Source organism: Triticum urartu, chromosome 3A (assembly GCF_056163025.1).
Source record: "Triticum urartu cultivar PI428250 chromosome 3A, HENAU_Tu73, whole genome shotgun sequence".
Lineage (NCBI taxonomy): Eukaryota > Viridiplantae > Streptophyta > Magnoliopsida > Poales > Poaceae > Triticum > Triticum urartu.
Genome location: NC_141875.1, coordinates 506923651 through 507067829, shown reverse-complemented (window position 1 = coordinate 507067829; position 144179 = coordinate 506923651). Strand labels below are relative to the sequence as shown.

The 144179-nt window shown below is 47.7% G+C and overlaps 6 protein-coding genes and 1 long non-coding RNA gene across 9 annotated transcripts; 3 read left to right on the top strand and 4 right to left on the bottom strand.

Annotated features, from left to right (window-relative positions):
* Positions 1-53289: 53289 nt before the first annotated feature.
* On the bottom strand, positions 53290-57797 carry LOC125544708 (uncharacterized). Its single transcript, XM_087515548.1, has 7 exons — positions 57659-57797; positions 57379-57560; positions 57143-57200; positions 55231-55289; positions 54276-54579; positions 53980-54172; positions 53290-53783 (listed from the first exon to the last, which is right to left on the bottom strand). Exons 1-5 carry the CDS (start codon positions 57795-57797, stop codon positions 54436-54438), a joined length of 582 nt encoding a protein of 193 aa, XP_087371674.1. The 3' UTR covers positions 53290-53783; positions 53980-54172; positions 54276-54435.
* A 611-nt stretch (positions 57798-58408) lies between these two features.
* LOC125544707 (subtilisin-like protease SBT5.6) lies at positions 58409-68244 on the top strand. The gene is made up of 10 exons (XM_048708450.2): positions 58409-58622; positions 58830-58924; positions 59091-59188; positions 59352-59513; positions 59615-59726; positions 65452-66016; positions 66118-66218; positions 66325-66682; positions 66783-66996; positions 67121-68244. The coding sequence occupies exons 1-10, from the start codon at positions 58512-58514 to the stop codon at positions 67651-67653; spliced, it is 2349 nt and encodes a 782-aa protein (XP_048564407.2). The 5' UTR covers positions 58409-58511; the 3' UTR covers positions 67654-68244.
* Positions 68245-72178: 3934 nt separating this feature from the next.
* LOC125544705 (NADH:ubiquinone oxidoreductase intermediate-associated protein 30) lies at positions 72179-76124 on the top strand. 3 transcript variants are annotated; one of them, XR_007299611.2, is made up of 8 exons: positions 72179-72568; positions 73266-73379; positions 74234-74296; positions 74812-74903; positions 75152-75232; positions 75305-75403; positions 75636-75986; positions 76093-76124. XR_007299611.2 is itself a non-coding variant. In XM_048708448.2 (8 exons), the coding sequence occupies exons 2-8, from the start codon at positions 72517-72519 to the stop codon at positions 75822-75824; spliced, it is 690 nt and encodes a 229-aa protein (XP_048564405.1). In that variant the 5' UTR covers positions 72180-72337; positions 72441-72516; the 3' UTR covers positions 75825-76124. The 3 variants fall into 3 exon arrangements, 1 of the variants encoding a protein (XP_048564405.1); XR_015619218.1 differs by having other exon boundaries at positions 76081-76124; XM_048708448.2 differs by having other exon boundaries at positions 72180-72337; positions 72441-72568; positions 75636-76124.
* A 224-nt stretch (positions 76125-76348) lies between these two features.
* Positions 76349-77207, bottom strand: LOC125544706 (protein S40-3-like). The gene has a single exon (XM_048708449.2). It carries the CDS (start codon positions 77108-77110, stop codon positions 76739-76741), a length of 372 nt encoding a protein of 123 aa, XP_048564406.1. The 5' UTR covers positions 77111-77207; the 3' UTR covers positions 76349-76738.
* Positions 77208-81298: 4091 nt separating this feature from the next.
* On the bottom strand, positions 81299-82081 carry LOC125544704 (protein S40-1). Its single transcript, XM_048708447.2, has one exon. It carries the CDS (start codon positions 81825-81827, stop codon positions 81534-81536), a length of 294 nt encoding a protein of 97 aa, XP_048564404.1. The 5' UTR covers positions 81828-82081; the 3' UTR covers positions 81299-81533.
* A 14239-nt stretch (positions 82082-96320) lies between these two features.
* On the bottom strand, positions 96321-101631 carry LOC125544703 (subtilisin-like protease SBT5.6). Its single transcript, XM_048708446.2, has 10 exons — positions 101417-101631; positions 101135-101229; positions 100873-100970; positions 100587-100748; positions 100374-100485; positions 98135-98699; positions 97930-98030; positions 97443-97800; positions 97129-97342; positions 96321-96996 (listed from the first exon to the last, which is right to left on the bottom strand). Exons 1-10 carry the CDS (start codon positions 101513-101515, stop codon positions 96464-96466), a joined length of 2337 nt encoding a protein of 778 aa, XP_048564403.2. The 5' UTR covers positions 101516-101631; the 3' UTR covers positions 96321-96463.
* A 2402-nt stretch (positions 101632-104033) lies between these two features.
* LOC147980293 (uncharacterized) lies at positions 104034-107380 on the top strand. Its single transcript, XR_015599782.1, has 3 exons — positions 104034-104457; positions 105657-105727; positions 107071-107380. It is a non-coding gene; the product is annotated as an uncharacterized LOC147980293 (long non-coding RNA).
* Positions 107381-144179: the final 36799 nt, after the last annotated feature.

Below are 144179 nucleotides of genomic sequence, written 5' to 3'. Positions count from 1 at the left end.
TCATCCTTAGCATTTATGCATCTACCGATGAAGAGAGCAAAATAATGTATAGCAGGAAAGTGAATGCTCCCTATGGTAGCCTGCGTTATATCTCTGGATTCCCCTACAGTTATACTAGCAAGAAAGTTTCTAAATTCAGATTTAGGGGGATCCCTAATACTACCCCATGATGGAAGTTTGCAAGAAAGAGTGAAATCCTCTAGGTCCATGGTATAAGATTTTCCATAAAGATCAAACATGACTGAAGGAGAATTACGCGAAGATGAATACTCAAACCTCCTCACAAAGGAACTTGTGAGATCATGATACTGGGGGCATTTGTTAGCCTCAAAATCCTCAAGACCGGTATTGCGCAAATATGCTTTGAATTCTTCATTAATTCCCGCACGGTCCATAAAATTTCCCGACGGCCATTCGCAAGGCCGTATTGGAGCGTCTCTTGGTGGATCCTCGTCAGCATCGCGCATAGAAATCCTGGGTCCTTGCTTCTTAGAGGAACCACCTTGGAACATCTTCCTAAGCATAATGTTTTTCTCTGAAAAATTCTGAAATTTTTAGTAACTTCAGACAAAAGTGAACCAACTTCAATAAAACTGATAGCAACTACTCCTACAAGTGCCTAGAGCCTATATCAAGCATTAGAACTACTTGGAACCATATAAATTTGACATGCAAGCTCAAGAACATGGTCACCTATGCAGCACAAATTTGCAAAGAATAAAGTACTAGAACAAAAACTAGTTGGACCAATGGAGGAGTCATATACCAAGGAAAAATCTCCCCAAGCAGTTTTGCGAGAGGTGCTTTGAGCAAGGAGATCGAAAGTCACAGCAAAAGTGGCTGGACTCGTGCTTGAGTTGGTTTTTCGGGTTTGTGTGAGACAGAGGAAGAAGATGGGTGCTGGGATAAGTGGAGGAGGGCCACCATGGGCCCATGAGGCAGGGGGTGCGCCCTAAGGGGGGGCGCGCCCACCACCCTCGTGGCCAGGTGGCAGCTCCTCCCACGGTAATTTTTGCATAGTAAATCCTCAAATATTCCCGAAAAATTTATATTAAATTGGCATGGCATTCTGAGGACTTTTATTTTCGGGATATTTTTATATTGCACGGATAAGCCAGGAAACAGACAGAAAAAAATACTATTTTTACTTTATTTCTACTAATTAACAGAAAGTATAGAGAGGGTACAGAAGTTTGTGCTTCTAGTTTCATCCATCTCATGCTCATCAAAAAGAATCCACTAACAAGGTTGATCAAGTCTTGTTAACAAACTCATTTCGATAATCATGAAACCGGAGAAATTTCGAATAACACTAAGTTACCTCAACGGGGATATGCACATCCCCAATAATAAGTATATCATATTTCTTTTTGACAGTAGGAAGAGGAAATTCAAAACCTCCAATTATAATCGATGGAATTTTTCCAATGGAGTTGATACTATGAACTTGAGGTTGTTTCCTCGAAAATTGTACCGTATGCTCATTACCATTAACATGAAAAGTGACATTGCCTTTGTTGCAATCAATAACAGCCCCTGTAGTATTAAGAAAAGGTCTTCCAAGAATAATAGACATACTATCATCCTCGGGAATATCAAGAATAACAAAGTCCGTTAGAATAGTAATGTTTGCAACCACAACAGGCACATCCTCACAGATACCGACAGGTATAGCAGTTGATTTATCAGCCATTTGCAAAGATATTTCAGTAGGTGTCAACTTATTCAAGTCAAGTCTATGATATAAAGAGAGAGGCATAACACTAACACCGGCTCCAAGATCACACAAAGCCGTTTTAATATAATTTCTTTTAATGGAGCAAGGTATAGTACGTACTCCGGGGTCTCCAAGTTTCTTTGGTATTCCACCCTTAAAAGTATAATTAGCAAGCATGGTGGAAATTTTAGCTTCCGGTATCTTTGATATCCTTCATATATTTAGCATAAGGATTTGTTTTGAGCACATCAGTTAATCGCATACGCAAAAAGATAGGCCTAATCATTTCAGCAAAGCGCTCAAAATCCTCATCATCCTTTTTCTTGGATGGTTTCGGAGGAAAAGGCATGGGTTTCTGAACCCAAGGTTCCCTTTCTTTACCATGTTTCCTAGCAACAAAGTCTCTTTTATCATAACGTTGATTCTTTGATTGTGGGTTATCAAGATCAACAGCAGGTTCAATTTCTACATCATTATCATTACTAGGTTGAGCATCATCGTGAACATCATAATTAATATTTTCATTAGGTTCATGTTCATTACCAGATTGTATTTCAGCATCAGACATAGACATATCATTTGGATTATCAGGTGGTTCAGCAATAGGTTCACTAGAAGTGTGCACGGTTCTATCATTTTTCTTCTTCTTCTTTTTAGAAGAACTAGGAACATCAATATTATTTCTTTGAGAATCTTGCTCGATTCTATTAGGGTGGCCTTCAGGATACAAAGGTTCCTGAGTCATTCTACCAGTTCTAGTGGCCACTCTAACAGCATAATCATTTTTCTTACTATTCATTTCATCAAGCACTTCTTTTTGAGCCTTAAGTACTTGTTCTACTTGAGTGGTAACCATAGAAGCATGTTTGCTAACAAGTTTAAGTTCACCTTTAATATTAGCCATATAATCACCCAAGCGTCTAATCATATAAGCATTTTCTTTTAATTGTCTACCAAAATAAGCATTGAAGTCGTCTTGCTTAAACGTAAAGTTATCAAACTCATCCAAGCACTGACTAGCAATTTTAGTAGGAGGGACTTCAGCTTTATCATATCTATAGAGAGAATTTACCTTTACTACCTGTGTCGGGATATCGAGATCAGGAGGTTCTGATGAAGCTATGTACCTAGGGTAGGGTCATGGACTTGTCCAGCATACCCTCCCCAAGGACATCTTTACAAAGAATCAGAAGCAGTCGAAGAGAAATCATCATCCACTCGACCGCGGAGATGCGCTCACTCGACCACCTTGAAGACACTCGACCACCAGAAGATGAGGAACCCTCCACTCTGCAACGGTTAGGACTTAAACCACAGCATTATGAGCATTTATGACATTTTACTGTAGACGTTACCAGTAACGCCTTTCCTTTATGAGCATTGAACCCTGAGTAACGGAGGGGAGCTGGGGTCCTGGCGCACTCTATATAAGCCACCCCCTCCTCTGGGACAAGGGTTCGCACTTTTGTAAACTTACACACACATATAATCCAGTCGACCGCCTCAGGGCACCGAGACGTAGGGCGGTTACTTCCTCCAAGAAGGGCCTGAACTCGTAAAACTCGTGTGTACAACTACTCCATAGCTAGGATCTTGCCTCCTCACACCTACCCCCCATTCTACTGTCAGTCTTAGATCCACGACAGTTGGCGCCCACCGTGGGGCAGGTGTCTTAGCGACTTATTGGAGAAGTTGCAATTTTTCCAATAACCATCATCATGGTTCCAGGCGGAGGTTTGGCTGAGGGCCGCGAGATCCGTCTCTGCACGCTCGTGTTTGTCGCCAACGACTCCGCATGGCTTCAGGAGGCACCACTCGACGTCGACGCGCTCCTCGCCCGCGGGGCGACGCACTTTCACGCGTGCGTCCGCGGCGTCCTCCTGCGGCAACCGTCGACCCAGTACCAGTCGACTCCAGCGGCTTTCCCCCTCCCTGCGACCCGCCGGAGCAAGCGCACCGGTCGGTCGAGGATTCAATGGTGGGTGAAGCATGCGGTGGCCCGCCAGTCGGCCACCCCTCAAGTCACGGCGCTCGAGCCCGACGAGTCTCTCTACGGCCTGTTCGATCTATCGACTGGCTCTGTAGAGACTGCATCCGAGTGCGGCAGCAATGACTCGGCAACGGAAGTCCTGATGGTCAATGGACCATGCGGTCCTCCTGGCTTCGATCGTGAAGACGGAGGTGACGGGAATGGCGATCCGTCGCGCGTTCACGAGGAGTACCGCCCCGAGCCTCTCTCCTCGCAGCAGAGAGAAGAACTTCGTCGCCGAAACATGGATGCCCTGCATACTCCTATAGTTGGAGAAACGCTCGAGGCCCAGGCCTTGGAACAGGCTCGCTTGGCCAATCTGGCTGAGCACACTCGGCTGGAGAACCTACAGCGCGCACTCCACGATCGCGCTCGTCAACGTGCTCCTGAGTCCAGCCGACGCCAACTTTTTCCACCTCCGGCTCAGGTATACCGGACACCGATCCAAAACCTAGCAGCTGCTGCCCGGATAGCAGAGTCGATTCAACCTTCCCAGTCCGAAGCTGGCCGAGGTCTAGCGCAGATCAGGGCCTTGCTCCGGGCAGCAGGAGAGCAGAATACGGTCGTGTCTCAATCGCGGGATAAGATCCATAGCAGATATGTGGTCGCAGATACGGTCCAGTCGGCCCATAGCCCGAGATCGCCCCCGAGGCGTGAGGAACGTGGAGAGCGGCATGATCAGTACAGAAACCAGGAGCAGTATGATCGTCGAGCCGATCGTGATGGTCGCCGTCGAGTGCCCACTCCTCCTCCAAGGAGTGGGTCATACGTGTCGCGTCCACATGAAGACAGGCGCCCTAACAGCGTCGGAAGAGGTATTCCGGTCGACCCAAGGGAGCCAGCTTTGATGCGAGATATATTCTCGTACAAGGCTTTGTTGACAGAAACAGAGCTCACCGAGATGGCCATGACAGAGGCCCGCAAACCAGCAATAGGGTGCATGTCTCTGGCCCAGAGTGCTTCAGCAGAGCTATCAGAGCTGCAGTGATTCCCCCCGACTTCGGGTTGGCGACTGGAGTCAATAAGTTCACCGGAGAGTCCAAGCCTGACACCTGGCTCGAAGAGTACCGAGTGGCTGTCCAGATTGGTGGCGGCAATGATGAGGTGGCCATGAAACACCTTCCTCTGATGTTGGAGGGCTCGGCTAGGGCGTGGCTGAATCAGTTGGCACCTGGCAGCATCTATACTTGGGAAGATCTCGCCCGAGTGTTTGTCAGAATGTTTGAGGGTACTTGCAAGCGGCCAGCAGGTTTGACAGAATTACAGTGTTGTGTCCAAAAACCGAATGAAACTTTGAGAGATTATATCCAGAGGTGGATCACCCTGCACCACACGGTGGAAGATGTGTCTGATCATCAGGCAATTTGTGCTTTCAAGGAAGGCGTCAGGTACCGGGAGTTGAACCTAAAATTCGATCGGACAAGAAACATGACTCTGACTCGGATGATGGAAATAGCCACCAAGTATGCCAATGGTGAAGAGGAGGAGCGATTGCGGAGCGGCAAGCACAAAGCAGTCGCCCACAAAGCCGGAGGAGGAAACTCCAGTCGGAAACAAAAACGCAAGGCCGAACCAGCTGCTCCGGGTGAGGCCTTAGCTGTGGTTCAAGGAAAGTTCAAGGGGAAGCCCAAAGGGCCGTGGAACCCCAAGAAAGTAAAAGATCAGGATGGAAATGACATGTTGGATCTGCCGTGCCATATCCACACCAAAAAAGACGAAGAAGGTAATTTCATTTACCCGATGCATACCACTCGATAGTGTCGACTCCTGATCCAGCAGTTCCGAGAGAAACAGCCCAAGGAAAAGGAGGAGGCAGACAAGGCTGAGAGTGAAGGAGAAGATGATGATGGTTATCCTCACGTGAATTCCACTCTGATGATTTTTGCTGATGTTGAAAACAAGAGTCAATTGAAAGTCATCAACAGAGAAGTGAACATGGTCGCTCCGGCGACACCCAGTTACTTGAAATGGTCGCAGACTGCCATTACATTCGACCAGTCTGATTATCCAGTGCACATCGCCACCCCTGGGAGGCAAGCGCTAGTGGTCGACCCGGTGGTCGAAGGCACTCGACTGACAAAGGTCCTGATGGACGGTGGCAGTGGCCTGAACATTCTGTATGCAGAAACGTTGAAAGGAATGGGCATTCCGATGTCCAGACTCAGTGAAAGCCATATGAGTTTCCATGGGGTCATCCCGGGCAAGAAGGCTGCGTCCCTCAGTCAGATTGCACTCGACGTGGTTTTCGCTGATGCCAAAAATTACCACAAAGAAAAGTTGACGTTTGAAGTCATGGATTTTCAGAGTGCATATCATGCAATTCTGGGCAGGCCGGCTTATGCATGATTCATGGCTCGACCTTGTTACGTGTACCTCAAACTGAAGATGCCTGGTCCCAAAGGAGTGATCACTATCTCTGGTAATCAGAAAAAGGCGGAAGAGTGTTTCCAGAAGGGCTCAAAGATCGCCGATGCCCAGATGGCCGTGGCAGAATTGCAAGAACACCAGAAAAATGCAGACCCGAGTGCCTTGTTGCAAGCCAAGAAGCCAGCCACAGATTCAGCATTCCAGTCGTCTGGCGAGACGAAGTCTGTTCACATCCACCCGACGGACCCCAATGCAGCTCCGACCCACATTTCGACCACACTCGACTCCAAATAGGAAGAAGCGCTCATCCAGTTCCTCCGTGAGAACTGGGACATCTTTGCATGGAAGCCTTCTGACATGCCAGGTGTTCCCACGGGACTGGCTGAGCATCGTTTGAGAGTCGACCCGAAAGTGAAACCGGTCAAAGAGCATCTTCGACGGTCCGCCGTCCAGAAAAGAAAAGCAATTGGCGAAGAGGTGGCTCGGCTTTTGGCAGCTGAGTTTATCCGAGAGATTTACCACTCCGAGTGGTTAGCCAATGTTGTCATGGTCCCAAAGAAAGATGACTCACTCCGCATGTGCATCGATTTCAAGCATATCAATCGGGCCTGCCCGAAAGATCACTTCCCTCTCCCTCGCATCGATCAGATAGTCGACTCGACTGCTGGGTGCGAGCGTTTGTCCTTTTTCGATGCCTACTCCGGGTACCACCAGATCCGTCTGTACGGACCCGACGAAATAAAGACAGCTTTTATCACCCCGTTCGGGTGCTTCTGTTATGTCACAATGCCATTCAGCTTGAAGAACGCCGGAGCCACATTTATGCGAATGATTCAGAAGTGCATGCTCACTCAGATCAGTCGGAATGTGGAAGCATACATGGATGACATTGTGGTCAAGTCACGTAAAGGTTCCGACCTGCTGACCGACCTCGCTGAAACCTTTGCCAACCTCAGAAGGTATGATATCAAGCTCAATCCATCAAAGTGCACGTTTGGAGTTCCAGGCGGAAAGTTGCTCGGTTTTCTTGTTTCCAAACGAGGAATCGATGCTAACCCAGAGAAAGTAGGCGCTATACTCCGAATGGAACGCCCTGTGCATGTGCATGATGTCCAGAAGCTTACTGGTTGCTTGGCCGCCCTAAGTCGATTCATTTCTCGCCTCGGTGAAAAGGCGCTGCCTCTTTACCGACTGATGAAGAAATCAGATAAGTTCGAGTGGAGTCCAGAAGCTGATACAGCATTTGCAGAGCTAAAAGCCCTGCTTTCCACCTAGCCGGTGCTTGCTGCTCCAATCAGCAAAGAGCCTCTTTTGCTTTATATAGCAGCCACTGGACAAGTCGTCAGTACAGTACTTACGGTCGAGCGGGAAGAAGAAGGAAAAGCATACAAAGTTCAACGCCCAGTTTATTATATTTCTAAAGTCCTGACCCCGTCAAAGCAGAGATATCCTCACTATCAGAAGCTTGTCTATGGAATTTACATGACCACAAAGAAGGTTGCACACTACTTCTCAGATCACTCTGTTACAGTCGTCAGCGACGCTCCATTGTTAGAGATCCTGCACAACAGGGATGCAACTGGTCAAGTGGCAAAATGGGCGATTGAACTCCTTCCCTTGGATATCAAGTTTGAGGCAAAGAAAGCTATCAAGTCCCAAGCAATAGCAGATTTCCTCGCCGAGTGGATCGAACAGCAACTGCCGACTCAAGTTCACTCGGAGCACTAGACCATGTTCTTTGACGGATCCAAGATGTTGAACGGTTCTGGTCCTGGAGTAGTTTTGGTATCCCCCCGAGGAGACAAGCTCAGATATGTCCTCCAGATTCACTTTGATTCCTCCAACAATGAAGCAGAGTATGAAGCACTCCTGTATGGGTTGCGCATGGCCATCTCACTCGGCGTCCGTCGCCTCATGGTCTATGGCGACTTAGATTTGGTAGTTAATCAAGTGATGAAGGAGTGGGACGTCAGAAGCCCAGCCATGACTGGTTACTACAACGCGGTGAGAAAGCTTGAGAAGAAGTTCGAGGGGTTAGAACTCCACCACATCCCCCGATTGAAAAATCAAGCAGCCGATGAATTGGCAAAGATAGGTTCCAAGAGAGAAGCCATTCCCAGCAATGTGTTCTTGGAGCATATTCACACGCCGACAATTCAGGAAGACCCTTTCACTGAAGAGCCCCCACGACCCAAGAGCGCCACGGATTCGACTGAAGTCGAGGTCCCAGCTATGGTCGACCTAATCATGGAGGTTCTGGCCATTACTCCCGACTGGACGGTGCCCTACATTGCGTGCATCCTCAGGAAAGAGCTCCCAGAGGATGAAGAAGAAGCTCGACAGATCATCCGCCGATCCAAAGCTTTTACTGTGATAAGAGGGCAGCTGTTCAGAGAAAGTGTGACTGGAGTCGGTCAAAAGTGCATAACACCAGAAGAAGGTCGAATGATCCTCAATGACATCCACTCGGGAACCTGTGGCCACCATGCGTCCTCTCGGGCCATCGTGGCTAAAGCATACTGAGCTGGATTCTATTGGCCACGAGCAAATGAGATGGCGAAAGATATAGTCGACAGATGTGAAGGCTGTCAGTTTTACTCCGATATGTCTCACAAGCCAGCGTCAGCCCTGAAGACCATTCCCCTCGTCTGGCCCTTCGATGTTTGGGGACTGGATATGGTTGGACCGCTGAGGACCGGCAAAAGCGGCTTCACTCACGTGCTCGTTGCAGTCGACAAGTTTACCAAATGGATCAAAGCCAAACCTATCAAGAACCTTGACTCTAGCACCGCTATCAGTTTTATCAGAGAATTGACATTCACATATGGAGTCCCACACAGCATCATCACGGACAATGGGTCGAACTTCGATTCCGATGAGTTCAGAATTTTCTGCGCCTCTCAGGGCACTCGAGTCGACTATGCTTCTGTTGCTCACCCGCAGTCGAACGGACAAGCAGAAAGAGCCAATGGCCTAATTCTCAAAGGACTGAAGCCCCGACTGATGCGTGATCTCAAACACGCAGCAGGTGCTTGGGTTGATGAACTTCTGTCAGTTCTGTGGGGTTTAAGGACAACTCCTAATCGGTCGACTGGAAGAACTCCTTTCTTCTTAGTCTATGGAGCCGAAGCTGTTCTGCCAAGTGACTTGCTCCACAACGCACCCCGAGTTGAACTCTTCTCCGAAGCAGAAGCAGAGCACGCCCGGCAAGATTCAGTCGATCTCTTAGAGGAGGAAAGAGAGATGGCCTTGATCCACGCGACCATTTATCAGCAAGATTTGTGTCGATTCCATGCCAGGAATGTGAGGGGTCGGGCCTTTCAAGAAGGAGACTTGGTTCTTCGAGTGGATCAGCAGAAACCACACAAGCTCGCTCCAACTTGGGAATGCCCCTTCATCGTCACCAAAGTTCTCCACAACGGAGCATACCATCTTTACAGTATCGAGCATCAGAAAGATGAGCCACGGGCTTGGAACGCGGAGCTGCTCTGCCCCTTTTATACTTAAACACTCGTTTGAATAAAATGTAATAAGCAACACCTTTTGTAATTCTTTTATCAAAGACAAGAGCTTACGGTTCTCTCATTCAATTGTGTTGTTCTTATTTACTCCTGAAATCCCCCAGTGGGTGGGCTTAGTCGCGAATCCGTTCCGCCTAAGTTCGAAAAAATCCTACCGAGTGGAGAGCAATCCTGCCACTCGGGGGCTTAGTTGCAGTCGAGCACTCGCCTAAGTTCTCTCACTAAGAGGCTTAACGGCAGTCCAGCACACGCCTAAGTTTGAAAAAATCCTACCGAGTGGAGAGCAATCCTCCCACGCGGGGGCTTAGCTGTAGTCGAGCACTCGCCTAAGTTCTCTCAATAAGAGGCTTAACGGCAGTCCAGCACTCGCCTAAGTTTGAAAAAATCCTACCGAGTGGAGAGCAGTCCTCCCACTCGGGGGCTTAGCTGCAGTCGAGCACTCGCTTAAGTTCTCTCACTAAGAGACTTAATGGCAGTCCAGCACTCGCCTAAGTTTGAAAAAATCCTACCGAGTGGAGAGCAATCCTCCCACTCGGGGGCTTAGCTGCAGTCGAGCACTCGCCTAAGTTCTCTCAATAAGAGGCTTAATGGCAGTTCAGCACTCACCTAAGTTTGAAAAAATCCTACCGAGTGGAGAGCAATCCTCCCACTCGGGGGCTTAGCTGCAGTCGAGCACTCGCCTAAGTTCTCTCACTAAGAGGCTTAACGGCAGTCCAGCACTCGTCTAAGTTTGAAAAAATCCTACTGAGAGGAGAGCAATCCTCCCACTCGGGGGCTTAGCTGCAGTCGAGCACTCGCCTAAGTTCTCTCACTAAGAGGCTTAACGGCAGTCCAGCACTCGCCTAAGTTTGAAAAAATCCTACCGAGTGGAGAGCAATACTCCCACTCGGGGGCTTAGCTGCAGTCGAGCACTCTCCTAAGTTCTCTCACTAAGAGGCTTAACGGCAGTCCAGCACTCGCCTAAGTTTGAAAAAATCCTACCGAGTGGAGAGCAGTCCTCCCACTTGGGGGCTTAGCTGCAGTTGAGCACTCGCCTAAGTTCTGTCACTAAGAGGCTTAACGGCAGTCCAACACTCGCCTAAGTTTGAAAAAATCCTACCGAGTGGAGAGCAGTCCTCCCACTCGGGGGCTTAGCTGCAGTCGAGCACTCGCCTAAGTTTTCTCACTAAGAGACTTAACGGTAGTCCAGCACTCGCCTAAGTTTGAAAAAACCCTACCGAGTGGAAAGCAGTCCTCCCACTCGGAGGCTTAGCTGCAGTCGAGCACTCGCCTAAGTTCTCTCACTAAGAGGCTTAACGGCAGTCCAGCACTCGCCTAAGTTTGGAAAAATCCTACCGAGTGGAGAGCAATCCTCCCACTCGGGGGCTTAGCTGCAGTCCAGTACTCGCCTAAGTTTGAGACCCATCCCTATCCGCAAGGATGACGAGGTGCAGGTCGACTGCAACCTTCTCCTTCAGAGCTGCGGCACAAATACAACGTCCGCTCCATCCCTATCCGCAAGAACGACGAGGTGCAGGTCGACTGCAAACTTCTCCTTCGGAGCTGCGGCACAAATACAACGTCCGCTCCATCCCTATCCGCAAGGACGACGAGGTGCAGGTCGACTGCAACCTTCTCCTTCGGAGCTGCGGCACAAATACAATGTCCGCTCCATCCTTATCCGCAAGGACGACGAGGTGCAGATCGACTGCCACCTTCTCCTTCGGAGCTGCGGCACAAATACAACGTCCGCTCCATCCTTATCCGCAAGGACGACGAGGTGCAGGTCAACTGCCACCTTCTCCTTCGGAGCTGCGGCACAAATACAACGTCTGCTCCATCCCTATCTGCAAGGACGAAGAGGTGCAACAAGGAAAGTCCATCCGAAGGCAAACACAAGCACATTCGGAGATAAACCAAATTCAGATAAATACTAAAAGGTTCCAAGCAGCGAATCAAAGGTACTTGGGCACCAAGCCCGAAGGAGTTTAACGGTTACAGAAACCACTCGGCATTCCGAGGCAAATTTAAAGCGTATCCAAGTTTCATAAGATTGTTCACTCGGCCGGAGGAGGGCTGGCAGGCTCCACGAATGAGTCTAGATCGATCCCATCAGCGATCCGAGTGGCGGTCTCCATGAAGGACTGGAAGTCGTGCTTTTTGGTGTTAGCGACTTTGGTTGCAGCCAGCTTGTCTTCATGAGCCTCCTTGCAATGGACTCGCACCAGGGACAGCGCCACGTCAGCACCACACCGGGTGGAGGATTTCTTCCATTCTTGCACTCGGTCAGGGATCTCGTTCAGTCGAGTCATCAGAGATTCCAGATCATTCTAAAGCGTCGCCCCCGGCCAAAGCATCGAGTCAATTCGAGAGACAACCTCCTTCAGGCGTGTGAGGTAGCTTGTGGCGTTGGCGATACGGGACTCCATTCGGAGCATGTTCATCGCAGTTTTGTCGCAGACCAGGGAAGCGATAGGGTCCAGACCCGTCTCGACCCTTCCAGTTTCTTCATCAAAGTCTTGACAGAGTTCTACAGCCAAAAGTCAGTTCAATCAACCGAGCAAAATCCGATGGTAAGCATCAACACAGTCGGATTAAAAGAAATACCTTCTTGGCGAGGGTCCTTAGATAAGCTTTTGTGTCATTCCTCTTGTGGATCGCAGACTCCAACTTTCGTTCAGGATGACCTTATCCTTCTTCAGGCTGGTCACTTCGTGGTTAGCTTCATTAAGACAAGATGTCAGTCTAGTCACCTCTCCTTCAAGCATTCCGACTGAAGCAAGCTTCTTGTCTGCAAGAGCGGTTTTGTCTTGGGTTGCTTTTTGTGCGGCGGTGAGGTCCGAGTCCTTCTTGTCCAGAGCCAACTTCATTTTCTCTGCAAAAGAAATAATCGAATCAAAAAAGAGATCAAAGAGATATATTGAAATTCAGTCGGCAATCAGTTACCTTCCATACCATCGGCCTCATCTTGAGCTTTTTTCAGATTTTGCTGAGCCAATTCCTAGTCTAAGTTGAGTTGCCTCTGCTTCTCTTCGAGTTCGGCAAACTTGGAGATAAGAGTACAAGACTTCTGCAGGAAGCAAGAGACAGATCAATCGATAGGTTCGAAGGCAGTTTATTTCCGAGTGAATAAAACCTAAATAAGTGGACAACAAGCTGTTCAGACCCCAGTCGACTGCCAGCATTCGACCGCGGTCTCGGGGACTACACCCAGTGGGTGCACTTGGCGTGCCCCCACCGGTTCTGATCCGACTCGACCGGCCCGCTGGAGTCGAGTGCAAGGAGTAAAAGAGAGAGAGAGAGAGAGAGAGAGAGAGAGAGAGAGAGAAAGAGAAAGAACAATTGCACCGTCAAGAAAGAAGAACTCAGACCACAGTCGACTGCCAGCAGTCGACCGCGGTCTCGGGGACTACACCCAGTGGGCGCACTCGGCGTGGCCCCACCGGTTCTGATCCCACTCACCCAGACCGAGTGGAAGAGCGAAACTACCAAAAACGACAGCAACACCCAGTGGGTGCTCTAATTCAACGCGAACAACAGGAGATTGTGCAGAAAAAGATTTTTCGAGAACAAAATCAGTCGGAAAGTCTACTCACCTGGACGTTGGCCCGAAGGGCGGCACTAGCGTCGTAGGCAGCCTGACTGCTCTCGTGCACTATCTTCACCCGCTCCATCATCATATCAGCCTGTCGAATGGCTTCCGCAGCCACTTCCGACTGGTTGTCTGGGACGGGGTAGCTGGTGAAAAAATGTGCAGACGACCCAAGTGCGGCTGCTTGAGGCTCCGTGGTGTGGAGTTGGATAGTTGAAGGAACCACAGGCGCGGTCGACCGCGTGGGATGCCCACTCAGCAAGGGTGCAGCGAATGTCACAGTGGCCCTGCACGCGTCTTCAGCTTGACGGATGGGAGGCGTTGCAGTTGGTTCTTCCCGAGCCACCCTGCCAGCTGTTACCTTCTTGCTCTTCCTAGGCTTAGGAGCCACATCTTCGTCGTTGTCCGGAAGATCAATGATGTTGGGTGGAGCTGCAAGACAGAACATTCGACCCCAAGTGAACCACTCGACCCTAAAAGGATCAAGAATCGAAATCGCAAGAGTTCATACCTGGGTTAGAGGTTACTGCATCCTCCATTTCCTCGTCCCGGTACTGGTATGAAGAGGTCCCTGACGTAGCAGCACTGCAAAGGCCTGTATTCAATCGGTTACACCCAGTTAATCGAATCCACACAAAGGACAAGTCAGATGGTTACCCGGAGATAGTAGGAACGGTCACTTTGATCCGGGGCAAAGCTTTGGGAGGTTTGGAAGAGATGGCTTTCGGCACTTTCGGTGCTGGAAGTGGCACGACCTTGGATTGCTTTGGATGCTTCTCAGTCGGCGTCGGGGAAGATGTCCTAGGGCACTTCGAGGATTGCCCGATCGGCGCAGCCACCAAGTCTGGAGCGCGTGCCGGGTCATGAGTGTTCTTGGACCTCCTCTCCCTGCGAGGAGGCGAGTCGACTTCTTCCTCATTGGTCGATTCATCGCTCTCCTCGTCCTCCTCGGCTTCCGAATGCTCCTCGCCGCTCTCGCCCCTGCTCCCTTCTTCTTCAGCGCCTGGGTCCTGCACTCCGTTGGGCATCGAGTACATTTCAATGAGGGCCTGAAAGGATAACAATCAAAAAACATTCAGTCGACCACAAACGGGACATCACATGGTGAATCGGAAAGATACTTGATAAAACATCAATATACCTGCTCCGGCTGGTGCGAGTTGTCAAATGGAATCACCCTCCTGGATCCCCGAGGGTTGTCTTTGTTGCAAGTGATTCCCCTCAACCAGTTCTCCAAGATATCCTCGCTAACCTCCTCCAGGTGGATCCGAGTGGTATCCTCGAGCCCAGAGTACATCCACATCAGATGATCGCGCGCCTGAAGAGGTTGGATGCGTCAACCGAGAAAGACCTCCAGCAGATCCATCCCAGTCACTCCGTCACGGACAAGCTGGACGACCCGTTCAACCAGCTCCTTGACCTGTGCCTTCTCTTCTGGGACTACCTTCAGGGGAGCAGGCTTCTCCACTTGAGCCAAGGAAAAAGGAGGAAGTCTAGTCGACTGGGCAGGGGTTGGCTGATCCTTCCAGTAAAACCAAGTCGATTGGCAGCCCCGGACCGAGTCAGGAAGGATCATGGCTGGGAAAGTACTCTTGCGCCTTATCTGGATCCCCAGACCACCGCACATCTGGATCACCCGCGTCCTCTCGTCACTCGACTTGGCCTTTTTGACCGACTGGGAACGGCAAGTGAAGATGTGTTTGAAAAGCCCCTAGTGCGGTCAACAGCCCAAGAAGTTTTCGCACATGGACACGAAAGCGGCCAGATAGACTATGGTGTTCGGAGTGAAATGGTGGAGCTGAGCCCCAAAGAAGTTCAAAAAACCCCGGAAGAAAGGGTGGGGAGGCAATGAGAATCTGCGATCTATGTGGGTTGCGAGGAGGACACACTCACCCTCTCTAGGCTGCGGCTCGGTTTCGTCCCCCGGGAGCCGAGCCGACTTGTGAGGGATCAATCCCCCCTCCACCAGGTCGTCGAGGTCGTCCTGCGTGATTGCCGAGCGGATCCAGTCGCCCTGGATCCAGCCCGCCGGCAGGCCGGACCTCGACAAGGATCCGCCCCGGATGGTCCGCTTGCCCTTCGCCTTCGCGGTCGCCTTCTTCGCGCGTTCCAGCGCTGCCATCTTATCCTTCCCCATGGTGGCAAATCGAGCTCAAGCGGAGGTCCGGCGACGAGGCGGAAGCGAGAGTGGCAGAGGGATCGGGAGAAAGAGAAGAGAGAATGGGAGCGTGCGGAGCAGAGGCCTGGCCCGAGACCTTTTATAAGGCCTTCCACCGAGTGGCTGACTGGTGGACCCAAGCGATCTAAACAAATCCCGCAACAGTCGCGCGTGCAATACGTGGCGAAAAAAGTGGCGCGGGGATCGAGGAGACTTGCCTAATCTGTCTTGATAACCTCGGTTCCTCCCGTCTGGCGCACTTCCCAAAATTTGAATCCCGCGAGATCCGCGGAGAGCAGAACAACCTATCAGACTGAAGACAAACACCCTCTACATCATCATTCGGAATTCTACTATAAAACTTCACTCGACAACAACCAAGAATGGACCAAGGCAATTGAGAAAGGAGTTGACGTCATCTCCTCGACTCATTGTTTCAGGACAAGGCATATTCATAGCGCAAAGAGTGGGTCGGAAGTGTTCTCAACCCCTTCCTCACTCAAACCCTGATCCATTCGGGGGCTAATTATGAAGCTATGTACCTAGGGTAGGGTCATGGACCTGTCCAGCATACCCTCCCCAAGGACATCTTTACAAAGAATCAGAAGCGGTCGAAGAGAAATCATCATCCACTCGACCGCGGAGATGCGCTCACTCGACCACCTTGAAGACACTCGACCACCAGAAGATGAGGAACCCTCCACTCTGCAACGGTTAGGAATTAAACCATAGCATTATGAGCATTTATGACATTTTACTATAGACGTTACCAGTAACGCGTTTCCTTTATGAGCATTGAACCCTGAGTAACGGAGGGGAGCTGGGGTCCTGGCGCACTCTATATAAGCCACCCCCTCCTCTGGGACAAGGGTTCGCACTTTTGTAAACTTACACACACATATAATCTAGTCGACCGCCTCAGGGCACCGAGACGTAGGGCTGTTACTTCCTCCGAGAAGGGCCTAAACTCGTAAAACTCGTGTGTACAACTACTCCATAGCTAGGATCTTGCCTGCTCATACCTACCCCCCCATTCTACTGCCAGTCTTAGATCCATGACAGGTTCTTCAGTAAATAAAGAATTGAGATCATATGTTTCTTCAACAGGCGGTATATTAAGACCATGTATTTCTTCAATAGGAGGTAAATTCTTAACATCTTCAGCTTTAATACCTTTTTCTTTCATAGATGTCTTTACCTCTTGCATATCTTCGGGACTGAGGAATAGAACACCTCTCTTCTTCGGAGTTGGTTTAGGAATAGAGTCAGTAATTGGAGCAGGAGCTGGCTCAGGAGGTGCCCAATTATTTTCATTTGTCAACATATTATTCAATAGAATTTCAGCTTCATCCGGTGTTCTTTCCCTGAAAAGAGAACCAGCACAACTATCCAGGTAATCTATGGAAGCATCGGTTAGTACATTATAAAAGATATCAAGTATTTCATGTTTCTTAAGAGGATGATCAGGCAAAGCATTAAGTAACTTGAGAATCCTCCCCCAAGCTTGTGGGAGACTCTCTTCTTTAATTTGCACGAAGTTTTATATTTCCCTCAAAGCAGCTTGTTTCTTATGAGCAGGGAAATATTTAGCAGAGAAGTAATAAATCATATCCTGGGGACTACGCACACAACTAGGATCAAGAGAATTAAACCATATCTTAACATCACCCTTTAATGAGAACGGAAATATTTTGAGTATATAAAAGTAATGCGATCTCTCATCATTAGTAAATAGGGTGGCTATATCATTTAACTTAGTAAGATGTGCCACAACAGTTTCAGATTCATAGCCATAAAACGGATCAGATTCAACCAAAGTAATTATATCAGGATCAACAGAGAATTCATAATCCTTATCAGGAACACATATAGGTGAAGTAGCAAAAGCAGGGTCGGGTTTCATTTTATCTCTAAGTGATTCTTTGTTCCATTTAACTAATAACCTCTTAAGCTCATATCTATCCCTGCAAGCTAAAATAGCTAAAGAAGATTCTTTATCAAAAACATAACCCTCAGGAATAACAGGCATATTTTCATCATCACTATCATCATCGTATTCAGATGCAATAATTTCTTTTTCTCTAGCCCTAGCAATTTGTTCATCAAGAAATTCACCAAGGGGCACAGTAGTATCAGGCATAGAAGCAGTTTCATCATAAGTATCATGCATAGCAGAAGTGGCATCATCAATAACATGCGACATATCGGAACGAATAGCAGAAGCAGGTTTAGGTGTCGCTAGCTTACTCATAACAGAAGGTGAATCAAGTGCAGAGCTAGATGGCAGTTCCTTAACTCCCCTCGTAGTTGAGGTATAAATTGTTGTCTTAGCGTCTTTCAAGTTCTTCATAGTGTCCAGCAGATATAAATCCCAAGTGACTCAAAGAATGAGCTATGGTCCCCGGCAACGGCGCCAGAAATTAGTCTTGATAACCCACAAGTATAGGGGATCGCAACAGCTTTCGAGGGTAGATTATTCAACCCAAATTTATTGATTCGACACAAGGGGAGCCAAAGAATATTCTCAAGTATTATCAGCTGAGTTGTCAATTCAACCACACCTGGAAACTTAGTATCTGCAGCAAAGTGTTTAGTAGCACAGTAATATGATAGTGGTGGTAGCAGCAACAAAAGTAAAGACAGCAAAAGTAATGTTTTTGGTATTTTGTAGTGATTGTAATAGTAGCAGCGGGAAAGTAAATAAGCGTAAACCAGTATATGGAAAACTCGTAGGCACCGGATCAATGATGGATAATTATGCCAGATGCGGTTCATCATGTAACAGTCATAACATAGGGTGACACAGAACTAGCTCCAATTCATCAATGTAATGTAGGCATGTATTCCGTATATAGTCATACGTGCTTATGGAAAAGAACTTGCATGACATCTTTTGTCCTACCCTCCCGTGGCAGCGGGGTCCTATCAGAAACTAAGGGATATTAAGGCCTCCTTTTAATAGAGAACCGGAACAAAGCATTAGCACATAGTGAATACATGAACTCCTCAAACTATGGTCATCACTGGGAGTGGTCCCGATTATTGTCACTTCGGGGTTGCCGGATCATAACACATAGTAGGTGACTATAGACTTGCAAGATAGGATCAAGAACTCGCATATATTCATGAAAACATAATAGGTTCAGATCTGAAATGATGGCACTCGGGCCCTAGTGACAAGCATTAAGCATAGCAAAGTCATAGCAACATCAATCTCAGAACATAGTGGATACTAGGGATCAAACCCTAACAAAACTAACTCGATTACATGATAAATCTCATCCAACCCATCACCGTCCAGCAAGCCTACGATGGAATTACTCATGCACGGCGGTGAGCATCATGAAATTGGTGATGGAGGATGGTTGATGATGACGACGGTGACGAATCCCCCTCTCCGGAGCCCCGAACGGACTCCAGATCAGCCCTCTCGAGAGGTTTTAGGGCTTGGCGGCGGCTCCGTATCATAAAACGCGATGATTTCTTCTCTTTGATTTTTTTTCTCTTCGAAAGCAAATATATAGAGTTGGAGTTGGCGTTGGAGGGCATCCAGGGGGGCCACGAGGTAGGGGGCGCGCCCTAGAGGGGGGGCGCGCCCCCACCCTCGTGGACAGGGTGTGGGCCCCCTGGTCTTCATCTTTGGCGAGGATTTTTTATTATTTTTTCTAAGATGTTCCGTGGAGTTTTAGGTCATTCCGAGAATATTTGTTTTCTGCACATAAAACAACATCATGGCAATTCTGCAGAAAACAGCGTCAGTCCGGGTTAGTTCCATTCAAATCATACAAGTTAGAGTCCAAAACAAGGGCAAAAGTGTTTGGAAAAGTAGATACGACGGAGACGTATCAAAGCCTTGCGTACGCGTCAACTTAGTAGGCCCACAAGTCAGTCTCCCAACCGGTGCACCCCAGATGTCAGTGGGAGGAATCATTTTTTTCGCGTAATAAGGAGGCAGTTGATTGCGTGCGGCCAGGCCAGCGGAGGGAGTAGGGTGGGCGGGTGAAACCTGCGCGGCATCACAGCGGGCCACAACAGGTGGGAGCATGCAGTCCCGTCGGCGCTAGTTTAGGCGGCTAGAGCAGGAAGATCAGAGATTGAAGAAGCACGTCAGTCGTTGGATGGACATCCTGAAGGAAATATGCCCTAGAGGCAATAATAAAGTTATTATTTATTTCCTTATTTCATGATAAATGTTTATTATTCATGCTAGAATTGTATTAACCGGAAACATAATACATGTGTGAATACATAGACAAACAGAGTGTCACTAGTATGCCTCTACTTAACTAGCTCGTTAATCAAAGATGGTTATGTTTCCTGACCATGAACAATGAGTTGTTATTTGATTAATGAGGTCACATCATTAGTTGAATGATCTGATTGACATGACCCATTCCATTAGCTTAGCACCCGATCGTTTAGTATGTTGCTATTGCTTTCTTCATGACTTATACATGTTCCTATGACTATGAGATTATGCAACTCCCGTTTGCCGGAGGAACACTTTGGGTGCTACCAAACGTCACAACGTAACTGGGTGATTATAAAGGAGCATTACAGGTGTCTCCAAAGGTAGATGTTGGGTTGGCGTATCTCGAGATTAGGATTTGTCACTCCGATTGTCAGAGAGGTATCTCTGGGCCCTCTCGGTAATACACATCACATAAGCCTTGCAAGCATTACAACTAATATGTTAGTTGTGAGATGATGTATTACGGAACGAGTAAAGAGACTTGCCAGTAACGAGATTGAACTAGGTATTGGATACCGACGATCGAATCTCGGGCAAGTAACATACCGATGACAAAGGGAACAACGTATGTTGTTATGCGGTCTGACCGATAAAAGATCTTCGTAGAATATGTAGGAGCCAATATGGGCATCCAGGTCCCGCTATTGGTTATTGACCGGAGACGTGTCTCGGTCATGTCTACATTGTTCTCGAACCCGTAGGGTCCGCACGCTTAAGGTTACGATGACAGTTACATTATGAGTTTATGCATTTTGATATACCGAAGGTTGTTCGGAGTCCCGGATGTGATCACGGACATGACGAGGAGTCTCGAAATGGTCGAGACGTAAAGATTGATATATTGGAAGCCTATGTTTGGACATCGGAAGTGTTCCGGGTGAAATCGGGATTTTACCGGGTTACCGGGAGGTTACCGGAACCCCCCGGGAGCCATATGGGCCTTCATGGGCCTTAGTGGAAAGGAGAAAGGGGCAGCCCAAGGTGGCTGCGCCACTTCCCCCTCCCCTAGTCCTATTAGGACTAGGAGAAGGTGGCCAGCCCCCCTCTCTCTCTTTCCCCCCCTTGGGGAATCCTAGTTGGAATAGGATTGGGGGGAGTCCTACTCCCGGAAGGAGTAGGACTCCTCCTGCGCCCTCTCCCTGGCCGGCGCCCCCCTCCCCCCTTGGCTCCTTTATATACTGAGGTAGAGGCACCCTAGAACACACAAGTTGATCCACGTGATCTATTCCTTAGCCGTGTGCGGTGCCCCCTGCCACCATATTCCTCGATAATACTGTAGCGGAGTTTAGGCGAAGCCCTGCTGCTGTAGTACATCAAGATCGTCACCACGCCGTCATGCTGACGGAACTCTTCCCCGACACTTTGCTGGATCGGAGTCCGGGGATCATCATCGAGCTGAACGTGTGCTCGAACTCGGAGGTGTCGTAGTTTCGGTGCTTGATCGGTTGGATCGTGAAGACGTACGACTACTTCCTCTACGTCGTGTCATCGCTTCCACAGTCAGTCTGCATTGGGTACGTAGACAACACTCTCCCCCTCGTTGCTATGCATCACATGATCTTGCGTGTGCGTAGGAAATTTTTTGAAATTACTACGAAACCCAACAGTGGCATCTGAGCCTAGGTTATTTATGTTGATGTTATATGCACGAGTAGAACACAAGTGAGTTGTGGACGATACAAGTCATACTGCCTACCAGCATGTCATACTTTGGTTCGGCGGTATTGTTGGACGAGACGACCCGGACCAACCTTACGCGTACGCTTACGCGAGACCGGTTCCCTCGACGTGCTTTGCACATAGATGGCTTGCGGGCGACTGTCTCTCCAACTTTAGTTGAACCAAGTATGGCTACGCCCGGTCCTTGCGAAGGTTAAAATGGAGTCTATTTGACAAACTATCGTTGTGGTTTTGATGCGTAGGTGAGATTGGTTCTTACTTAAGCCCGTAGCAGCCACGTAAAACATGCAACAACAAAGTAGAGGACATCTAACTTGTTTTTGCAGGGCATGTTGTGATGTGATATGGTCAAGGCATGATGCTGAATTTTATTGTATGAGATGATCATGTTTTGTAACCGAGTTATCGGCAACTGGCAGGAGCCATATGGTTGTCGCTTTATTGTATGCAATGAAATCGCGATGTAATGCTTTACTTTATTACTAAACGTTGGTGATAGTCGTGGAAGCATAAGATTGGCGAGACGACAACGATGCTACGATGGAGATCAAGGTGTCGCGCCGGTGACGATGGTGATCATGACGGTGCTTCGGAGATGGAGATCACAAGCACAAGATGATGATGGCCATATCATATCACTTATATTGATTGCATGTGATGTTTATCTTTTTTATGCATCTTATCTTGCTTTGATTGACGGTAGCATTATAAGATGATCTCTCACTAAATTATCAAGAAGTGTTCTCCCTGAGTATGCACCGTTGCCAAAGTTCGTCATGCCCAGACACCACGTGATGATCGGGTGTGATAAGCTCTACGTCCATCTGCAACGGGTGCAAGCCAGTTTTGCACACGCAGAATACTCAGGTTAAACTTGACGAGCCTAGCATATGCAGATATGGCCTCGGAACACGGAGACCGAAAGGTCGAGCGTGAATCATATAGTAGATATGATCAACATAAACGATGTTCACCATTGAAAACTACTCCATCTCACGTGATGATCGGTCATGGTTTAGTTGATTTGGATCACGTAATCACTTAGAGGATTAGAGGGATGTCTATCTAAGTGGGAGTTCTTAAGTAATATGATTAATTGAACTTAAATTTATCATGAACTTAGTCCTGGTAGTATTTTGCAAGTTATGTTGTAGATCAATAGCTCGCGTTGTTGCTTCCCTGTGTTTATTTTGATATGTTCCTAGAGAAAATTGTGTTGAAAGATGTTAGTAGCAATGATGTGGATTGGATCCGTGATCTGAGGTTTATCCTCATTGCTGCACAGAAGAATTATGTCCTTGATGCACCGCTAGGTGACGGACCTATTGCAGGAGCAGATGCAGACGTTATGAACGTTTGGCTAGCTCAATATGATGACTACTTGATAGTTTAGTGCACCATGCTTAATGGCTTAGAATCGGGACTTCAAAGACGTTTTGAACGTCATGGAGCATATGAGATGTTCCAGGAGTTGAAGTTAATATTTCAAGCAAATACCCGAGTTGAGAGATATGTAGTCTCCAACAAGTTCTATGGCTAAAAGATGGAGGAGAATCGCTCAACTAGTGAGCATGTGCCCAGATTGTCTGAGTACAACAATCGCTTGAATCAAGTGGGACTTAATCTTCCAGATAAGATAGTGATTGACAGAATTCTCTAGTCACCATCACCAAGTTAGTAGAACTTCGTGATGAACTATGATATGCAAGGGATAACGGAAACGATTCCCAAGCTCTTCGTAATGTGGAAATTAACGAAGGTAGAAATCGAGAAAAACATCAAGAGTTGATGGTAGACAAGACCACTAGTTTCAAGAAAAGGGCAGAGGGAAGAAGGGGAACTTCAAGAAGAACAGCAAGCAAGTTGCTGCTCAAGTGAAGAAGCCCAAGTCTGGTCCTAAGCCTGAGACTAAGTGTTTCTACTGCAAAGGGACTGGTCACTGGAAGCGGAACTACCCCAAGTGATTGCCAGATAAGAAGGATGGCAAAGTGAACATAAGTATATTTGATATACATGTTATTGATGTGTACTTTACTAGTGTTTATAGCAACCCCTCAGTATTTGATACTAGTTCAGTTGCTAAGATTAGTAACTCGAAACGGGAGTTGCAGAATAAACAGAGACTAGTTAAGGGTGAAGTGACGATGTGTGTTGGAAGTGGTTCCAAGATTGATATGATCATCATCGCACACTCCCTATACTTTCGGGATTAGTGTTGAACCTGAATAAGTGTTATTTGGTGTTTGCGTTGAGCATGAATATGATTTGATCATGTTTATTGTAATACGGTTATTCATTTAAGTAAGAGAATAAATTGTTGTTCTGTTTACATGAATAAAACCTTATATGGTTACACACCCAATGAAAATAGTTCGTTGGATCTCGATCGTAGTGATACACATAATCATAATATTGAAACCAAAAGATGCAAAGTTAATAATGATAGTGCAACTTATTTGTAGCACTGCCGTTTAGATCATATTGGTGTAAAGCGCATGAAGAAACTCCATGCTGATGGGATTTTGGAATCACTTGATTATGAATCACTTGATGCTTGCGAACCATGCCTTTTGGGCAAGATGACTAAAACGCCGTTCTCCGGAACAATGAAGCAAGCAACAGATTTGTTGGAGATCATACATACTGATGTATGTGGTCCGATAAATATTGAGGCTCGCGACACGTATCATTATTTTCTGATCTTCACAGATGATTTGAGCAGATATGAGTATATCTACTTGATGAAACATAAGTCTGAAACATTTGAAAAGTTCAAAGAATTTCAGAGTGAAGTGGAAAATCATCGTGACAAGAAAATAAAAGTTTCTACGATATGATCGCAGAGGTAAAATATTTGAGTTACGAGTTTGGTCTTCAATTAAAACAATGTGAAATAGTTTCACTACTCACGCCACCTGGAACACCATAGTGTAATGGTGTGTCCGAACGTCATAACCGTACTTTATTAGATATAGTGCGATCTATGATGTCTCTTACCGATCTACCACTATCGTTTTGGGGTTATGCATTAGAGATAGCTGCATTCACGTTAAATAGGGCACCATCTAAGTCCGTTGAGATGACACAATCTGAACTGTGGTTTGGCAAGAAACCAAAGTTGTCGTTTCTTAAAGTTTGGGGTTGCGATGCTTATATGAAAAAGTTTCATCCTGATAAGCTCAAACTCAAATCGGAGAAGTGCGTCTTCATAGGATATCCAAAGGAAACTATTGGATACACCTTCTATCACAGATCCGAAGGCAAGACTTTTGTTGCTAAATTCGGAGTTTTTCTAGAGAAGGAGTTTCTCTCGAAAGAAGTGAGTGGGAGGAAAGTAGAAAACTTGATAAGGTAATTGTACCTTCTCCCTTATTGGAAAGTAGTTCATCACAGAAATCTGTTCTTGTGACTACTACACCAATTAGTGAGGAAGCTAATGATGATGATCATGTAACTTCAGATCAAGTTACTACCGAATCTCGTAGGTAAACCAGAGTAAGATCCGCACCAGAGTGGTACAATAATCCTGTTCTGGAAGTCATGTTACTAGACCATGACGAACCTGCGAACTATGAGGAAGTGATGATGAGCCCAGATTCCGCGAAATGGTATGAGGCCATGAAATCTAAGATATGATCCATGTATGAGAACAAAGTATGGACTTTGGTTGACTTGCCCGATGATTGGCAAGTCATAGAAAATAAATGGATCTTCAAGAGGAAGACGGACGCTGATAGTAGTGTTACTATCTACAAAGCTAGAATTGTCGCAAAAGGTTTTTGACAAGTTCAAGGTGTTGACTACGATGAGATTTTCTCACTCGTATCTATGCTTAAGTCTGTCCGAATCATGTTAGCAATTGCTGCATTTTATGAAATCTGGCAAATGGATAAACAAAACTGCATTCCTTAATGGATTTACTAAATAAGAGTTGTATACGATACAACTAGAAGGTTTTGTCGATCCTAAAGGTGTTAACTAAATATGCAAGCTCAAGCGATCCATCTATGGACTGGTGCAAGAATCTTGGAGTTGGAATATACGCTTTGATAAGTTGATCAAAGCATGTAGTTTTATACAAACTTGCGGTGAAGCCTGTATTTACAAGAAAGTGAGTGGGAGCACTACAGCATTTCTGATAAGTATATGTGAATGACATATTGTTGATCGGAAATAATGTAGAATTATTCTGCAAAGCATAAAGGAGTGTTTGAAAGGAGTTTTTCAAAGAAAGACTTTGGTGAAGCTGCTTACATATTGAGCTTCAAGATCTATAGAGATAGATCAAGACGCTTGATAAGTTTTTTTTCAATGAGTACATACCTTGACAAGATTTTGAAGTAGTTCAAAATGGAGCAGTCAAATAAAGAGTTCTTGCCTGTATTACAAGGTGTGAAGTTGAGTAAGACTCAAAGCCCGACCATGGCAGAAAATAGAAAGAGAATGAAAGTCATTCCCTATGCCTCAGTCATAGGTTCTATAAAGTATGCCATGCTGTATACCAGATCTATTGTATGCCCTACCACTGAGTTTGGCAAGGGAGTACGATAGTGATCTAGGAGTAGATCACTGGACAGCGGTCAAAATTATCCTTAGTGGAATAAGGATATGTTTCTCGATTATGGAAGTGAAAAAAAAAAGGTTCGTCGTAAAGGGTTACGCCGATGCAAGTTTTGACACTAATCTAGATGACTCTAAGTCTCGGTCTAGATACATATTGAAAGTGGGAGAAATTAGCTAGAGTAGCTCCATGCAGAGCATTGTTGACATACAAATTTTCAAAATACATGCGGATCTGAATGTGGCAGACCCGTTGACTAAGATTCTCTCACAAGCAAAACATGATCACACCTTAGTACTCCTTGGGTGTTAATCACATAGCGATGTGAACTAGATTACTGAATCTAGTAAACCCTTTGGGTGTTGGTCACATGGCGATGTGAACTATGGGTGTTAATCACATGATGATGTGAACTATCGATGTTAATCACATGGTGATGTGATCTAGATTATTGACTCTAGTGCAAGTGGGAGACTGAAGGAAATATGCCCTAGAGGCAATAATAAAGTTATTATTTATTTCCTTATTTCATGATAAATGTTTATTATTCATGCTAGAATTGTATTAATCGGAAACATAATACATGTGTGAATACATAGACAAACAGAGTGTCACTAGTATGCCTCTACTTGACTAGCTCGTTAATCAAAGATGGTTATGTTTCCTGACCATGAACAATGAGTTGTTATTTGATTAACGAGGTCACATCATTAGTTGAATGATCTGATTGACATGACCCATTCCATTAGCTTAGCACCCGATCGTTTAGTATGTTGCTATTGCTTTCTTCATGACTTATACATGTTCCTATGACTATGAGATTATGCAACTCCCGTTTGCCGGAGGAACACTTTGGGTGCTACCAAACGTCACAACGTAACTGGGTGATTATAAAGGAGCATTACAGGTGTCTCCAAAGGTAGATGTTGGGTTGGCGTATTTCGAGATTAGGATTTGTCACTCCGATTGTCGGAGAGGTATCTCTGGGCCCTCTCGGTAATACACATCACATAAGCCTTGCAAGCATTACAACTAATATGTTAGTTGTGAGATGATGTATTACGGAACGAGTAAAGAGACTTGCCGGTAACGAGATTGAACTAGGTATTGGATACCGACGATCGAATCTCGGGCAAGTAACATACCGATGACAAAGGGAACAACGTATGTTGTTATGCGGTCTGACCGATAAAAGATCTTCGTAGAATATGTAGGATCCAATATGGGCATCCAGGTCCCGCTATTGGTTATTTACCGGAGACGTGTCTCGGTCATGTCTACATTGTTCTCGAACCCGTAGGGTCCGCACGCTTAAGGTTACGATGACAGTTACATTATGAGTTTATGCATTTTGATGTACCGAAGGTTGTTCGGAGTCCCGGATGTGATCACGGACATGACGAGGAGTCTCGAAATGGTCGAGACGTAAAGATTGATATATTGGAAGCCTATGTTTGGACATCGGAAGTGTTCCGGGTGAAATCGGGATTTTACCGGGTTACCGGGAGGTTACCGGAACCCCCCGGGAGCCATATGGGCCTTCATGGGCCTTAGTGGAAAGGAGAAAGGGGCAGCCCAAGGTGGCTGAGCCACTTCCCCCTCCCCTAGTCCTATTAGGACTAGGAGAAGGTGGCCAGCCCCCCTCTCTCTCTTTCCCCCCCTTGGGGAATCCTAGTTGGAATAGGATTGGGGGGAGTCCTACTCCCGGAAGGAGTAGGACTCCTCCTGCGCCCTCTCCCTGGCCGGCGCCCCCCTCCCCCCTTGGCTCCTTTATATACTGAGGTAGAGGCACCCTAGAACACACAAGTTGATCCACGTGATCTATTCCTTAGCCGTGTGCGGTGCCCCCTGCCACCATATTCCTCGATAATACTGTAGCGGAGTTTAGGCGAAGCCCTACTGCTGTAGTACATCAAGATCATCACCACGCCTTCGTGCTGACGGAACTCTTCCCCGACACTTTGCTGGATCGGAGTCCGGGGATCGTCATCGAGCTGAACGTGTGCTCGAACTCGGAGGTGCCGTAGTTTCGGTGCTTGATCGGTTGGATCGTGAAGACGTACGACTACTTCCTCTACGTCGTGTCATCGCTTCCGCAGTCGGTCTGCGTTGGGTACGTAGACAACACTCTCCCCCTCGTTGCTATGCATCACATGATCTTGCGTGTGCGTAGGAAATTTTTTGAAATTACTACGAAACCCAACACATCCAACAGTCATTGCTGCTAGAATCGTGTGTTGACTGACAAAGCCTTGCGTAAACAAGTCAGCCTCAAATTTTGTGTCGTGTACAAGCCATTTGCTATTATTTTTATAATTTTTACTCATTTTCTAATTCATATGGAATTTATTGCAGCCCATTTTTGATTTTTAGAATTGCTGCCCATTTTCTGGTCAGTACCAGGGTTAAAAAATTGAACTAAATATGTGCGAAATTTTGAAAATTCGCAAATTTTTGCTGGGGAACAAAATATTCTTAATCCAAAAATTAGTAGCCATACTAAAACAAATTTAAAACTAAATTAGTACTATGTCATGTTAAATCCAATGAAATATAAAATATCAGTGAAGAAAAAAACAAAAAAGAAACTAATTTCCCATTTGCTTTTTTTTTAATTTTCAACCCCTTTGATATTACTTTTAACAAACACTGACCATAATCTTTGGCCAGGCCGGAATGCATCCCTCCTCGTCTTGAAAGATTTGCAGCCCAGTAAGTCGGAGAAAACAAATAGGCCTAGCTTGGGTATTCTTCAAAAAGAAATATTGGGCTACCTATTTTCCCAAAGAAAAAACTGCTGGGCTGGTTATGTTGTTAGACGGGCCGCAAAGACCGCACAACCCAGTTTATAGTCTGCTGAGGGAGTCCTGGACTAAGGGGTCCTCGGGCGTCCGGCCTATTGGACATGGGCCGGACTGATGGGCTACGAAGATACAAGGCCAAAGATTCTCACCCGTGTCCGGATGGGACTCTCCTTGGCGTGGATGGCAAGCTTGGCGTTTGGATATGTAGATTCCTTTCTCTGTAACCGAATTTGTATAACCATAGTCCCCTCCGATGTCTATATAAACCGGATGGCTTAGTCCGTAGGGACAATCATAATCAGTTAGGCTAGACTTCTAGGGTTTTAGCCATTACGATCTCGTGGTAGATCAACTCTCGTAACCCCCATACTCATCAATATTAATCTAGTAGGACGTAGGGTTTTACCTCCATCGAGAGGGCCCGAACCTGGGTAAACATTGTGTTCCCTATCTCCTATTCCCATCAACCTCAAACGCACAGTTCGAGACCCCCTACCCGAGATCTGTCGGTTTTGACACTGACATTGGTGCTTTCATTGAGAGTTCCGTTGTGTCGTCATCAAGAGGTTCGATGGCCCCGTCAATCATCTACAACAATGTTGTCCAGGGAGAAACCTTCCTCCCCGGATAGATCTTCATATTCGGCGGCTTCGCATTGTGGGCCAACTCGCGTGGCCATCTAGAGCAGATCGATAGCTACGCCCCTGGCCGTCAGGTCAGATTTGGAAGCTTGAACTATGTCGCGGATATCCACGGAGACTTGATCTTCGACGGATTCAATACGACGGCAGCCGCTCCCTGTCGCCCCGATGAACATGACTTAAATCTGTCATCGGACCATGCCCAGGGGATAGCGCCTGTAACTGCTCCGACCCTAGATCCGAAGCAGATTGCGCCATCCGAGGACGGAAGGCTCAACCCCGCCACGGAAACCGTAGACCCAGCGGCGTCAGAGCCGCACACCGACCCAACCTCAAGTGGGATCCGTATCACCGGAACCTTGGGCCCGTTTTTGACTACAAGTTCTGAACCATGTGCGTCCGCGCACGGCGAGCTTGATTAGGCATCGATAGTCGAATTCAGCTCCGTGAACATCTTTCGGCACTCGCCTTTAGGCGACGTGCTAAACTCATTAAAGACACTCTCCTTAGCGGGGAACTCTCAGCCGAATTATATCCGGTTTGAAATAGAGGCTAACGACGGAGAATTTCGCTTCCCACCCCCACCCACTTAATAGCCACTGTCGAAGACTTAATCGACATGCTCGATTACGGCTCCAAAGACATCGATGGTATGGACGATGACGCTGGAGAGGAGCAGGCTGAAGACCCACCGTTCACCGGACGATGGACGACCACCTCCTCATATGATGTATACATGGTAGATGCACCAAAAGAGAATAGTGGCGTTGACAAAGAAGATCCAGTTGAGGATAAACCTCTTGAGATACAAACAAAACGCTGGTGTCAGCGGCGCCGCTCTAAATCACGCCGCAACAAAGACAGCAACACCGGCACAGGAGAAGATAACACTCCGAACGGTGCCAAAGACAATGAAGACCCCGTTGAGACAACTTCCGAACAAGATGAATGGGAAGATAGACGAGTCAGCCCTGATGGACAGGTCGCGCACGAAGACTCGGAGGACAGCAATTATCTTCCACTCTCCGAGGATGAGGTGAGCCTCGGCAACGAGGATTTTATCGTGCCTGAGGAACCTCTCGAGCAGGAGCGCTTCAAGCGCCGGCTAATAGCCACTGCGAGTCGCCTGAAAAAGAAGCAGCAACAGCTTCAAGCTAATCAAGATCTGCTCAATGACAGATGGACTAACGTCCTGGAAGCTGAGGAGTACGGCCTCAAGCGACCACTCAAAAGTTACCCGAAGCGCAAATTACTACCTCAATTCGATGACGAGGCGCTGGAGCCCGTGCCATCAGTGCACAATGCGGCTGATCGACCACCACGTGGTCGGGACAAAGCGGCAACCCAAGCCGAACACTAGCCCGTACCACCTCACCGTAAAGACAGAGACAAAACTGCTCAGCGATACACATATGATCTCCGGCAGGGCCTAAAGAATAAGGCAGGTCCGGCCAGATCGATCTATGGATCACGGGGGCGTGCCCCAACGCGTGACGACGGCTATCGAGCCGAACATGGCAAGCACGGTTACGTCCGAGCTGAAAATCGCAGATGGACTCCATCCGAAATACGTCGCAACCTGGCCCGATATAGAGGCGCCGCACACCCCCTCTGCTTCACTTATGAAGTAATGGAACATGAATTCCCAGAAGGGTTGAAACCCGTGAATATCGAATCATATGATGGAACCAAAGATCCTGCGGTATGGATTGAAGACTTTGTCCTCCATATTCACATGGCGCGCAACGATGATCTTCATGCCATCAAATACCTCCCCCTAAAACTCAAGGGGCCAGCCCGACTAAGGGAGTCCTGGATTAGGGGGTGTTCGGGTAGCCAGACTATACCTTCAGCCGGACTCCTGGACTATGAAGATACAAGATTGAAGACTTCGTCTCGTGTCCAGATGGGACTTTCCTTGGCGTGGAAGGCAAGCTTGGCGATGCGGATATTCAAGATCTCCTACCATTGTAACCGACTCTATGTAACCCTAACCCTATCCGGTGTCTATATAAACCGGAGGTTTGTAGTCCGTAGGCAATCAACTCCATATACAACAGTCATACCATAGGCTAGCTTCTAGGGTTTAGCCTCCTTGATCTCGTGGTAGATCTACTCTTGTACTACCCATATCATCAATATTAATCAAGCAGGACATAGGGTTTTACCTCCATCAAGAGGGCCCGAACCTGGGTAAAACATCGTGTTCCCTGCCTCCTGTTACCATCCGGCCTAGACACACGGTTCGGGACCCCCTACCCGAGATCCGCCGGTTTTGACACCGACATTGGTGCTTTCATTGAGAGTTCCTCTGTGTCGTCGCCTTTAGGCCCGATGGCTCCTTTGATCATCAACAACGATGCCGTCCAGGGTGAGACTTTTCTCCCCGGACAGATCTTCGTCTTCGACGGCTTCGCTCTGCGGGCCAATTCGCTCGGCCACCAGGAGCAGATCAAAAGCTACGCCCCTGGCCATCAAGTCGGGTTTGGAAGCTTAAACTACACGGCTGACATCCGCGGAGACTTGATCTTCGACGGGCTCGAGCCACGGCCAAGCGTGCCGCACTATCTCGAGGGGCATGATCTAGCTCTGCCCCCGGACAATGTCCTGGAGGCCGCACACGCATCGGTTCCGACCCCTAACTCGGAGCCTATTGCGCCAATCGAGGATGAGTGGTTGGACGTCACCTCGGGGGTTGTGATCCCAAAAGCGATCGAGCCGAACGCTAGCCCCGCACTCTACACAACCCGTGACTCCGAGGATCCGGACTTCTTCCCGGACTCCGAACCCCCCGCGCCCCTGCCAATCGAATCCGATTGGGCGCCGATAATGGAGTTCACCGCCGCAGACATCTTTCAGCATTCGCCTTTTGGCGACATCCTGAATTCTCTTAAGTCTCTCTCTTTATTAGGAGAGCCCTGGCCGGACTACGGTCAGCGAGGGTGGGATACTGACGATGAGGAAATTCAAAACCCACCCACCACCCACTTTGTAGCCACTGTCGACGATCTAACCGACATGCTTGACTTTGGCTCCGAAGACATCGACGGCATGGACGACGATGTAGGAGACGAACAGGAACCAGCACCTGTAGGGCGCTGGAAGGCCACCTCTTCATATGACATATATATGGTGGATACTCCAAAAGATGGAGATGGCGATGGAACAGTGGGGGATGACGCCCCCAAGAAACAGCCAAAGCGCTGGCGTCAGCGGCGCCGCTCTAAATCCCGCCAAAGCAAAAACGGTGATTCCGGCACGGGAGATAATACTACCCCGGATAGCACCGAAGAACACCCACCTCAGCAAGATTCGGCACAGGAAGATGGAGAAGCCAGCCCTCATGAGAGAGCGGCAGACCAAGAGGTCGAGGATGATAACTATACGCCTCCCTCCGAAGACGAGGCAAGCCTCGATGACGACGAATTCGTCATACCATCAGACCCCGCCGAACAAGAGCGTTTTAAACGCAGGCTTTTAGCCACGGCAAGCAGCCTCAAGAAAAATCAGCAACATCTTAGAGCTGACCAAAATTTGCTAGCTGACAGATGGACTGAAGTCCTTGCGGCCGAAGAGTATGAACTCGAACGCCCCTCCAAGAGTTACCCGAAGCGCAGGCCGCTACCCCGATCAGAGGAGGAAGCACCTACATCACCAGCGCATGACATGGCAGACCGGCCACCTCGCGGCCGCGACAGAGAGGCCTCTCGGCCCTCCACCCAAGCCATGCCCCGACGCCGCTCAGCTAAGGCACGGGAAAATGCGCCCGACCTGCGAGACATACTGGAGGATAAGGCAAGACAAACAAGATCGATCTACGGATCGTGCAGGCGCCCTACGGCATGTGACAATGATCTTCACTCCGGATACAACAAATCCGGCCGGGCCGAACACAACAGACATAGCTCTTCCGAGCTGCGTCGTGATATAGCCCAGTACAGAGGCGCCGCACACCCGCTATGCTTCACGAATGAAGTAATGGATCATAAAATCCCAGAGGGTTTCAAACCCGTAAACATCAATCATACGATGGCACAACAGATCCGGCGGTATGGATCGAGGATTATCTCCTTCACATCCACATGGCATGCGGCGATGATCTACACGCCATCAAATACCTCCCGCTCAAACTTAAAGGACCGGCCCGGCATTGGCTTAACAGCTTGCCAGCAGACTCAATTGGTTCTTGGGAGGACCTGGAAGCCGCATTCCTCGACAACTTCCAGGGCACTTACGTGCGACCACCGGATGCCGACGACTTAAGCCACATAATTCAACAGCCAGAGGAATCGGCCAGACAATTCTGGACACGGTTCCTAACAAAGAAAAACCAGATAGTCGACTGTCCGGACGCAGAGGCCCTAGCAGCCTTCAAGCATAACATCCGCGACGAGTGGCTTGCCCGGCACCTGGGACAGGAAAAGCCGAAATCCATGGCAGCCCTCACGACACTCATGACCCGCTTTTGCGCGGGAGAAGACAGCTGGCTAGCTCGCAGTAACAACTTATCAAAGAACCCTGGTAATTCGGATACCAAGGACAAAAGTGGCAGGACACGTCGGAATAAGCAAAAAACGCCGCATTAGCAGCGACAGCAATGAAGACACGGCAGTCAATGCCGGATTCAAAGGCTATAAATCCGGTCAGCGGAAAAAGCCATTCAAAAAGAATAATCATGGCCCGTCCAGTTCGGACCGAATACTCGATCGCTTGTGCCAGATACATGGCACCCCCGAAAGGCCAGCCAATCACACTAACAGGGATTGTTGGGTGTTCAAGCAGGCAGGCAAGTTAAGGACCGAAAACAGAGACAAGGGGCTGCACAGCGACGACGAGGAACCCATACCGCCAAACAACAATGGACAGAAGGGCTTTCCCCCACAAGTGCGGATGGTGAACATGATATACGCAACCCACATTCCCAAGCGGGAGCGAAAGCGTGCGCTACGGGACGTATACGCGATGGAGCCAGTCACCCCAAAGTTCAACCCATGGTCCTCCTGCCCGATCACCTTTGATCGAAGGGACCATCCCACTAGCATCCATCATGGCGGCTTCGCCGCATTGGTTCTCGACCCAATCATCGACGGATTTCATCTCACAAGAGTCCTCATGGACGGCGGCAGTAGCCTGAACCTGCTTTATCAGGATACAGTGCGGAAAATGGGCATAGATCCCTCAAGGATCAAGCCCATAGGAACGACCTTTAAAGGCGTTATACCAGGTATAGAAGCCAACTGTACAGGCTCAGTAACACTTGACGTGGTCTTTGGATCCCCGGACAATTTCCGAAGCAAAGAGTTAATCTTCGATATAGTCCCGTTTCGCAGTGGCTATCATGCCCTGCTCGGACGAACCGCATTCGCAAAGTTCAATGCGGTGCCGCACTACGCATATCTCAAGCTCAAGATGCCAGGCCCTCGAGGAGTAATTACGGTCAACGGAAACACCGAACGCTCCCTCCGCACGGAGGAGCATACGGCGGCTCTCGCAACGGAGGTACAAAGTAGCCTTCTCAGGCAACTCTCCAGCCCGGCCATTAAAAAGCCAGACACTGCCAAGCGCGCCCAGAGTAACCAACAGCAGGACCGAACCTGGGTAAACATTGTGTTCCCTATCTCCTATTCCCATCAACCTCAAACGCACAGTTCGAGACCCCCTACCCGAGATCCGTCGGTTTTGACACTGACATTGGTGCTTTCATTGAGAGTTCCGTTGTGTCGTCATCAAGAGGTTCGATGGCCCCGTCAATCATCTACAACAATGTTGTCCAGGGAGAAACCTTCCTTCCCGGATAGATCTTCATATTCGGCGGCTTCGCATTGTGGGCCAACTCGCGTGACCATCTAGAGCAGATCGATAGCTATGCCCCTGGCCGTCAGGTCAGATTTGGAAGCTTGAACTATGTCGCGGATATCCGCAGAGACTTGATCTTCGACGGATTCGATACGACGGCAGCCGCTCCCTGTCGCCCCGATGAACATGACTTAAATCTGTCATCGGACCATGCCCAGGGGATAGCGCCTGTAAATGCTCCGACCCTAGATCCGAAGCAGATTGCGCCATCCGAGGACGGAAGGCTCAACCCCACCACGGAAACCGTAGACCCAGCGGCGTCAGAGCCGCACATCGACCCAACCTCGAGTGGGATCCGTATCACCAGAACCTTGGGCCCGTTTTTGACTACAAGTTCTGAACCATGTGCGTCCGCGCACGGCGAGCTTGATCAGGCATCAATCGTCGAATTCAGCTCCGTGAACATCTTTAGGCACTCGCCTTTAGGCGACGTGCTAAACTCATTAAAGACACTCTCCTTAGCGGGGAACTCTCAGCCGAATTATATCCGGTTTGAAATAGAGGCTGACGACGGAGAATTTCGCTTCCCACCCCCACCCACTTAATAGCCACTTTCGAATACTTAACCGACATGCTCGATTACGGCTCCAAAGACATCGACGGTATGGACGATGACGCTGGAGAGGAGCAGGCTGAAGACCCACCGTTCACCGGACGATGGACGACCACCTCCTCATATGATGTATACTGCTAGATGCACCAAAAGAGAATAGTGGCGTTGACAAAGAAGATCCAGTTGAGGATAAACCTCCTGAGATACAAACAAAACGCCGGCGTCAGCGGCGCCGCTCTAAATCACGCCGCAGCAAAGACAGCAACACCGGCACAGGAGAAGATAACACTCCGGACGGTGCCAAAGACAATGAAGACCCCGTTGAGACAACTTTCGAACAAGATGAACGGGAAGATAGGCGAGTCAGCCCTGATGGACAGGTCGCGCACGAAGACTCGGAGGACAGCAATTATCTTCCACTCTCCGAGGATGAGGTGAGCCTCGGCAACGAGAATTTTATCGTGCCTGAGGAACCTCTCGAGCAGGAGCGCTTCAAGCGCCGGCTAATAGCCACTGCGAGTCGCCTGAAAAAGAAGCAGCAACAGCTTCAAGCTAATCAAGATCTGCTCAATGACAGATGGACTAACGTCCTGGAAGCCGAGGAGTACGGCCTCAAGCGACCACTCAAAAGTTACCCGAAGCGCAAATTACTACCGCAATTCGATGACGAGGCGCTGGAGCCCGTGCCATCAGTGCACAATGCGGCTGATCGACCACCACGTGGTCGGGACAAAGCGGCAACCCAAGCCGAACACCAGCTCGTACCACCTCACCGTAAAGACAGAGACAAAACTGCTCAGCGATACACATATGATCTCCGGCAGGGCCTAAAGAATAAGGCAGGTCCGGCCAGATCGATCTATGGATCACGGGGGCGTGCCCCAACGCGTGACGACGGCTATCGAGCCGAACATGGCAAGCACGGTTACGTCCGAGCTGAAAATCGCAGATGGACTCCATCCGAAATACGTCGCAACCTGGCCCGATATAGAGGCACCGCACACCCCCTCTGCTTCACTTATGAAGTAATGGAACATGAATTCCCAGAAGGGTTGAAACCCGTGAATATCGAATCATATGATGGAACCAAAGATCCCGCGGTATGGATTGAAGACTTTGTCCTCCATATTCACATGACGTGCAACGATGATCTTCATGCCATCAAATACCTCCCCCTAAAACTCAAGGGGCCAGCCCGACTAAGGGAGTCCTGGATTAGGGGGTGTTCGGGTAGCCGGACTATACCTTCAGCCGGACTCCTGGACTATGAAGATACAAGATTGAAGACTTCGTCTCGTGTCCGGATGGGACTTTCCTTGGCGTGGAAGGCAAGCTTGGCGATGCGGATATTCAAGATCTCCTACCATTGTAACCGACTCTATGTAACCCTAACCCTATCCGGTGTCTATATAAACCGGAGGGTTGTAGTCCGTAGGCAATCAACTCCATATACAACAATCATACCATAGGCTAGCTTCTAGGGTTTAGCCTCCTTGATCTCGTGGTAGATCTACTCTTGTACTACCCATATCATCAATATTAATCAAGCAGGACGTAGGGTTTTACCTCCATCAAGAGGGCCCGAACCTGGGTAAAACATCGTGTTCCCTGCCTCCTGTTACCATCCGGCCTAGACACACAGTTCGGGACCCCCTACCCGAGATCCGCCGGTTTTGACACCGACATTGGTGCTTTCATTGAGAGTTCCTCTGTGTCGTCGCCTTTAGGCCCGATGGCTCCTTTGATCATCAACAACGATGCCGTCCAGGGTGAGACTTTTCTCCTCGGACAGATCTTCGTCTTCGACGGCTTCGCTCTGCGGGCCAATTCGCTCGGCCACCAGGAGCAGATCGAAAGCTACGCCCCTGGCCATCAAGTCAGGTTTGGAAGCTTAAACTACACGGCTGACATCCGCAGAGACTTGATCTTCGACGGGCTCGAGCCACGCCCAAGCGCGCCGCACTATCTCGAGGGGCATGATCTAGCTCTGCCCCCGGACAGTGTCCTGGAGGCCGCACATGCATCGGTTCCGAGCCCTAACTGGGAGCCTATTGCGCCAATCGAGGATGAGTGGTTGGACGTCACCTCGGGGGCTGTGATCCCAAAAGCGATCGAGCCGAACGCTAGCCCCGCACTCTGCACGACCCATGACTCCGAGGATCCGGACTTATTCCCGGACTTCGAACCCCCCGCGCCCCTGCCAATCGAATCCGATTGGGTGCCGATAATGGAGTTCACCGCCGCAGACATCTTTCAGCATTCGCCTTTTGGCGACATCCTGAATTCTCTTAAGTCTCTCTCTTTATTAGGAGAGCCCGGGCCGAACTACGGTCGGCGAGGGTGGGATACTGACGATGAGGAAATTCAAAACCCACCCACCACCCACTTTGTAGCCAGTGTCGACGATCTAACCGACATGCTTGACTTTGGCTCCGAAGACATCGACGGCATGGACGACGATGTAGGAGACGAACAGGAACCAGCACCTGTAGGGCGCTGGAAGGCCACCTCGTCATATGACATATATATGGTGGATACTCCAAAAGATGGAGATGGCGATGGAACAATGGGGGATGACGCCCCCAAGAAACAGCCAAAGCGCTGGCGTCAGCGGCGCCGCTCTAAATCCCGCCAAAGCAAAAACGGTGATTCCGGCACGGGAGATAATACTACCTCGGATAGCACCGAAGAACACCCATCTCAGCAAGATTCGGCACAGGAAGATGGAGAAGCCAGCCCTCATGAGAGAGCGGCAGACCGAGAGGTCGAGGATGATAACTATACGCCTCCCTCCGAAGACGAGGCAAGCCTCGATGACGACGAATTCGTCATACCATCAGACCCCGCCGAACAAGAGCGTTTTAAACGCAGGCTTTTAGCCACGGCAAGCAGCCTCAAGAAAAATCAGCAACAGCTTAGAGCTGACCAAAATTTGCTAGCTGACAGATGGACTGAAGTCCTTGCGGCCGAAGAGTATGAACTCGAACGCCCCTCCAAGAGTTACCCGAAGCGCAGGCCGCTACCCCGATCAGAGGAGGAAGCACCTACATCACCAGCGCATGACATGGCAGACCGGCCACCTCGCGGCCGCGACAGAGAGGCCTCTCGGCCCTCCACCCAAGCCATGCCCCGACGCCGCTCAGCTAAGGCACGGGAAAATGCGCCCGACCTGCGAGACATACTGGAGGATAAGGCAAGACAAACAAGATCGATCTACGGATCGTGCAGGCGCCCTACGGCATGTGACAATGATCTTCACTCCGGATACAACAAATCTGGCCGGGCCGAACACAACAGACATAGCTCTTCCGAGCTGCGTCGTGATATAGCCCAGTACAGAGGCGCCGCACACCCGCTATGCTTCACGAATGAAGTAATGGATCATAAAATCCCAGAGGGTTTCAAACCCGTAAACATCAATCATACGATGGCACAACAGATCCGGCGGTATGGATCGAGGATTATCTCCTTCACATCCACATGGCATGCGGCGATGATCTACACGCCATCAAATACCTCCCGCTCAAACTTAAAGGACCGGCCCGGCATTGGCTTAACAGCTTGCCAGCAGACTCAATTGGTTCTTGGGAGGACCTGGAAGCCGCATTCCTCGACAACTTCCAGGGCACTTACGTGCGACCACCGGATGCCGACGACTTAAGCCACATAATTCAACAGCCAGAGGAATCGGCCAGACAATTCTGGACACGGTTCCTAACAAAGAAAAACCAGATAGTCGACTGTCCGGACGCAGAGGCCCTAGCAGCCTTCAAGCATAACATCCGCGACGAGTGGCTTGCCCGGCACCTGGGACAGGAAAAGCCGAAATCCACGGCAGCCCTCACGACACTCATGACCCGCTTTTGCGCGGGAGAAGACAGCTGGCTAGCTCGCAGTAACAACTTATCAAAGAACCCTGGTAATTCGGATACCAAGGACAAAAGTGGCAGGACACGTCGGAATAAGCAAAAAACGCCGCATTAGCAGCGACAGCAATGAAGACACGGCAGTCAATGCCGGATTCAAAGGCTATAAATCCGGTCAGTGGAAAAAGCCATTCAAAAAGAATAATCATGGCCCGTCCAGTTCGGACCGAATACTCGATCGCTTGTGCCAGATACATGGCACCCCCGAAAGGCCAGCCAATCACACTAACAGGGATTGTTGGGTGTTCAAGCAGGCAGGCAAGTTAAGGGCCAAAAACAGAGACAAGGGGCTGCACAGCGACGACGAGGAGCCCAAGCCGCCAAACAACAATGGACAGAAGGGCTTTCCCCCACAAGTGCGGACGGTGAACATGATATACGCAACCCACATTCCCAAGCGGGAGCGAAAGCGTGCGCTACGGGACGTATACGCGATGGAGCCAGTCGCCCCAAAGTTCAACCCATGGTCCTCCTGCCCGATCACCTTTGATCGAAGGGACCATCCCACTAGCATCCATCATGGCGGCTTCGCCGCATTGGTTCTCGACCCAATCATCGACGGATTTCATCTCACAAGAGTCCTCATGGACGGCGGCAGTAGCCTGAACCTGCTTTATCAGGATACAGTGCGGAAAATGGGCATAGATCCCTCAAGGATCAAGCCCATAGGAACGACCTTTAAAGGCGTTATACCAGGTGTAGAAGCCAACTGTACAGGCTCAGTAACACTTGACGTGGTCTTTGGATCCCCGGACAATTTCCTAAGTGAAGAGTTAATCTTCGATATAGTCCCGTTTCGCAGTGGCTATCACGCCCTGCTCGGACGAACCGCATTCGCAAAGTTCAATGTGGTGCCGCACTACGCATATCTCAAGCTCAAGATGCCAGGCCCTCAAGGAGTAATTACGGTCAACGGAAACACCGAACGCTCCCTCCGCACGGAGGAGCATACGGCGGCTCTCGCAACGGAGGTACAAAGTAGCCTTCTCAGGCAACTCTCTAGTCCGGCCATTAAAAAGCCAGACACTGCCAAGCGCGCCCGGAGTAACCAACAGCAGGACCGCCTGGCACACTCTGAGCAAGCGTAGCAATGCGGCCCCAACCCCAGCTTTCGCGACATAGCGAAACCAGTACCTCGCGTACATAACTACGCCCTTGAAATACCATGGGCACAGGGGAAGGGGAACAATAACGGCACGCCCAAAATACGGCTTAAAACGTACCAGGGGCTGCCGAATTCTTTTTTTAATTTTTTCTTACTTTCAGGACTCCATATTTCGGACGACCTGTTCGGCAATTCGACTGCCGCACAAACGATGCAAGCTCCAGGGAGGCAGACAAGCCATGCCGCATTATGGAACTCCCAGGTGGTCTCTGTTACGAGCGGTATACCTGTTTTAAATACAATTCCGCGGCCTGCCCCTGGTCAGGACATACTAAATAGTCCAATATCTTTTGCTTACCGCACTATTTGTATCGTTCGGCTTTGATAAATAGCCTCTCTATAAACAATGCTTAGCTTCTTGTCTATTTTTTGCATCATCTTATTTTCACATTTATGTTTATTAAATGACATGATTGCACCCGTACACCATGGTACGGCAAACATGCCAGGGGCTTCAGTACCCCTCATAATGGTGTGAGAAGTCCGTACACTTTCACAAGTGCGGCACCCCGAACTTATAGCACTATATGCATCGGCTCCGAATCATGATTTGGGTCAATAGTTGGGTTTGCCCGGCTCCTATGTTTTGGTGCCTTACGTTCCGCTCTATCGGCTAAGGTAGCACTAGGAGAACCACTGCGATTGTGCCCCGGTTCAGCTGGGTTAAGCACCTCAGTGGAGAAAGCTAAAACTGACTGTCATGATGTGGCGAGAGACCGGTCGCTGTTCGAGAGGTTTTTCGAGTCCCTAAAGGCTTATGCCTCTTCGAGCAAGGAGCTGGCTTTGTCTGGCCAAGGCGTGGATAGCGCCCCGAACTCGGTCTTCCGAACTAGGGGCTTCGCCAAAAATTAAAATTATAGAGTTCTATGGCTAAGTGAGAGTGTTCAAGCATTATAGTCCGATTGCCTTGTTCGTTGTGCTGACCGCCTCCCTCGACGGACCCAATCATGGGAAAAAGAGCGCCCAGGTTTATCCCGAACACCCCAGCACTAGTGGCATGGGGGCCGAAGCCGACGACTGGGCATCTCTCAATTTTTTGATAAACGGCCGCACAGAAAGTAATATTTTAAATTCAAGCATTGCTTAGCGCATATGAACAAGTTTTCAGCGCACAGGATAACACGAGCGAGTTCATTCAAAAATTACATCCTTGGTACATTCATCCGCCACAAGGCGGGCACCAGCAAGAACATCCTTGTAGTAGTTCTCGGGCTTGCAATGCTCCTTCCCCGGCGGTGGCCCGTCCTTCACAAGCTTCTCACCGTCCAGCTTACCCCAGTGCACCTTTGCATGGGCAAGGGCCCGACGGGCACCTTCGATGCAGACGGAGCGCTTGATGACCTCAAGCCTCGGACAGGCCTCCACCAGCCGCTGCACCAGCCCAAAATAGCTCCCAGGCAGGGCCTCTCCGGGCCACAGCCGAACTATGAAGCCCTTCATGGCCTGCTCGGCCGCCTTGTGGAGCTCGACCAGCTGTTTCAGCTGGTCGCTCAAGGGCACAGGGTGTCCGGCCTCAGAATACTGAGACCAGAACACCTTCTCCGTCGAGCTGCCCTCTTCAGCTCGGTAGAATGCGGCGGCATCGGATACACTGCGGGGAAGATCTGCAAATGCCCCTGGAGAGCTCCGGATTCGGGTAAGTAACAGGTAGTTCACTTTTATATTTCTGCTTTGCATAAAGAATGCCTTACCCGCCGCTATCTTCCTCATCTCCTCCAACTCTTGGAGGGCCTTTTGGGCTTCGGCCTTGGCAGACTTGGCAGCCTCTAGGGTCGTTGCAAGCTCGGATGCTTGCGCCTTCGACTCCAGCTCCAAACTCTCATGTTTTTTCATGAGAGCCTGCAGCTCTTGCTGCACCTCGCCGACCTGAGCCCCAAGTCTGTCTCGCTCGGTGCGCTCTGCGGCCGTTTTCTTTTCGGCCTCAGACAACGCCTGCTTAAGGATCGCCACCTCAGTCGTGGCCCCTACAATAAGCAGTACAATCCTGTTACTCTTTTTGCAATCAAGCCTTTTTATAGGCACTTTTTCTATAAGGTATTTCTTACCTTCTTCCTCTTCGAGCCGCCGCTTGGAAAAGCCGAGCTCTTGCTCGGTCCGCTCGAGGTCCTGCTTTAGGACACCCACCTCCGCAGTCAGTGCGGCGGTGGATAGCAGCGAAGCCTGCATACGCATATTGACTCTTTTTTTAGACTCCTGCGAAATTTAATAGATCCTCTATTCGGCTTTTCTTTCCGAACGCCAAACAGAGCATCAGGGGCTACTGTCTATACGGTAATATTTTTACATATTTTTACTTACCTCGAAGCCTGATAGAAGGCTAGCACAAGCTTCAGTTAGTCTGCTTTTGGCGGACCGAACCTTCTGGACCACCGTACTCATGATGGCACGGTGCTCCTCGTCGATGGAGGCACCCTTAACCTCCTCCAGCAGATTGTCTGGCGCCTCCGGTTGGACGGAGGACGCCGGCTCAGTAGGCTTGCTCCTCTTGGCAGGAGTTCGCCTACCGCGGTTCGGAACCGTTGATGATTCCGGCGCAGTGTCCGGCTTAAAGTCGAACTTGGAGCCCAGGGGGGTCTTGTCCCCTTCACTCCTGGAGTCCGGGAGGTTGCCTTGCGGCTCCTCCGGGACCACCTCCTCCTGCCCCGGAGCTTGTCGCGACGCCACTTCGGCGTCGTCTGCAGTGCGGGGGGAGACAGCGGGCGGAACTAAGTTCACGTCCGATGAGTCCAGGGAGCCGCCCGACGATTCATCGAATTCGGCCCGGGGCGGACTGCATAATTACATTCGACATTAGGGAAAGCTGTGCAACAAAGGAACATCATGAGTTACTCTAATATCCGAACTTACGATTTCGCCGGACGCTTGGCCCTGTTTGGCCACTCCTCTTTGCCCTCTTCGGCGTTGGGGGCGTAGTCCGGCGGAGGGGTCTTCCTTTTCCTAGACCCCTCGGCCTCCCCCGTTGGGGCGGCCTTCCTCTTCTCCCCTCCCTCCGCTGGGGGGGAGAGTTTTCTTCTTCCTCCTCCTCGTTTTCGCGGGAGGAGGGCGTCTCGGACTCGTCAGATGACGAGTCCGACACCACCACGTTGCGGGTACTCTTTCGAGTCCCCGTGGTCATCTTCTTCTTGGCCTTCTTCTCCGGCACCACATAAAGCGCCGGAACCAGCAGCTTCACTAGTAGAGCTGGGGCTGGGTCTTCGGGCAGCGGAGCCGGACAGTTAATCGGTCCAGATATCGCTCGCCAAGCCTGTCAAAGGTAAGGGAGTTTAGATCCCGCATAGAGTCAAACTATGAAAAAAGCTTAACATCCTGTAAAAGGTGTAGATGGCTTACCTCGCTAGCGTGACGCTGCGAGCTGTATCCGCGGTCCTCGGAAGCGGATGCGGGAGCCTCGGCGCCCTTGAATAGCATCTTCCAGGCGTCTTCGTACGTCGTGTCGAAGAGCCTGCTGAGGGTTTGATGCTGCGCCGGGTCGAACTCCCACAGATTAAAATCCCGTTGTTGGCACGGGAGGATCCGGCGGACGAGCATAACCTGGATTATATTAACGAGCCGGACTGGCTTGTTCACCAGGGACTGGATGCATGTTTGCAATCCGGTCACCTCTTTTTCGTCACCCCACGACAGGCCCGTCTCTTTCCAGGACATAAGCCACATGGGGGGTCCGGATCGGAACTCGGGGGCTGCGGTCCATTCCGGATCGCGCGGCTCGGTGATATAAAACCACCCGAATTGCCATCCCTTTAGGGTCTCCACGAAAGAACCCTCGAACCATAGGACATTGGCCATCTTGCCCGCCATGGCGCCTCCGCACTCCGCCTGGCTGCCGCGCACCACCTTGGGCTTGACGTTGAAGGTCTTGAGCCAGAGGCCGAAATGGGGGCGGACGCGGAGAAAGGCCTCGCACACGACGATAAACGCTGAGATGTTGAGGATGAAGTTCGGAGCCAGATCGTGGAAATCCAAGCCGTAGTAGAACATGTGCCCCCGGACAAATGGGTGGAGTGGAAAACCCAGTCCGCGGAGGAAGTGGGGGAGAAATATTACCCTCTCATGGGGCCTTGGGGTGGGGAGAAGTTGCCCCTCTTCGGGAAGCCGGTGCGCTATGTCCTTGGACAGGTATCCGGCCTTCCTTAGCTTCTTGACTTTACCCTCCGTGACGGAGGAGACCATCCACTTGCCTCCCGCTTCGGACATTGCTGGAGAAGGTTGAGGTGGGAAGTGCGGGCTTGGGCGCTGGAGCTCGGGTGCGCAGGAGATGGATTGGCAAGGGAGGAAGAAGGCGTAGGTAAAAAGGTGGATCCTTGTCCCCTTATATGGGCGGATGCAGTTGTGCGTCCCCACCTGCCTAGTAAAACTCACTTGCCTCCCAAGCGCCGTGATAAGTGGCGCGGTTGGGTTACCCACGTCCGTATTGATGAGAATCCCATAAAAGGGGGGTACACGATCTCTGCTTTGACAAGACGTCCCAAGGAAACTGCCTCGCAAAACACGCTGAGGTGGAAAAGTGAAAACAATTCGAGTGAAGGACTTGGCTGTAGTGTGTTGACGCACTGCGGAATACGTCAGCAGATTTGATTTGTGTTAATATTATTCTCTCTATGGCAATATGTGGAAGCTTATTTTGCAGAGCCGGACACTACTCTTGGTGTTTACAATCTTCTATGAAGGACTTGGAGGAGGAACCCGCCTTGCAATGCCGAAGACAATTTGCGCGTCGGACTCGTCGTCATTGAAGCCTGGTTCAGGGGCTACTGAGGGAGTCCTGGATTAGGGGGTGTTCGGGTAGCCGGACTATACCTTCAGCTGGACTCCTGGACTATGAAGATACAAGATTGAAGACTTTGTCCCGTGTCCGGATGGGACTTTCCTTGGCGTGGAAGGCAAGCTTGGCGATGCGGATATTCAAGATCTCCTACCATTGTAACCGACTCTATGTAACCCTAACCCTATCCGGTGTCTATATAAACCGGAGGGTTGTAGTCCGTAGGCAATCAACTCCATATACAACAATCATACCATAGGCTAGCTTCTAGGGTTTAGCCTCCTTGATCTCGTGGTAGATCTACTCTTGTACTACCCATATCATCAATATTAATCAAGCAGGACGTAGGGTTTTACCTCCATCAAGAGGGTCCGAACCTGGGTAAAACATCGTGTTCCCTGCCTCCTGTTACCATCCGGCCTAGACGCACAGTTCGGGACCCCCTACCCGAGATCCGCCGGTTTTGACACCGACACCGACACTGGCTAAACATCCTTCCTGAAAACTCCATTGGCAGCTGGGAGGACTTGGAAGAAGCCTTCCTTGACAACTTCCAAGGTACATATGTTCGACCTCCGGATGCTGATGACTTAAGTCACATAATCCAACAGCCTAGAGAGTCAGCCAGGAAATTCGGGACCAGATTCTTAACCAAAAAGAACCAGATCGTCGACTCTCCAGACGCCGAAGCCCTAGCGGCATTTAAACATAGCATCCGGGACAAATGGCTCGCCCGACACCTCGGCCAAGAAAAGCTGAAGTCCATGGCAGCCCTCACGGCACTCATGGCCCACTTTTGCGCGGGCGAAGATAGTTGTCTAGCCCGTAGTAATAACAATACAAGCGAACCTGGCACTTCGGAAGCCAGAAATAGCAATGGCAAGCCCCGACGCAACAGACATAAGCGTTGAAGCAACGGTGATAATACCGATGACACAGCGGTCAATGCCGGATTCAGTGACTCCAAGTCTGGTCAGCGGAAGAAGCCATATAAAAGAAATAATCAGGGCCCTTCCAGCCTGGACCGCATACTCGATCGCCCATCTCAGATCCATGGCACCCGTGATAAACCAGCCAATCATACCCACAGGAGTTGTTGGGTCTTCAAACAGGCCGACAAATTAAATGCCGAAGACAAGGAGAAGGGGTCGCAATGCGAGAACGACGACGAGGAGCCCCGTCCACCGAACACAGGGGGACAAAATAAGTTTCCTCCTCAAATCAAAATGGTGAACATGATATACGCCACCCATATCCCCAAGAGGGAGCGCAAACACGCGCTCAGGGACGTCTATGCGATAGAGCCAGCCGCCCCAAAATTCAACTGGTCGTCATGCCCGATCACTTTCGATCGTAGGGATCACCCAACCAGTATCCGTCATGGCGGGTTAGCCGCACTGGTCCTTGACCCAATAATTGATGGATTTCACCTCACACGAGTCCTCATGGACGGCGGCAGTAGCCTCAACCTGCTTTACCAAGATATAGTGCACAAAATGAGCATCGATCCATCAAGGATCAAGCCCACCAAAACTACCTTTAAAGGAGTTATACCAGGCGTAGAGGCCCGCTGCTCGGGCTCAATCACATTGGAGGTTGTCTTCGGATCTCCGGACAACTTCCGAAGCGAGGAGTTAATCTTTGATATCGTCCCCTTCCACAGTGGCTATCACGCACTGCTCAGATGAACTGTGTTTGCCCGATTCAATGCGGTGCCGCACTATGCTTATCTCAAGCTCAAGATGCCCGGACCACGCAGTGTCATAACAGTCAATGGAAACACGGAGTGCTCCCTCCATACTGAGGAGCATACTACTGCCTTGGCAGCAGAGGTACAGCGCGGCCTTCACAAGTAGAACCTTAATTCGGCGGCCATGCTCCCAGACATTGTCAAACGAGTCCGGACTACTCTGCGGTAGGACAGTCCAGCTCGTCAGGAGCTCGATTAGCAATTCAACCTCCATCTCAGCCCCGACCAAGTGGCGGCATACGTTCCGTGCGTACATAACTACGCACTAAAAATACCATGGGCAGAGACGGAGGCATAACCATACTGTGATCCACAATACGGCTCGACCTTCCCGGAGCACAACTATGCTTACTTTTCCTTTTATCCCTTCTTCTTTTTTTTCAGGTTCCTTTTCACAGGCCCCTCCTGATGGCCGGATAAATTGGTCCTTTCGAAGGACGGACACACCAAGGCGACAAGTAGCACAGACATATGGGGGAATCTCCAGACATCCTTATTGGCGATCATTCTACCTGTTTTCAGGACCCATGCGCAGCTCCTCCTTGGTCTTGGCATGTTAAATAGCCACTGTTGCTTATCGCACTACTTGTACAAAATACGCCTTGACGTATTAATCAAACTATAATGGAAACAGTTTGCAGCCCAACTTCTATGGCACTAGTTTGTTCTTTGGATAATCTTATCAAATCGCACCCATGCACTTTGGTACGCTTTATTCCGCCAGGGGCTTCACTGTGCCCCATAACACGGCAACAAAGTCCGAACACTTTTTACAATATAGTTCGGCACCTCGGATTTAGCATTATATGCATCGGCTCTGAATCATGTCTTTGGTCAATAGTTGGGTTGCCCAGCTCCTGTGCTTACTACCTTACGTTCTGCTATATCGGCTAGGGTAGTAAAGGGAGAACTACTGCGATTGTGACCTGGTTTATCCGGATGAGCACCTCAGTAGAGAAAGCCGAAAACTGACTGTCATGATCTTTAGTGATTTTTTCCGCATTATGCGATGAATCGGTTCTTATCCGATCAGGTTTTTACAGCACCCTAGTTCGGATACTAGGGGATGCGCCTAAATTTTTATTGTCAAACTCCTATGGCTAAGTGAGGGTGGTAAAGACACATAGTCTGATTGCCTGGTTCGTTGTGCTAAACACCTCCTTTAAGGACCAAATGTTGGGATAAAGAGTGTTTACATTCATCCCGAACACCCCCGTACTACCTACGTGGGGGCTGAAGCCGACGACTGGCCAACCCTCAGATTTAATAAAAATGGTCGCACAGGAGGTAAAAACTTCAACAAATAAACAAGCATTATATTACATAACGGCTATTTTCAATACTACAGGAGGGGATAACATGAGTATATTCATTCAAAAATAATGTCCTTAGCACATTGCTCTGCTACAATGCAGGATCCCTCCAGGACATCGTCGAAATATCGTGCGGGCGTGCGGTGCTCCATTCCCTTGGGCGGTCCTTCAGTCACGAGCTTGACGGCATTCATCTTCGCACATTGCATCTCGACACGGGCGAAGGCCATCCGCGCACCTTCTATACAAACCGACCGCTTGACGGCGTCAACCTGAGGGCAGGCATGGACCAGCCGCTTCACGAGTTCGAAGTTGCTGCCGGGCATAGCTTCTGCAGGCCACAACCGGACTATTAAGTGTTCGGCCACCCTATGCGGCTCGGCCAGCTGTTTTAGCTGGTCACTAAAAGCCACCGGATGTTCTGGCGCAAGGTATTGCGACCAGAACAGCTTCTCCGTTGCGCTCGCTTCTTCAGCTCGGAAGAATGCCGCAGCGTCAGAAACGCTGCATGGCAAATCCACAAACGCCCCTGGAGAACTCCAAATCCGGGTTAGTAAGAGATATCTTGTCTTCACATACTTGCTTTGCATAATAAAATCCTTACCCGCCGCAATCTTCTTGGCCTCTTGGATTTCCTGGAGGGCGCTTTGGGCTTCGGCCCGGTCCTCTTGTGCACTTTGGCGGACCCTCACGAGTTCGGACTCTTGGCCCTCATTCTGGCGCTCCAAGGATTCGTATTTTATCACGGCATCTTGGAGCTCCTGCTGGACCTCCCCAATCTTGGCCTCATGCATTTCTCGGGTGGTCCATTCCTTCGCCGCCCTCTCCTTGGCCTCGGCCAGCGCCTTCTTGAGGGCCTCTACCTCGGTCATCGCCCCTAAGAAAATATCGCGGCACTGTGGTTAGCGCACAAACATTCATCCCTCCTGGATATACACAAAAACATTGAATACCTTGATTGTCCTCCAGCTGCTTTTTCGCACGACCGAGCTCTTCCTCGGTCTGCTCCAGTCCGGAGACTTCGGCAGCATGAGAAGTCACGGCCAACAGCGACGCCTGCTTATTCACATAGACATATCTGGTTAGTCTCCTGCGAAAAACTCTTTCTGGAGTGTTATCTTCTCCTGTGTCGGTGTTGCTGTCTTTACTGCGGCGGGACTTAGAGCGGCGCCGCTGACGCCGGCGTTTGGACTGTATTTCGGAAGGCTTATCCTCAGCAGGATCTTCCTTGTCATCGTCGTTGTTCTCCTTTGGTGCATCCACCATGTATACATCATACGAGGAAGTGGCCGTCCAGCGGCCGGTGAACGGCGGGTTCTGGGCCTCTTCTTCTCCGGCATCGTCGTCCATACCGTCGATGTCCTCGGAGTCATAATCAAGTTTGTCGATTAAATCCTCGACCATGGCTATGAAGTGGGTGGCGGGTGGGAAGCAAAATTCTTCACCGTCAACCCCTAGTTCGAGCCGGATATAGTTCGGCTGTGAGTCCTCCGCCAAGGACAGGTTCTTTAATGAGTTTAGCACATCGCCCAAAGGCGAGTGCTGAAAGATGTCTGCGGTGCTGAATTCGAAGATCGATAAACGATCAAGTTCGGTATCCGCAGGCTCACGTGGTTCGGAACTTACGGCTGGAGACGAGTCCGGGGTTCTGGTGACAAAGACATTGTGAGAGGTTAAGTCTATGTGTGGCTCCAACGTCGTGGAATCTGTGGCCTCCGTGGGGGGTTGATCCACCCGTCCTTGGATGGCGCAACTTGCTCCGGATCTAAGGACAGAGCGGTTACGGGAGCAATCTCCTGGATGTGGCCTGACGACAGATTTAGGTCATGATCATCAGGGTGACCAGGAGCGACTACTGCGGTATCGAATCCGGCGAAGATCAAGTCCCCACGGATGTCCGCAACGTAGTCCAAGCTTCCAAATCTGACCTGATGGCCAGGGCGTAGCTTTCAATCTGCTACGGATGGCCAAACGAGTTGGCCCGTAGTGCGAAGCCGCCAAACATGAGGATCTGCCCGGGGAGGAAAGTTTCTCCTTGGACAGCGTCATTATTGACGATTGAAGGGGTCATCAAACCTTTTAGCGACAGCACAGTGGAACTCTCAATGAAAGCACCAACGTCGGTGTCAAAACCGACGGATCTCGGGTAGGGGATCCTGAACTGTGCGTCTAAGATCGATGGTAACAAGAGACAGGGGACACGATATTTACCCAGGTTCGGGCCCTCTCTATGGAGGTAATACCCTACTTCCTGCTTGATTGATCTTGATGAATATGAGTATTATAAGAGTTGATCTACCACGAGATCATAATGGCTAAAACCCTAGAAGTCTAGCCTGTATGAGTACAGTAATGAGTATCCTATCCGGACTAAGTCCTCCGGTTTATATAAACACCAGGAGACACGATATTTACCCAGGTTCAGGCCCTCTCTATGGAGGTAATACCCTACTTCCTGCTTGATTGATCTTGATGAATATGAGTATTACAAGAGTTGATCTACCACGAGATCATAATGGCTAAAACCCTAGAAGTCTAGCCTGTATGACTACGGTAATGAGTATCATATCCGGACTAAGTCCTCCGGTTTATATAAACACCAGGAGGATCTAGGGTTACACAAGGTCGGTTACAAAGAAGGGAATCTACATATTCCGTTGCCAAGATTTCCTTCCACGCCAAGAAGAGTCCTATCCGGACACGGGTACGGTCTTCGGTCTTCGTATCTTCACAGCCCATCAGTCCGGCCCATAGCTAACAGGCCGGACGCCCGAGGACCCCTTAGTCCAGGACTCCCTCATGGAGTACGAGGGATGACTGGTCGGCTACGGTGTGAGGCTGACGTCGCCGGAAAATAACAGGAGGTGCGGGTGTGTAAAGGGATGGCCTGGCGACAGCACAGCCGGCCATGGGAGGAGGGAGCAGGCAGTCCCGCCGGCGCTGGATTTAGCGGCTGGAGCAGGAAGATCAGAGATTGAAGAACCACGGTGGCCGTTGGATGGACATCCAACAATCAGTGCTCTGTGTTGACTAAGTTGACAAAGCCTTGCGTACGCGTCAAATTTTTTTAGGGCAGCATCATCGTCAACCTAGTAGGCCTAGAAGTCAACCTCCAAATCTGTGGAAATCAACATACAACTCATTTGCCATTATTTTCAATAATTTACAGCACATTTGCTAATTCTTAAATATATTTTGAAGCCCATATTCCTTTTATTAGCATTACAGACCATATACAAAATTTTGCATATTTCGATGGGGTCCGAACTCTTTTAATCACTAAATTTTGAGTCACATTAAAATAATTTTTAAAAAATTATATCAAAATAAAATACAAAAAGAATCTACGCAAAAAATGAATGAAATTTAAAATATTGAAATCCAGAAAAAACGAAATTCGAATGTAATTATCGGTTAGCTTTGGTTTAAAAATTTACAGCCCATTTTTTACTACTTATAACCCATTTTCTGGAGAAGCCGGATACATCCCTCAATTTTACATACCATTCACTGCCAAAAAAAAAAAAATTCTTCCAAAGTATAGAGTGCATGAAAATTGAGTCATTTTAAGTATAGATGGACAACATACATTATAGTTCATATAGAGTGCATGAAAATTGAGTCATTTTAAGTATTCGAGCGATTGGGTAGGAATTATTAGTAATATGGAGGCTATAAACTAGGTTGTTGGACCAATATTAAGTGACAAGTGTAAGATTTTTTCCATTTAAGCATTGTCGGGATTGATTTATCTATTTAAGTTTCTTTTTTCTTAAATCTCAGTCGCATTTTTATAATGACATTTCACCAAAATGTCAAACCTATAAAGGACCAAGCAAAGTGGATCACCTTTTTCTAGGACTTTTTCACCTCTCTCGGCTTCTGATTGAGAATCAGTGGCCACATAGAAACAATACCCATGTTAATGAATGTCTACAGTAACCATGCTACAATGTCAATCCACGAAGTGCTTGCTACAACCATTCATTTGGGAAGTCCATTTTCGATCCAAGAAAAGTTACATCGTGGATCTTTGTCCGAGTTTGAAATAGGTATGTTAACCTGTCAAGTTGAGAATAAAGCAAGTTCCACCAAGTTAGGACACATAAGGCCTCAATTGTTAATCGTGCGTACTTTAACTCATCATCGGAAACTTCAGTATAATGTAGAAATATACACTACATATAGTTGCACAAATGCTTGGACTAGCCTTCATGCTACTCAAGGCAACGTAAAGTTATGTTGAGACAAAGCAAAAGTGAAATGTTGCAGCAATTGTGATGGTCATATACGCCTTGGATGGAAAGCGAATACAAAGTTTAAGTAGGATTATTCAATATAAGACAAAAAATATTACCAAAAACATAAAATCCTTGATAAATGTTTTGGACAAAGTATAGTTATGTAGTGGTGAATTAACTGGGTATGAGTAGCAAGCCACACGGGGCAGGAAAAATAGCACAAACACTCTAATATAGGAATACACTACAAGGTGTTTTTGTTGTTGCTAGAAATCATTATTTTTAAAATTAAGTTGAATAGCGGCAAATGTGTGGGCAACAAATTGTTTGAGAAAACAACAAAATTCCATGAGTAATTTGGTTATTAAGTTTTCTATAATTGAAATTATCTATCTAATAGCACAATAACATATTAAAGTCTATATCACAAACAAGAATAATAATTAATAAATCTAGCCGCGCAAATGTGCGGGTCACCTTGCTAGTTCATACACAACTAAGCATCTGAACATAATTCCAAAGGGAGTCCATACATAATTGCATATAACTAACATAGTTTGCCCCCAAAAGATCAAGCTCGGAACCACCAACTGTCATTCCCCTACCACTATCACTTGCATCAAGGTCAGAAGCATAGCATTTGCACGTAGATGATCTATTGCAACACAATGGACACTGATCTGTAAATGGGTTCTTTGAATGTGATGAGAACAACATTGCCTTCAATAAGAGAAGCGGCTGGGAAGAACTCATTGAAAGTGTTGTTCTGAATCACCATCCCCCCATCTTGCTTGCTAATAGAAAATGACGAAGGAGTGATTACATGCACACCCTCATCCATAGCTACCAGAGTGACAAACGCATTCGGCACATCAACAAATCTCTTCAAGCTTCAAACAACAGTCTTGGGGATTTTCTAAAAATAAACAAAAAATAAAAGAATATAAGGTTAAATTGATCTCTAAAGATTCATAAAATAATTAAATAGCAAGATGAACACTGAAAAATATAGACTAACCAGGCACTCATGCTCAACTAGAAAATCAAAAAGTTCAACTAATCAGATAACCTTCAAAAACTAACAACAAAATCATTCACAACAACTTACCCACCATGATATGCCGGTTGATGTTGGTGTGATGTTGGTGACAGTCATGAGATGCACAAATGGGCGGCAACGCAGGAAATTGTCTTGAAAGAGACACCAAAGAAAGAAGCGGGTCTCATGATAGTTAAACGCTATTTGCTGAGAGAAGACAGCATAGCCAACATACTGGTATTTATCATTAGACAAATTTTCAAAAGCTACAAAACAAAACTAAAAAAAAGTTATACACATATTACAGATAATATTAAGCATGAAAATTTTAAACCCCACTAAATTAATTTGAAAAATTCAAAAACTTACCAACACAAAGAATAGGAAGCAACCTTTCTGCACCCCGATAAGTGTCCACTTTCAGATCAAAGGTCATATGGTCCAGAGAGAACACTATCCGGTCTCCAGCACGAAGACCATAGTCATAGTTAACTCAACCAAGCATTGCCATAAAACTTGCTAAATTGGGTCAATGCTTAAACAAAGGAGGGTAAGACCTTCCTTCATAAGTAAGAAGAGCAGGCTCAACCTTCTTGTACTGTAACATCATAGCAGCATCCCTCTGCTCATCAATGTAATAAGCTACAAAAGCTCTAAAATTGTAGGGAATGTACTGCAATATAAAATAAATATAAAAATATAATAAGATACTCAATTACCTAAAAATGCAAAACAATACTAAAGAAATTGCACAATAACAAATTCAGCAAGCCATAAATTGAAATGAAGCAAATAATTACCAATATCAATCTTGTATTAAACTTCTAATTGGAGAACTAATTATCTTATAAGATGAATAAAAATTCAACTAACAATGATGTCACCTATAAGATTGAATTTACCTAAAGAATGCAAAACATTACTGGATAAATTGCACAAAACCGAAATAGAGCAAGCTCTAAAAAAGGGAAATGAAGCAAAGAATTAATGATAACAACCTCATATTAAACTTCTAACTGAATAGCTAATTAATTTATAAGTTGAATACCAACTGAACTCACAATGACATCACTTATAAGATACTAAAATACCTAAAACATGCAAAACATTACTTCACAAATTGCACAATACCAAATTCAGCAAGCTATAAGCAGAAATGAAGCAAAAAAATAGTAATATCAACCTCGTATTAAAATTCTAACTGGAGAACTAATTAATTTATTAGTTGAATTTCATATTAATTACACTCACAATTACATCACCATAACATACTAAAATAGTAAGAAATTGAAAAGATGTTACACTTATAATAAAATCAACTCACCATGTGCCTAAAGCAACTTTCATTGAGGACAACGTCAAACTCGTGGAGAACTAGATCACCTGGCTCACAGGGTCCATCCGGATTATGGCAGATAGGGCAAACCATGCCCACATAAAATAAAAAAAGAAGCCTTAATATAAAAAGGGAACTCATCAAAGGGAAAACCACAAAATAGGTTAAAAGGGTAGCATCTAGGTAAATTTATAGCAACAACAACAATAAAAACTACCTAAAACTAAACAACATCACAAAGCTCATAGAAAAAATAGCAAGCAATAAGCAATGCAACTAGCTCTCACCAACTACGGCAACTATCTCACAATAATAGAATTAACTATCACTAGTCAAACTATCAAACTATTAGAAAAACTAATGGAACTATCAAACCATTCAACTGCACAAGAAGGATTAGGAACTTGCACAACATCATTATCAGGAACAACATCTACAGACTAGAGCAAAGCATATTCTAAAGAAATAGAGCAATAGATTAGTAGGAGTATTGGCCGAGAACCATTGTTGGTGCAATTGCAGACATTTGGAATACCATAGAAAAAATATTTTGCATATCATGGGATCCAACCATTGCTACCACGGAGTATAAGATATATACTAGCAACAAAGGTAAGTATATTCTAATTTACAACAGTTAAAACGCTACCACATCAAGCATACAAAAATATGCACACACAAAAGCAGACCTAAGCATACATTCCTACTCTATGTTGCTCTCCTTCTTTGGGTGCAAAAACACCCACCCCTACTATAGGTTGCACCTATTGTAACTACAATATTCATAAAGTACTAGTTGAACATGGTATTCCCAATGTCTACAATATTCGGAAAGTACTATCTGTCTTTAGTTGCACATGAAGGGTTCACAAAATACACAACACTGACAAGCTGCGGCAAAGCATATTCTAAAAACACAAAGAGAAAACAATGTGGTAGGTGTCTTGGCTGAGAGCCATTCTTGGAGCAATTTGCAGACGTTGGGAATACCATATCATATATTTTGAATATCATGGGATCCGACAATTGCTACTATGACTTACTGCTATGTCATGATACTAATTATTGTAGATTTACACATGCGGGCTACACAATTTGCACACAAATAAAATCAGCAAGAACAAAATCAACATGGAGTAAAAGGTATATTAGCAACAAAGGTAAGTACATTCTAATTTACAACAGTTGAAAACTGCGAGAAGAATACATATTTTTCATGCACAAAAATAAAATTCAATAAATAAATATACATGACTAGTAATTCACTTAGGATTACTGTAAGTACATGGATACTCGAAAGATTATAAATCTCCTACAAAACACTCTGAATAAAGAATTTGATGAGCAAGCTAAGCCTCCGAAGTTGAATATAGTAATGTTAAGCCTATGAGCATTTAGAAACACAAAGTAAAGGGGATTAAGTTTAAAAAAAGAGGACCTTTAACAAAACTCTCAACAGAAGGTCCGGAAAAAAGCTCATTGTAAGAACCACAAAGACCTAGATTTAACATTAGATTAACCTTACACACATTTGATTTAACAGTTCAAGACGTAGAAACTCACTTCCTATTCTTCAATCACACCAAATCAACAAAATATCCAGAAATCTAATAAATCTATAGCACAAGCCTACCCCAGCCATAAAAAACCAAACCCAAAAAATCAAACTACCGCACATCTATTCCACCAGATATCTAGCAACTTATTCTAAAAGAAAAAAAAGGGAAGAGAAGACACAAATCCTAACCAAAAGAGCAAGATTGAAGGAAAAAAAAGGAAGATTACGAAAACCCTAACCAAAGCATGCTAAACAAGAACCCTAACCATACATCCCATTCTACCACGAAACATTGCAAAAGACATAGAAAGACAAGAAAAAAAGATTGAGCAGGTAAAATACCTGAACAAGCAGATGGAGCACAAAGATCCCTAACCCAAGAAATCCCCGAGAGCAAATCCTGCATATAGAACAACAAAAGGTACAAAACTAACAGCTAAATAACCACAAAAGTAGAGTAGATCAGACGAGAAAGTGAGAGGGGGGACACAAAGGAGAGGAAAACTCGATGAACCCTAGCTCTGGATCGGAAGAGGAGACGAAGAGGAGAGCAAATGAGAGTAGGGGAAGTAACTGACAGGCAAACTGGGGAACGCACCGAAGAGATAAGGCGAAGGCAACAAGGCGACGCAGGCTGGGCTCAGCCTGGTAACGGGCGGTGGGAGCCAAAATGGCGCAACCAAAGTAGAGAACGAGCCCAATAAGCAATTCGACTGACCGAAAAAAGGGGTCAATCGATTCCACACAACCCAACTCACCACTGAAACGACACGGAGAAAAACCAAACAGCACAAATCTCAAAGCAGAATTGGATGGCCACAAATCGACTGATCCAAAAAGAATTTTCAGCTGACTCACATGTAGCTAAAGTGCTAGTGGATTGTTCTTCGAAATAAGACACTAGTGGATGCGATATGAGTGCCAGACTAGCTTTTTTGTTGTTGGTGAAAATGCCAAGAGTGAAGAGTACTTCCTCCGTCCGCGAATAAGTGTACATTTAGCTTTTGTTCTAAGTCAAAGTTTTAAAATTTTGACCAATTTTCTAAAAAATAGTAGTAATATATATGACATCAAATTGATATATTATCATAGTACATTTCATGATGAATCTAGTGATACTAATTTGAAGTCATCAATGCTTTTACTTTTTCCTAGAAAGGTGGTCAAAGTTTTAAATCTTTGACTTAAAACAAAAACTAGAAGTACACTTATTCACGGACGGAGGGAGTATATATATCGAATCCAGACGAAAATATCCAAGTTAATTAACTCATCACAGCTTCAAGTTGAAGCTAGGGAAGATTCTTCTGCCAAAAGGAAAAAAGAATACAGGGAAGAGAGCAGGAAATTACAAATAATAAAATATCAATTTTGCTAGAACTCATCTAGATGAAATTTAATTTGGTCTCATTCACCTTTTATAGCCATTGGATGTGGTGCTATAAGATGCGTGTGTGCCGACGTGAGTTGTATCCGTTCTTGTTTTCCAGATGAATGAGATTAAATTACGTTTTATCTAGATAAGTTCTAGGTACTCCCATAAAATACAAGCAAAAGATAGTATCGTCTCAAGCGGGCTAGAGAGAGTCAAACTATTCCGCCGATGTCCCTTTTGCCCTCTCCATCGCCTCGCCACAGAACCTGTGTCTGTATAGTGGACATATAAACAGCCTCCAAGCCGTCGAAGCACAGAGCGAGCTACGGCGTGCCGATGAAGACGACAGGAGGGGGCAGCGGACAACCAGCCATGTCCGGACTTGTGTTCTTCCTCTTCCTCTTTTCCCTCTTCACTGCCGCTGCCTCGACGACCAAGCAAAGCCAGGTCATCCTCTGGATCAATCCATTTTTCGTTGTTGATCAACATATTTCTCACGGGTTTAGTTTGATTAGATCATGGCCGGCTCCGTCCTGCCGTTCATGATGCTATTGTATCGTTTAATAACTCCCCTTATTTATGTTTAATTTTGTGTGAGCTACATGCTATGCGGAAGGGACGGATACTGAACTTTCGTACCGCCGTTGTGGGCAGGTCTATATAGTGTATCTGGGCGAGCACGCCGGAGCCAAGTCGAAGGGAACCATCCTTGATGATCACCATGCCCTCCTCCTCTCCGTCAAGGGCAGGTACACACACATCCATTAATGAAGGAACGTATGCATACATACCATGATCGTACATGGCGGCGCGCACGTCCTCTACATTTGCCGGGTGATTCTTGCTGATAATGGACACTAGCGAGTCCGGCTTCGTGCAGCTAGTCATTCACACGCTCTCTCTGTGGTTCACCAGCGAGGAGGAGGCACGGGCGTCGCTGCTGTACAGCTACAAGCACAGCCTGAATGGCTTCGCGGCCCTTCTCTCGGACGACCAAGCCACAAAGCTTTCAGGTAGTGTCCTACCGGCAGGACTGAGGCAGTGTCTGTCTACGGTGACACTAGGGTTTTCTCCAAAATCCATACACGATAAATAATAATACTGTGATTAATCCACCACCGTTGCCTGTATGTCTTTGTGCGTGCGTTTGGCTGATGCATGTGCCGTGTCCGGCAGAGAGGACTGAGGTAGTGTCTGCCTTCCGGAGCGACGGGAGGTGGTCCCCGCACACCACGAGGTCTTGGGAGTTTGTGGGTTTGGAGGAAGGGCTCAGCAAGGGCTGGCTGCCGTCCGGCGCTCACGCCGGCGAGAATGTCATCGTAGGCATGCTGGACTCCGGTGAGAAGGCTCTCTACCGACTTGCGTGCTTCCGGCCAATCAACTAAAGCCTTCACGTGTCGACGTTTCGTTTGACAAGAAGCGGCTATTTGAAACTGCAGGGATCTGGCCGGAGTCGAGGAGCTTCAGCGACGAGGGGCTAGGGCCAGTGCCCGCGCGGTGGAAGGGAGTGTGTCAAGGAGGAGATTCCTTCAATTCCTCCTCTTGCAACAGGTCAGCTATTAGCAGGTTTTTTGTTGGTATAATCAGCTATTTGTAGTGTATTATCACATACAAATACTTACATACGTAGTACTATGTACTTCTGCGCACTGCATCGTGCATTCGTGGCTTTGTTATCGTTGGAAGATTGGTTGGTCGGTCTATTCAGGCTAGTATATTCTTCCTGGAAACAGGGGACATACACACGGCCTCTTGCTATCCGTCTTCCATCTTGTGACCATATCGATCGATCACTTCGTCTAACTAAAAATCATAACAATATCGAACTAAGGCAACTTACAAAACAAAAGGCAGACATACATGCAGTGCATCTACCTATGATTGAGATGACTAGACAGTGAGGACTGACGACCAAACGAGAACCAAACAGTGACATACACGGTAAAATGGACAAAACTGACCTCAAGGCGCAACTATTTCACAACCTTTCGCAGTGGACGAAACAAATTCACCAGCTAATCTTTTTGTGTAGCGCTTGACAGGCCGGCACTGCACTACACTAAGTAGCGCATGACGCTCCTGGCCAGCGTGGCACTCAGGGCCAGACCAGGCCGCACCCCTGGTTGTGCAGCGCCTAGATGAAAGGAGCTGCACAATCGGCATACTGTTGATGTTCTTATCCTTGTCTTAGATGCAAAAGTACTACCTTTGTCCTGGTTTATTAGCCCCTTTTATTCTGTGGCAAATTTTGACTTTAAATTGTACTAACAAAATGTTAATGCATGTCATAAAAGTAATTAAATTGAAAACTATGTTCAAATACAAATCAACGATATAACTTTTGGTGACATGCATTAATATCTTGTTAGTTAAATCTCCAGTCAAAATTTGGCATAAAATACAAAAAGAACTTATAAACCAGGATGAAGGTAATAGTTACCATGTTCCAACAACTTTTGACTATTTTGCCCACTCTTTGTTTAACACATCGGCATATTACGCTTTATGTAAAGTGACCCCCATTATTCAAACTGATGGGCACACAAAGTGGACGGGTAACGGAGGGCCGGAGGGACCAGGATAGTATAACAAAAAAGCAAGAACAAAATATCCATAATTGCATATTTGGTCCAGTATATGAACACATGTTAAAATGGCATGCTAATTGCTAAAACTGAAGCAAATAATCAGTCAGGTTCAGTATAAATTTTTTAACAGACTAAGATTCTGACATGAGCCAAGAAATAAATGTTTAAACTTTTGGACTGAAAAAGCTAGCACGTCAGCTAAATGAGAAGTGGTACTTTGTTGTACCTCGAACATATTGCCCACAACTGGCTATAACCAAGAATTATCTGAATGCTTGACCACACTATCAACGCACCTTGTGTCGCTCTCATTGTCTGAAGGAACCTCTGCAGATAGAACAAAAGATAAACTGAAATGCATAACATGAATATTTGCACCAGTGAGATAGCTTATTCGAGTTGCCATTATTCTTGTTATAAGATAGAAAATGTGGAAGAATAATTTGAAACTTATAGTATGGCCATCCGCTATTTGTGCAAGCGATCGTTCATGGATTATGGAAAGGACTGGAACAACATATGCATATGAGCCGCCAATGACAGTGGGAAGGCGAGTGCCAAACAGTGTCTGCCTGTCTGGAGCAGTGTCTTTTATCCCATTCACAAATAGCAGTGTCTGAACCACTTTTGCCTTGTCATGCTTTGGTAAACACACAAGGGTTTCAGCAGGCTGGAACTGGCTGGAAAATGCTAAGTGGCAGTGTAGCACCTGAATGCTAGGCGCTACACTGTCTGGTGTAGTGACTGGCGCTACACTGTCTGGTGTAGTGCCTGAGCGTTAGGCACTACACTCTTTTAATCTGCAGAAACTACAAATACAATATGTAATATGTGTGTGAATCAATTTTTTCGATAAGACTTAAACAAATGCATAAGTGATTGTGCAGCTTCTTTCACCTAGGCGTTGCACAAGGTAGTACAGGTCCTTTCACCTAGGCGCTGCACAACCAGGGATGAGGCCCAGTCTGGCCCCAGGGTGCCACACTGGCCAGGAGTGTAGCGGCTGTCAGTTAGGCGCTACTCAATAGGTCAGCGCTACATAAAAGGGTTAGTTAGGTGAATTTGTTTCGCCTACGGTTTAGTTTGTGAAATAGTTGCGCCTCGAGGTCAGTTTTGTTCATCCCCCCCCCCCCCCCCCCCCCACACACACACACCCACACACACCCACACACACACACAGCCGATCTACGATGTCGATGTATCCAAACTAGAATCTCCGGCGTGGGTGCTTGCACGTTTTAACCGGGACCAGATGGCAGCTCGGGCGCAAGACTCCAGCTTGGCGACTTCTCGACTCACTGCAGTGCACAACTTGTTTTGTAATCTCTGCCTGCATGGCTTAGCACTGTTAGCAGTAGCAGACGTACAAACAAAAACAGTCTGCCATAGAGTAGTTTTCTCTATGCGGCAGATTAGGGGCCAGTTCTTTTCGTTCGATTATGAAGAATCACTGTCCAAGGAATCAAAATCGTAAAAGCGTACACTTTATGATATTTGCTAATATAGTAAAAAATTTGTATTTTGCTAGTTGACTTGGTATGAATATGGATGTTGTAATTAAAAAGTGTATATACACTTTATGATATTTGCAACTCGCTTTTATGTTCATATTTTTTTTTCGAAAAGGGGATCTCCCCGGCCTCTGCATCAGAACGATGCATACGGCCATCTTATTAACCAAATAACAAAAAGTGCCAACAAGGTTCCACAGTCTCCGGCTAGACAAAAGCAAAGGATAAATGCAGCTCACACAGAGGCTGGCAAAAAATAGATAGGGAAACTAATTGCCTATCCTATTACATGACCGCCATCCAAACCGGTTGAAAATATCCCGAGCTACCATCTCCCAACGGATAGATCCAGTAACCAAATGCTCCCTGGCCTCCATCAGAGTGAGTAGCGACCACGAACGGATCAGTGCCGTAGCTCGGAAAATAACCTGCAAAAAATGAATCCGTGATGTTCTGTTAAAAAACAAATCATTTCTGCAATTCCAGATAGTCCATAACAAAGCGCAAACTCCAACCCGAATATGTCTTGCTAATGCAGGCTCAACCCCATTAAGCCATGTCCCAAATAAAGCATTGACCGAAGTCGGTGGAGTAATATTAAAAGCAATATGGACCGTCCGCCAAAGAACTTTGGCCAACGGGCAATCAAAGAATAGATGCTTAATCGTCTCATCCCGATCACAGAAACTACACCTAGTAGGTCCTGTCCAATTGCGTTTAATCAAGTTGTCCTTTGTTAAAATAACTTGTTTATGGACAAACCACATAAACACTTTAATTTTTAAAGGAACTTTGACAGCCCAAACATACTTGGAAGTTGGAATAGCATTCGAATTAATAACATCAATATACATTGATTTAACTGTAAATACTCCAGAGCTAGTCAACTTCCAACGCAATATATCGGGTTGGTGAGAAAGTTGAACCTCCATCAGTCTCCTAACTAGATGGAGCCATTCTTCCCAACGATTGCCCGCTAACGACCGTCGAAACTGAATATTAAGGGGGGCAGATTGGAATACCGTTGCCACGAACACCTCGTGTCGTTGAGCAATCCGATATAAAGACGGATATTGAATGGCTAAGGGTGATTCACCAAGCCAAGTATCCTCCCAGAAACGTGTACTTGTACTATTTCCAATAACAAATCTCGTCCTATTGAACATAGATTGTTTGACTTTCATTAGTCCTTTCCAGAAAGGCGAATCAGTCGGCCTGACTGCGACCTGGGACAATGTTTTAGTCTGGAGGTACTTGTTGTGGAGGATCTGCGCCCACATGGCCTCAGTCCCGGAAGACAGCTTCCACAACCACTTACTAAGAAGGCATCTGTTCTTAACTTCAAGATTTTCAATACCAAGACCCCTTTGGTCTTTCGGTCTACAGATGATGTCCCATTTAGCAAGCCGGTATTTTCTTTTAAGTTCATCACCCTGCCAAAAGAAACGCGACCGATAGAAGTCCAGTCGTTTCCTAACACCAACTAGGACCTCAAAGAAAGATAAGAGAAACATAGGCATACTCGTGAGCACCGAATTAATCAATATCAAGCGGCCTCCGTATGACATGAGCTTACCCTTCCAACAGCTCAGTTTTTTCTCAAATTGATCCTCGATGCACTTCCATTCTCTGTTTGTAAGCCTACGATGGTGAATCGGAATACCAAGGTAAGAGAAGGGTAAACTCCCCAACTCGCACCCAAACAATTGCCTGTAAGACTCCTGGTCGTCTTTGGCTCTACCAAAGCAGAACAACTCGCTTTTATGAAAGTTAATCTTTAACCCGGTCAATTGTTCAAATAGGCATAACACTAACTTCATATTTCTCGCCTTGGCCAAATCATGCTCCATAAAGATGATTGTATCATCGGCGTACTGAAGGATGGAAACACCTCCCTCAACAAGATGAGGTACCAACCCACCCACTTGACCATTCTCCTTAGCCCTTCCTATCAAAATTGCTAACATATCCACCACAATGTTAAACAGGATAGGGGACATCGGATCTCCTTGTCTTAGGCCTTTATGTGTCTGGAAGTAATGACCTATGTCGTCATTCACTTTAATTCCCACACTCCCTTTTTGCCTAAAGGACTCGACCTGTCGGCGCCAGGCTTCATCAAAACCTTTCATATGCAGTGCCTGTTAGAGGAATGGCCACTTAACCTTATCGTACGCTTTTTCGAAATCCACCTTAAAAATTACTCCATCTAATTTTTTGGAATGGATTTTATGGAGCGTTTCATGAAGAACAACCACCCCTTCAAAAAGGGAGTAACCGTTAGCTTTCATGTTCATATGGGACATGAATCTAAAATAACCTAGTGTTAGCAATACAATACTCAGTTTCAATTTAAAGGCGTTACAGACATTTCAGCATACAACTCATACAAGAATCTCCCCGCAAAAAAAACTCATACAACAATCTCAGGCTGGAATCACAAAAAAGAACTAAACGACTGATTATGTGGACAGGTGACTAAAGAACTGGCCCAAGGTAGAACCCCCCTGACACCTTTTCCTCGCACTCCGTGCAAAACAAGATCCCTGTCAACCTGACAGCGTGAGATTTTACTCCCTCGATAGTTGCAGAAAATTGATGTGATATTATGCAAATTTGCTTACTCAACTGTTGTAAGCATAGGCCAAATCAGATGATTGTTAACGGGATATAAATATTTTAATATGTTAACTTGTGATTTATCTGTCAATAATAATATGAATGTGTAAATAAATGTTAGGGCTTGTCTAGGGCACATCTAGATGTGCCTTAGTTATTACACATCTAAGTGACACAAGCAAGTGCAGAAAAAAAAGGAAAAAAAGAAAATACTCACACGAATCTTCGCATAAGATCAATGATATAGGACTTAGATGTGCAATACTTATGGCACATCTAGATGTACAATACTTATGGCACATCTAGATGTGCTTTAATAAAACTGTAAATGTTAATCAAATTCTGATCATGAATTATCTTATATTTCAATTAGAAGTTTGGTAAGTAAATTAAATTGCAATTGGTTTAGAAGATAAGTAAATTAAGATGACTGATTATCATATACATGAAAGGTTTGACAAAAGAATGGTGAGAATAAATGTGAAATGAAAAGCTTAGTTCTTTTTAAGTAGTAGAGAAGTAGTGAAGATTGCCGTTCATACGTACACCGGCACGCAGGAAGGTCATCGGCGCGCGGTACTACCTCAAGGCCTACGAGGCCCAGCACGGCAGGCTGAACACCACGAACGAGTGCCGCTCGCCGCGCGACCACGACGGCCACGGCACCCACACCGCGTCCACCGTCGCGGGCCGCGCCGTGCCGGGCGTGGCGGCGCTCGGGGGGTTCGCTGCCGGCACGGCCTCGGGCGGGGCGCCGCTCGCCCGCCTCGCCATCTACAAGGTGTGCTGGCCCGTACCGGGGCCCAACCCCAGCATCGAGAACACATGCTTCGACGCCGACATGCTCGCGGCCATGGACGACGCGGTCGGCGACGGCGTCGACGTGATGAGCGTCTCCATCGTGTCCTCCGGAAAGCAGCCACGGCTACCGGACGACGGCATCGCCGTCGGCGCGCTGCACGCCGCCAGGCGCGGCGTGGTTGTCGTGTGCAGCGGTGGGAACTCTGGCCCCGCGCCGGCCACTGTGTCGAACCTTGCGCCGTGGATACTCACGGTCGGCGCCAGCAGCATCGACCGCTCTTTCAACTCGCCCATCAGGCTTGGTAATGGCATGGTGATCATGGTAAACGCCTAAGAAAATTCATGTCATTTAACGTATGTTATTCTTGTTTTTTCTTTTAATTAAAATGGACTGACGTGTGATTTACCGTACTTTCGTACCAGGGACAGACGGTAACACCATATCAACTGCCGGCGAACAGGACGTATCGAATGGTTTATGCAGCACACGCCGTGGTTCCTGGCACTCCCGCCAACGTTACCAAGTAATAAACGAACCAACTGTACTGAAATCTCAAAAAAATATACGTACAACACAGGTACGTCACACTTGCTAATCGAACAAGGTTCAAATTTTGCATTTGGACGCAGCCAATGCCTGCCGAACTCACTGTCGCCAAAGAAGGTGCGAGGCAAAATCGTGGTGTGCTTGAGGGGGAGCGGTCTGAGGGTGGGCAAAGGCCTGGAGGTGAAGCGGGCGGGCGGCGCGGCGATCGTGCTCGGCAACCCGCCGATGTACGGCAGCGAGGTGCCCGTCGACGCGCACGTGCTCCCCGGAACGGCAGTCTCCATGGCCGACGTCGACACCATACTCAGCTACATTAATTCCAGCACGAACCCAGCCGCTTACCTGGAGCGCTCGAGGACAGTCATGGACGTCAAGCCGTCGCCGGTGATGGCGCAGTTCTCGTCGCGTGGACCCAACGTCCTCGAGCCCAGCATCCTCAAGGTACGAGCACAAACGGCATCCATTTGCATTTGCATCTTCTCAAGATGACTCTTGTCGATTATCTGTGCTAACTGCATCTGCATGCAATGTGTGCGTGCAGCCTGACGTGACGGCGCCAGGCCTGAACATCCTGGCGGCGTGGAGCGAGTCGTCGTCGCCCACAAAGCTCGACGGCGACAATCGCGTGGTGAAGTACAACATCATCTCCGGGACATCGATGTCGTGCCCGCACGTCTCCGCCACCGCCGTCCTCCTCAAGTCTGCCCACCCCGACTGGAGCGCCGCCGCAATCCGGTCAGCCATCATGACCACCGGTAATTTCTCTGCTCCGGCAACGCGATTTGCATGCCATAGGGCCAAGTTCTGCTTTTCTTTACATTGATTGAGAATGGTGGCGGAAGTGGGCCCACGTGATCTCTTTGTGTATGGTTTTGACAGCAACGACTAACAACGCGGAAGGCGGCCCAATAACGAACGCTGACGGAACAGTGGCGGGGCCCATGGACTACGGCTCGGGCCACATCAGGCCCAAGCACGCGATGGACCCGGGCCTGGTGTACGACGCGTCCTTCCAGGACTACCTCCTCTACGCCTGCGCGAGCGGCGGCGCGCAGCTGGACCGCTCGTTCCCGTGCCCGGCGAGCCCGCCGCGTCCGCACGAGCTCAACTACCCTTCCGTCGCCATCCACGGCCTCAACGGGTCCACCACCGTGCACCGGACGGTGACCAACGTCGGCGAGCCTGGGGCGCATTACAGCGTCGCTGTGGTCGAGCCCATGGGCTTCTCCGTGAAGGTCTCGCCGACGAGCCTCGCCTTCGCACGCACCGGAGAGAAGAAGACCTTCACGATAAAGATCGCAGCGACCGGGAAGAGAAGTCGGCGTATGAAGAGGAAATATCTGGCAGGCTCGTACACGTGGAGCGACGGAGTCCACGCTGTGAGGAGCCCCGTCGTTGTTCTCGTCGCGTGATCATTCGTTCTTGCCATTACTGGCCAATTTGAAGAATAGATGAACACGTACAAAACTACTCCCTCGTTGTGCATGTGCTATACGCCAAATGGATCGTGGGTTCGTGTCCCGTTCTGGAGGCTCGAGATGCCAATGGCTGCGCGCATCCGCATCCTTATCCACACCGTGCGTGCACCACCGTCAGTCTTCACCGGCGCCCGTGGCCGGCAGGCCAACCAACCACACCCATTGTCCAAACCCGGCGGCGTTACAGGTGTATGACCGGCAGCGGTGGTTCACGCCAACACGACACAGTCCGCGTGCTTTCGTGCATGCTGCCACAGTAGAAAGACGTCGACGCGGGAGTCCTCGCTAGAGTCCAGGATCGCAGGATATACCACGACCCACGAGCCCACGCATGTATGGAGCGCTGGTAGCCTGTCTTTTTCCACTCCAACGCTGAAAACCCAGGGGCTGCCCGGATATTCTCTATATCGACACAAAGTTCACGAAAACGATGGCAAGCGTGATGCTCCACTTTGTATTCACTTGCACAAGAATTTTACCAACCAAGTTTATATACCTACTAGCATTGCACAAGAATTTTACCAACCAAGCTTATATGCTCCGGCCAAGTCAATCCCTTAAAAGATGGACGTCAATAACGCACGAACGTTCGTTCGTAGTGGAGGGGGGATCGATCCGAACTTATTCGTTCGGGAGGAGAGCCCCCCAGGCCCGAACGCCCCTCCCTGTCGACCCTACAGCCTGGTAGCGAAAAAAGCCCAACTGTTTCTATGTTGGGCCAGATTAAAGCCCAGATTTTGCAGTGCTACGAAAAAAAAGGCATCAACGTTAAAGCACAAAAAATGCCATGGGTAAAACGAAATTGTTTCTTTCAATGACCCAAAAGGAAAATAGTCATGGCAATTTTCATCATACAAACAAAACAAAACGACATGCAAGATTCATAGTAAAAAATGCCATGATATTTTTAATTAAATTGTATGCACAATTTGAAGACAAAATTGTGTGTGAGGAATTTGCCATGGTGTGGTAGTATAAATTGCCATGTTAAAAAAATACAATTGCCATGACACTAAAGAATAAAATTTCCATCATGAAAATTAAAGAAAAAGAAGGGAATTTGCTATGGCCCATGATTTCAAAACATAAAATTACCATGGATTAAAAACTAAATAAAATTATTGCACTACCTATAATGAAATGTTTACACATGGCAAATTTAGTAAGTTTTTCTTCAAAAATAGATGGCAAATTTAGGAGTTTTTTTTCACTAAAACAGAAGGCAACTTTTTGAGCAAATGTAACTGGTAAATGGATTTTATTGAAAAAATATGGCAAAAAAACACTCATGATAAATAAGGAAATCCAGACTACACGACCAAAAAGTTGCCATGCTATATAGTGAATGAAAAAAAATGCCATGGCAAAAATGTTTAATTTGCCATGGCAATAAATTCAAATATTTGTCATGGCGACATATGGAAACATGCCATGTCAAAAATAAAAAGTAAAAACTGTCATGGCAATAAAAGTTAAGAGTTTCCATGGCAAAAAAAAGGTTAATTTTCCATGGCAATAAAATTTAAATATTTGCCATGGCAGTATAGGTAAATTTTCCATGTAAATTAAGGTAAAATTGTCGTGTCAAAAATAAAAAAAATTGCCATGGTAATAAAAGTTAAGAGTTGCCATGGCAATTAAGGTAAATTTGACATGTCAATTAAGGTAATTTTTCCATACGGCAAAAATAAAAAAGTTAATTTTATTGCGATGATATTTTACTATATACATGAAGACACAAAAAAATGTGGATTGAAAAATGCCATGGCAAATAAAAAGTAAAATTTGACATGGATGTAAAAGTTATTTGCCATGGCAAGTAAAGAAGTAAATTTGCCATGAGCAAAGAGTAAAAGTAAAAACAGTTGCCATTTATGTAAAAAGTGTAAATTGCCATGTATGTAAATGTTAAGTTGCCATGACAAAACAGAAAAAGATTAATTTAGCATGGCACTTTAAAAAAGGTAAATTTGCATTGGCAAGAGAAAAGGTAAAATTGCCATGGCAAAAACATGGTAAATTTGTCGTGTTGCAAAAAAGAAATAATTTCGCCATGATATTGTTACAAAAATTTGACATGGTCCATGCACTAGAAAATGCAACATTGTGCTCCATGAGCAGGAAACTGGACAAAAAAAAGCACCGTTCTCTGACTAAAAATAACAACTAGGTATTTTGTGGTATCTAAGTGCAGAACTCAAAACTACGACACATTGATACCACAGAGGCTGGAGCTCCCCGCTTCAGGAGCGCATGCCAGCGACGAAAAAGCAACAGATGCGTTGTGCTTCTCCATGCGCTTCCGTCGGTGTGTCTCGGTGAGCTGCCATTGGATGCTGTGATCAGCCGACTCACCATGGCCACCGTGCGCCGCGAGCAACAGGCTCAACCTGGCCACCCCGCGGGCGCCAAGTATCGTGCCGCCGCAACCGCGCCTGCGAGCCACTGCTCAGCACCACGCGCCCGCCAGCCCAGGTGCCATTCTCGCCTCCTCCACCGCCATTCTCCTCCCTGGTCACCTGCGGCAAGCCCTCAACACCACAACCACCGACGGCGGCTGGTCTCCTCTGTACGGACAAAGACGTCAAAACGGATCTGGTCGAGAGAGAGAGAGCTCGTTGCCGGCGGCGGCGGCGCAGGGAGCAAGCGGCGCACGCGCACAAACGATGCGCGGAGGCCCCCTGAACAGCTCCATTGGCCGAGCCACGCGCTGACTGCCGCAACATCAGCTGCTATCCGAGCTCGCCACCGTGGTCCTCGCCATCACGCACCGGCCACCCGTAGCTCACCGGAGAAATGCGTAGCTGGACTCCATAGACCAACATGGAAATCGCCTCTCTCGGGCGGAGCTCTAGAAGCGAGGGGAGGATAGAGCAGGGGAGAAAGGGGAGAAATGGGGAATGGTGGAGTGGGTGGAGCGTTCGTTGTGGGCGTCGTTATCCCCGAACGCTACCCCTCATCCGACGTGGCACTCTGACATGCTTTAAAATTAGTGCAGAAAAATGGACGATGATTAGAGCGTTCGGGGCGAGAAGCAAAAACACTGGTTGTTCGGGAGTTATCGATTCCGTAAAAGATAAAGTAAACCGTCGAGTAAAGCTTAGTGGACTATTTTTTTAGTCACTAAATTTTGGCCGGACCAAGCAGCCCATCAGTAATTTTTTTTCAAATTTTTTTCATTATTGGCCATTGAAATAAATTTCATTGCTTTTTTCATTTTATTGAACGACATCTTGGTACATCAGAGTAAATAATTCACCAATTCTTCGCAAAAAGAATCGATCCAAAGAAAACAAGAAGCACAAATAAGATAATAATTTAATAGAAAACCAACTTCCATAACTGCATTATCTTGCATAAAGGTGTCGTCCATGCTAGCTTAATCATAGATCATCAGCGTGAATAGCGATCGACGATCTTGGCTTTGGGTCTTCTCGGGATCGCAGGCAGCCGCGGTGTCACCGCCAGCAGAGGCAGCGGCCGCCGCACCACCTTCGAAGATAATATTCTCGATGATGAAACGGTTGGCCATTTCATCGTCGCTGGCCACCGACATTCTGTCGAACAGGTTGCGATTGCCGGGGAGCATGTTGGCTGGCATCTCACGCGGGCGTTTCCTCACCCCTCTGGAGGAGGATGCACCAGCCACCGACGTGGCGTTGAGGTCGATGGCCACGGGAGTTGGCGCGGGTGTGGATGGCGCCACCACGCCCACCTCCCGCGAGCATTCCCTGTAGAAGCGGGAGGCTTGTAGATAGACGTGGAAGCCGGAAATCGGCAACATGACAGACGTGTGCGGCGAATCTGGCAGCATCATCCGAGGAAATACCGACGAGCCCGTGCTGGTCGCGGCCACGGCGGCGTGGGCAAGCCCTTGCTGTCTAGGGTTTAACCCTAGGTAGATCAGGCCTCCCTTGTTGACGCGGCGACTCAAGCATTGGTGGATCAGAAGATGAGGGCGGCGACGGCCGCCGCTTCGTCCCTTGCATTATGTGTGTCCCTTCGGCCCTTCCTCTTGGCCGACTGGAAGGCCCGCTCCTCGGGCGTCAGCTGCTTCTTCTTCTTGGGCGGCGCTGCTGTCTCGCGGGACGCGTGTGGCTTGCCTTTGGCGGAGGCGACAGAGGTGAGGCCCGCGGCGGCGTCAAGGATCGGCGTGTCGTCCATGGCGAGCGGTCGGAAGCGCTAGCGGCCGGGAGGGTTTTGGGCAAATGAAGGGAAATGATGGTCGTTGTGCCATCGACTGGCGGATCAGAAGAGGAGTAGGTGCGCGTCGTGAATGTTCGTTTCTTATCCGGGTCGACGCAAACGATACTCAAATTTGATTCAGAAACGGGTTGACAGACGGTCAAAAAGCTGACGTGTGTTCATTTAGATCGGCGCGTTGACTTCACGACGATCCAAACAAACATGCGCGGATGAAATAGGTCGGCAAGTAGGAGTTGCTCTTAAGGAACTCTTACAGCGGCCACGCCACTTCTCACCGTGTGATCTGAATCCTTTAACCCATCTGGCCCTCGACAGGCCCTCCGTCCCCCTTCCGCTGGCGCCGACCCGCCGCCGCCCCCTTCCGCAACGCCAGTGGCGCTCCCCCACAAGTTGGTCCTCGCCGCCGGACGAGGTTGTACGCCTCCGGCCATCCTCGTGCTGCTCCTCCGGCGAGAGCGGCTCCATTCACAACCGTCGGGCCGCGCTCCACCGCTGACCCGTCTGCTCCTATCCAGGTCACCGTCTGCTGGCCGCTCCCTTCGGATCCTAGGCTCGCCCTCTCCGGATCAAAGGTACTAGTGAGCTTTCGCCATGTCGAGGCTGCGGGCGCTCTGGCAAGCTTCCGTGAACGCTACCAAGCGAGGTAGGTCCCTATCACACACCCCAATCTCGTTGATACACTGTGCCTATTCGGTCCATTTCCTCAACGAAACCCATAGTCGTGTTGCCTATGATAGTCTTGAACCGTTGTTGTGTGCGAAATGCCGAAATGTTAACTGGAAGAGGTCATTGTAGGAATCATGCCTACTCTCTCAAGTCCTGAGTGTGAAGAACTTAGCTTGCTCGCTGCGAGTGGAGCCTGACGATTAGTGCGATGCAGTGCACATAAGGTTATTTCGTACTGACGAATTGGGATAGGAATTACCGTGGATATCAGTCCAATACTAACAGATCACTAACCAGAGTATATATTCACTATTTCGATTTCATTCCGAACATAAACTGATATATAAACCTTTAGTTGTTGCCTATGGCACCGTAAGCTGATTTTTAAGAAGTTACTACTCATGCATTTCGCTAACTGTATGGTATGGTAAATAAATTTATCATGTTTCTATATAAAGGGAAAATTGTGCCGAATATTTTTCTCCTCTAATTGGCAGCATGTATCCAGTGAATTTTCACACCTTCCCCTAAGTCATCTGACAACTCTTTTGGCATATCTAACCCCTTATCTCTGTTGGCATTACGTCCGGATTTTGTAACAGTAGTACATCACAATATACACATTATTTTGGGCCTATGCATTAATCTTGTACCCATATATACCAAATTGGCAGCTGTTGTATGGAATTCAGAAGATTTATTTCCACCAAGTGAAAGATACATCTTCAATTTCAATTCAAAAGATGAGGTGAAGAAGTGGCACTTGTACTCGGATTCAGAGTATGGAGGTAATGCATCAAGTTGATGATTTCTTCTTTAAATATAGTTGTCACAGTTTCTCTGAATAACTGATATGGTAGAGACATAGAGTAAAGCACGTTTGTACTTCTTTTATTGTCAGATACTCATGAAAGATTTGAATTCCCAACATTTCTGCCTGGCACCAAAATTGTAATTTTCTATTATTCTCGGAATATGCAAAGAAGGTGACATGTTGAGTCGCTGAAGAATGTTGTCTTTAGATGAATATGTTACTGATTTAGGCGTCCATGGTACTTCCTTGTTTTGAGTAGTGTAGTCCTTCCTAAGATTATGTGCTGCAGTAGAGCATTACTGTCTGTTTCCTTTGTGCTCCCGCGGAGTATTATATCTAATACCACTGTATCTTCCTTGTATCTTCCGGAGAACAACATAAATGATTTGCTATTGAGTTGTGGTACTTAGAATCTTCCTGATGTATGGTTTAAGTCCTTCCTAAGGATATGTGCTACAGTAGAGCATTACTGTCCATTTCCTTTGTGCATACTGTAGAGCATTATACCTGATACCGATGAATTATACGTACTAGTTTACTTTCTTTATAGATGAGTAAAGCATCAAGACTGTGTAGTGCCTCATGGCTTACAATAATTTTCATGGGATTGCTTCTTACGTCTGACGGAAATTTGATAACCTGTTTCTCCACCACAGATGATTACGTCTGACGGAAATTTGATAACCTGTTTTCTCCACCACAGATGATTATCTCTCTGACATCTGTATCAAATTTATATGCTGTCTGCACCTTTTTGTAAAACGGAACTACTATCAAACTTGTATTTGCATCTATGAGATAATATGATTGAACAGTGTTGTTCTCCAGGTTTATCATCCGCATCACTGGAGATAACTGATAGTGTTTCTGGTGGAGATACTTCATCAACAGGTACTATGTCTTTGACATGCTTAATTTTCCAGCTGGCCCAATCTTTTGAAGTATAGCTCGCATTATTTTCCAGTTCGTATGTGGTGTGTAACTGCAGTCATGTAGAACCTATGAGAAGAAATAAGCTTAATCGCTGTCTAAAAAAGGGAATGCCTTGTAGTGGTTCATTGTCATTTGTCTGTACTAGTTTAGTTTAGCAGGGAATATCAGCTGCTACCTTTTCTATGTACTGGTTAATAGCAGTTGAATATTATTATATGAAACATGAAATGCTGTCTAAAAAAGGGAATGACTTGTGGTACTGTTCATTGTCATTTGTCTGTACTAGTCTAGTTTAGCAGGGAGTATCAGCTGCCGTCTTTTCTATGTACTGATTAATAACAGCTGAATATAATTATATGAAACATGAAATCCATTTATTCATGATTTCCATGGACCGTATTCCTTACTAGCTCATATTAATTTTAAGCTTCACAGTTTTTTCAACGATTTAACCAACATTTGCACTCGTGAAGGTGTCTTTTCTGGCAACCTCTCCTTGGATATGTCCGAGGGATCACCATGGAGGATCAGGCGGAGTGGTTTCTGCGGAATGCGATCAAAGAAGGTATAGCGTTCTTTCTGCACTGAGGGATATAGCTGGTGAAGGGTGTCTATGGACTAGCTAATCACAGTACTAGTAAAATGATGCTGTTACATTGAAAATGATTGTCTGTTACTTAAAAAAAGTAGAAAGTATACATATCTTTAAATAGGCACCATAATGCTGTCCACGAAATAACAATGATTTCTAATTTTGAGCATTCTCAGTATGTAGATTCTGTTCTGCTGACTTCATGTGATTCCTTGTTTCAGTTTGATGGTTACATCGATCTTGATTCGTATGATACAATAGCAATGAAGCTCAGAGGGGATGGAAGAACCTACATATCTACTGTACGTATACGACTGGCAAAAATAATGAATAATTGATGTCCAGTCAATATAATGCTCCATATTTGTATACAGATATACACAGAGAACTGGGTGAATTCACCTGGACAAGAGGAAGATAACTCGTGGCAGGCTTTCGTGTACGTACCTCAGGGTAGCTGGCGGATCTTGAAGGTAATTTCTCTAGTCACAACTGCAATTACTCCCTCCGTTTCTAAATATGAGCCCTTTTAGAGATTTCAATACGGACTACATACAGAGCAAAATGAGTGAATGTACACTCTAAAATATGTCTATATACATCCGAATGTAGTCTGTATTGAAATCTGTAAAAAGGCTTATATTTAGAAATGGAGGGAGTATATGTTTGTTCATGATTAAAACACCACTCTGTTTTTCCATCCAGATCCCTCTCGATAGCTATTTACCTACATGGAAAGGAAACGTGATCGAAGCGAACATGGAAATGAATCCTTCTCGCGTCGTGGGAATGTCTCTCTCGTTAAATGCAGAAGGCGGCGTTCCTGGTGCTAAGACTGGGCCAGGCGATTTTAGATTAGACGTTGATTGGATCAAGGCGATGAGGTCCCTGTGATTCCCGCAGTTTGTTCTTCCGGCTTTCACAAGATAGAGGCCTAAAATTCCAACGAGCATTTTCCTTCCAGTTTGATTGCTGAGCTCCTTAACAAAAGAGAATCTCATTCTCTATGCAGCTTCTTTGTCCTACGGCGATAGATGAGTGTCGTCAATAACAACGGTAAAACCGTCATACCACAGATTGACAAATCCAGCATCCATTGTAGATGCATGAAATGTTTCACTTTGTATCAGAGCAGTAACCTTGGAAATAGTTATCTTTTCAGGGCCATTGAATAAAGATTTTTTCTTCAGGCCATGGAATTTTTTGGTGCTACGTTCTGCATAAACTGTTGCCAGTTTCCGTGAAGCCTAGTTGATGTTTTTTTTAGCATTTTTGAATGGGACCTTTTGAATTGTCCACCTGCTAAATCGCACGTTTTTTGTTCGCTACTTCAACGTATCAGGCTTGCCCTGTTTGGTCAAATGTTGAAAAGCCCGTGCCGACATGCCACAGCAACAGAAACTTCTCCGGACTAAGGATGAAAAAATGGACGCGGTTCAATCTGAAGAATCTCATACTCCCTTTGTCTGGAAATACTTTTCATTAAAATAAATAAAAGAGGATGTATCTAAATGTATTTTAGTTCTAAATACATTATTTTCTGTTTATCTTGATAACAAGTATTTTCGGACGGAGGGAGTAGTACAGTCGTAGATTATTCAAAAAAATGTATACTATTCCATTCAAAAAAAAAATCCTAACTCACTACTGGCCGATTTGCATCAACCAAGGGATGCAAATTAATTAATTTGATTGGCAACCACGGGGAAGATGAGCCGAACAAAATTGACCGGCCAACACCGTCGGGAAGACGCGTGGTGACTGACTTTTCTCGCACATATGCACAGATGACGGGTCCGCCTCGTCCGTCACCCTTCGATGAAGCCGGTCATCCGCAGCACGGAGTTGCGCAGGTGGTTGAGGTCCCGGTGCGCCCGCCCGGGCCCGGACCGCAGCGAGAAGGCCGCCGCCGCCTTCCCCTCCGACCACCTGCGCGACACCATCAGGTGCGGCGGCACCATGGCGCCGTCCTCCTCCTCCTCCTCGTCGTCGTCCAGGCCAGCGCGCCCGCCGGACAGGTGCGCGGCCCTGGGAATGTCCACCGGCGCAGAGCACTGCCGGCGGTCCCTGGAGGCCCTGGGAGCCGCCGTCGATGGCCCCCACGCGCTCCCCGGAGCGCCGTGGCGCGTCTCCGGCCACAGCACCTCGCACTCGGACAGCTCCTCCTCCACCGTCGACATGTCTGTGCGGTTTTGTACTCGCGCACGTATTGCACCGGTGATGAGTGAGGACCTGGATTGGAAGCTCGATGATCTTTCTTTTCTGCTTAAGCGTCCTATCCTGTGACGGGGAAGCGCGTATATATAGGCGGTGTGGCACCATGCCGTGTGTGTAGGTGTAGCTTCCCACGTACGGCGGCAGCCGCGTGGAGGATGAGGCCGGAGCGTGCCTACCGGGCCAGGTCAAATAAAGGCTGATCCAATCCACCGGCTCACACACATAGAAATAAAGTTGGTCGACATGAAGCTGCAATCTGTTTTTTCAGATATCTTTTTAAGAAGTTGCACTCGTATATACAAGCGCGAGCGATGAGTTGCTCCCACTATTTTCTTTCTTCTATTTGGTACTACTCCCCCCGTTTGAAATTACTTGTCATAAAAATGGATGTATCTACAATTAAAATACATCTAGATACATTCATTTCTCAGCCGTTCGAACGGATGGAGTACTTATTAATGTACTAGTAGTACTAATGATGAATCTGATCATTCGTGGCAGGTGACGAAGCGTCACATACACCTACAAACAAGGTGGTAAAATCCTTTGAAAGTTACTCCCTTCGGTCCTTTTTAATTCGCATATAAGATTTGTCTAAAATCAAACCTCGTAAACTTTGACTAAGTTTATAGAAAAAAATACAATCATTTAGAATGTGAAATCAACAACATTAGATGTGTCATGACTTTATTTTTCATATTGTATAAATTTAGCATTATAAATGTTAATATTTTTTTCATATAAATATGGTCAAACTTTATGAAATTTGATTTCAGACAATCCTTATATGCAGAGTAAAAAGGACACGAGGAAGTACGTAGTAATCATAATCTAAAGCACCGCGCGCAGCAGCTCTGACGAGGCTCGCCGAATACACGAGCGCGAGATCCCATTTTTAAAGTGTGGCAAGATTACGCCAGGCTTGATCCAGATTAATCAATCCTCGACCGCGTCACACGCGTCCCCCGCGCCCCTGCGACGCTCTCACGGACCTACTCGTGTAGCCTTTGGTCCTCTCGCTGGGAAGCAAACGGAATCCACTGGCCTGCGCTTTGCAAATCATTTCGAGGACGCTGCTGCGCCGTGGGACCGAGTGCGATCATTGGTTTCGTCATCATTGGCGTGTGCACTGCAGGCAAGGTAATGGATGGGAAGCATCCACGCACGTTCCGCTCGACGCGTGGCTGTACAGGGAAAGAAAGGCAGAAACTGGGCACAACGCGTCGCATGAATGATTTGCTCGCGTAATAAGCCCGAATGCCCGATCCGTCCGTTATTATCGTTGGACGTTGGTATGTACTTCGTGTATGGTTTTGGAAGTCAATGACGACTTGCTACCAAATCTCTCCTCCCACACTGGCTAGGCCAACGTGTTAGAGCCTTGCGCGTTTTTTTTTTGCTTGCGAATAGGAGCCTTGCGGGTTCCAACGGGTATTTTCATACAGTAGGAATGCTGAGACTTTTGGCCTAGAACTCAACGCAAATTGTTCAAATACCAAAAGTGCTAGGTAGAATTTTCACATTTCAAACCGGTAGCAAAAGAAGTCGCATCTCCGGCGCCCCATACGGGGCATCAGTCCCGGCGAGGCAACCACATCGTGGTGGACGTCGGCGGCTCGCCCCCGGACAGATACGGATGTTTACCGTCACCCAGCGGGTTTCGGGCTTCAACGAGAAACAAGCATGGGAGACAACGACGCATTGAGTCTCGTGAGCCGGCTCGTGTCTCATGCCTTACTTTACCTTGTCGGTGACCTAACCAACATTCTAAGGAGCGCAGCCGGCCATCGGACATGGCCATGGCGGAGTCGGACGAGCGGGGAGCGAATGAGCCCTGTTTGATTATGTTTCATGTTGCATGTAATAATATAGATTTAAGGTATCTAGATGTGGAATGCATTTTTTTAGACATGCTCAGTCACGGTCCGTGAACGTGCCCGGACGCACTCTCAGGTGTTTGAGGTGTTGAATTTGCCCGTAGACCCTCTTGCTCTCTCTCTCTCTTGCGTAATAAAAGCCGAATAGTAGTAGTACTGCCGGGATGACAAGTAGTGCAAAATCTGTCATTCTGCCACGCAAGCCAATGGGCGTGTCATCTTGGATAGGGGAATTAATTAGACGCTTCCGGTAAGTCAATGATTGATTGCTGAGTTGTTTATACTGGCACGGTGGCTGTCGCACAAGAACACGAGGCTCTGAGAGTGAACAGGTGGGCTACAAACTGTGAGAATTTTTTTTTTTGAAACGGATCTGTGAGAAATATAAATGTCACGCAAGAAACCGGAGAAGAGTGCTCACATCTCCATTGGCCAGATCACCACAAGGTCAGCCACAGAATAGTGTCTTTCATCATTTCATGCAAGTGGCCACAGCTCGCAAGCCAGCTACCCAACAAAATCCAGAGAGGAACTCGTGCACTGCACCAGCAATGGCATGCAGACACCTGTACTGACGTGCACATCCGGGCGAGTAGGAGAGGTTGCTTGAGGGCATTTGCACACGTAATCAAGGCAGAGAGGAGGAAGAAGAAGATAAGGTTATATACGACGTGTCCAATTGTATGCTTCGGATCGGAGGAGATGAAATGATATATAGGGCTCGCCGTTGCTTGCGCCCATGTATATGCTTGCCCTCCAACAGCTGTAAATCCTGGGGAGAGGTTAGGTTTAATCGGAAATGTTCAACGCGCATATATATTCCTCCATTCTTGAAGGATAAGTTTGCACTCTACTACTTAATTGTTTCTCGCTGGGAGTGGGGGATTACTTTCCTTTTGCGTCCAAGCATGGTACTGCTCCTCCCCGGGGGCATGCACAAAGTTTTCCTTGTTCAGGAAGTAAGAGATACTGTGTTAAACTTGCGTGGATCAAGTTAATAACGTGTAGTATAATATTAACTTCTCATGAAGGTTAATCGGTTATTAAGGGTGGTATTATTGACTGTCTGACAGATGACGTGTTCAACAGAAAAAAAACAGATGACTACCATCTTCTTCTGCCCACACGCATGTCAAAATAAAATGCGTGCAAATAAACAGTGAACGGATAAGCGCCGGCAGGAGGCTACCCTTTCAAATAAACGTACGTGTTACCACGTATGCATGCATTTCTACACGTATTCGGATTACATGACTCGCTGTGCCATTTCGAGGTAAACAGTAGGAGGAGCTCGCTTTCAGGTCAATTACACAAAAATGGCTCAAAATTATTTGAAATGAGGCGAACATTTTCGACGAAAACTTTCGGTAGGGTGGGAAAAAAACTTTCGGTATTAGTCGAGCATCACCATCGCCCTCACTCTCCCGACCTTGGGCGCGTCGAGGAGCATCAGCATCGCCGTGTCCCTCTTGGCCCTCCGATCGACGATGACGTGCGGCGGCACGAAGACATGGCTGCCGATCACCAGGCTGCCGGCGCCAGCGCCCGCAAAGCTCGCGCCGAACTTGCTCAACCCGGCCTGATGAGCCGGCGCCTTTGCACCAGTAGCCTTACCGGTCTTCCCGGGGATGTCGATAGGGGAAGACGCTTTCCGCCGGTTTGGCGCCTTGGCCGGACGGGCGGGGCGGCGGTACTCGCCGGAGTGCTCGTCATGGCCTTCGTCGCCGTCGTCATCAGAGTAGCCCGGATCCTGGGCTGCATCTGGCTATGGCCACAGTATGTCTGCTTCATGGAATTCTTCCCCCTCCTGCTCTTCCCGTTGCATCGTCCTATGCTTGACTTGATCCCCTAGCTAGCTTTGTTGGTGTGTATTTGGATAGGGTAAGTACGTATTAATAGTAGTATTATTAGATGGTGGATGCCTGGATGGGGTATATATCTAGGACTCTCTAAGCTGATTACCCAACTACCCATCCAGCCATTTTTGTCCTATGCTAGCACTAGTATTATCTTGCATGGGGATTTTCAGAAGTTACCCATGTATGTAATCCCACAGCTGATCCAGTAGTTGTTTGAATGAGTCCAGTGTCCACATAGATGCCGGTGCAGTGTGCGTGCGCGTCGCGGTTACTGAATCAGCAGCGAGTCAGCGATGTGTAGATGGAAAACCACATTGCATTTGCATTTTGACCATATGTACTTATTATTTTTTACATATGAAGTAATTTTTTTTTACATATGGAGTAGTATATGTCACACACACGCGCGCGCGTACAAACAGAATAAGTTTTACACCAACGGATTAAATTTCATCTCGCTCTTCCGATTCCAACCAATTCACAAATGAGACCGATTGAAGAAAATTCAGCGGCATCCGCCCTAGGCTCCGTAGCTATCTTATTTACTCTACTACACAAACTGGATCAACCCAAGAAGACCCTTGAGCCCGGCCGCGCGCCGCTGGCCACGAGCGAGACAGGCGGGCGCGCGCGCGCGCGGCAAGGAGGGGCTAGCTCTCGATGAAGCCGGTCATGCGGAGGACGGAGTCGCGCGTGCGCGTGAGGTCCCGGCCCTTGAGCGTCCGCCCCTGGCCGGAGCACACCGAGGAGGCCGCCCTGCGCCGCGCCATGAGCACGTGCGGCGGCTCCACCTCCCCGCCGTCCTCCTCCTCGCCGCGGCCCCTCCGCTCGTCCGGCGCGCCCGAGGCCGCCGGGATCTCGATCGGGTGCGTGAACGGCCGCCGCTCCTGCGCCCACGCCGCGCATTTCGCCGACACGGCCGCGCTCTGCGTCGTCGACGACATGACCGGCCGGCCGGCAGCACGAGCTCGTAGCTAAGTAGCTAGCTGTGAATGAGGCGAGCAATGACGAGAGCTTGTGCAACACGACGGACGGACAGACAGCTCGCCGAGATATCCCCTCCGCAGCTCGCCGCGGCGCGAGGGATTTATAGGGCCCGGCAGGCAGCGGCCTAGGTAGGCGAAGCTAAGCTAGGCACGTTCCGTGTGGAGCTGCACCGCCTTGCCCCGGTGTGACAGATAAGTATGCGGTTTTGAGCTTTGACGGGAAGGGAAAGGAATAATTCCATAATCCCGTCCGCGATCCAGCCCCAGCGCCTGGCTGGCTTGGGCGGCTGGGCTTGGCTTGCTAGTTGCTACGCAACAAAATTAAGGCACTTGATATTCCCCCGTACGTTCACGTAATCGCGTTGCTCAATTAGTAGGAGATCGATGTGGCCGGTTGGCTTTGCCTTTCAGGCTCGACCACTCCACCTAGCTCCTGATTTTGATTTTGATCTGATCGATCGTTTTGGTGCTTGATGAATGAACCCGGACGCGATTTGCGGCGATCGTGCGTTTTGTCGCAGCGCCAAGGAAAGCCAACCGGCCGGACCGTTTCTTGATTGGCTGTGTTGCTCGTCTGGCATACCCCACGTGTTGTTGATCTGTGTGTCTGCGTGCGGCGTGCAGGTGCACCTTTGTGGATAACACTGACGTCCGGGGAAGGATTTGCACGCGTGGCACGCCCCAGGATCTGTGGGTGGACGCGCCGGCAGAAACTCTGCTTCACTTGGCAGTGGCACATGCGGCATGCATGGTGTTCGATCGCTCAGAGCTCTGAGCGATGTGTCTAGCATAGCCAACATCAAAAGGGCCGCTTTATCGGACGATTGATCTTCACTCACTGCCATGCTTTGGTACGGTGGCATCAGTTAGGAGGACGATGCTCACATGCAACGGGAAACGGTTAGGAAGTGGACGTCCAGAGGGCTAGGTTCGATGAACTTGTGAACGGCTCGTCAAATGATATTTCGCATCAGCGTAATTTTGGCAACTTCAATGGGCCAACCCATTTTGTCCATGCGCGTTAGTTTTTGTTCGTGCGGAAAATACTTATGGCCCAACCCGCTGATGCAAATGGCCCTTTGCCCGTTTCATGTCTGCTTCGATCCGTTTCCGGCTAAATTTTGGCTGGGTTTGCGTTGGTGTGGACACGCCGCGGATGCCTGCACCTTCCTTTCATGACTCGCCTCTCGGTCGCACACATGCCAACATGTAGCCCAACACCCTCCGAGCTTGACCTTCCGGCCTCTTCACCCTCGCAGCTACCACCTAGACTCCATCCGCTTTACCACCCCGGCGCCCCCAGCCAGGCCGAGCCACCACCAACACCCCACCACCGGCGTTGTTTTCACCTCTTTGCCGTCAACAGTGTAGCTCGCTTCCTGCACCCTACTCAGGGGCCGCCAACGCCCCTCGGCACGGCACCACCGAAGGCCGTGGAGTTCGACGACCCTGCTCCTGGAACCGAAAAGGACAGGGCCGAGACTCGTCCATACTCGTGGCCATCGACGCCTACTAGGTGTTCGGCCATTTGCCCGGCCTGTTTGTAAGGTACGGATTCATCACTTCGAACGATCACGACGGATAGCTCGATTGAGTTTTTCTTTAGAATAACATCATATGTTAATCATCGGCTGAAGAATCGTCCGACGATGAGAGTGATGTTGAGGGTTTGTGAGGCAATGTCATTGTTCAGGGGTCGATCGAGGGCCATGCACGTACGTTGAATCGAGAACGGGGCCATGTCCTACTCTTTAACGATTATTTCCATCGCACAAATTCACTATTCCCTACCAAGTTTTTTTTCCGACGATGCCTCCGGATGGTGAGACCTTTGTTCAAACGTATTCGCCAGGGAGTGGTGAGTTATGATGATCACTTCAAATGCAAGTATGATGCCCTTGAAAAGGTTGGCTTCTCCTCTTATCGGAAATGTATTGTAGTTGTCTGGGTGCTTGCATACGGAGTTCCCGGTGATCTAGTTGATGAGTATGTACGCAGGAGTGAGTCCACATGCCTTGAGTCATGGACTCATGATACATGTTCTGCAAAGTCGTGGTTAATGTGTTTGGCATGGAGTACTTGAGAAAACTAAATGCTGATGATACAACCAGGTTGTTATCGATCAATGCTTCAAGTGGCTTTTCAGGGATGCTTGGAAGCATAGATTGTATGCATTGAGGGTGGAAGAACTATCCATTTACTTGGCAGAGAAAATAGAAGGGACATGTTGTGTTGGGGAACGTAGCAGAATTTACAATTTTCTACGCATCACCAAGATCAATCTATGGAGTTATCTAGCAACCAGGAAAAGGAGAGTGCATCTACATACCCTTGTAGATCGCGAGCGGAAGCGTTCAAGAGAACGGGGTTGATGGAGTCGTACTCGTCGTGATCCAAATCACCGATGACCGAGCGCCGAACGGACGGCACCTCCGCGTTCAACACACGTACGGTTGGGAAGACGTCTCCTTCTTCTTGATCCAGCAAGGGGGAAGGAGAGGTTGATGGAGATCCAGCAGCATGATGGCGTGGTGGTGGAAACAACGGTGATCTCGACAAATCTTCGCCAAGCTCAGCGAGAGGGAGAGGTGTCACGGGAGGGAAAGGGAGGCGCCGGGGGCTAGGGTGCGGCTGCCCTCCCTCCCCCCACTATATATAGGACCCATAGGGGGGCGCGGCCCTAGGAGATCCAATCTCTAAGGGGGGGCGGCGGCCAAGGGGGGTGGCTTGCCCCCCAAGCCAAGTGGGGCTCCCCCACCCCTAGGGTTTCCAACCCTAGGCGCAGGGGAAGGCCCAAGGGGGCGCACCAACCCATCAGGGGCTGGTTCCCCTCCCACTTCAGCCCATGGGGCCCTCCGGGATAGGTGGCCCCACCCGATGGACCACCGGGACCCTTTCGGTGGTCCTGGTACAATACCGTGACCCCCGAAACTTTCTCGATAGCTGAAACTGGACTTCCTATATATAATTCTTCACCTACGGACCATTCCGGAACTCCTCATGACGTCCGGGATCTCATCCGGGACTCCGAACAAATTTCGAGTTACCGCATACTAATATCTCAACAACCTTAGCGTCACCGAACCTTAAGTGTGTAGACCCTACGGGTTCGAGAGACACACAGACATGACCGAGACGACTCTCCGGTCAATAACCAACAGCGGGATCTGGATACCCATGTTGGCTCCCACATGCTCCTCGATGATCTCATCGAATGAACCACGATGTCGAGGATTCAATCAATCCCGTATACAATTCCCTTGTCAATCGGTATGTTACTCGCCCGAGACTCGATCGTCGGTATCCCAATACCTCGTTCAATCTCGTTACCGGCAAGTCACTTTACTCGTACCGTAATGCATGATCCTGTGATCAACCACTTGGTCACATTGAGCTCATTATGATGATGCATTACCGAATGGGCCCAAGAGATACCTCTCCGTCATACGGAGTGACAAATCCTAATCTCGATTCGTGCCAGCCCAACAGACACTTTCGGAGATGCCCGTAGTGCACCTTTATAGTCACCCAGTTACGTTGTGACGTTTGGCACACCCAAAGCACTCCTACGGTATCCGGGAGTTCCACAATCTCATGGTCTAAGGAAATGGTACTTGACATTCGGAAAAGCTCTAGCAAACGAACTACACGATCTTTGAGCTATGCTTAGGATTGGGTCTTGTCCATCACATCATTCTCCTAATGATGTGATCCCGTTATCAATGACATCTAATGTCCATAGTCAGGAAACTATGACTATCTTTTGATCAACGAGCTAGTCAACTAGAGGCTCACTAGGGACGTGTTGTGGTCTATGTATTCACATATGTATTACGATTTCCGGATAACACAATTATAGCATGAACAATAGACAATTATCATGAAAAAGGAAATATAATAATAACCATTTTATTATTGCCTCTAGGGCATATTTCCAACAGTCTTCCACTTGCACTAGAGTTAATAATCTAGTTACATTGTGATAAATCGAACACCCATAGAGTCCTGGTGTTGATCATGTTTTGCTCTAGGGAGAGGTTTAGTCAACGGATCTGCCACATTCAGGTCCGTATGTACTTTACAAATATGTATTTCTCCATTTTGAACACTTTCACGAATGGAGTTGAAGCGACGCTTGATATGCCTGGTCTTCCTGTGAAACCTGGGCTCCTTGGGAAGGGCAATAGCTCCAGTGTTGTCACAGAAGAGAGTCATCGGGCCCGACGCATTGGGAATGACTCCTAGGTCGGTAATGAACTTCTTCACCCAGATTGCTTCTTGTGCTGCCTCCGAGGCTGCCATGTACTCCGCTTCACATGTAGATCCCGCCACAACGCTTTGCTTGCAACTGCACCAGCTTACTGCCTCACCATTCAAAATATACACGTATCCGGTTTGTGATTTAGAGTCATTCAGATCTGTGTCGAAGCTAGCATCGACGTAACCCTTTACGACAAGCTCTTCGTCACCTTCATAAACGAGAAACATATCCTTAGTCCTTTTCAGGTACTTCAGGATATTCTTGACCGCTGTCCAGTGTTCCATGCCGGGATTACTTTGGTACCTTCCTACCAAACTTATGGCAAGGTTTACATCAGGTCTGGTACACAGCATAGCATACATGATAGACCCTATGGCCGAGGCATAGGGGACGACACTCATCTTTTCTCTATCTTCTGCCGTGGTCGGGCATTGAGCCGTGCTCAATCTCATGCCTTGCAACACAGGCAAGAACCCCTTCTTTGACTGATCCATATTGAACTTCTTCAATATCTTGTCAAGGTACGTACTCTGTGAAAGACCAATGAGGCGTCTTGATCTATCTCTATAGATCTTGATGCCTAATATGTAAGCAGCTTCTCCAAGATCCTTCATTGAAAAACACTTGTTCAAGTAGGCCTTTATGCTTTTCAAGAATTCTATATCATTTCCCATCAACAGTATGTCATCCACATATAATATGAGAAATGCTAGAGAGCTCCCACTCACTTTCTTGTAAATGCAGGCTTCTCCATAAGTCTGCGTAAACCCAAACGCTTTGATCATCTCATCAAAACGAATGTTCCAACTCCGAAATGCTTGCACCAGCCCATAGATCGAGCGTTGGAGCTTGCACACTTTGTTAGCATTCTTAGGATTGAAAAAACCTTCCGGCTGCATCATATACAATTCTTCCTTAAGGAAACCATTAAGAAATGCCGTTTTGACGTCCATTTGCCATATCTCATAATCATAGAATGCGGTAACTGCTAACATGATTCGGACGGATTTCAGCTTCGCTACGGGTGAGAAAGTCTCATCGTAGTCAACCCCTTGAACTTGTCGATAACCCTTAGCGACAAGCCGAGCTTTATAGATGGTCACATTACCATCCGCGTTTGTCTTCTTCTTAAAGATCCATTTATTTTCTATGGCTCGCCAATCATCGGGCAAGTCAGTCAAAGTCCATACTTCGTTTTCATACATGGATCCTATCTCGGATTTCATGGCTTCCAGCCATTTGTCGGAATCTGGGCCCGCCATCGCTTCTTCATAGTTCGAAGGTTCACCGTTGTCTAACAACATGATTTCCAAGACAGGGTTGCCGTACCACTCTGGTGCGGAACGTGTCCTTGTGGACCTACGAAGTTCAGTAGCAACTTGATCTGAAGTTTCATGATCATCATCATTAACTTCCTCTCTAGTCGGTGCAAGCACCTCAGGAACATTTTCTTGAGTTGCGCCACTTTCCGGTTCAAGAGGTAATACTTCATCAAGTTCTACTTTCCTCCCACTTACTTCTTTCGAGAGAAACTCTTTCTCTAGAAAGGATCCATTCTTGGCAACAAAGATCTTGCCTTCGGATCTGAGGTAGAAGGTATACCCAATAGTTTCTTTAGGGTATCCTATGAAGACGCATTTTTCCGACTTGGGTTCGAGCTTTTCAGGTTGAAGTTTCTTGACATAAGCATCGCATCCCCAAACTTTTAGAAACGACAGCTTAGGTTTCTTCCCAAAACATAATTCATACGGTGTCGTCTCAACGGATTTCGACGGAGCCCTATTTAAAGTGAATGTGGCAGTCTCTAAAGTATAGCCCCAAAATGACAGCGGTAGATCGGTAAGAGACATCATAGATCGCACCATATCCAATAGAGTGCGATTACGACGTTCGGACACACCATTGCGCTGAGGTGTTCCAGGCGGCGTGAGTTGTGAAACTATTCCACATTTCCTTAAATGCGTGCCAAATTCGTGACTCAAGTATTCTTCCCCACGATCTGATCGCAAGAACTTGATTTTCCTGTCACGTTGATTCTCAACCTCACTCTGAAATTCCTTGAACTTTTCAAAGGTCTCAGCTTGTGTTTCATTAAGTAGACATACCCATATCTACTCAAGTCATCAGTGAGGGTGAGAACATAACGATAGCCATCGCGAGCCTCAACACTCATTGGACCGCACACATCAGTATGTATGATTTCCAATAAGTTGGTTACTCGCTCCATTGTTCCTGAGAACGGAGTCTTGGTCATTTTACCCATGAGGCATGGTTCGCACGTGTCAAATGATTCGTAATCAAGAGACTCCAAAAGTCCATCTGCATGGAGCTTCTTCATGCGTTTGACACCTATGTGACCAAGGCGGCAGTGCCATAAGTATGTGAGACTATCATTATCAACCTTACATATTTTGGTATTCACACTATGAATACGTGTAACATTACGCTCGAGATTCATTAAGAATAAACCATTCACCAGCGGGGCATGACCATAAAACATATCTCTCATATAAATAGAACAACCATTATTCTTGGATTTAAATGAGTAGCCAACTCAAATTAAACGAGATCCTGATACAATGTTCATGCTCAAAGCTGTCACTAAATAACAATTATTGAGGTTTAAAACTAATCCCGTAGGTAAATGTAGAGGTAGCGTGCCGACGGCGATCACATCGACCTTGGAACCATTCCCGACGCGTATCGTCACCTCGTCCTTCGCCAGTCTCCGCTTATTCCGCAGCTCCTGCTTTGAGTTACAAATGTGAGCAACCGCACTGGTATCAAATACCCAGGAGCTACTACGAGTACTGGTAAGGTACACATAAATTACATGTATATCACATATACCTTTAGTGTTGCCGGCCTTCTTGTCCGCTAAGTATTTGGGGCAGTTCCACTTCCAGTGACCAATTCCCTTGTAATAAAAACACTCAGTCTCAGGCTTGGGTCCATTCTTTGACTTCTTCCCGGCAGCTTGCTTACCGGGAGCGGCAACCCCCTTGTCGTCCTTCTTGAAGTTCTTCTTACCCTTACCTTTCTTAAACTTAGTGGTTTTATTAACCATCAACACTTGATGTTCCTTTTTGATCTCCACCTCCGCTAATTTCAACATTGAATATACCTCAGGAATGGTCTTTTCCACCCCCTGCATATTGAAGTTCATCACAAAGCTCTTATAACTCGGTGGAAGCGACTGAAGGATTCTGTCAATGACCGCATCATCCGGGAGATTAACTCCCAACTGAGTCAAGCGGTTATGCAACCCAGACATTTTGAGTATGTGCTCACTGACAGAACTATTTTCCTCCATCTTACAACTGAAGAACTTGTTGGAGACTTCATATCTCTCGACCCGAGCATGAGCTTGGAAAACCATTTTCAGCTCTTCGAACATCTCATATGCTCCGTGTTGCTCAAAACGCTTTTGGAGCCCCGGTTCTAAGCTGTAAAGCATGCCGCACTGAACGAGGGAGTAATCATCAGCACGTGATTGCCAAGCGTTCATAACGTCTTGGTTCTCTGGGATGGGTGCGTCACCTAGCGGTGCTTCTAGGACATAATCTTTCTTGGCAGCTATGAGGATGATCCTCACGTTCCGGACCCAGTCCGTATAGTTGCTGCCATCATCTTTCAACTTGATTTTCTCTAGGAACGCGTTGAAGTTGAGGGCAACATTAGCGTGGGCCATTTGATGTACAGGACATAATGTAAAGATTTTAGACTAAGTTCATGATAATTAAGTTCATCTAATCAAATTATTCAATGAACTCCCACTCAGATAGACATCCCTCTAGTCATCTAAGTGAAACATGATCCGAGTCAACTAGACCGTGTCCAATCATCACGTGAGATGGACTAGTCAACATCGGTGAACATCTTCATGTTGATCATATCTTCTATACGACTCATGCTCGACCTTTCGGTCTTCCGTGTTCCGAGGTCATGTCTGTACATGCTAGGCTCGTCAAGTCAACCTAAGTGTATTGCGTGTGTAAATCTGGCTTACACCCATTGTATTCGAACTTTAGAATCTATCACACCCGATCATCACGTGGTGCTTCGAAACAACGAACCTTCGCAACGGTGCACAGTTAGGGGGAACACTTTCTTGAAATTATTACGAGGGATCATCTTATTTAAGCTACCGTCGTTCTAAGCAAATAAGATGTAAAACATGATAAACATCACATGCAATCAAATAATGACATGATATGGCCAATATCATTTGCTCCTTTTGATCTCCATCTTCGGGGCGCCATGATCATCGTCGTCACCGGCATGACACCATGATCTCCATCATCATGATCTCCATCATCGTGTCTTCATGAAGTTGTCTCGTCATCTATTACTTCTACTACTATGGCTAACGGTTTAGCAATAAAGTAAAGTAATTACATGACGTTTATGTTGACACGCAGGTCATAAATAAATTAAGACAACTCCTATGGCTCCTGCCGGTTGTCATACTCATCGACATGCAAGTCGTGATTCCTATTACAAGAACATGATCAATCTCATACATCACATATATCATTCATCACATCCTTTTGGCCATATCACATCACACGGCACATGCTGCAAAAACAAGTTAGACGTCCTCTAATTGTTGTTGCAAGTTTTTACGTGGCTGCTATAGGTTTCTAGCAAGAACGTTTCTTACCTACGCCAAAACCACAACGTGATATGCCAATTTCTATTTACCCTTCATAAGGACCCTTTTCATCGAATCCGATCCGACTAAAGTGGGAGAGACAGACACCCGCTAGCCACCTTATGCAACTAGTGCATGTCAGTCGGTGGAACCAGTCTCACGTAAGCGTACGTGTAAGGTCGGTCCGGGCCGCTTCATCCCACAATGCCGCCGAATCAAGATAAGACTAGTAACAAGTAAATTGACAATATCGACGCCCACAACTGCTTTGTGTTCTACTCGTGCATAGAAACTACGCATAGACCTAGCTCATGATGCCACTGTTGGGGAACGTAGCAGAATTTAAAATTTTCTACGCATCACCAAGATCAATCTATGGAGTTATCTAGAAACGAGGGAAAGGGGAGTGCATCTACATACCCTTGTAGATCGCGAGCGGAAGCGTTCAAGAGAACGGGGTTGATGGAGTCGTACTCGTCGTGATCCAAATCAACGATGACCGAGCGCTGAACGGACGGCACCTCCGCGTTCAACACACGTACGGTTGGGAAGACGTCTCCTCCTTCTTGATCTAGCAAGGGGGAAAGAGAGGTTGATGGAGATCCAGCAGCACGACGACATGGTGGTGGAAACAGCGATGATCTCGACAGGGCTTCGCCAAGCTCAGCAAGAGGGAGAGGTGTCACGGGAGGGAAAGGGAGGCGCCAGGGGCTAGGGTGCGGCTGCCCTCCATCACCCCACTATATATAGGACCCCTAGGGGGGCACCGGTCCTAGGAGATCCAATCTCCAAGGGGGGCGGCGGCTAAGGGGGGTGGCTTGCCCCCCAAGCCAAGTGGGGCGCCCCCCACCCCTAGGGTTTCCAACCCTAGGCGCACGGGGAGGCCCAAGGGGGGCGCACCAGCCCATCAGGGGCTGGTTCCCCTCCCACTTCAGCCCCTTGGGGTCCTCCGGGATAGGTGGCCCCACCCGATGGGCCCCCGAGACCCTTACGGTGGTCCCGGTACAATACCGGTGACTCCCGAAACTTTCCCGATGGCCGAAACTGGACTTCCTATATATAATTCTTCACCTCCGGACCATTCCGGAACTCCTCGTGATGCCCGGGATCTCATCCGGGACTCGAAACAACTTTCGGGTTACCGCATACTAATATCTCAACAACCCTAGCGTCACCGAACCTTAAGTGTATAGACCCTACGGGTTCGAGAGACACACAGACATGACCGAGACAACTCTCCAGTCAATAACCAACAGCGGGATCTGGATACCCTTGTTGGCTCCCACACGCTCCTCGATGATCTCATCGGATGAACCACGATGTCGAGGATTCAATCAATCCCGTATACAATTCCCCTGTCAATCGGTACGTTACTCGCCCGAGACTCAATCGTCGGTATCCCAATACCTCGTTCAATCTCGTTACCGGCAAGTCACTTTACTCGTATCGTAATGCATGATCCCGTGATCAACCACTTGGTCACATTGAGCTCATTATGATGATGCATTACCGAGTGGGCCCAAGAGATACCTCTACGTCATACGGAGTGACAAATCCCAATCTCGATTCGTGCCAACCCAACAGACACTTTCGGAGATGCCCGTAGTGCACCTTTATAGTCACCCAGTTACGTTGTGACATTTGGCACACCCAAAGCACTCCTACAATATCCGGGAGTTGCACAATCTCATGGTCTAAGGAAATGATACTTGACATTCGGAAAAGCTCTAGCAAACGAACTACACGATCTTTGAGCTATGCTTAGGATTGGGTCTTGTCCATCACATCATTCTCCTAATGATGTGATCCCGTTATCAATGACATCTAATGTCCATAGTCAGGAAACCATGACTATCTTTTGATCAACGAGCTAGTCAACTAGAGGCTCACTAGGGACGTGTTGTGGTCTATGTATTCACATATGTATTACGATTTCCGGATAACACAATTATAGCATGAATAATAGACAATTATCATGAACAAGGAAATATAATAATAACCATTTTATTATTGACTCTAGGGCATATTTCCAACATGTTGATGGTTGCACATTATACTTGAAGCTGTGGCATCACAAGATCTCTGAATCTGACACTCTCTTTTCGGCATGGTAGGTTCTCACAATGACATCAATGTACTTCATCCCTCTCCGATGTTCTCGAGAGTATCAGAAGGCAATTCTCCAGAGGTCAGCTATGAGATCAATGACCACAAATACAACAAAGGATACTACCTAGCTGATGGTATCTATCCTCAGTGGTCTAAATTTGTGAAGACAATCGCTGAGCCCCAAGAAGAGAAGAGGGTTAGGTTTGACGAAGAAAGAGGGTACTAGGAAGGATGTGGAGCGTGCTTTTTGTGTGCTTCAATCTCGTTGGGCTATTGTTCGACACCCTACTAGAACATGGAGCGATGAAACTATGTGGGAGGTGATGACTACTTGTGTGATCATGCACACCATGATCGTAGAGGATGAGCGCGATGACGACATCTGTGACCAATGGGCAGGATTACCAGGGTGATTTGGTTAAGCCGGAGAGTGGAGCGGCAACGTTTGCACATTTCATTCAATTTCATCATGAAATGCGTGATCGGGCATCTCACATTCTTCGTCTTCCACCTAAGCTGCGCAGAAAGGCCCAAATCACTACGTTATATCCAGACCTATAAAAACTTCGTAATGATTTGGTCGAGTATATGTGAATTCCTATAGGAAACCAATAGTTGTATCTTTTATTTTATTTTAATTTAATTCCTACATTTTAAATTCATTTGATTGTAAACTATGTGAATTTTCTAGTTGGTTACAAATTCATATATACCGTTATTTCTTCAGAATCCTCTTTCTCATATGGGAACTCTTCTTTGAAAACCAGGTCATTAATTTGGGCATCAAAAGCTCATTCTTTAGAACTTAAGGAAGGAAGAAGAGCCAGGGGAACGGAGGCTTAATAACATTGCGAAACCTGATGTCAACAAGGCTCTCCTTCAAGATATGTTTCTCTACAGATATTTGCAGGTACTTCAGTGGCTGGATTTCTTGATTTTGCTCATTGTCGACGAAAGCTGTGGTTATGCAACAACTACAAATTCAGTTGCGCCTTTAGCAATAATTTCAGGTCATATAGTCTTAGTCGTTCATTTTTGAGTCGTTTTTGTGTTTGTGGGTTCATTTACTCTGTATCTGGTTGAATGCAACATTATACTAATCTAAGATAAACTAGATTTGACTAAAAAACAGATCTAATAGAAACTGATTTGAGTAATAAGAAAACAGGTGTCAGCAGGTCGGATTTGCATAGCTCTCGGTGCAGCATACCAAACACGCAACTTTCTGATGAACAGTGTCGATTATGACAGGAACACTTGTTCTGCTGCACTTCACACGCCCGCCAAGCTGGAACGAACTTAACGTATATCAAGTGTCAATCAACCAGCTAACAGGAAGTAAGGGAAAGAGACACGTCAATATCCAAGGCCGAAAAACAAAACCAAAAGGATCGCGTCAAGCTGCTTGGCTTTGGCGTACGGACCTACCAAAACTGCAAAACCACTGCACGTTAGGCCTGCCCGGCGGGACATACGTGTGGTTTGTTTTGCTTAACTAGTTCAGCAAAAGTTCCAAGTGCTGGCAAATCTATGTAAGCTTGTTGTTGATGGGTTCAGACACTAAGAACTGAGAAATCCCCACAACAAATTATGGCGCAGCTCTATTTTTCTTTCAGAAATCACACTTAAGGGCCATGCCCGTTAGAGTATCTCTAGCCGATCGCCTAAAATGCTACAGAGGAGTAAAATTTCAGGGTTACTCCTATAACCAAGACCTAGCAGATGTAGTAAACCGTACAATAGAGTAAAAAATTTACTACCCCACTCGGCGGCTGTCTATTTTAGCCGGCCTTCCACAGCTCGAGCAAACAATCTTGTCCCCTTTTCTGCCGCACCCACCCCACCCCTGTGTCGCATATACTCCAGAGCCATTCTTCCCGCGACCGCCGGCCACTCCCCGTCATTGCCGACCCTCCGTAGGAACCACCACATTCCTCATCCACTCGGATTTGGGCCTCTCTCGCCGTTGTTGGCGTAAATCGGCAGATCTACGACTGTCGTCGAATTTGAGGCATCCGGCCGCCGTCGCTGTCGCCTTTCTCATGGATTGGCCGGGTATTGAACCGCGCACCCTCGACAATGACTCTGCGCCGCATCTAGGTATCGCCTCTTCCTCTAACCGCTTGGATCTCACTAGTTGACGGACCATCGACGAAGCCACGCCCGGCCGTCAGCCGAGCTCGACACTAGCCCAGCTCGTCAGCTCTCCTCTGCCTGTCATCAAGTGTGACCACTTCCGGCGGCAAGTGCTGCATCGAGTTTTGAGCACGCTGAAGTATCCCGGATGGGTGTTCTTCAAGTGCAAAAAGTATGGGTGAGTGTTTGTTCCTACGGCTCGAGAAGAAGAGTACGTCGATCTATTGATAGCAAAAAAATTGACAGATGTTGGTTCACTCCTTACTAGAGTAGAGACTAGATACAAGCTCGAGAAGCCAATTGAGAGAATCAACAATGGTCAAAATAAAGACATAGAGAAAATATTAATTTGAATAGTGGGAGCAATTATCGAAGTTGGAATTTTTATTGAAATATCTAATTATGGTTCTTGTTTTTTTGGATCGATCCTCTTTGCGAAGAATTGGTGAGTTATGTACTCCGGTGTATCAAGAAGTCGTTCAATAAAAATAGAAGGCAATGAAATTTATTTCAATGCCCGAGAATGAAATAAATTTGAAAAAAGTTTACTCCACTAAATTTAGGAGATCTGCTCGGTCCGGCCAAAATTTAGTAAAGTAAAAATAGTCTACCAAGCTTTACTCGATGGTTTACTCCTCTACTTTCTAAGGGATCAACTAGAGATGCTCTTAGTCAGTGGCGGAGGCGGGGGGTGGCCAGCCAGGACCCAGGCCCTCCCCAACATCCTAATTTTCTTTGTATTATGCATATGACCAGTGACATATTTTTACTATTGCTTGCAGCCGGCCCTCCCAAACATCAGATTATATGCATTCCTGCCTCCGCCACTGCTCTTAGTGCAATATTAGTAGGTATATAAACTTGGTAAAAATCTTGTGCAAGTGAATACAAAGTGGAGCGTCACTCTTGCCATCGTTTTCGCGAACTTTATGTCGATAGAGAATATCCAAGCAACCCCAGAAATTTCAGCGCGCGTTGGAATGGAAAAAGTCAAGCTACCAGCGCACCGTACATGCGTGGGCTCGTGGTATATCCTGCGATCCTGGACTCTAGCGACGAGTCCCGCGTCGACGGCTTTCTACTGTGGCAGCATGCACGAAAGCGAACGGACTGTGTCGTGTCGGCGTGAACTACCGCTGCCGGTCATACACCTGTAACGCCGCGCAGTTTGGACAATGGGTGTGGTTGGTCTGCCGGCCACGGGCGCCGGTGAGGACTGACGGTGGTGCACGCACGGTGTGGATAAGGATGCCGATGCGCGCAGCCATTGGCATCCCGAGACTCCATAACGGGACACGAACCCACCATCCTTTTGGCGTATAGCACATGCACAACGAGGGAGTAGTTTTGGCTCGTGACTTTGATAGATTTCACAATAGTTTTGTACGTGTTCATCTATTCTTCAATCTGGCCAGCAATGGCAAGAATGAACGATCACGCGACGAGAACAACGACGGGGCTCCTCACAGCGTGGACTCCGTCGCTCCACGTGTACGAGCCTGCAAGATATTTCCTCTTCAGACGCCGACTTCTTTTCCCCGTGGCCGCGATCTTTATCGTGAAGCTCTTCTTCTCCCCGGTGCGTGCGAAGGCGAGGCTCGTCGGCGAGACCTTCACGGAGAAGCCCATGGGCTCGACAACGGCGACGCTGTAACGCGCCCCGTGCTCGCCGACGTTGGTCACCGTCCGGTGCACGGTGGTGGACCCGTTGAGGCCGTGGATGGCGACGGAAGGGTAGTTGAGCTCGTGCGGACGCGGCGGGCTCGCCGGGCACGGGAACGAGTGGTCCAGCTGCGCGCCTTCGCTCGCGCAGGCGTAGAGGAGGTAGTCCTGGAAGGACGCGTCGTACACGAGGCCCGGGTCCAGCGCGTGCCTGGGCCTGATGTGGCCCGAGCCGTAGTCCATGGGCCCCGCCACCGTTCCGTCCGCGTTCATTATTGGGCCGCCTTCCGCGTTGTAGGCTGTTGCTGTAAAACGACACCCAAGTTGCATTCTCAAAAAAGTTGGGCCTATGCATGCAAAAGTTGCATTCTCAAAAGAAAAAGAAAAAGAACTTGGGCCTATGCATGCAAATCGCGTTGCCGGAGAAGGGAAATTACCGGTGGTCATGATGGCTGACCGGATTGCGGCGGTGCTCCAGTCGGGGTGGGCAGACTTGAGGAGGACGGCGGTGGCGGAGACGTGCGGGCACGACATTGATGTCCCGGAGATGATGTTGTACTTCACCACGCGATCGTCGCCGTCGAGCTTTGTGGGCGACGACGCCTCGCTCCATGCCGCCAGGATGTTCAGGCCCGGCGCCGTCACGTCAGGCTGCACGCACACATTGCATGCAGATGCAGTTAGCACAGATAATCGACAAGAGTCATCTTGAGAAGATGCAAATGCAAATGGATGCCGTTTGTGCTTGTACCTTGAGAATGCTGGGCTCGAGGGCGTTGGGTCCACGCGACGAGAACTGTGCCATAACCGGCGACGGCTTCACGTCCACGACTGTCCTAGAGCGATCCAGGTAAGCGGTTGGGTTCGCGCTGGAGTTGATGTACTTGAGGATGGTGTTGACGCCGGCCATGGAGACTGCCGTTCCGGGGAGCACGTGCGCGTCGACGGGCACCTCGCTGCCGTACATCGGCGGGTTGCCGAGCACGATCGCCGCGCCGCCCGCCCGCTTCACCTCCAGGCCTTTGCCCACCCTCAGGCCGCTCCCCCTCAAGCACACCACGATTTTGCCTCGCACCTTCTTCGGCGAGAGCGAATTCGGCAGGCATTGGCTGCGTCCAAATACGAAATTTGAACCTTGTTCGATTAGCATGTGTGACTCTTGAGTGATTGTTACTTTGTTAGTACTAGTGGAGCATTTTTAAAGAGATTTCATTCAGTACAGTTGGTTTGTTAATTACTTGGTAACGTTGGCGGGAGTGCCAGGAACCACGGCGTGTGCTGCATAAACCATTGGATACGTCCTGTTCGCCGGCAGCTGATATGGTGTTACCGTTTGTCCCTGGTACGAAAGTACGGTCAATCACGCGTCAGTCCATTTTATTTAGAAGAAAAAAAAACAAGAATAACGTACGTTGCGTGACATGAAACTTCTTAGGCGCTTACCATGATCACCATGCCATTGCCAAGCCTGATCGGGGAGTTGAAAGAGCGGTCGATGCTGCTGGCGCCGACCGTGAGTATCCACGGCGCAAGGTTCGACACGGTGGCCGGCGCGGGGCCAGAGTTCCCACCGCTGCACACGACGACCACGCCGCGCCTGGCGGCGTGCAGCGCGCCCATGGCGATGCCGTCGTCCGGTAGCCGGGGCGGCTTCCCGTTGGACCCGATCGACACGCTCATCACGTCGACGCCATCGCCGACCGCGTCGTCCATTGCCGCGAGCATGTCGGCGTCGAAGCAGGTGTTCTCGATGTTGGGGTTGGGCCCCGGGATGGGCCAGCAGACCTTGTAGATGGCGAGGCGGGCGAGCGGCGCCCCGCCCGAGGCCGTGCCGGCCGCGAACCCGCCGAGCGCCGCCACGCCCGGCACGGTGCGGCCCGCGACGGTGGACGCGGTGTGGGTGCCGTGGCCGTCGTGGTCGCGCGGCGAGCGGTACGCGTAGGTGGTGTTCAGCCTGCCGTTGTGGGCCTCGTACGCCTTGAGGTAGTACCGCGCGCCGATTACCTTCCTGTGTACGTACGTACGATTAGGTAAAGAAAGTGTACGTACTTATGGACATTAAACTCAGGAAAAATATGTATGGACGAGCACAGTGACAGAAAATCGAGGTTAACAATCCGATTAACGATCATCTGATTTGGCCTATGCTAACAAAATCTGATTAAACAAGTTTGCATGATATCACGACGATTTTTCTGCAACTCTCGAGTCACGAGGGAGTAACATCTGACACTGTTAAGAGTTTACAGCGGAGTAACTACCGTGTGATTTCTTCATATCGCATGTTTGTTACGCTGCCGCTCCTCCTCCTCCTCCAAAAAAAAAGCTAGGGTTCCTGCCTCTCGCAGGCGCCGCCACAGCTTTGCCTCGTCTCTCATGGCTCTAGGCCAGGGGATGCAGTGGATACTGGCAAGGGCCGACGGGAGGGCTCTGATTTTAGTCGTTCCTTTCCGTTTTGTTAGGATTTGTGTCTTGTTTAAGATGGCGAGATGGCGGCGGCTCTCTGAAGATGGAATAAAGGTCTCCCTGCTTAGTCCCGTTCCGGCGATGCGTCTAGCATTGTTGGTGGGCGTGTGGTGGCGTGTCTCCAACAAATCTATTTTTGGTGGATTTGCTCGGATCTTGTCGTTGTTCGTCTACTTTCGTGTGTCTTTAGGTTGGATCCTTCCGATTTATGTTATTCTTCATCAGCGGTGGTTGCTATTCTGCTGCGCTGGTCTGTCTTGTGAGACCTTAACATGACGACTTTCCGACTGCCTACTACAACAAGTTGTATCCGACTCCGATGATGGAGAGACGATGACGGCGCCGCGCCTTCGACTTGCTTCAGTGCTCGTAATCATCGAGGTGATCTGTAATTTGAATGTAATTTTTATTATTTTTAATGTTCGTTGTACTGGTTTTCTCGGAAAGAAAATCTGACGCTGTCAGGCTGACAGGGATCTCGTGTTACACGGACTGGGAGGAAGGCGTCACGGGGTTCTACCCAATCTGCCGCCGCAGTTGCATCAGAGGGAAAACTACTCTACGGCGGACTGTTTGTACGTCAGCTAAGCCATGCAGGCAGAGATTATAAAACAAGCTGTGCACTGCAGTGAGTCGAGAAGGCGCCAAGCTGGAGTCGTCAGTCTTGCTCCCGAGCTGGCCCGCCATCTCGGGTTTTCGTTCGGACGTGCACAGTCTGGTCCCGGCTGAAGCGTGCAGGCACCCACGCCGGATATTCTAGTTCGGATACATCGACATCGTAGACCGGCTATGTGTCTGTGTGTGGTGGTGGTGGTTCTCCTTTGGTCGTCAGTCGTCACTGTCTTGTCATCTCAATCATAGGTTGATGCACTGCATGCCAGCCTTTTGTTTTGTAAGCAGTCTTAGTTCGACATTGCTATGATTTTTAGTTTGACGAAGTGGTCGATCGATATGGTCACACGATGGAAGATGGCAAGACGCCATGGGATTTGACCCCTATTTTCAGCAAAAAGAAACACACAAAAAATACTAGCCTGAATAGACCGACTAACCGATGTTCCAGCAAGGCGTCCATGGAATCCCACGGAAAAGCAGGGCCACGTACGAATGCATGATGCGGTGCGCACAAGTACATATGAATGCGTATTATCCAGTATTAACTACTAATAAGAGCTGATTATACCCGAATAAACCCACAAGCAGCCGGCTTAATTACCTATTGCAGGAGGAGGAATTGAAGGAATCTCCTTCTTGACACACACCCTTCCACCGCGCGGGCACTGGCCCTAGCCCCTCGTCGCTGAAGCTCCTCGACTCCGGCCAGATCCCTGCAGTTTCAAATAGCCGCTTCTTGTCAAACGAAACGTCGACACGTGAAGGCTTTAGTTGATTGGCCGGAAGCACGCAAGTCGGTAGAGAGCCTTCTCACCGGAGTCCAGCATGCCTACGATGACATTCTCGCCGGCGTGAGCGCCGGACGGCAGCCAGCCCTGGCTGAGCCCTTCCTCCAAGCCCACAAACTCCCAAGACCTCGTGGTGTGCGGGGACCACCTCCCGTCGCTCCGAAAGGTAGACACTACCTCGGTCCTCTCTGCAGAACGCGCCACATGCATCAGCCAAACGCACGCACAAAGACATATAGGCAACAGTGGTGGATAAATCACAGTGTTATCTTGAGAAAATCCCTAGTGTCACTGTGAGTGCACATGTATTACCTGAAAGCTTTGTGGCTTCTTCCTCGGAGAGAAGAGCCGCGAAGCCATTTAGAGTGTGCTTGTAGCTGTACAGCAGCGACGCCCGTGCCTCCTCCTCGCTGGTGAACCACAGAGAGAGCGTCTGAATGATTAGCTGCGACTTGCTAGTATCCATTATCAGCAGGCAGCACACAGCAAATGTCGAGGACGATAGGTGTATGTATGAGCAGTGCACGGCCGCGCCATGTATCATACGCATATCGATTGATGGACGTGTACGTACCTGCCCTTGACGGAGAGGAGGAGGGCATGGTGATCATCAAGGATCGCCCCCTTTGACTTCGCTCCGGCGTCCTCGCCCAGATACACTATATAGACCTGTATATCCACAACGGCGGGCGACATGGAAGTTCATGGAAAATTAAGCATATGAGGGAGCTATAAACAAAACAACTGCGTCATGAAGGGTAGGACTGCCGGCCATGAACTAATCAAACTCAAACTAGACCCGTGAGAAATCTGTTGATTAACATCGAAAAATAGAATGATCGATCGAGATGATGACCTGGCCTTGCTTGGTAGAGGCAGAGGCAGTGAAGAAGGAGAAGAGACAGAGGAAGAGGAAGAAGGGAAGTCGGGACATGGCTCCTCCTGCCGTCTTCATCGGAACGCGGTACCTCGCGCGCTCTGTGTCTCGACGGCTTGGAGGCTGTTTATATATACACTATGCAGATTCTGTGGCGAGGCGATGGATAGGGCGAAAGGGACACGGTGGAATAGTTTGACTGTCTCTACCCCTCTGAGATGATACCATCTTTTGCTTCTTGTACGTATTTTATTGTTTGTATAATTTCCTGCTTTCTTCCCAGTATTCTTTTTTCCCTTTTGGCGAAAGAATCTCTCCGGTATTCGTCCTAGTGTCTAGCTTCAGCTTGAAGCTGTGGTGAGTTAATTAACTTGGATATTGTGGTCTGGATTGGATACATAAACTCTGCACTCTTGGCATTTTCACCAACAACAAAAAGAGCTAGCCTGGCTCTCATATCGCATCCACCAGTGTCTTATTTTCAGACAAGAATAGTGTCTTTCATCTCATGTCATGAAAAAATGCATTTATTTCGTGAATACGCAAAGGTTGCATATCTTTTCATTAATAGAAGAAGAATCACAACATGAGAATACGAGCGCTCATGAGACCACGTACACAGAGAGACATGGTAGCGAGCGTTGGAGCACATAGCTAGGGGTTGCTCATCCCCGATCGGATAGAGGCTAACTCTCGTGGATGATGTTTTCGATCCCGGTTGAGCCGGCCTTTGCCCAAAGGCGAGCCTTGTCTTTGATGGTGGTGAAGAGACGGGTAACCGATGGCCGCTCGTTGTTGAAGATGCAGTTGTTTCGGTGCTTCCAAAGCTACCAAGCAGTGAGGATGATGAGGGACGTCAGACCCTTGCGAGCAGAAGCGGGTGTGTGGGCGCAAGATGTGGCCCACCATGTCTGGAAAGCTGTGTTTTCATGCAGTAGATCAGAAGATGATCTAGCCCAACCAAGAATGTTGTGCCAAACCTGCCGAGAGAATGAGCAGCTCGTCAACAAATGTTGCATGGTTTCCTCCTCTTGGTTGCAAAAGGCGCAAGTGGACTCGTGGGGTAGGCTGTGACAAGCAAGACGGTCGGCCGTCCGAGAACGGTCCTTCATCGCCAGCCATATGAAGAACTTGATGCACAACAACACCCACGGTTTCCAAGTCGGCTTCCAGTGGGGGTCTCCGCAAGCACCAAGGAAGAGTGCCTGGTAGCACGAGCTAGCCGAGTAGGATGCCGATGAAGTTTGGGAAAATGCACTTATTAGTTATTATTAACATGTGCCATGCGTGTGTTGCAACGAGCATTTAAGCAAAAGGTGTTTCAAAAATACTAGATAAAAGAAAATCAACTATATCATTCGTGTGATGGAGAAATAGTCATAGTACATGTATAAATTATCTAACCAGTGTGAGTGGCAGTGTCATTTTAGTGTGAACACTTGGGTTACTCCAATTTTAGTTAAAAGGCTTCATTGTTCATATCAAACTTTTGATGTTGCAAAAGTTGCTATAATTTAATATGATAAAATGATCGCTTGAATAAAGGAAACTGACATATTAAGATTATGAATAAAGATATTTTGGTGATAACCATGTATTTTTTTAATCACAAGAACAATTTTTAAACCATGTTTGCTTCCTCCTGTTCCGTGTAAATGTTAAAGGGGGGAAAACTGCCAAATGAGAAATAAGCTGACCTAGCCATGCGAACGTCAATATAACGGTGTCTGCAAATCTGAAGTATAATCAGCAGTTTGCAAATTTGAACATTATCTCGCGTCTTATATCTCTAATTTAGTCCAAATATTGCAGAAGATATCAGAGAGACGTTACCTGAGTTTGAGTCTCTGGCAAAAATAAATTATTATCAACATAAATGTAGGGGAAAAAAGAGCAACACATAAAACCAGACTTCCTCTAGCTGTTATATGTGTCTCCATATTTTGTTTTCATATGGTGGTCAAATATGTTAGTGTAAATAAATAAGGAAAATAGGCAGTGCATACTTGGAGCCTTGTATAATATTTTGTGAGTAACAACAAATGATGAAGATATTTGTCATGGAAGATGTGTAACACTCCGAAGATCATGCTACAATAATCTCTCCCTAATGATGGTCATGTCATCATGATTACTATGAAAATTGCCTTTCGATAAAAATCAAAGTCAAAGTCAATTTTTAATTGCAAATGAAATTATCATTTCTTCGAACAGTAAAACTAAAATGTTCACATCCTATAAATTCCTCAGACCATTTTCATGTTGAAACCAACTTATTTTGATTCATAAATAAATTTCTAAGAAATTAATAAGTGGTTCGACAGCAAATAAAATGTCCTTTTTATATAAATAAATGTTTATGAATTTCCAAACCACTTGAAATCTTGTGTGCTAATTCAAGTTATTGCTTACTATTTATGTACTAAAATTCAAGTTAAACAAAAATCAAATGGTATTAAAATAAAATACGAAACAGAATAGAAAATAAGAAAACCAAAAAAAGAAACTAAATAAAGAAGAGAAGAAAGATCCTACTATGCCTTTGGGCTTTAGTTCTACAGGACTGATCCCGGCCCAACCCACCTCATATCCTCTCCCTCCCCACACTACAGGAAACAGGGGGAGGCCGTGGCGCCCATCCAGGCCTCCCCGACCGGCGATGTCGCCATGGCGCCCATCCCACGCTCCCCAAAAGGATAAGGTTGCGCCGTGCCCCCCTTGACCGAACCCTAGCCCCCACTCGAACTCCCCTTTCCCTTTGGTCACAACTTGGAGTTCGCCTGATGTCATGGTCGCCATGCCGGCGTCGTAGCCGCGGCCACCGTGCGCCTCTTCGCTGGGGGAGACGTCCAGCAGAACCATCGTCGTCCACTTCTTCATCTCCACCCACGAGATCGAGCCCGGAGCCACCGCATCGACCGGACGAGGTCTTCTTCAAGCTCTGCCCCGCCGCTCGTCATCTTCGATTTCGACCTCATTGAAGCCTCCCCGAGCCCGCTGACTTTCTCTACAGCTGCGATGTGAGCTCCCCTTGATTCCCCATATGATCCCCCTTGGATTTATGTCGTTTCACCGCTGCCCACCTGCACCGAACTCCGCCGCCCGCCATGGCCGACGGGCACGAGCACCCCGGGCTCCCCTACCTCGCGCCCGGCTAGCCCGCGCACTTGGCCACCCCGCCCTGCCCTGCGCCGGTCGCGCGTGGACGCATCCCCGCTCGCCTCCGCGAGCTGCTGCTCATCGTTGCGCCCTGGCCTAGCCTTGCCCCACCTCCGGCCACTCCCTGTGCCCCGCGCCGGCGTCGCCTCTGGCCGCGACCTTGCGCGCGCCCACGTGCGCCCGTCCGGCCGTCGTCGCTCGTGCGTATCCGCTACTGCTTGCCCTTGCTAGTGCTGTTTGCTGCTGCGCAACTTGCTGCTGCGCAACTTGCTGCTGCTTGCAATGCCTGATGCGGCTGTTGCTTGCTTTTCCTGATGCGTTGCTGCTGCTGACTCTGTACAAGAAGCCGGCTTGTAGTGCTAAGTTAGATTAGGTTAGGTGCTAATCTAATTAGTTAGTCTAACTAGACGTTGACTGCTGGGTCATGCTCTAATTAGTTCAACCAACCAACCTCATGATTAGTTACTGTGAATGACATGTGGGTCCCCTTACTAAATAAATCTGTTTAGCACTTCAGTTAAAATATCAGTCAATGACAAGTAGACCCCACGACCACTATTCACACTTTGACCAAGTCAACCATTGACTGTTGACTTGCTGACTGTGTATACTGACTCAGCCACTGGACCCGCCCATCATTCTAATAGACTAGTTGTCCGTGTGTATAAAAAAATAATACAATGTTTAAATTCGAATTTAGCTATATTTCAAAATTCCAGAAAATCAATTAAGCTTTAGAAAATCATATAAAATAATCTGTAACTCGAATGAAAATACTTTGTACATGAAAATTGCTTAGAACGACGAGACGAATCCGATACGCAGCCCGTTCGTCAGCCACATGTCCCTACCATAGCGAACTTGCAACATTTCACCTTCGGTTCATCTGTCCAAAAACGCGAAACACCGGGGATACTTTCCCGGATGTTTCCCCCTTTCGCCGGATCACCTACTACCGCATTAGGGCACACCTAGCACCGCTCCTTGTCATGTCTTGCATTGTCATGCTTATATTTGCATTATATTTATTGTGTTCCCCTCCGTTACTTCTTTCTGGTAGACCCCGAGACCGCTGCCGGTACCCCTGTTGTCGACTACGGTGTTGATGACCCTTCTTGCCAGAGCAACCAGGCAAGCCTTCCCCCCTTTATCACCAGATATCACCTACTCTTCTCTCTACTGCTTGCATTAGAGTAGTGTAACATGTTACTGCTTTTCGTTAATCCTATCCTGATGCATAGCCTATCCTTGCTACTACCGTTGATACCTTACCTGCAATCCTAATGCTTAGTATAGGATGCTAGTTTATCATCAGTGGCCCTACATTCTTGTCTGTCTGCCATACTATACTATCGGGCCGTGATCACTTGGGAGGTGGTCACGGGTATATACTTATATATTATATATGATACTTGTGGTGATTAAAGTCGGGTCGGCTCGTAGGAGTACCCGCGAGTGATTCCGATGTTGGGGGCTGAAGGGGCAGGTGGCTCCATCCAGGTAGTGGTGGGCCTGAGTTCCCGACGGCCCCCGACTGTTACTTTGAGGCGGAGCGACAGGGCAGGTTGAGACCACCTAGGAGAGAGGTGGGCCTAGCCCTGGTCGGCGTTCGCGGATACTTAACACGCTTAACGAGATCTTGGTATTTGATCTGAGTCTGGCCACTGGCCTATACGCACTAACCATCTACGCGGGGACAGTTATGGGCACTCGACGTCGTGGTATCAGCCGAAGCCTTCATGACGTCAGCGACTAAGCGGCGCGCGCCGGGTTGGACCACGTAACGCAACTTCCTTTGTAATGGAGGTTGCTAGGTCTGCTCACTGGTCGCGTACGCAACGTGCAGGTGTGCAATGGGCGATGGGCCCAGACCCCTGCGCCATAGGATTTAGGCCGGCGTGCTGACCTCTCTGTTGTGCCTAGGTAGGGCTGCGACGTGTTGATCTTCCGAGGCCGGGCATGACCCAGAAAAGTGTGTCCGGACAAAGGGGATCGAGCGTGTTGGGAAATGAGGTGCACCCTTGTAGGGAAGTTGATCTATTCGAATAGCGGTGTCCCTCGGTAAAAGGACAACCCGGAGTTGTACCTTGACCTTGTGACAACTAGAACCGGATACTTAATAAAACACACCCTTCCAAGTGCCAGATACAACCGGTGGTCGCTCTCTCACAGGGCGACGAGGGGAGGATCACCGGTTAGGTTTATGCTATGCGATGCTACTTGGTGAACTTACCATCTACTCTCTTCTTCTGCTGCAAGATGGAGGTGGCCAGAAGCGTAGTCTTCGACAGGACTAGCTATCCCCCACTTATTCCGGCATTCTGTAGTTCAGCCCACATATGATCCCCTTATTCCATTTGATACCAATGCATACATATGTAGTGTAGCTCCTTGCTTGCGAGTACTTTGGATGAGTACTCACGGTTGCTTTGCTCCCTCTTTTCCCCCTTTCTATACTCGATTGCTACGACCAGACATTGGAGCCCAGGAGCCAGACGCCACCATCGACGACGACTCCTACTACACTGGAGGTGCCTACTGCTACGTGCAGGACGCTGACGACGATCAAGAGTAGTTTAGGAGGATCCCAGGCAGGAGGCCTGCGCCTCTTTTGATCTGTATCCCAGTTTGTGCTAGCCTTCTTAAGGTAATCTTGTTTAACTTATGTCTGTACTCAGATATTGTTGCTTCCGCTGACTCGTCTATGGTTGAGCTCTTGTATTCGAGCCCTCGAAGCCTATGGCTTGTAATATGATGCTTGTATGACTTATTTTTATTTGTAGAGTTGTGTTGTGATATCTTCCCGTGGGTCCCTGATCTTAATCGTACAAGTTTGCGTGTATGATTAATGTATGGTCAAATCGGGAGGGTCACAAGATGCTAGAGAAAGTATTCATGGCAAAGATAAGAAGCTTCTAAAAATATCTAGATTATAAGAGAGTGGATACGTGTCATGAAAAATAGCTAATATCGGTCATCCTTCATGACAAGCTATAGAAACTCCATATATGAGATATATCAAGGCAGTTTCCAGTTGTGGTGCAGGGTCTGGATGGTTGCCACTTGGCGCTAATCAGGATGCCATCTCTCTCATGTAAGGTAAGCAAGATAAGAAGGAAGCGATCATTGAAGTGAGAGGAGTGAGCTACCAACTTGAGAGGGGATGAATGACCTTAAGAACATATTGGTGTCCAGAGGGCGCCACCGGTAGAAGTGTACCAAGTTGAAGTATTATTATTGAACAAAGATTTGAGTTAACCCCTTTAGAGAGTATTGTCTTCATAAGTGCGAAGGCTCTCGTAAAAGAGTATAAAACATAAAGAAAATTGAATTTTTTGAATTGTTCAAAATTTGGGCTTCATGGAGCCCGGGATCCATTAGCAATTTTCGCTGAAATAGTGCTTGAAAGGATAAAAAGAGTAGGTAACATGAGAGCCCCGTTTGGATACCACGAAGGGAAAATGCAGGAATATTGTCGATACATGCAGAAGAAAACATGTGATAAAACTCCATGGTTGTTTTCTTCCAAACTGTGTATGGACAACCTCACTTATAGGAGTTTCATAGGATCTTGGTCAGCCATTCACTTGTTCAAAACGACATACTGATGATGTATTGTGAGTGTTAATATTCTTTTATAAACTTGATCAAACCTTACATAATTTCACTTTAGACAAACCTAATTCACAGAGTAAAAAGAAACAAAAAAATTACGATAGGACACGACTAGTGATGCGTTGGTATTCACATATTGCCTATACCTGCGAATAAAGAGAGAAACATTTATGCCCATATGTCTTGCTTTTTATGAAAACGAAACTAACTTTTCTTGAAACCACTCGTGATCTTGTTTTAACGATTATAGACAAACGTTTTGCCTTTTGCAGAAACCCCCTGATCTTTCAATAAATCAACATGTAGTCATGTTTTAAATGAGTCCAAAAAGTGTTTTGATTTTCCAGAAAAGCCCCTATTATTCCGGTTAACAAACTCGCAGTCCATCTAGATAATAACATTATTTTTTGGGCAGATTCAAGTGCCTTTTAAAAGTATCTATATATTTTAAACCCTAAGTCCAATTTTGACATGTTATATATCAAGTTGATTAGAAAAATATGTAGAATCTAAATATAATGTTCTGTTATCTGTTAAATATTTTCAAAATGCTATTCAGGGTGCAACCTTATTAAATCCTAACCCCAATTTGACATGTTATGTATGAAAATTGATTAGAAAAATATGTAGAATCTAAATATGATGCTCTTTTACCTGTTATAAACAATTTCAAAATGCTATTTAGGGTGCAATCTTAATCAAGAGCGTACAATTTGTCTTTCTTTCGTACCGATGGAGATCCGGATTGAAAATCAACAACTCAACTATACCACGTTGGAGACGAAAGGAAGCATATATATGCATGAACTGCATGGACCATAGTTTGACTGGCATCATCCGGTGCATTCCTCGAAGCAGAGTTGATCGATGTTGCGAGGGTGCATCGATCGACGCACAGAAGAATAGGGCGGCTCTACGCTAGCTATGCACATTTCTCTTCTGGACGTCCACATCCACATGCATCTACGTCTATGAAAGCTGAATAAAACTGCTGCTTATTGATTGATTTGGTGCGGCATACAAGAGTATATAAGAGGGTACAAACCGACTTGGGGTAGGGGTACAAAACTGACTTGGACTAGAAGTCGTATACCATAAGGACTACTCTAACATCCCCCCGCAGTATCAACGGCAGGCTCGACGACGTTGAGACTGAAACATATATCTTGAAACAGCTTAGTAGGCAGTGCCTTGGTGAAAATGTCAGCAAACTGAGCCGTAGAGGGAACATGGAGCACCCGAACCTGACCAAGAGCAACCTTTTCATAAACAAAATGAATATCAATCTCAATATGCTTTGTGCGTCGGTGTTGAACTGGATTGCCGGTCATGTAGACTGCTGATATGTTGTCACAGTAGACAATAGTGGCATGCTCAATAGGCCTGTGTAGCTCGGAGAGTAACCGCCGAATCCATATTGTATCTGCAACGGCATGTGCCACAGCGCAATACTCAGCCTCGGCCGACGAACGTGAGACTGTAACCTGTCTTTTCAAAGACCAAGAAATCAAATTGTTACCAAGAAAAACACAAAAACCGGAAGTGGACCTTCGAGTGTCAGGACCACCAGCCCAGTCTGCATCAGAGTATGCGGTAAGTGAGTTTGGAGAAGAATTATTGAGGTGGAGACCATGATTGAGAGTTCCTTTTAGATACCGAAGAATGCGTTTAACATGATTATAGTGAGGAACCCAAGGATCATGCATATAGAGACATGCTTGTTGAACAGCAAAAGAGATTTCAAGACGAGTAATGGTGAGATATTGGAGAGCACTTGTTAGGCTACGATAGAGAGTAGGATCGGAAAAGGGTTCACTGGTAGCCGAAAGTTTAAAACTAGCATCGACAGGAGTGCGAGATGATTGACAGTCAAGCATACCAGCACGATTAAGAAGATCAAGAATATACTGGCGTTGGGAAAGAAAAAGGCTGGAGGAATCTCGAACAACAGCAACGCCTAAGAAATGATGAAGGAGTCCTAGGTCAGTCATAGAAAATCCAGACCTAAGAAGAGAGACAATATGATCTAAGAACTTTTGAGAGGATGCGGTAAGAATGATATAATCTACATAAAGAAGTAAATAGGTAGTGTCAGAAGTTTGATGATACACAAAAAGAGAGGTATCGGAGAGAGATGGAGTGAAGCCTATTGTTTGGATGAAGGAGGAGAAGCGTTGAAACCAAGCTTGTGGGGCCTGTTTAAGACCGTGGAGAGATTTCTGAAGAAGACATACATGAGTTGGAAAGGATGGATTTTCAAAACCTAGAGGTTGCTGGCAGTAGACCGTTTCTTAAAGGGAACCATGGAGGAAAGCATTTTTAACATCAAGTTGGTGAATAGGCCAGGAAGAGGAGACAACAACACTAAGAACGGTGCGAATGGTGCTAGGTTTAACAACAGGAGAAAAGGTTTCTTTGTAATCAATTCCTTGTTGCTGAGAAAAGCCACGACAAACCCACCCGGCTTTATATCGTGAGAGGCTCCCATCGGAGTGGAACTTTTGGCAAAAAATCCATTTGCCAGAAACAATATTTGTATTGGGAGGACGAGGAACAAGTTGCCAGGTGTTGTTTTGAAGTAAAACATTATATTCTTCTTGCATGGCAGCGGCCTAGTTGTGATCAAGTAGAGCAGTTTTGTAATTCTTTGGGAGGGAAGTGAGAGATACGAATGTATGAAGGTTTAGGTGGTTTTGGGGTTCATGAAATCCTGATTTGACCCTAGTACGCATGCGATGATCATTAATCGGGGCTGCTGTAGGAATAACACGAGGGGGTATTGTCGTGGTTTTGTCATGGCAGATGTCCTAGAGAAAGGACTTAGTCGTGGAGCCATCGCGATGGGTTAGCTTGAAGGGGTTAAAGCGGACACAGGGACGCAAGAGAGTTATACTAGTTCGGCCCCTTCGGAGGTAAAAGCCTACGTCTAGTTGTGATGGAATTGATGGGGTTTCGATGACCAGGGAGCAAACAAGCTTCGCCTATGTCTCGAGTTGTTGTCTATCTTTGAACCGCCGCCGGGTCATCCCCTTATATACACGGGTGACACCCATCGGTTCACAGAGTCCCAACACTGGTTGATATTCGTATTTCGGGTTGGTCTCTCCTTATTCCTAACTTACAATACAAGTTTATATACAAATCCCGGTTTATAGCTACAAGTCTTGAACCGGCTACGGGCCTTAGGCCCTCATCTGCCTTCTTGGGCTTTATCACTCTTGAATTACTGATGAAGTTGACCCGGCCCAGATAGGCCGGTTTACGCCCAGCAGTAATATCCCCAACATTAGGCCCCAGATTGATTTGAATGGGTTCATGTCAATCCTTTAACAAAAGCTTCATCTTCAACATCTTCTCATAAATTGGTAAACCGCCATGATGTCATCTTCTCTGATTGCTGTAAACCGGAGTGACGTAACCTGTCATAACGAAGCTATCCATTATGCTTCTTTGTTTAATAGCTCTGCGAAAATCGAGGCAACAGCTCCGTTTCGTGGCCCCTTGATTGTCGCGCCTGACACATGTTCTTTCGCCTTATAAATAGGACCGAAGGGTCATTTCTTTTCTCCCTTTCGTGCCTTTCTTCTTCATCTTCCTCGCGTCGCCAGCCTCGGAGCTCCGCCGCCGCCGTCGACCTCTGCCTCAACCTTGGCCGCTGCATCAACCTGAGCGCACCAGAGCATCGCAGCAACCTTCCGCGTCTTCCTCAGCTCCGGTAAATCTTCTATCCTTTCCCCCGCAGATCTGACCTAGGGTTTCACAGTTCTTCAGTGTTCATCGTCTGCCTCTTGCTCATACGATAGATCTTTAGATGACTCCGCAAATCTTTACTCTGTGCAATGGTAGCTGTTTTACCCTTCGCCTTCACTTACACAACTCAAAACCATAGATCTGTATGTATGTCTTGCTCATTGATTCGGTACTGCTCCTTTTGGACCTCTGAATATTTATCTTTTTTCTAAACTTGCTTCAGATCCATCGCTGTAGAGAAATCTTACGAAATCTGTTTCTATAAACTTACTCATCTGCTTCAATGTTCAAACCAGGCGGTTTAACCTTGTAGAAAAAAATTGCCAAACTGGTATATACCATTAGTCCCCTTGTTGAACCGCCAGATGTTGTTGCTTCATAAAACTCTGGTTCAGATATATCTGTCTCCGGTTTAACATTGCACATACCAATGTACCTTGATCAAATGCATTTTTGAACCGGGATCTTCTACCTTGTAGATTCCATCATGGCTAAGCAAGTATATGAGTGCAATTGGGTTCCTTCTCGCGTCACAGAGGCTCAGCTGGATGATCTAGTCCTGATCGGCGCTTTAGGCAGCAAAGATACCATCCATTGGAGGGCTCCTGGCAAAGAATGCCCTCCCAGTCCTCAAGAAGGAGAGGTTGTTGTTTTCGTAGATCACTTAGCTCGGGGCTTTAAGCCGCCCGGTTCTAAATTTTACTGGGATGTTTTGGCCGATTTCCAACTCCATCCACAAGACACTGGCCCCAATTCTGTTACAAATATGTGTCACTTCCAAGTGCTCTGTGAGGCGTTCTTTCAAGAGGAGCCCACAGTGGAATTGTTCAGAGACCTTTTCCATCTAAACCGCCGTACTGAGTTTACTGACGGCTCCAATACGGAGTTGGGTGGCGTGGCGATCCAGAAAAGGAAAGAGGTCACATACCCTCACGCCAAACTGCACAGCCACCCCAAAGAGTGGAATCAGACATGGTTCTATTGCAAAGACACCTCCCCTGCTGGTGAGAATCCCTTGCCCGGCTTTCGTCCGGAGCGGCTCAGCAATACATAACCTTTTCCGCAAAGATTGACTGCCCAGGAGAGAAGCAAATATGCTCCTCAACTGTCGAAGCTCAGAGCCTTTATGGCCAACGGTTTAATAGGGGTTGATCTCGCTCGCTGTTGGATATCATGGAGCATACTGCCCCTTAGTCAGTGCTCCAGTTTGATGTGCGAGTATACCGGCAGTGTTGATGACCCACTGCGACATTCCAAAATCCAGCTCACCGATGAAGAAATCATAGAGGCTGTGAATAAGATGCTGAATGAACCGGAACATATCTGTGCTAAAAAAGGCCTGCTTCCCTTCTGTGCCACCAACAAACTGCCAGCTGTAAGACCTTGATTTTTCCTTTTGCTGAATCTGTTATTGATATATCTGGTCATTGTTTAATATCAGTGTCTGTGTAATCAGGGCAATGATCCGTTTTGGAGCAAGAAATTGCCGAAGGAGAAACCAGAAAAACCAGACAAACCGGAAAGAGCAACTCGGCAAAAGACTAAAGCTGTAAAGAAGACGGCCCACAGGAAAGAACTACTGCATCTTCTAATCTAGCCCCTGATGATGATGTGGATAATCCGGACCTTGAGGTAGAGCTTGACTCACTTGGCTTATTTTTCATGCGTCTTATTGATGATGATATTTGTCAGGATGATGCCGAAGCCAGCCACGCTGATGCTGCAGAGGTAATTACTCTCTCTTCCGATTCAGAACCTTTGCCTTCGCTAAAAATCCGTCAGGCAAACCGGAAAGTTAAATTTTCTCATCCTCTTGCTTATTTGGATCCCAAATTTCTTATGAAGACCCAACAGCACGAAGCTCGTCGCACAACCCGGCACAACGGCCAGGTAGTTACCTCCGCCGGTTTACCAAACAGTCCGGTTCGGAAACGCCGTTCAGAGGTCTCTAATTTGCTTGTCAGTGATTATCCTAAAGCGGGCTGCTTTCGTCAACCTCTTAATCCATCTGACTCCGATTACCAGGTTACTTCCCACTCATCTTCTGGCGAGTCATCGGCTACTCAGCTGCCACCGCTCAAATCGGTGCTTGGGTAAGCTATACTTATTATGATATTTGCAGCACATCGCCTTAGAACATATGCTGTATTTGATTTTGTTATTCTTTTCAGGGCCAAACCTAGGCCAAGCAAGAAGGCCCGCCTGGACAAAGTGGCCGAAGAAGATGCCGTTCTTGAGCCAGGCAAGACACCCGATCTTGAAGTGGCTATTCCTGAGGATATACCCAACGATCCACCGCAGCAAGACGACGATCTTATTGCTGAAGAGAGACCTACTGATGCCTCAGGTCCTGTCAATCAGCCCACAGGCTCCATCCGGATTGAGAGATCCATCGGTCCAGCAAAACCTACTGACAAGCCAACAGCCCCAGTGCAAACCGGCGATACTCAGGAGGATGAGGTTGTCATTACTGGCACTTGCCATACCGAGCCAAGCAATCTTGTTGCTTTGTCCAAACATTCTGCCAAGGAAGAATTTGCTGCCTTTGGTAAAGGCAAGTGGAATGCTGATCTGGCAACTTACGCTGCTCTGAACGCCCAAGATATCCATTCCGGCTACCTAAACCGGCTGTATAGCAGCCGTGACTATGAAGCCAGTCTGGTTAATATGATGAAGGATAAATACAAGGTAACTTCCATATGCTCTTTCCTGCTTGTATGCTTCAATACTTGCTGACTCTCCTAGCCCCCAAGGGCCGGTTTGTAATCTTCTTTCAAACCGGGACTTACTAATATAAATCTTAATGTTTTGAAATTCGCCGATGTAGCCCCCAAGGGCCGGTTCAACTTAGCGTAGTTAAACCGGTACTTTAAGTAATTGAAATCGCCGCATCGGAACATATATACGAGCAAATAGCCATTAGCCCCCAAGTGCTAAGTTTAATACTTGTATTGATCTTGGGACTTTGTAAGCAATTGAAAGATGAAGATCGAATATGCATTAGCCCCCAAGTGCCAAGTGCATAACTTGTTATGTGGTTGGTACTTCAATCCTTGTACCGTTTTGTTGAAGCATATAACTGTCTGCATGCAGGCGGAGCTGAAGACGAAAGAAAGCCAAGTCGCCGATCTCCAAGAAAATCTGAAAACCCAACAAGCTGAAACCTCCAAAGCAAAAGAGGAATTAGCCAACGCTTTAAGCGCCATGGAACAGCTTAAGGAGAGCTTCAAAAAGAAGCGGGCGGATTGGGCCACTGAAAAGTCCGCTTTAATCAAACGAGCAGAGGATGCCGAGGCTGCACTAAAACCAGTGGCGGATGAACTGACCAGCATAAAGCGGCACGTGCATGCCATGACTACTGCTATCTTTGGTAAGCCAGTTTGACTTCTGAATTGGCTCTGTCTTCTTACAGAGTTGCTGGTTTATTAACTCTTTATGGTATTTCAGGGACACACATTGGTCACTTGGGGTCAGATGTGCAGAAGAAACTGAAAGCCGCCTATACATTGGTTGAACAATTGTATACTGGTGCCCAGCGGATCATCTGTACCGCATCCCATAACAAACCGGCGCCCACTTTGATTCAAGACACTCTGATGAAACTATCGGTGCTTCCTGCCCGGGTTGAAGAGCTGAAGAAATCTGCTGCTCCAACCGGTGCGATCAATGCCTTAATCCGGGCAAAAGCCTGGGTGCCAGATTTTGATCCTATTAAAGCGGCTCAGGGCTATCCCAGCTTGAAGGAAGACGGGTCAGAGTTTGGTGAAGCGGATCTGCGAGCAATAAATCGGGAGGTACGTCCGCTAGCTTGTCAATTGGCTGAAGAAGCAGACTTGTCTCATTATCAAGCCCAATATGACAATCAGAACAAGAGAATAGCTGCACCAATCCATGAATCGGAAAATCTGATCCCTCCAATCCGTAAGCATACTTACGCTCCCGATATTGACCCGTCATTGCTGATCCATGATGAAGCTGTTCTTCAAGCATTAATGGGAATCGACTGGACAACTGTTGATTTCCAGCCACTGGGTAGAGAAACGGAGGCTGAAGCGGCGTAGGATGACCCACAACCATCAGGCCAGGCTGGTGACCAAGCTTGAACCGGAAGCCGGTTTTAAAACTGCCTCTCCTTTGCGAAAAACAATGATATTATTATAGGCACCGTGTTGCCTTGTAATAATCTAGCTAATACTTTTGATGTTGATATGCCTTCGTGCATAATTTGTTCTTCCTGTGGTGATGAACTTTCCAAAGCACTTTCTGCAATAAGAAACTCTTCAAGTGCCACCGCGGTTGTACCGTCAGGCGGAATATGATGTCTGCATATATGAAGTCAAAACATCCAATTTTTTTAAGTATATGACCAAATTTTTGAGATACATAATACCTGCCATCGTTGAGCGTGAAGTTGGCTTGGCCAATCTTGAAGCGGAGTTTTGCAAACCCACACTGTTGGAGGAGATAACAGCTCCTGTATATATATGACGCTGGTTTACCATGTAAACCGTGCCGGGTTATAATAAACACCGTGTTACTCCATAAGAGGATGTTAACAACAAGGATCAAACCGGGCAAATAGTCTCCGGATTGACGTGAACTGTGTTCCATCAATTGATTGGTTGGAAACTTTGTCGGTTTTAAAAAAATGCAATAAAAAAGAAAAAAAGTATCTTGCAAAGAAAAGTGCGAAGCAAAAGCAATGACAAAACCGTTTGCAAAAAAGGTTTATTTGAGCTGATCAAATGGCGTTACCATGGCCGGACACGACCAAGCTCCCGTTAGGTGTAACTATGGTTCTAGTCAGCCAGGTCCCCAAATGAAACCGTGGCATTTATGCCGACCAAGTGGCATGGCAATGGTTCGGGTTCGACCAAGCCCCCAAGTGATTCTGTGGCCTTAGGACGATCAAGAGGCATGAATGGTTCAGACGTGACCAAGTCCCCAAGTGATCTGGTGGCTCTCGCCTATCAAGAGGTATGGTATTGGCTCGGACACGACCAAACCTCCAAGTGATATAACATGATGCTTTTTAAAAAGCGAACTCAAGGGGTAAACCGGAGGCCGCTTTAGAACAACTCCGTGTAACCACACATGATGTAAAAGAACAGATACCCCGCTTTAGCTGAGGTTCCCGTTTATTATATTTAATCATAATATATACATTGTTGTAATATGTACATAAGTAGAACCAATGGCTCAGGTATAATAAGGCCAAAGATGAGCTATGTTCCACGGCCTGTTGGTCTCCTCCTCTGACGTACGTGAGTCCTTATGCTCTCGAATATCAATCAGATAGGATGACCCGTTGTGCAGATTCTTGCTGACCACGAAAGGCCCCTCCCAAGGTGGGGATAACTTATGCATATCAGTCTGATCTTGGATGAGCCGAAGCACCAAATCTCCTTCCTGGAAGGTTCTGGTTCTGACTCGGCGACTGTGATAATGACGAAGATCCTGTTGGTAAATCGCCGATCGGGCGGCTGCTATGTCACGCTCTTCATCCAACCGGTCCAAAGCATCTTGCCGTGCTGTCTCGTTGTCCGCTTCAATATAAGCCATCACACGAGGTGAATCATGACGGATATCACTGGGGAGAACCGCCTCCGCTCCATAAACCATGAAGAACGGTGTGTATCCTGTTGACCTGTTGGGTGTTGTATTGATGCTCCATAACATAGATGGTAATTCTTCTACCCAACAACCCGGCGTTCTCTGCAAAGGAACCATGAGCCGGGGCTTGATGCCTCTCAAGATCTCTTGATTAGCTCTTTCTGCTTGACCATTGGACTGTGGGTGTGCCACTGATGAAACATCGAGCCGGATGTGCTCCCATTCGCAGAACTCCTTCATGGCACCTTTGGACAAATTGGTACCATTATCTGTGATGACACTGTGTGGAAAGCCAAATCGGAAAATCACTTTTTTAATGAACTGAACCGCCGTGGCCGCATCACACTTGCTAACAGGTTCTGCCTCCACCCACTTTGTAAACTTGTCAACCACCACCAGGAGGTGGGTCTTCTTATCTTTAGACCTTTTGAAAGACCCAACCATATCCAGCCCCCAAGTCGCAAACGGCCAAGTAATTGGAATCATTCTCAATTCTTGAGCTGGTACATGAGCACGTCTTGAGAACTTTTGGCAACCATCACATCGTCTGACCAGATCCTCTGCATCAGCACGAGCAGTTAACCAATAGAAGCCATGGCGAAACGCTTTAGCCACCAGAGATTTTGAACCGGCGTGGTGACCACAATCTCCTGCGTGGATCTCACGCAAAATTTCATGGCCTTCTTCAGGAGACACAGAGCGTTGAAATGCTCCTGACACACTACAATGATGCAACTCGCCGTTGATAATAGTCATGGACTTGGATCGCCGGATTATCTGTCTGGCCAGAATCTCATCCTCTGGTAACTCGCCCCGGTTCTTGTACGCCAGGTAGGGAAACGTCCAATCTGGAATAACATGAAGAGCTGCCACCAATTGAGCCTCCAGACCAGGAATAGCCAAATCCGCTTCACCAGGGATCTTGACCGACGGGTTGTGCAGCACATCCAGAAAAACATTGGGCGGAACCGGTTTACGCTGAGAGCCCAGCCGGCTTAAAGCGTCCGCCGCTTCATTTTTCCGCCGGTCCACGTGGTCCACCTGATAGCCTTTGAAATGACCTGCAACAATATCCACCTCACGACGATATGCTGCCATGAGTGGATCCTTGGAGTCCCAAGTGCCAGACACTTGTTGAGCCACGAGGTCCGAGTCACCGAAGCACTTAACTCGACCTAGATTCATCTCCTTAGCCATCCGGAGACCATGGAGCAAGGCTTCATACTCAGCTGCATTGTTAGTACAAGGGAACATTAAGCGGAGAACATAACAAAACTTATCACCTTGCGGGGAAGTTAATACGACTCCAGCCCCCGAACCTTCCAATTGCCGGGATCCGTCAAAATGGATGGTCCAATATGTGTGATCCGGCTTTTCCTCAGGTGCTTGCATTTCCGTCCAATCATCGATAAAATCAACCAGTGCTTGAGACTTAATCGCCGTCCGAGGCACATACTTCAAATCGTGCGGCCCAAGCTCTATAGCCCACTTGGCAATCCGGCCAGTTGCTTCCCGGTTCTGGATGATATCCCCAAAAGGAGCAGAACTGACCATCGTAATTGGATGCCCTTGGAAGTATTGTTTAATCTTCCGGCTTGCCATAAAAACTCCATACACCAGCTTCTGCCAATGCGGATACCTTTGCTTGGACTCAATGAGCACCTCGCTGATATAATAGACCAGACGTTGAACCTGATGCTCCTTACCTGCCTCCTTTCGCTCCACCACAATAGCCACGCTGACCGCCCGAGCATTAGCAGCAACATATAGCAGTAACGGCTCCTTGTCAATGGGAGCGGCGAGCACATGCGGATTGGCCAATTGCCGCTTTAAGTCCTTAAATGCTTCATCAGCAGCAGAACTCCAGACAAACTGATCCGTGTTCTTCAACATCTGATACAACGGGATTGCCTTCTCACCAAGACGACTGATAAACCGGCTTAACGCGGCAATCCGGCCTGCCAAGCGTTGAACATCATTGATACACTTTGGTTTAGCCAGGGAGGTGATGGCTGTGATCTTCTCCGGATTAGCCTCAATTCCCCTATTGGACACCAGGAAGCCTAATAACTTGTCCGCCGGTACACCAAAGACGCATTTGTCCGGATTAAGCATCATCTTGTATGTCCTCAGGTTATCAAAAGTTTCCTTTAAATCACCAATCAGAGTCTCCTTCTCCCTGGATTTAACCATGATATCATCCACGTAGGCGTGTACATTACGGCCAATCTGTTTGTGTAGACAATTTTGCACACAACATTGATAAGTTGCCTGGGCACTCTTGAGCCCAAAGGGCATAGACACATAGCAGAAGGCTCCAAAGGGAGTTATGAATGCCGTTTTCTCCTGGTCCTTAACTACCATTTTGATCTGATGATAGCCAGAATATGCATCCAAAAACTTAAACGCTCACAACCCGCCGTAGCATCAATAATTTGATCAATACGGGGGAGGGCAAAATGATCTGCTGGACAAGCTTTATTAAGATCTGTGTAATTCACACACATGTGCCAGGTGCCGTTTTTCTTAAGGACCAGCACCGGATTGGCAAGCCACTCAGGGTGAAAAACTTCAACAATAAAACCAGCTGCTAAGAGCCTGGCTACCTCTTCTCCAATTACATTGCGTCTTTCTTCGTTAAACTGGCGGAGGAACTGTTTCACCGGTTTGTATTTAGGATCCACATTAAGGGTGTGCTCAACGAGTTGCCTCGGTACACCTGGCATGTCAGAGGGCTTCCATGCAAAATGTCCCGATTCTCACAGATGAACTCGATGAGCGCGCTTTCCTATTTCGGATCCAAATTAGCGCTGATGCTGAACTGCTTGGACGAATCGCCAGGTACAAAGTCAACAAGCTTAGTTTCTGCTGCCGATTTGAACTTCAGGGCCGGATCATGCTCCGTAGTTGGCTTCTTTAATGGAGTCATGTCCGCCGGATCAACATTGTCCTTATAATACTTCAGCTCCTCAGTGGCACAAACCGACTCTGCATAGGCCGCATCACCTTCCTCGCACTCCAAAGCGATTTTGCGGCTTCTGTGAACCGTTATTGTCCCCTTGTGACCCGGCATCTTGAGCTGCAAATACACATAACATGGCCGTGCCATAAACTTGGCGTAGGCCGGTCACCCAAATAGGGCGTGATATGGACTTTGGATTTTCATCACTTCAAACATCAATGTCTCCGACCTGGAATCATGATCATCCCCAAAGGCCACTTCCAGAGCTATCCTACCAACAGGATATGCTGATCTGCCAGGTACTACACCGTGGAACATCGTATTAGACGGTTTAAGATTTTTATCTGTTAATCCCATACGACGGAAGGTCTCATAGTACAAGATATTAATGCTGCTACCTCCATCCATGAGCACCTTGGTGAACTTGTAACCTACCACCTGAGGCGCCACCACCAGAGCCAACTGACCCGGATTATCGACCTGGGGAGGGTGATCCTCTCTGCTCCATATGATTGGCTGTTCAGACCAACGTAGATAATGGGGTATGGCCGGTTCAACAGAGTTGACCGCCCGCCTCTGAACCTTCCGGTCTCGCTTGTCCAAGCTAGTGGTGAAGACATGGTACTGCCCACTACTCAACTGCTTTGGGTTGCTCTGGTAACCTGACTGTTGCTGCTGTTGGTTGTAACCACCCTGGTTGTTCTGACTATTTTGACCATTATGTCCGCCCGGATTACCATTAAATCCTGAACTGGAACTTCCTCCACCATAACCCGGCCCGGATCCTGAGCCACCGCCAGATTCGTGATCATACCGGAAATTATTAGAATTCTTGAACTCCTGCATAATAAAGCAATCCTTCCAAAGGTGGTTTGCTGGCGCCTCCTTCGTCCCATGTCTTGGACAGGGCTGGCTTAGCAGATAGTTTAGGTAGTCTGGGTTAGTGTTGGGTGCCCCATTACGATTTTTCGGTTTACCCTTGCGTCACTGGCCATTGTCCTGTGCGTTGGTATTAGCCACAAAGTCCATGTTACCATCCGCTTTACGCTTGCCTCCACCACCATTGCCTGCCCAGTGATGCTGCTGACCTTTGGAGTTGCTGTTCCTCTTTCCCTTCCCTGTCTTGTCATCATCAGATTCGGGATCCTTGGTACTATCAGAATCAGCATATTTCACCAAAGCGGCCATGAGGGTCCCCATGTTAGTGCAATGACGCTTCATCCGTCCCAACTTCAGCTTCAGGGGCCCAAACCGACAGTTGCCTTCTAGGGTTAATACTGCGGTGTCAGCGTTGATGCGGTCCAATGAGTGCAACACTTGTGAAACCCGGCGCACCCAATGAGTCGTTGATTCTCCTTCCTCCTGGACGCATGCAGCTAAGTCCACTATCGACATAGGCTGTTTACATGTATCCTTGAAATTGCTGATAAATCGGGCTCGTAATTGGGCCCATGAACTGATAGAATTAGCCGGCAAGCTTTTTAACCAAGTACGGGCCGTTCCTTCAAGCATCATGGTGAAGTATTTCGCACACGCCGCGTCATCCACATCAAGCATCTCCATGGCCATCTCATAGCTCTCCACCCATGTCTCTGGAGGCTGATCCGCCGTGTAATTTGGTACCTTGTGCGGGCCCTTGAAATCCTTGGGCAGGCGCACATTGCGTAAAGTGGGGATAAGGCAAAGCACCCCCAAAGAACTAGAAGTAACACCAGGTTCGATCGAGATGGTTGGACGAACCGACGTGAGCTGCCGAGCCTGATGCTGTGTGGCTAACTCGGCCTCCCTGCGCGCTCGGGCCCGGTTCACCACTTCCTGAGCGTTATCAGCACCGCCTGTCGGGTTGTTGCCACGGGGTGCTCCACGTCGTTCATTACTCGACACTGCCGGTTCATCCATATGTCTGCTATAGCTCCGGCTTGGACGGGGGGGGGGGGGTCGAGTGGATCCGGTCGCGGCTGTACGAGTATGCTTCCTGTTGGACCAAAGCTGTCCTCAGAAGCTCCTTGACCCGTCGCGTCTCTACTGCCTGTGGCGAATCACCTTCAATTGGAATGGCCTCCAGCCGTGCAGCAGCGCCAATGAGATTGTCCATCGGGTTGGAGTAGTGACCCGGAGGTGTTAAAATAGCCTGAGGTATAACGGTGTTTTGATGAGGCGGGTCCATCTGACGAGGCTGAACCGGTGCACCAGTCCCGGGAGCTTCCGCCCGGTTTCCCTCCAGCGGATTGTCGGTTCCTACTCCTGGAGTGTTGAAAAGGTCTCTGGCCTCAAAAACCGGAGGCAAACGGGATCGGTACTTCCTCCTCATGACTTCCTGCGACGCACTCTGGTCCAACATGAGCCTGTAGGCTTGTGCATCTAAAGCGGCCCGCTCCATGGCCATCCTGGTGTCCTCAGCTGCCAGATCTGCCTTGGCCTGGGTGATCTGTTCCTTCACTTTTGCAATCTCTGCGTTGTGAACGCCATGATCCACCGGATTAGCCTCCGCCATAAGCACAACCAATGCATCAAATAGCTCTGATAGAACTTGAGCCGGCGGGCGCACAGGGCCTCCTGCCCCGGCAGCCGTCGCCGCTGCTGAACCGGAGGTTGTTGCCGCAACGGTCGAAGAATGAAGCGCTGCTTGTGTGCCAGTCATGAATATTCCAACCCGGTTGGGCAGATCAAAGGGGTCCGGAATACTGTCGCCATCGGAACAGCCCCCAATCCGGCCATCTTGTAGCTGATAAAGAGATTCGGTTTCTCCGGTCGATGACTCGTCATCGGAACAAACGATGGTATCACCGCGATATTCTGATCCATCCTCATAACTTCCTCCATGGATGACTCCCACGAAGGCACGCTTCATGGTCGGTTTAACCCGGGCGAATCGCGCACGCTGAGCCATCTCGACGAGGTCGGTGCAGATGTCCGGCTCAGGGCCCGGTTCACCGATCTTGCCAATGAAAACATGAATGCCACCAAAGGGGACCCGGTACCCATACTCAATTGAGCCGGCCTCGGGGCCCCAGCCTGCGTCGTCGATGTAGAACTTGCTGCGACGACTCTTAGTAATCCGGCCTACAACGTAGCCCTCGAGTCCTTCAAAGCGGCCCTCCAAGAACCGGAAACCATCGTGCGATCGCCCCACGGTGGGCGCCAACTGTCGTGGTTTTGTCACGGCAGATGTCCTAGAGAAAGGACTTAGTCGTGGAGCCATCGCGACGGGTTAGCTTGAAGGGGTTAAAGCGGACACAGGGACGCAAGAGAGTTATACTAGTTCGGCCCCTTCAATGAAGGTAAAAGCCTACGTCTAGTTGTGATGGAATTGATGGGGTTTCGATGACTAGGGAGCAAACAAGCTTCGCCTATGTCTCGAGTTGTTGTCTATCTTTGAACCGCCGCCGGGTCGTCCCCTTATATACATGGGTGACACCCGTCGGTTCACAGAGTCCCAACACCGGTCGATATTCGTATTCCGGGTTGGTCTCTCCTTATTCCTAACTTACAATACAAGTTTATATACAAATCCCGGTTTATAGCTACAAGTCTTGAACCGGCTACGGGCCTTAGGCCCTCATCTGTCTTCTTGGGCTTTATCACTCTTGAATTACTGATGAAGTTGACCCGGCCCAGATAGGCCGGTTTAGGCCCAGCAGTAATATCCCCAACATGTATGGTGGGTACGGGTGAGTCCGGCGCAGCGGAAGAGTCGGACGAAGGAGCAGGGCTGGGTGATGGAGTGGGAGTAGGGGCCGAGGGTGGTGGGGAGGGAGCAGAGGTCGGAGGTGTTGGGGACATCTCGGGTGGAGTGAGGGTAGGGTTGGTATCGTCTATGGCGGGTGTTAATGGTGGTGGTGGTGTGTTGTGTTCGTAGGTAGGTGTAACGCCCTCGATGCGGCTATATCTCCCACGTGTCGAAGCACGACTTAGAGGCATAACTGCATTGAAAGCAATGTCGCAAGTAAGGCAATCTTCACAATATCCCATGCAAATAGATAATAAAAGGGGAAGGTACATAGTTGGCTTACACTCGCCACGTCAAACAAAATACATAAATAGCATTACATCATCCAATCACTCATGGTCCGACTACGGTACCAAAATAAAAGATCAAACCAACATGCGACACGGTCCCGATCGCCCCAACTGGGCACCACTACTGATCATCAGGGAAAGACACATAGTAACGGCGTGAGTCTTCGTCGAACTCCCACTTGAGCTCAAGCGCATCATCTGGAACGGAGTCATCAGGCCCTGGATCTGGTTTGGAAGTAATCTGTGAGCCACAGGGACTCAGCAATCTCGCACCCTAGCGATCAAGACTATTTAAGCTTATAGGTAAGGCAAGGTAATATGTGGAGCTGCAGCAAGCGACTAGCATATATGGTGGCTAACCTGTTCGCAAAGAAGAGCGAGAAGAGAAGGCAAAGCATGAACGAATAACTAGAGAACAACCTGCGTCAAGCATTACTCCAACACCGTGTTCACTTCCCAGACTCCGCCGAGAAGAGACCATCACGGTACTACACACAGTTGATTCATTTTAATTAAGTTAAGGTTCAAGTTATCTACAACCGGACATTAACAAATTCCCATCTGCCCATAACCGCGGGCACGGCTTTCGAAAGTTCAAATCCCTGCAGGGGACTCCCAACTTAGCCCATGACAAGCTCTCACGGTCAACGAAGGATATACCTTCTCCCGAGACATTCCGATCAGACTCGGTATCCCGGTTCTACAAGACAACCCGACAAGTTAAAACAAGTCCAGCAACACTGCCCGAATGTGCCGACAAATCCCGATAGGAGCAGCACATATCTAGTTCTCAGGGCACACTCAGATGAGACTAGCTACGAGTAAAACCAAACCTCAAGTTGCCCCGAGGTGGCCCCACAGGCAGCTCAGTCGGACCAACACTCAGAGGAGCACTGGCCCAGGGGGGGTTTAAATAAGATGACCCTCGGGCTCCGGAAACCCAAGGGAAAAAGAGGCTAGGTGGCAAATGGTAAAACCAAGGTTGGGCATTGCTGGAAGAGTTTTATTCAAGGTGATTTGTTAAGGGGTTCCCATTATTACCCAACCGCGTAAGGAACGCAAAATCCGGGACATAACACCGATATGATGGAAAATAAGGCGGCAAGAGTGAAACAAAACACTAGGCAAAAGGCCGAGCCTTCCACCCTTTACCAAGTGTATAGATGCATCAAGATAACAAGATAATATAATGATATCCCAACAAGAAAATAATGTTCCAACAAGGAACGGTCTCCAATCTTCACCTGCAACTAGCAACGCTATAAGAGGGGCTGAGCAAAGCGGTAACATAGCCAATCAACGGTTTGCTAGGACATGGTGGGTTAGAGGTTTGACATGGCAATTTGGGAGGCATGATAAGCAAGTGGTAGGCATCGTAGCATAGGCATAGCAAAAGAGCGAGCATCTAGCAAAGCAAAGATAGAAGTGATTTCGAGGGTATGGTCATCTTGCCTGCAAAGTTGTCAGAGTTGAATGGATCCTCGAAAGCAAACTCAACGGGCTCCTCGTTAGCGAACTCGTCTCCCGGCTCTACCCAAACAAGACAAACAAGCAAAAAGGAACACAATCAACCACGTGCAAAGCTCAAACAACATGATGCAAACATGGTATGCTATATGGGATGCGATATGTGATGCATATGCAAGATTTGACAAGGGATGATTGAACCTGGCCTCAACTTGGAAATCCAAGTGTGCCACTGGAAAGGTGAGGTGATTTCGGTTTAAATCGATATAAAGAACACCGGAATCGGATGCACGGTTTGGAAATGGCAAGCAAGACAAATATGGCACTGGTCTGCGATAAACAACAAGTAGCCATCTAAATGCATCAAGTTAATTATGCTACAGCACTCAAACATGACAACAAAATCCATGGCAGGGATCCACTCATAATTCTTGACAAAAGATGAACACTGAGCTACGGCCAATTCATCCATTAACAGGTTCAAACAAGCATGGCAAAAGAGCAATTGATAAACAGGTTTCAGACTTAGTGAAATTAACACAAGCCTGAAATTTCAGATCAGGTAGCACACTTTGGAGCAAGAAAACTAGATGCTACAGGAACTTAACATGGCAAAGCAAAGCATGGCATGGAGCTACTCAAAGAGCTTAACAAAAGTCCCTTAGTGACCTTGAGACAAAAGGGATCATAAAATACAATTGCAAGCATGTGAACATGGCAAAAACATAAACAGATTACAGACTTAGAGAAATTCCAGGACATGACAAAAACAGATTCAACATGGCATCTTTACAAGCTTGATTAACTCACCACAAGGCATGTCATGACATGGAACAAACTCTAGCATGAAGTAGACATGAAAATGAAGCTAACCATGTGCCAAACCACCTCATAGCATGTTTCATATAAATCACACAAAAATGCCAAAATAGCAATATGATGTAAAATTACATGTATACAAACTTGCTTAAATGCAGAAAATAATGCCACCACTGGATTGGTGGGATTTTTCTACCCCAAAAACATATATAATATGTTGGGGTTGCTGTAAAGTAATCATCACAAGTGCAATAAGTTAGAAACTGCCCTAAATGGAATATGACGGAAATGACATTTTCCTTATTTGGAAACATCCAGATATGGACTTGCCCGAAATGGAAAATGAGGACTTGCCATAAATGGAAAACGTGGGGATAAGGGAAAAAAGAAAGAGGAGGGCGCTGGGAGGCTGACTGGTGGGACCCTTCTGTCATCCTCACGCTTATTGCAAAAAGAAAAAAAAGGGAATCAAACCGCGCCCGCGGGGGATCGAACCCGGGTCTCGACGGTGCGGGCATGCGTGGTCAACCACTGCGCTAAGGAGGGCGGGCGTGTAAGGAGTGGGCGCCTGGTTCCTTTTGAACCAGAGCCAGAAGGCCAAGCCTTTGCCATGACAACACAGAGAATCACCGGCGCCGGCAGAGACGAGCTAGACGGCGACGGTTTGCAATGCAGAACCACGGCGGGCGTGCGGAAAGGGGTATAGATGTGTGTGTGTGCATGTGGACCAACTGCGGGGTGTGCGCGCGCGAGATCTCTCGAGGACGAGCTCGTGCTCGTCTCGGGTATGGCGGCGGCAAGGCTGGGCGAGGCTGCTGCTCCTCGCGTTCGAGCGCACGCGTGAAGGATGGGGCGTGAGGCGACTGCATCTAGGCGGGAACCGGAGCGCGGGGACGCACGGGCGCGCTGCAGCAAAAACACAACAAAACTACAGACTTCGCCGGAGCATCAGGAGCACAGAAAAGACATGGATCTATCGAGTCTCACAGGGCCCTATATGCCATGGAAAGAAAGGGAGAGGTAGGTGCGTTACCCAGCTCACCCTAGGACACGATGGGGTAGACGGGAACGAGCTGTAGACGATGCGATGGAGCTCTGAACTTGGCGGGGCTGCTGTCCGCTAAGCAGAGGAAGAAAACGGCCGAGGGAGTCGATCTGGAAGCCTTGTGATCACGTGCGGCGTGGAAGCAGACGTAGGGGAACTTGGCGTTCCTCTCCACGGTGGCAGAGGGGGTCGGAGGCGCGGCGTAGACGGCTACTCCGAGCTCGAGCTCAAGCTCGGCCGGAGCATGGTGGGCAGGGTGACGTCATGGTGTGGCTAGCCTTACCTGGCGGCGGCGAGGGAAGACGAGGGCCTGGATGGGCAGGGGAGAGACCGGGGTAGGGTTTGGACATGCTTTAAAGGGGCTAGGGGCGTCAGACGACCGTCAAATCAACCGGGGCATCGACATGGACATGCTGGATGCGTGCCGTACAGGAGGTTGATGACGTCTCTGTACACGTGGGCTGACTGGGCCGGAAGAGGTAAGTGGGCTAGCTAGCTAGAGGGGAAAAGGCCCAGGTGGCTGCACTAGGGGGGGGGCTCTCCCCTTTTTCTTAATTCTGTAAATTAAAATTCATAGCTGTAGAAAAGGAAAAGTAAAGGGAGGTTTGAGAGGTATATGGAAGAAACAAAAATATCCCTGAGCTCCTGGAAATATGCTCTATTTAATATAATTGGTTTGGACTATTTTAGAGGTAGAAAAATGAAGCAAGTTTGTATAAAATTCAAACTTGATGCATTTTTGAACCCAACCAAAACAATTCTAAAAGAGGTGAAAATTGACAGAGGGGTTCTAGACATGTAGCAAGATTTATAGGGAGAAGATGAACATTTTTGGAGGAGGGCAAGATGGCACTTGCAAAAAGAAAGAGAAAAGAAGGAGAGGTGGTGATGCATGGAACACACATAGAACATGCAACAACATATCATGCATGAATTTCATGGAAAAGCAAGTTGGCATAAGCCCAACACAAACATAGATATGCACATGATGCAAACATATGATGAGGGCATAGTGCAACAATGGATGACAAAAGAGATATGACAAAGCAAAGACAAGAAAAGCAAAGACAAACAAAACAAACCCAAAAAGAAACCCACAAAGAGGAAAACCACTTAGAATAGATGAAGAACAAGATGGATATATTGCCAAAATGGGAAGTTTTACATCTGGGGTGTTACAACACTCCATTTCTACGAAAGGATCTCGTCCCGAGATCTAGGACTGGAAGAACGCCGGGTACTCAGAAAGGAGATGATCCTTGCGTTCCCAGGTGGCTTCACGGTCGGAATGGTGTGACCACTTGACTTTGAGGAATTTGATTGACTTATTGCGAGTCTTGCGTTCAGTCTCTTCAAGAATAGCAGCGGGGTGCTCACGATAAGAGAGATCTTCTTGGAGATCAATGTCTTCGAAGTTGATGGTGCGGTCAGGAGTCTTGAAGCACTTGCAGAGCTGAGAGACATGGAACACGTCATGCACATTGGCAAAGTTTGAAGGAAGCTCGAGTTGATAGGCGAGATCGCCTCTCTTGCTGACGATCTTGAAAGGACCCACGTATCTAGGGGCAAGCTTCCCTTTGATACCGAAGCGACGAGTACCTTTCATTGGAGAGACGCAGAGGTAAACATGATCTCTGATCTCGAAAGCCAAATCACGGTGCTTACTATCGTAGTAGCTCTTCTGGCGCGATTGCGCTGCTTTGAGGTTATCTCGAATGACTTTGCACATTTCCTCTGCCTCTGTGATTAAGTCATTTCCCAGAAGTTGACGTTCACCGGTTTCAAACCAGTTGAGAGGGGTACGACACTTCCTGCCATACAGAATTTCGAATGGGGCCTTGCCCGAACTTGCTTGAAAACTGTTGTTGTAGGAGAATTCAGCATATGGAAGACAATCTTCCCACTTCATGCCGAAGGAGATCACACAAGCCTTGAGCATATCTTCAAGAATCTGGTTGACACGCTCGACTTGACCGCTAGTTTGAGGATGGAAAGCTGTGCTGAAGCGGATGTTGGTGCCCATGGCCTTCTGAAAAGACTCCCAAAACTTGGAGGTAAAGATGCTGCCACGGTCTGAAGAAATCACCTATGGAATACCGTGCAGTGAGACAATCCGAGAGGTATACAGCTCCGCCAATTGAGCTGCAGTGATTGACTCTTTGATAGGTAGAAAGTGGGCCACTTTAGTGAGTTTGTCGATGACAAGAAATATAGCATCATTGCCACGCTTGGACTTTGGAAACCCAGTCACGAAGTCCATCTCAATGTGGTCAAACTTCCATTCTGGAATGGCAAGAGGTTGGAGGAGACCAGCTGGCCTTTGGTGTTCTGCCTTCACTCTTCTGCAGACATCACACTCATTCACGAACTGAGCAATCTCGCGCTTCATTCGAGTTCGCCAATAAGCCTGCTTGAGGTCCTGATACATCTTCATGCTCCCAGGGTGGATGGAGAGGAGAGAATTGTGAGCCTCGTTCATGATAACTTTACGAAGATCACCTTTGGGCACAACAATACGATCCTCGAAGAAGAGAGTATCCTTGTCATCAAGGCGGTAGCACTTGTACTTGGGTTGGCTCTTGGCAATCCCAATCCTCACCTTCTTCACCATAGCATCAAGAAGTTGAGCCTCGCGAATCTGGTCTTCCAAGATAGGAGAGACTTGAAGGTTGGCGAGGAAACCTTGAGGAACAACTTGCAGATTGAGTTTGCGGAAAGCTTCACAAAGCTCGGGTTGGTAAGGCTTGAGAATCAGACTGTTGCAATAAGCCTTCCTGCTCAAAGCGTCAGCAATCACATTGGCCTTGCCTGGAGTATACTCAATACTCGGATTATACTCTTGAATCATTTCGACCCACCGAGTCTGCCTGAGGTTGAGATTAGGCTGAGTGAAGATGTACTTGAGACTCTTGTGGTCAGTGAAAATGTCCACTTTTCTTCCCAATAAGAGATGTCTCCAAGTCAAAAGAGCATGCACAACTGCCGCCAACTCGAGGTCATGAGTGGGGTAGTTCTTCTCATTGGGCTTCAACTGCCGAGAGGTATAAGCCACAACTTTCTTTTCTTGCATCAACACTGCACCAAGACCTTGGAGAGAAGCATCGCAGAAGACCTCGAACGGTTTGGATTCATCAGGAGGAGTCAGAACTGGAGCAGTGACCAATTTCTCTTTCAAAGTGTTGAAAGCGATGTCACATTCCGGAGACCAAACGTACTTGACGTGCTTCTGGAGAAGGTTAGAAAGGGGCTTTGCAATCTTTGAAAAGTTCTCAACGAACCTTCGACAGTAGCTTGCGAGACCGAGGAAGCTACGGAGTTGCTTCCTGTTCTGAGGTGGTTCCCAATTCACAATTGCAGTCACCTTCTCAGGATTCACCGCAATGCCCTTGGCAGAGATGATATGCCCAAGATAAAGAACCTCATCGAGCCAAAACTCGCACTTTGAGAACTTGGCGTAGAATTGATGTTCCATGAGCTTATCGAGCACCAAACGCAAGTGCTTGGCATGATCTTCCTTGTTCTTCGAAAAGACCAGAATGTCGTCGAGATAGACCAAAACAAAGTCATTTGTGTAGGCGTTGAAGATGAAGTTCATCATGCGAGAGAAAGTCGGAGGGGCGTTGACGAGGCCAAAAGACATGACAGTGTATTCATATGAACCATAGCTTGTCCTGAAAGCCGTCTTGGGAATATCTTGCTCACGGATTCGAATCTGATGATAACCCATACGGAGATCAAGCTTGGAGAATACTTGGGCACCTTTGAGTTGTTCGAACAGCTCGTTGATGTTGGGAAGTGGGTATTTGTTCTTGATGGTCTTCTTGTTCAATGGACGGTAATCAACACAAAGTCGGTCCGTTCCATCCTTCTTCTTCACAAAAAGAACACCACAACCCCACGGAGAAGAACTAGGTCGGATGAGGCCCATTCGCTCTTGAATATCGAGTTGCTTCTTCGGCTCCTTCAACTCTTCAGGTCTGAGCTTGTAAGGACGCTTGCACACTGGTTCCGTGCCAGGCTCAAGATCGATGACGAATTCAACTGGCCGGTGCGGAGGCATTCCTGGAAGCTCTTCTGGAAAGATGTCTTGATATTCGCACACGACTGGAATTTGCGAGATAGCATCTAGTTCACCCTTCTCATTGAGAGAAAACAGACGGATGGTATCGTCATTAGCGGCAAAGACAATTACATCCTCAGACGAATGAGTCAATTGAATCTGCCTGGCTGCACAATCAAGCTGAGCCTTGTGCTTAGAAAGCCAATCCATTCCGAGAATAAGATCAATATCCGAGTTACCAAGAACCATTGGAGAAGCCAGAAACTTGAAATCACCCATCATGATAGAAACATCCGGAACCATCATACTAGAACTCAGACGCTTAGCCAGAGAGACGACTTGCATAGCTCTAGGTAATGCCTTAGTACTAAAATTGTTCTCCGATACAAATGGGAATGGCATTGCACCAGAGTCAAAAAGTACTTTAGCTGGAATATCGTTAACAGGAAGGTTACCCATAATGACATCTGACGAGTCCTCTGCCTGAGCTGCATTCAGCATGTTGACCTTGGCGTGCTTGGGGTTATGCTTGACCACAGCTGTACTTGCCGATCTCACAGGAGGAGGAGGAGGGAGACGCCTCTGGTTGAAGCATTTGTTGGCATAGTGACCCTTCTGTTGGCACTTGTTGCACGTGACCTCTGAAAGCAGACGGTGATACGGAGCACTCGATCTTGGAGCTTGAGAAGAAGTCTTGTTCTGAAAGCCAGGGTTGGGTGGGTGGGAAGATCCACTGCCACCTTTGCTCTTCTGATACGGCTGACGGAACGGAGGAGGAGGAAACCAATACTTCTGCTGCTTGGCCACTTGAGTAGAGGAAGAAGGAGTAGCATCTCTGACTCGCTTCTTGGAAGCATCACACTTCAGTTGAGCAGCCTGTTGCTTCAATGCCATGTTGTAGAACTCATCGTACCTCAAGGGCTCAAAGAGAACAAGAGCTAGCTGGATTTCTTCTCTGAGACCACCCCTGAACTGGTATATCATGCTCTTCTCGTCAGGGACGTCCTGCTTAGCAAAGCGGGCGAGCTTCTAAAACAACTTGTTGTAGTCATAGACAGACAAAGAGCCTTGCTTCAGGTTGCGGAATTCCTCATGCTTGCTTTCAACCACGCTTTGAGGAATATGATGAGCTTTGAAGTCTTGACGGAATTCATCCTAGGTAATCACACAGCCTCCTCTGGAATCCTTGTACTGCTGGAACCATTCTGCAGCTTGGTCTTTGAGTTGGAAGGAAGCAAACTTGACAAAGTCCTCAGGCCTGACGTTACTGCACTCGAAATGCTTGCACAAGTCCACGAGCCAATCATCAGCGTTAGTTGCCTCAACACAATTGCTGAAGGTCTTTGGCTGGTTAGCAAGGAACTGGTTGAGTGTAGCAAAGTGATTCTGATTGTTGCCTTGGTTGCCTTGGTTCGCTTGGTTGCGCTCTTGAAGAATTTGCATGATCAACTGCGTGTTTGCATTGGTAGCAGCCATCACAGCTTGCCATGCCTCCGGAGGAGGAGGAGGTGGTGGCGGATCCTGATTCTGATTGCTGCTCTTAGCGGGAGCCATCCTGAAGAGGGTGACATCCGTTAGCACATTGATAGATAAGATTGAAGCTGAATCAAGCGGGTTGAAATTGCAACATATAGTCTTCACATCCGAACATTAGAACGAATGCATTCAAATTGAAATGGTCACATATCCATAAATTGAGAAGCCACTTAGAATTTAGGTAGAGGAATAAATCAACAAGGTATGGAACAAGAACGAATACTCGGTAAGAAATCCCAATCTCAAACCGAATATCCGTGCAAGGAGAACTAGAGCTACAAGAATTCCCACCTATGAAACTCCCGAACCTTTCCGGTTATGCAATCAGGTGTTGGGGATACAGGGGAAGCATAATATCTCACCCAAATCTAGCAAATCCTACATCCAGCTGTATCCATCCTTCAACACATAACCGAGAAAAACTTCGGAAACCATCTACCTCAACCTTCGAAAAGCATCCGTTATACAAGTTATGGCAATACTCCTGAACTCCCGCTCCAGTACTGGGTGGTGTCGAGGTTATCTCACCAACAACTGCATAAAAGAGATTTTCGATGTTGGCGAACTAAACTCAAGTATTCCAGAACTGCAACGATAAAATTGTGACGACAACACCTCGGAGCTCAACTCCCCGGGACACTGCCACAACCCCTAAATGACAGGAGGCACCAAGAACAATGTTCTCGTCACAAATCGATCGGAACGATTCCAAGATACCCGCGTGATCCTAAATTTTTTTAGTGAAATTTGAGAAGAGAAGAGTCAAAACTCTACGTCAGGATGCCTTACTAGAGTGATGAGGGGACTAGGGAGTAAAAAGAATTCCTAAACTCTCCGATATATAATTCCTAGATGACTCAAAAACATTTTTCTAGACTCAACAATGGCTGCTAAAACGATCAAGCAGTGGGGGCTCCTAAGGTCGGGGAAGGCTCTGGTTACCAACTTGTAACGCCCTCGATGCGGCTATATCTCCCACGTGTCGAAGCATGACTTAGAGGCATAACCGCATTGAAAGCAATGTCACAAGTAAGGCAATCTTCACAACATCCCATGTAAATAGATAATAAAAGGGGAAGGTACATAGTTGGCTTACACTCGCCACGTCAAACAAAGTACATAAATAGCATTACATCATCCAATCACTCATGGTCCGACTACGGTACCAAAATAAAAGATCAACCCAACATGAGGCACGGTCCCGATCGCCCCAACTGGGCACCACTACTGATCATCAGGGAAAGACACATAGTAACGGCGTGAGTCTTCGTCGAACTCCCACTTGAGCTCAAGCGCATCATCTGGAACGGAGTCATCAGGCCCTGGATCTGGTTTGGAAGTAATCTGTGAGCCACAGGGACTCAGCAATCTCGCACCCTAGCGATCAAGACTATTTAAGCTTATAGGTAAGGCAAGGTAATATGTGGAGCTGCAGCAAGCGACTAGCATATATGGTGGCTAACCTGTTCGCAAAGAAGAGCGAGAAGAGAACGCAAAGCACGAACGAATAACTAGAGAACAACCTGCGTCAAGCATTACTCCAACACCGTGTTCACTTCCCGGACTCCGCCGAGAAGAGACCATCACGGTAACACACACAGTTGATTCATTTTAATTAAGTTAAGGTTCAAGTTATCTACAACCGGACATTAACAAATTCCCAACTGCCCATAACCGCGGGCACGGCTTTCGAAAGTTCAAATCCCTACAGGGGAGTCCCAACTTAGCCCATGACAAGCTCTCACGGTCAACGAAGGATATACCTTCTCCCGAGACATTCCGATCAGACTCGGTATCCCGGTTCTACAAGACAACCCGACAAGTTAAAACAAGTCCAGCAACACCGCCCGAATGTGCCGACAAATCCCGATAGGAGCTGCACATATCTCGTTCTTAGGGCACACTCAGATGAGACTAGCTACGAGTAAAACCAAACCTCAAGTTGCCCCGAGGTGGCCCCGCAGGCAGCTTAGTCGGACCAACACTCAGAGGAGCACTGGCCCAGGGGGGTTTAAATAAGATGACCCTCGGGCTCCGGAAACCCAAGGGAAAAAGAGGCTAGGTGGCAAATGGTAAAACCAAGGTTGGGCATTGCTGGAAGAGTTTTATTCAAGGCGATTTGTCAAGGGGTTCCCATTATTACCCAACCACGTAAGGAACGCAAAATCCGGGAACATAACACCTATATGACGGAAACTAAGGCGGCAAGAGTGGAACAAAACACTAGGAAAAAGGCCGAGCCTTCCACCCTTTACCAAGTGTATAGATGCATTAAGATAATAAGATAATATAATGATATCCCAACAAGAAAATAATGTTCCAACAAGGAACGGTCTCCAATCTTCACCTGCAACTAGCAACGCTATAAGAGGGGCTAAGCAAAGCGGTAACATAGCCAATCAATGGTTTGCTAGGACATGGTGGGTTAGAGGTTTGACATGGCAATTTGGGAGGCATGATAAGCAAGTGGTAGGCATCGTAGCATAGGCATAGCAAAAGAGCGAGCATCTAGCAAAGCAAAGATAGAAGTGATTTCGAGGGTATGATCAGCTTGCCTGCAAAGTTGTCAGAGTTGACTGGATCCTCGAAAGCAAACTCAACGGGCTCCTCGTTAGTGAACTCGTCTCCCGGCTCTACCCAAACAAGACAAACAAGCAAAAAGGAACACAATCAACCACGTGCAAAGCTCAAACAACATGATGCAAACATGGTATGCTATGCGGGATGCGATATGTGATGCATATGCAAGATTTGACAAGGGATGATTGAACCTGGCCTCAACTTGGAAATCCAAGTGTGCCACTGGAAAGGTGAGGTGATTTTGGTTGAAATCGATATGAAGAACACCGGAATCGGATGCACGGTTTGGAAATGGCAAGCAAGACAAATATGTCACCGGTCTGCGATAAACAGCAAGTAGCCATCTAAATGCATCAAGTTAATTATGCTACAACACTCAAACATGACAACAAAATACATGGCAGGGATCCACTCATAATTCTTGACAAAATATGAACACTGAGCTACGGCCAATTCATCCATTAACAGGTTCAAACAAGCATGGCAAAAGAGCAATTGATAAACAAGTTTTAGAGTTTGTGAAATTAACACAAGCCTGGAATTTCAGATCAGGTAGCACACTTTGGAGCAAGAAAACTAGATGCTACAGGAACTTAACATGGCAAAGAAAAGCATGGCATGGAGCTACTCAAAGATCTTAACAAAAGTCCCTTAGTGACCTTGAGCCAAAAGGGATCATAAAATACAATTGCAAGCATGTGAACATGGCAAAAACATAAACAGATTACAGACTTAGAGAAATTCCAGGACATGACAAAAACAGATTCAACATGGCATCTTTACAAGCTTGATTAACTCACCACAAGGCATGTCATGGCATGGAACAAACTCTAGCATGAAGTAGACATGAAAATGAAGCTAACCATGTGCCAAACCACCTCATAGCATGTTTCAAATAAATCACACAAAAATGCCAAAACAGCAATATGATGTAAAATGACATGTATGCAAACTTGCTTAAATGCAGAAAATAATGCCACCACTGGATTGGTGGGATTTTTCTACCCCAAAAACATATATAATATGTTGGGGTTGCTGTAGAGAAATCATCACAAGTGCAATAAGTTAGAAACTGCCCTAAATGGAATATGACAGAAATGACATTTTCCTTATTTGGAAACATCCAGATATGGACTTGCCCAAAATGGAAAATGAGGACTTGCCATAAATGGAAAACGCGGGGATAAGGGAAAAAAGAAAGAGGAGGGCGCTGGGAGGCTGACTGGTGGGACCCTTCTGTCATCCTCACGCATATTGCAAAAAGAAAAAAAGGGAATCAAATCGCACCCGCGGGGGATCGAACCCGGGTCTCCCCGATATGGGCATGCATGGTCAACCACTGCACTAAGGAGGGCGGGTGTGTAAGGAGTGGGCGCCTGGTTCCTTTTGAACCAGAGCCAGAAGGCCGAGCCTTTGCCATGACAATACAGAGAATCACCGGCGCCGGCAGAGACGAGCTAGATGGCGACGGCTTGCATTGCATGTAACACCCTCGATGCGACTATATCTCCCACGTGTCGAGGCACGACTTAGAGGCATAATCGCATTGAAGGCATATGTTGCAAGTTAGGCAATCTTCACAACATCCCATGTAATATAGATAATAAAAGGGGAGATAACATAGTTGGCTTACACTCGCCACGTCAATCAAGTACATAAATAACATTACATCATCCAAACACTCATGGCCCGACTACGACGCCAAAATAAAAGATAACCCAACAAGCGACACGGTCCCGATCACCCCCAACTGGGCACCACCACTGATCATCAGGAAAAGAAACATAGTATCGTTGAGAGTCCTCGTCGAACTCCCACTTGAGCTCAAGCGCGTCTCCTGAAGCGGAATCATCAGGCCCTTCATCTGGTGTAATAGTAATCTATGAGCCACAAGGACTCAGCAATCTCGCACCCTCGCGATCAAGACTATTTAAGCTTATAGGTAAGGCAAGGTAAATATAGGTGGAGCTGCAGCAAGCGACTAGCAAAATATGGTGGCTAACTTATTCGCAAAAGAGAGCGAGAAGAGGAGGCAAAGCGCGAGCGAGAAACTAGAGAGCAACCTGCGCAAACATTACTCCAACACCGTGTCCACTTCCCGGACTCCGCCGAGAAGAGGCCATCACGGTAACACACTCAGTTGATTCATTTTAATTAAGTTAAGGTTCAAGTTATCTACAACCGAACATTAACAAATTCCCATCTGCCCATAACCGCGGGCACGACTTTCGAAAGTTCAAAACCCTGCAGGGGAGTCCCAACTTAGCCCATGACAAGCTCTCATGGTCAACGAAGGAATAGACCTCCTCCCAAGACGTTCCGATCAGACTCGGTATCTCGGTTCTTCAAGACACTTCGACAGGTTAAAACAACACCAGCAACACCGCCCGAATGTGCCGACAAATCCCGATAGGAGCTGCACATATCTCGTTCTCAGGGCACACTCAGATTGTCTTAGGTACGGGTAGGCCAGCCCAGAGTTGCCCCTGGTGGCCACCGGCAGCTGACAGGTGGACCAACACTCAGAGGAGCACTGGCCCGGGGGGTTTTAAAATAAGATGACCCTCGGGCTCCGGAAACCCAAGGGGAAAAGAGGCTAGGTGGCAAATGGTAAAACCAAGGTTGGGCATTGCTGGAAAAGCTTTAATCAAGGCGAACTATCAAGGGGTTCCCATTATAAACCAACCGCGTAAGGAACGCAAAATCCGGGAACATAACACCGATATGACGGAAACTAGGGCGGCAAGAGTGGAACAAAACACTAGGCGAGAGGCCGAGCCTTCCACCCTTTACCAAGTATATAGATGCGTTAAGATAACATGGCAATATAATAATATCCCAACAAGTAAATAAATGTTCCAACAAGGAACAGCCTCCAATCTTCACCTACAACTAGCAACGCTATAAGAGGGGCTGAGCAAAGCAGTAACATAGCCAATCAACGGTTTGCTAGGACATGGTGGGTTAGAGGTTTGACATGGCAATTTGGGAGGCTTGAAAGCAAGTGGTAGGCATCGTAGCATTGGCATAGCAAAAGAGCGAGCAAACTAGCATAACAAAGATAGTAGTGATTTCGAGGGTATGATCATCATGCCTGCAAAGTTGTCAGAGTTGACTGGATCCTCGAAAGCAAACTCAACAGGCTCCTCGTTAGCGAACTCGTCTCTCGGATCTACCCAAACAAGACAAACAAGCAACAAGGACACAATCAACCATGTGCAAGATCTCAAACAATATGATGCAAGGATGAGATGCTATGCGGGGTGTGATGCGGGATGCATATGCAAGATGTGACGGGGAATGCATGAACCTGGCCTCAACTTGGAAATCCAAGCATGCCACTGGAAAGATGAGATGAAATCGTTTGAAAACGGTATAAAGAACACCGGAATCGGAGTTACGGTTTGGAAATGGCAAGCGATTCAAATATGACACCGGTCTGCGATTTACAGCAAGTAGCCATCTAAATGCAATGAGATGAACATGCTACAACATCCAAACATGACAAAAAAATACATGGCAGGGATGCATACAAGATGCTTAACAAAAGTCTAGCACTGAGCTACGGTCAATTCATTCATTAACAGGTTCAAACAAGCATGGCAATAATGCATATGGTAAACAGATTTCAGACTTAGTGAAATCAACACTTGTCTGGAATTTCAGATCAGGTAGCTCTCTTCGGAGCAACAAAATTATATGCTACACGAACTGAACATGGCAAAGTAAAGCATGGCATGGAGCTACTCAAAGAGCTTAACAAATGTCCCTTAGTGACCTTGAGCCAAAAGGGATCAGAAAATACAATTGCAAGCATGTGAACATGGCAAAAACATAATCAGTTCTCAGACTTAGTGAAAACTGGAGCATGCTGAAAACAGATATCAAGTAGGCATGTTTACGAGCTCGATGCACTCAATACGGAGCAAGTCATGATAAGCTAAGAATACATCCATCAAGATCACACAAAATGAAAGCTAGACATGGCAAGAACAATAGCATAGCAAGCACGGATCAACTACAATATCATCGGCAAAATTGCAAACAAGTTGACAATCTGCCCAGGTTCATAAAGTAGTAAAAGTAGAGCTCGATTGACTCAAGCTAGGGTGCTCCATAATTGCAAACAAAGACATGGATGGATAGAGCACTACAAGACTAACAAAACATCCTTACTGATCATCCTCAAAAGAGGCACGCATCACTAGGAAACGACATGAACATATGGCCATATGAAATAAACAGGTCAAGGACTTAGTGGAAATGCTAAGTCCCTGAAATCAGAATTACCAAGTGCCTCACTTTGCAAGCTTGTGCTAGTCACCACACACATCACAAAAATACATGGGTTGCACCTCTGGAAAGATGGCAAAACCCTTAACAAAACATATGTAGGACTCATGGGCATAGCATGCACACATTAATCATGGCAAAAATGACAAATATCTAAATGGAGTAGCAGATCTGACAATTATCTCAAGTAGCCCTCTTCTAACAGAATTTTGGGTATCAAGATGAACTCAAATGAAAATGATTCAATGGAACGAAATGATGTGCTCTCTGAGGTGAACATTTTGATATGCTATATGCCAAAAACGGAGTTACGGATGCAAAGTTACGGCAAGATGAACATAGGCACTTGAAACTGGAAAAATCGGGGACTTAGTAGAATTTCGACCTCCGGATCTAGGGTTTGACCCGGGCACGCAAAACGAGGTTGACCGGAGCACTGTTCATCGGAGGGCGCCGGCCGGAGATGGGGAAGCCGGAGCTCGCCGGACGGCGAGGTGGCCGCGGTGGAGCTCGGCTCCGGCGAGGGGAGGCGAGGCCGAGGCGGTGCGGGGGCGCGGCCGGGCGGCGGAGGCGGCGATGGCGCGTCGGACGGCGGTGGCCGGCGATGGTGCGTCGGGCGGCGGCGGGCGGCGACGCGGCCGGGCTCGGAGAAGACGGCGGCGGGGCGACGCGTGGGGCGGCGCGGCGAGCCGATGGAGGCGGGGGAGGTCGTGTGCCTCGGGGGCCCGACCTGGGCCTCCCGGGCCGGCGGCGCGCAACGAAGTGGGGTGGCGGCGCGGATCCAATGGAGGTGTGAAACGTGGCGGCGGCGGTGGATCCGGACACGTCCGGCCGTCCGGATTATGTCCGGCGGCTGGAGGAGGAGGGGGACTAGGGTTTCGTCCGTGATTCGAATGGGGGAAGATATATATAGGCATAGAGGGAGCTAGGAGAGTCCAAATGAGGTGCGGTTTTCGGCCACGCGATCGTGATCGAACGCTCTAGATGATGGAGAAGGCTGAGATGGGTTTTGGGCCAAATTGGAGGGGTGTTGGGCTGCAACACACACGAGGCCTTTTTGGTCCCTCGGTTAACCGTTGGAGTATCAAACGAAGTCCAAATGGTACGAAACTTGACAGGCGGTCTACCAGTAGTAAACCAAGGCCGCTTGGCAAGTCTCAGTCCAATCCGGAAATTTTTAATCCCCACACACGAAAGAAAGCTAGAAATGACCACCGGAGGAGAATGAAGCGCCGGAATGCAAAATGGACAACGGGGAAAATGCTCGAATGCATGAGACGAACACGTATGCAAATGCAATGCACATGATGACATCATATGAGATGCATGACAACGATAACAACGCACGGAGACAAAGACCCGGACCCGAGAAAATAAAATAACTTAACGCCGGAAACGACAAGAGTTGGAGTACAAATTGGGAAAGTTACATCCGGGGTGTTACAACACTGCACCACTACGAAAGGATCTCGTCCCAAGATCTAGGACTGAAAGAACGCCGGGTACTCAGAACGGAGGTGATCCTCGCGTTCCCAGGTAGCTCCACGGTCGGAGTGGTGTGACCACTTGACTTTGAGAAATTTGATTGACTTGTTGCGAGTCTTGCGTTCAGTCTCTTCAAGAATAGCAACTGGGTGCTCACGATAAGAGAGATTTTCTTGGATCTCAATGTCCTCGAAGTTGACGGTGCGGTCAGGAGTCTTGAAGCACTTTCGGAGCTGAGAGACATGGAACACATCATGAACATTTGCAAGGTTTGAAGGAAGCTCGAGTTGATAGGCGAGGTCGCCTCTCTTGCTGACAATCTTGAAAGGTCCCACGTATCTGGGGGAAAGCTTCCCTTTGATACCGAAGCGACGAGTACCTTTCAAAGGAGAGACGCGGAGGTAAACATGATCTCCGATCTCGAAAGCCAAATCACGGTGTTTACTATCATAGTAGCTCTTCTGGTGGGATTGGGCTGCTTTGAGGTTATCACGAATGACTTTGCACATTTCCTCTGCCTCTGTGATTAAGTCATTACCCAAAAGCTGACGTTCACCGGTTTCAGACCAGTTGAGAGGGGTACGACACTTCCTGCCATACAGAATTTCAAATGGGGCCTTGCCCGAACTTGCTTGAAAACTGTTGTTGTAGGAGAGTTCAGCATAAGGAAGACAATGCTCCCACTTCATGCCGAAGGAGATCACACAAGCCCTGAGCATATCTTCAAGAATCTGGTTGACACGCTCGACTTGACCGCTAGTTTGAGGATGGAAAGCTGTGCTGAATTGGATGTTCGTGCCCATGGCCTTCTGAAAAGAATCCCAAAACTTGGATGTAAAGATGCTGCCACGGTCTGAAGAGATCACCCGTGGAATACCGTGCATAGAGACAATCCGAGAGGTATAGAGTTCCGCCAATTGAGCTGCAGTGATCGACTCTTTGATAGGCAGAAAATGAGCCACTTTGGTGAGTTTGTCGATGACAACGAATATAGCATCATTGCCACGCTTGGACTTTGGAAACCCAGTCACGAAGTCCATTTCAATGTGGTCAAACTTCCATTCCGGAATGGCAAGAGGTTGGAGGAGACCAGCTGGCCTTTGGTGTTCTGCCTTCACTCTTCTGCAGACATCACATTCGTTCACGAATTGAGCAATCTCGCGCTTCATTCGAGTCCACCAATAAGCCTGCTTGAGGTCCTAATACATCTTCGTGCTCCCTGGGTGGATGGAGAGGAGAGAATTGTGAGCCTCGTTCATGATCACTTTACGGAGGTCACCTTTGGGCACAACAATACGATCCTCAAAGAAGAGAGCATCCTTGTCATCAAGGCGGTAGCACTTGTAGTTGGGTTGACTCTTGGCAATCCCAATCTTCACCTTTTTCACCATAGCATCAAGAAGCTGGGCTTGGTGAATCTGGTCTTCCAAGGTAGGAGAGACTTGAAGGTTGGCGAGGAAACCTTGAGGAACAACTTGCAGATTAAGTTTGCGGAAAGCTTCACAAAGCTCGGGTTGATAAGGCTTAAGAATCAGACTGTTGCAATAAGCCTTTCTGCTCAATGCGTCAGCAATCACATTGGCCTTGCCTGGAGTATACTCGATACTCGGATTATACTCTTGAATCATTTCGACCCATCGAGTTTGCCTGAGGTTGAGATTAGGCTGAGTGAAGATGTACTTGAGACTCTTGTGATCAGTGAAAATGTCCATTTTTCTTCCCAATAAGAGATGTCTCCAAGTCAAAAGAGCATGCACAACTGCCGCCAACTCGAGATCATGAGTGGGGTAGTTCTTCTCATTAGGCTTCAACTGGCGAGAGGTATAAGCAATAACTTTCTTCTCTTGCATCAATACTGCGCCAAGACCTTGGAGAGAGGCATCACAAAAGACCTCATACGGCTTGGATTCATCAGGCGGAGTGAGAACTGGAGCAGTGATCAATTTCTCTTTCAAAGTGTTCAAAGCAATGTCACACTCCGGAGACCAAACGTACTTTACGTGCTTTTGGAGAAGATTAGAGAGAGGCTTCGCGATCTTAGAAAAGTTTTCAACGAATCTTCGGCAATAGCTTGCGAGACCGAGGAAGCTATGGAGTTGCTTCACGTTCTGAGGAGGTTCCCAATTCACAATTGTAGACACCTTCTCAGGATTCACGGCAATGCCCTTGGCAGAGATGATATGACCAAGAGAAAGAACCTCATCGAGCCAAAATTCACACTTGGAGAACTTGGCGTAGAACTGATGTTCCCTCAACTTATCAAGAACCAAACGCAAGTGCTTGGCATGATCTTCCTTGTTCTTCGAGAAAACCAGAATGTTGTCGAGATAGACCAAAA

Bases quoted from the DNA above. Each gene is read 5' to 3' on its own strand.
- LOC125544703 (XM_048708446.2), bottom strand. From the start codon at position 101,515: ATGAAGACGGCAGGAGGAGCCATGTCCCGACTTCCCTTCTTCCTCTTC. The intron at 100,971-101,134 runs GTACGTACACGT...GTGGTTCACCAG, and splicing joins CTCCTCTCCGTCAAGGGCAG to CGAGGAGGAGGCACGGGCGT. The intron at 100,749-100,872 runs GTAATACATGTG...CGCGTTCTGCAG, and splicing joins AGAAGCCACAAAGCTTTCAG to AGAGGACCGAGGTAGTGTCT.
- LOC125544707 (XM_048708450.2), top strand. From the start codon at position 58,512: ATGAAGACGACAGGAGGGGGCAGCGGACAACCAGCCATGTCCGGACTT. The intron at 59,189-59,351 runs GTAGTGTCCTAC...CGTGTCCGGCAG, and splicing joins CCAAGCCACAAAGCTTTCAG to AGAGGACTGAGGTAGTGTCT. The intron at 66,683-66,782 runs GTACGAGCACAA...GTGTGCGTGCAG, and splicing joins TCGAGCCCAGCATCCTCAAG to CCTGACGTGACGGCGCCAGG.
- LOC125544708 (XM_087515548.1), bottom strand. From the start codon at position 57,797: ATGTACACTTATTCGCGGACGGAGGAAGTACTCTTCACTCTTGGCATT. The intron at 57,561-57,658 runs GTGAGTCAGCTG...GTGTCGTTTCAG, and splicing joins CACTAGCACTTTAGCTACAT to TGGTGAGTTGGGTTGTGTGG. The intron at 55,290-57,142 runs GTATTTTACCTG...CCTGTGAGCCAG, and splicing joins TGCTCCATCTGCTTGTTCAG to GTGATCTAGTTCTCCACGAG.
- LOC125544704 (XM_048708447.2), bottom strand. From the start codon at position 81,827: ATGTCGTCGACGACGCAGAGCGCGGCCGTGTCGGCGAAATGCGCGGCG.
- LOC125544706 (XM_048708449.2), bottom strand. From the start codon at position 77,110: ATGTCGACGGTGGAGGAGGAGCTGTCCGAGTGCGAGGTGCTGTGGCCG.
- LOC125544705 (XM_048708448.2), top strand. From the start codon at position 72,517: ATGTCGAGGCTGCGGGCGCTCTGGCAAGCTTCCGTGAACGCTACCAAG. The intron at 72,569-73,265 runs GTAGGTCCCTAT...CCAAATTGGCAG, and splicing joins CGTGAACGCTACCAAGCGAG to CTGTTGTATGGAATTCAGAA. The intron at 74,297-74,811 runs GTACTATGTCTT...GCACTCGTGAAG, and splicing joins TGGAGATACTTCATCAACAG to GTGTCTTTTCTGGCAACCTC.